The 144,179-nt window shown below is 39.1% G+C and overlaps 2 protein-coding genes across 7 annotated transcripts; one reads left to right on the top strand and one right to left on the bottom strand.

The window, feature by feature from the left end:
• The first annotated feature begins 35,542 nt into the window (after window positions 1–35,542).
• On the top strand, window positions 35,543–113,653 carry SRFBP1 (serum response factor binding protein 1). 5 transcript variants are annotated; one of them, XM_064439366.1, is made up of 8 exons: window positions 35,543–35,705; window positions 37,390–37,449; window positions 63,760–63,848; window positions 88,855–88,926; window positions 109,906–109,987; window positions 110,939–111,683; window positions 112,107–112,144; window positions 112,877–113,653. In XM_064439366.1, exons 1-8 carry the CDS (start codon window positions 35,558–35,560, stop codon window positions 113,062–113,064), a joined length of 1,422 nt encoding a protein of 473 aa, XP_064295436.1. In that variant the 5' UTR covers window positions 35,543–35,557; the 3' UTR covers window positions 113,065–113,653. The 5 variants fall into 5 exon arrangements, with proteins under 5 accessions (XP_064295436.1, XP_064295437.1, XP_064295438.1 ...); XM_064439368.1 differs by lacking the exon at window positions 37,390–37,449 and adding an exon at window positions 64,815–64,887 and having other exon boundaries at window positions 35,568–35,705; XM_064439369.1 differs by lacking the exon at window positions 35,543–35,705 and adding an exon at window positions 64,815–64,887 and having other exon boundaries at window positions 37,427–37,449.
• Window positions 113,654–118,188: 4,535 nt separating this feature from the next.
• LOX (lysyl oxidase) lies at window positions 118,189–132,039 on the bottom strand. 2 transcript variants are annotated; one of them, XM_064439371.1, is made up of 7 exons: window positions 130,822–132,036; window positions 130,199–130,307; window positions 128,800–128,937; window positions 126,326–126,482; window positions 123,801–123,896; window positions 123,551–123,666; window positions 118,189–121,998 (listed from the first exon to the last, which is right to left on the bottom strand). In XM_064439371.1, the coding sequence occupies exons 1-7, from the start codon at window positions 131,576–131,578 to the stop codon at window positions 121,992–121,994; spliced, it is 1,380 nt and encodes a 459-aa protein (XP_064295441.1). In that variant the 5' UTR covers window positions 131,579–132,036; the 3' UTR covers window positions 118,189–121,991. The 2 variants fall into 2 exon arrangements, with proteins under 2 accessions (XP_064295441.1, XP_064295442.1); XM_064439372.1 differs by lacking the exon at window positions 118,189–121,998 and having other exon boundaries at window positions 123,547–123,666; window positions 130,822–132,039.
• Window positions 132,040–144,179: the final 12,140 nt, after the last annotated feature.

Below are 144,179 nucleotides of genomic sequence, written 5' to 3'. Positions count from 1 at the left end.
TAATCCCACCCTCATTGAATCAAACAGTAAGCCTCAGCTTTTTTTTGAAAGTGTTAGCTAAGTTTGAAGAGAAATGTATGTATAAGCGTTTCGCTAGATAAGATATAAAGTTTTTACATTTCCACTATTTCCTTACAAAAAATTGACACTAAAAAAAATGACAACGGAATACCTGAAATCCATTTAAGTTCTGAATATTACACTAGAAGTTTTTTAGTAAGAACAGAAGCTTACTGGTATTTCAGCTCTCAAAATAGCATTCATATTTACCAACAAACTGTGTGGCGGGTTGACCCTGGCTGGCAGGTAAGCCGTCACTCACTCACTTCCCCCCACCAGCAAGATGGAGGAGAGAACTGGAAGACCATAAGTAAATTGAAGACAGTTTTCATCTTTAAGTTACAAATTTAAGTTAAACTTCTACATTTTTACTTTAAATTTTTAAAAATTTGCATTTAATAAGCAAATGAAAGTTGAAGAAAGAAAAGGAAAAAGCATAGAAAAGAAAAAGAAGTGATACAAAGGTACTCATCACCTCTCACAAGTAGGCTGATGATCAGCCAGTCCCCAAGCATTGGCTACCTACCCAAAACCCATCTTCCTTTCAGTTTTAATGATGCTCATTGTGCAATACAGCATGTAATATCCCTTTGGCCAGTTGGGGTCAGCTTTCCTGGCTATGCCCTCTCCCAGTCACCTGCTCACCCCCAACCTACTCACTGGTGCAGCAGTGACGGACAGAGGAGGCATTGACACTGTGCAAGCCCTGCTCAGCAACAGCCAAAGCATTGGGGTTGCCAACACTGTTTTGGTAACAAATCCAAAACAGAGCACCATAAAGACTTCTATGAAGAAAGTTAACTCCACCCCAGCCAGATCCTGAAGAGCTGTAATTCCAGAAAAGAACAAAGAAAAATGTCTGATTCACAATATGTGGAAATAAAAGAAATGTAAAATGTAGATTGTGATTGTTTATCCACCAAAGCACTGTAAGATAATTTTGCAAGTAAAACTGAGTCTGTCCAATAAAAAACAGAAAGTGTTATTTAGATGAGCTTTAAGCAGGCTCTAAAGATGAGCCTGCACAAAGACTTAGTCTCTAATATCTTTCCACTAAGAGTGATGATTCAGCAGCTTGTTTCTAGACTTACTTCCCATGAATAGTACCTGATCCACATACTGTTTTTTCAGCGGGAGTACTTGTAAAGCTTTCTTCTTATAATCAAGGCAGCAGAATTTTTCCTACATGGTATCCAACCTGAGATCCAAAATTAGTTTTCAGAAATTATTTTTTCGTATGTGCCACAGCCTAGTATGAACTATTACCAACTTCCAGTTCAATGAGTGGCCTCCAATAAGTTATTCAGATCTCATCAATACTGTTACATATCAACAGACCACATAATAGCTCCTCCAAATCAGATCTGAAGCACTCTAATAACACAACATTGTCTTGTTACTTCCAATTTCCTACCTATTCAACTCATAAGCAAGGTTGTTTGTCAATGATGCTGATATATAACCTCTTCGCAATATTAAATTCTTTCAGAGAAATGTGAATTAATGCCTGACCATTTAGTTATTATTCTGTTTGGTAAACCTTTACAGGATTCTTAAATAACAGATGAATGAAAAATGGATTTCACCTAGAAAAGAGTAATTTGCTAAATTATTTTGAAGTGGCATTTACCAGAATTATGTTAGTGAAAAATACATTATTGTATTACTTTTTCTTTGGCAGTACACTGAAATATAATGTACTCTTCAGAGAGGTCAATAACATTTCACTTTGTTCAGTTAAATTTATTTGATTTTTGATTTGACAGTTGCTCTCCACACCTTAACAACTAAGCCTATCCAACTGTGTCATAGCAGGCAGGCTTTTAAACTGACAGTCTAAGGAACAGAATGTAAATATGTTCATATTTTCCATTCAAATGAATTGACATGTACATAGCTGCCGAGATGCAAGGATATTCCAAGAAACATGTAACAGAGCTTCAGTACCAACATTAATTTTATTTTTTGTCAAGGTATGTAATATTTTACATAATTTTATCTTTATATACTATTTCATAAATAGGGGAATAACTCTGGGGACATTCCTGTTTACTTGCCAGAGCTGACCAACGTGTTACTATTCTCAAAACACCCAGAGCATCCAAGTGCAGTCTCAGGTATCTTAAAAAACAACACTATTCCCTCTGAACACAGTTTGTCTTAATTGTCTTTGCTTTTGAAAACAGTCAGGTACATAACAAATGAACATCATTATTAGCATCATAACTCTGCCAGGGTGATTGAACACTGAATAATGTAGAAATATCACACATGAGTCTCATTTAAATCTCCACTAACTAGAGTCAGTCTGCCCAAGATCTATTTGCAAAGACTGTATAAACCATTTCCAGTCTTTTACATTCCTCTGTTCACTCAAACATCGTTAGAGGGAAAACGTCAAAAATTCTAATTGCCGTTTAGAAACACAAAAGAAGGGGGAAAAAATACCACCATAGAAATCTTGCTATATACCTATCCTCCCAAATTCTGACTGCCTTGGAAAAATAGACTTTCAGACACCAACATCTCAGTTATTTAAAGTATATAGAGACTTCAGAAGTAATGAATATACTCCTCCAGGTAAGGCCAGTGAAAGCTGAAGATGTTCAAAGATGCAGCCTAGTATTTTATAGGATGAAGCTGAAGGTTACCTCACTGTGCAAGAAGGCAGGCATCCCTCCTGGAAATGGGTTACTGTAAGCTGACTCCAAATAACACAACAAGCTTTATCTGACCTGTCCACACTCTCTCATTTACCTAAGATTCCTCATTCATAAGCTCTAGCAATTTGCAATGGGACAGTGTAAGAATTCACCCTTCTTGCTGGTTTTCCCTGTCCCTGTGCCTTGCTAGAGCCAACGAAACAGACAGTCTGTATGAGGATCACAGGGTCATTCTGGTGGGAAGGAAACTCAAGACCTTGTCAGCTTCCTCGTTGCCTACCCTGACACTGCACAGTCTGCTCACCTCTTCCACAGCGTCTTCCTCTGCAACTCAACCGGGACCACTACCTCTTCTAGAGGAGGAGAGGCAACAGGCAATTCCCAAGACTTGGACAGCAACACCCTCCTCCCAGAGCTTCAGCTAGGACAACGCTTCTGACACATCAGGACAGCTTCTCTAGCTGGTGCTGGGATCACCCTGGCACATCACCACTGTATCACTGCACAGTGTCAAGCAATCACATGCTGTCTAAAGCAGAGTTTCTAGTGCCCTTTACATTCACCTTCACTGCCAAAGTCACTAACAGTTGTTTCTGTTTGCTGGCCTCCTGCTAATAGCAGAAATGATCCACGCAGCCAGTCATCTGATATATGGAAATCATGCATTAGTTAAAGTGTAAAGATGGAGACTTTCCCTAATCAAGAACCAGATAATCAGGAAACACCTAACAGAAGCCATTAGATGCAGATTCACCCAGAAGCAACTAAAAGCAGAACTCCAGATCTAAATGAAGCAAGAGCACATGGGCTGCAGTGTGGAGCATGGCCCAAACCCCTGCAGAAATGTCCGGAGTTCCTGGAGGAGAGACCCCTCTCTGCAGCCATCCTCAGCCTTGCACCTGCCTATCCTGCACAAAATATTGAGCCTTCAGTGAGGGTCAAAGCTGTGTGTGGTCTCCAGCAGGGCGTACTGTTCAGGAGAGATGCCTGCAGTGGACTTTGGAGGCAATCAGCCTTGTGTAACTGTCGCCAGTCTCTCTCACAGTTAGGCAGATCCAGGTTGAAGGCCACTTCCAAGATGGTCAGTCTCATGTTGACTGCAACACTGTGCTTTCCAGGCAGCTACCCCACCCCTGCATGGAGAGGGCTGCTGTTCTGCACCTGTCCTGGTGCCCACCTCGCTGTGCAAGTAATGGTGGCCCTGCTCCTCCCAGGCCTCTACGTGGTCAGGCTTTTGCAGCCAGACCCCAAGAGGACTCTGCCCATCCTTCCTCCCACCTCCTTCCCATCTTGTTCTTGGCCATTTCCTCTCCACCATCTCTGGAGGTGAGCTGGCTAAATGGCAAACTGGCTACAAGGCAAGTAAAAAAGTCAGATTACTTTATCGCTTACTTAGTGAAGGAGGGGATGGGAAGACTCGGCTGGTATCAGAAGGAAGACAACAGTGGAGACAAAAGGAGCATCATCCTGGGTTGTTAGATCTGTCTCAAGGCATTACACTTGTGAGTCTTCTGTCTTCCCTATTATCCAAAAAGCATCTGCATTTTTCAACTCAGAACTAGCAAAAACTGCTAGTTTTCTGTTATATCTGACATGGCTGTTGCGGGAATAGTACATAAGGGGTATGGAGTGTAAACATTTGCCCTTTTTGCTCTGATCATGGTTACAGCCAAATTTATGTGTTCCATACAGAAAAAATAGTCAATACCACCAATCTGGGATGTCCATTTAGGAATACATACCCTAATGCATTCTTCTGCAAGAGGTTACTCGTGCTTTCTTGTTTTTAATATGTAAGAAGACATTACATTGGAATTTGCCTTGCTCTAAGTTTGAGAGATTTCTCTCTGTGTGAATGAACAAATGAACAAAACAGGATGATGTGCTCTTTTCTACAGATATCCCTGCTTTAAAGAAATGTGCTTAACAAATCTGTATACAACATTTATGCATTAGTCAATATTTGGTCATGGTGACTTATGATGAGAATCATCTGTCAACACCCTTCAATGGCTATCAGAAACACAGATTAAGGTGGCTTGACATAATGCTTTCAGTGCAAGTACTTAACCAAAATTATGTATCTATCTTCGATATTTGTTTCTTAACATGTCCCTTCTAGAGATCTGGTTATTCCTGAAGCCACAGTCTCCATGCGATCTAGTGATTTTGGCAGACTGGCACACATAGAGCTTCTAATTACATTCTAGTACAACAAAAATCTTCATAACCATAAACATTTGATAGATAAACTCAGGAAAATATATTACTCTCCATAAACAGAAACATGTCGATGACGTACATCTTAAGGGCTGGTATAGTCTATCCAAAATAACCAACTCAGCATGTTCCTTGCCAGTGAACACACTAATAGGTGGTATCCATCTATCACTTACACTGTCAGTATTTGCATAAAGCAGTCACCGTGATTTTAATTGACAAACACCACTTGTAAAATATCCAAGCTGCACTGACGTAGCAGTACCATCACAGCTGGAAAAGGAAAATCTGCCAAAATATAAACACAGTTTTATGGTATGAAAAGTGTTCTGACGGGATGTGTATTGTCAGATCATATAGAGAGAAAGCACTGCATTCATACTGGGGACATAGCTGTAACTATTCGAGTAAAATAGCACATCCACAACTCTGATAATCACACCAATCTAAAACACACACATTATCTCAAGGACTAAAAAGTTTTCAATTATTTTCATATGTAAATTGAATTTGGGTGCAAAATGTACTGTTTTGCAAGATGAAAGGAGACAAACTGGACTCATATTTGCAGAAACTTTAACTGAATACCCTGGTTCCACCAGCTGCTTATAGGAAATAAAGAAATTTGGTCCCAGGTACTTCTTCGCTTTCTTATTCTAACTTAATTGTATTATTTTTAAAGGTAAAGTTAAAAAATACAGTTCTGTTCTGAAAAGGAAATCTGTAAACATTGTTTTATTATGTCTCGCTAACTGCAAACTACTCTTATATTCTTTCTAATCAACAGCAATAATGTAACCTATGAGATGCATTTTAAGACAAAACAGGTTTGCTGCAAGGTTTGTATGCTGCAAAGTTACCATTCTACAACTGACAGTCAATATCTAAGATTAAATACAAACTGATCTTCAGATCTGTATCACTCCAGACCACTTTCCTGTAGTTTTAACTATGCTTTCTTAGCAAATATTAAAAACTCCCTTATTTCTGTAAGTAAAGACACAAACCTTGTAAAATATCAGTTAAAAAAAAAAAACCACATTGATTTACTGAGACTTAATTTAGAAGTATACTTAAGTCTACTCAAAATGGAGCTAGTAATGGTTTGTTCTTATGTGGAGTTTCATTCAGTTATGCAATTGCAGCATAAGACCCATAAACAGAATTTGAAGTGCTATGCAAAACCAGCAAAAATGAAAACTTACCAGCCCATATTTCAGTTGAAACAGCTTGCACTCTACATTTCTCCTAAATTCACACTTCAAATTGGGAAAGTAAACAAAAACCTGAAGTCATATCTGAATTTCTAAGCTGTGATGTCAGAGCCTGGGGTGAGGTGCAGAGCAGCCTCTACCCTCTCCCAAGGGTTTGTGCTCACAGCTATCCCTGGTGATGTGCAGGCCCGTGGCCTTGGGGCAGCCTGCTGGGAAAGAGCTGGGGGGCAAAAAACCTGTGAGGAACCTCCCTGGGGCCTCCCTGCCTTCACTCAGAAGATACATTTCACCTCAGGCCCTCATCCTTTGCCTGCTTGCTCCCAGCCTCATGCCTTGCTGACCCTGATTGTCTGGCTTGGCTTCCTGGCTTGGCCTTGGAGCTGCCCCTTGGCTGGGGATGGTGTGGTGGTCACAGGTCCCCTGGCTGTCCCTGTCATTGCTGTGGCCCTGCACAGCTCTCCTCGCTGGGCTGGTGGGCCCGTGCCCTTCTCGGTGGGGCATGGCACTGCCTGCCTCCTTGTCCTTGTGAGGCTGCCCACCCTCTTGCTGCCTGATACCTGTATTCAACACAGACCTGGTCTTATATGCTCAAAAGCAGGTAGGTGTAGACTTTTTGTTTATGACTGTTAAAGATATGACAAAGTAGGGTGAAATCCAAAATCATATGATGGAAGTACATGGGCTTAAATTCATCTCCTATATGTCAACATTAAAGACAGGCCTGTAGTCAACAGAAAAAATGTGTACAATTTCAACTGGTCCACACATCCATTATCTAAAATAATAAGAATCAAAAAGTCCCTTGGGGCTCACAGAAATCCAACATGTTTGCTTAACTGTGCTTTTGCTGCCACTATAATGAACGGAGTGACAACTCAAAACCCAAGACAGGTACAGGACTTTCTTAAGCAAACTTCAGAATTTTCTGTGGCACTGTCAAACTTAATTATACCTTTAATTCAATAAACATTTTTCTTTGTTTAGACTATTTTAGAATTCAAAGTTTGCCAAAGTGCCAAATGATAATGAGACAGAGTTAATGCACACAGTTCATGTACTCTCATTCAGTTCACATTTTCACTTGTGGATCTCAGCTACCCAAAGTGGGTAACTAATTATTTTCAGAATCATGGTGTTACAACTAGGTCAGGGACCAAGATCTTGGAAAGAAGAAATCAAGCCCAGGAGCTTTGCAGGAAAAAAACTCCACAAATGTAATAAAGGTCAAATAATGCAAATGAGATGAATATAAATTATCACTTCACGAAGATTTAACTGACCATTGCAGCACAAAATGTCACTACACTGTCACCCAAGAAAATTCTTCTGACTGATTGGAAAAGAAGCTAATTTTTATCTCCTGTCATGAACTATTAAAGCATTATAATAATCTATGTAAGTAGTAAAGAGACTGTTCAGCTTTGTCAATTTTGACAGCTAACCCAAGAAACATTTGCTTCCAGAATAATTGGATGTTCTCATTACTGTGTTGTTTATATATTTTTTTACCTTAATTAGCTCTCCTTGAGCTCTCCAAAGGTCTCACCTCTACAAAATATCAAATTTATTACAGTATGTAGTCAGTATATAGCAAGACTTTGCAGTGTTATGCCTAATCCAAACAGAAAGTTTTAACATGCTTCAATAGTCAATAGAGCTCTTTTGTAGAGCTCCTTAACTACAATCTTGTGCTCTCTCCTCTCCCTTACCCAGTCTGCTGTTGTTTGCTTTTAACAATCTCAAAATTCAGGGTGTTTTGTTATCTCTATAATTAAAACTCTCCTGCTAGATGTTAGTCGTGTTCTGTAGCAACTATACTGCCACTTGTCTATGTTATTATTACCTTTGTTTGTCCCTTTTCAGTTTAGAAAGCCACTGTCACAACCATCTTTCACACTTACCAATCACAAAACTTCTTCCTTTCTATCTGCTTGTTGGCTTCTTATCTCTTGTGATACAGTTTCAGTCTTCTCAGAAGCCTATGTCATCCTTCTTAATTTTCTTCCTTGTTTTTCCCCAGTAGCCTCACTACCTTACCAATTCTTCAGTGTTACATCTTTGCCTGTGTAAGCATTCATGTGTTCCAACGTATAGGTCCAACACCAGTCCTAATCTATGGAAAAATGCCACCTCAGACAAATGGGTGCAATAGTACATATATGATCTATAACTGTCAGTGCACAACAACTGGCTATTAAAACTATTCTGCATATTTGAAATGTGCCAGATAGCAAATCTGTGCTTCAAACACCTAGAACAGCCAGCCTGTTCTCCTATACCTTGGAAACTGACTGCACATCCTCATGTTCTTCATTGCTGTTCTGAGTTATGTAGCTATTTCCCATGTCTTGTGTAAATTGCAAAATCTTTGGAACAAGAAACTCACACTTTAATCATGTTGATAAAAGTATCATTTACAGTGGCCCTACACTGTTGTGCTGATAGTGATTATTTTCTAAGGTCTTAGGTGAGATCTTCAAACGTACTTCATTTGCAGTGAGCTGTAACACAAAATTTAACACTCACTGCAAGTTATTCTGCTGGCTTTAATCAGCATTATGTTCTAGACTTGGCTATAGATATGAAAGGATTAAGCTGTTTTCTAACCTACCTTTTCTATCTGAGCCACTGTAAGTACTGCTAAAATATGACTGCATAAATCATTACAGTTTCACAAAAAGCCAATTTAGCCCCTAATATTTTGCATAGTCTTTCATTCAGGATGAACATTAAGTAAGTGGAAAAGTTATTCTGTGTTATGCTTTCCTACTTGATATTCTTTCTTATGTTTAAAATTAAATCATAGTAAGCAAGCCTAAAATATTAATCTTTTATTCCAAAAGTGCATATATACTTTTTTTTTTTTAAAAAAGCCACCGATTTAAAAAAAATATATGCATTTACTGACATTTATGTTACTCTGCTTCACTGTACCTCCTTTATCACCTATGCTTTATTACCCACTAACCCAGTATGGTTTGGTCATGTCTACCCTCTGGGGAAAATTAGATTTAACACTGTAACCATTTAATTGTTTACTAACTCCTTCGATTTAATTCAGATTTCACCTTGAATTGTTACTAACGTCTTCCTTTTTCTCATTTGCACTTAAATAAGGGCAGACAGTTCATTGGCAATGCAATGTCATTTCTTGACTTCTACCTTTGTTCCTTTGTTCTTTCATTTTAATATACTTCACTTGTTTTTGAGGGGGGTGTTTGTAGTTTGTTTGGTTGGTTTGGGGTTTCTTTTTACTTTGAAGCTGTTTAATATTATTTTTCAAGGCTCTGTTTAGCTGGCAATTAATTCCTTGACTCAGGTTCAATGAAACCACAGACAGCTGATGTTCCAGGGTCTCTTTTCCCATTAGCTACTGAAAAGCCTGCTCCACATAACAATCTTCCCTTTTATTATTTCCCATCAGAGTGAGAAAGCTCCATTTTAATGCAAAATAATGTTTGATGGTGTTTTGGTTAATACATTTGTTTTTTGCAGTAGTCTTAGCTTAAAAAAAAAAAAAGAATCCAAATAAATGAAAGCATACAGGGAACAATTTGTAGTGGATTTACCTTTGTGTTCTTTGAAAGGACTGATGCACTTATTAGATCCCATACATGACAATAAAAGTAAAACAAAGGCTGAATTAATCCCTTAGCAAAGACTGCCAAGAAACCTCTAAGATTAGTCAGAATTCAGTATTTCAAAATAAGAAGCAGAAGGTAATAATTCCTCTGCTGCTTGAGTTTATTCCCTCTCTAGCATGTTCAGAGTCTACTAACTCAGAGAAAAATGAATGGATTTATATTCAAATTCATCAGCCAGAACTGAAATATGCAATCATTAAGATACTACAATTACAGGAATTTAAACTTTTCTTATAAATTGCATGTAGATAGATGGGAAAAATAGATAGATATAGCAGCAGGGGAGCTTAATTTTCCAGTACCCATGAGATCATCTGCTGTTTTTAAAGTAGCGTCTTACTGGGACTAGTGGCAATGGTAATTAGCTAAAATTGACAAGGTACTCATTGTGACATATTATGACAGAGAAGAGTGAGTATCACATCTCTACTTTAGCACTTCAACATATTATAATAAATTAGCCTCATGGCCTTAAAAGGATATTCAGATTTCCTCTCTTTTAATGATTTGTAACTCTACTATTTCTATACCATCAAGCTGCTTATAGGAGTCTTTCTATAAAATATGGCTTACATCTCTTAACCACTGACTTAATGACTTTTAACTCAATGCACAGCTACATAGAAGAGTTGTTCTTGCTAAAGCAGAAAAATCTTGCAGCATAATTTCCTGTTTACCTTGAAATACAATAAATCTTTGACACTTCAGAAGAAGTACTCATTCTAAGGGTTGGGCTTTTGATTTATTATTTGTTTGGGAATTATGAAGTCTTAATCTTTGCTTTTGTTAGTACTGCAGTTTGGTGCATCTCTGAGAGAGAGTGAACAAAAGAGTTTAGAAGCACATTAAAACTGACTCAATACTTTATAACCTGTACTTGCTTGAAGCTATTAATGACACAGCATCAGAAACACTAGATGCCTGTCTGAACCTTATACTAATGCCTCCAAGATGAGAAGATTTTTTGACATGCAAAACAGCACAGGCAGGCAGTCTAAGAGTAACTACAAGAGAATACTGCATTTCACTTACATTTTTTTAAAATCGGTTTCTAAAGAAAAATGTGGTTTCTGACTTTGATCGTTATGCACCAGTGGAGGGGGAAGTGAAAAGTGCTCCTCCCTTCATCAGTAGTCACAACCCCTATTAATGTAAACACTGTGGAAGTCTTCAAAACCTCCAATAAGCTATCATTATTCAAGCTATAGTTCAGTGAACTATATATAGTTCAGTGAATTGGAAGCTCCCCAACACAGGCAACATACAAGCAAGTATTTATGGAAGTTAATAAGACAAACAAGTCTGCTTTTTAAAACTTTGAGCCCACGGAACACGGATGCGTCTTTATTCTGTGCCAGATTTTTTATAATTCAACAGCTTTCTATTAAAATTTCAACTTAAAAATCTTGATAGATATAAAAAAAACATAATTCATAACTGTAAAGCTACAGTATGTAATATCTAAGAGTTTCTTTTGGATCTATGCAATAGTCTCATCCAATTATAAGAGAATTGCTTCAGTGGTACTGTGTGTGTTCATTAAATGCACAGGAACACAAATGGAGGGCAATCTCCTTTTGACAGTCATTTGTCTTAATAAAAAACCACAGACCCTAGATTCTCTGAATAAAAAGACTGTATATGTCTAGCATAATATGTATCTTTTCATGCAGGCTCTGCACAGGGTTGTCAGTTCATTTCCTTTCAAAAACTAGTAAAGCAGCTCTTCAACAGGTGGAAGGTTAGAAGAAATTCTAGATGATACTGCTACACTTCTCCATGTCATATAAAAAGCTAAAGTAAAAAAAGTTGCCATTTCTGTTTCAGATCCTGTGTGATAAATTTATATTCCCAGTGATGTGATTGGTACCATCTAGAAAGCTGTTGTAGAACAGCCTGAGCAGAACTGCTGCTAGGGTCTCTGAAAACACTGCTAGTCCACACCAGGCAGTAATAAAATTCAGAATTTCAAGTTGCTAAGTCTGATACCATTACACTTACAGCACTGAGCAAGTAACTTCCTGCACATATAACAGTAGCCCCATGTGCATGTGCCACTAATTTATTATCTGTGGTGTCGTAAGTCCCAGACTTTGAACACATAGTATTTTCACAAGAGCTGCTGAGACCTGAACTTTTGAAGCAAGTTCTCTTTAAAACTGTTTACTCTTTCTTTATTATATCCTCCAAACATTTTTTTTCCTGAGGTCCGTCCAGTAACGCAGGATATACAAGTCACCCCACACATTAGCTGCAGGAGGCTCCGACCTAACAGAAGAACATTTGAAGTAATGAACTAAATCAACACAAATTTTTCCTTTCTTCAGCTGTGTACGAAGAAAACACCCAGAAATAGGAGATAGTCTTGAAAAGATCATCCTCTGGTTAAGGCAAAGGACTAGAAGTCCATAAATTTCAGTCTTTTCCCTAGCTCTGCCTCAGATCCTTAATAATGATGGGATGTTTTCCACATCTAAAAACAATGATGATAACTGCCTAACAGCCTCAAAAAGTACTTGCAAGGCTTTATTCTTCAGTGCTATTAAATGCAATGATGTGTTTGTCAGAAGGCAAAGTGTTTGTTGGAAGGCAATGAAGTACACAACACTATTCTTTCACGTGGAGTGGACTGTAAGAACTGCACTGTCTGGCAGGATGACCACTTTTCCTTCTGGCTTCATGTCTTCAAGTATTTAAGGCTGACACCTGGGTCTCTCACATTTTTTTAACAATTTTCGAAGTATCACTTCAGTTCTCAGCTTCTCCAAGCAGAAAATAAGAAGGCCCTACCTGCTTTCCACAGGATTTTCTGTATTTTATAGCAGTTATGTAGGATGACTAACAACTGGTAAAATCATATATCCTCATCTGCTATCGTTTCCAAACTGTGCAGATGACTTCTAATATGCAGTTGTTGGCACACCTCAACAGAGGACAGTATTGTCTTGCTTGCAAGACAGTACTGTAAAAACAAAGTTGCAGAGTGTGAAGGTGTATAAATTGATCCATATTTGAGCATGAAACTAGGCAGATACCATCTATGGAACTGACTCAGCAGCAGATCAGAATACCATTATTGCCTGAAAACATCAGCTTCTATTTAACAACACTTTCAGACTAAGTAGTTGTAGAAGAAATGATGCCTACAGTTGCTTCAAGATCAAAATTTGGAAGAACCGAATTCTGTATGTAGGGGCAGGGGGTAAAGGAAAGGCTGTGATTTGTTGTTTTTGAATGTTTATGGTTGACACGCTATATTCTTCTCTTTTTCATTCAGTGTAAGTACTCACAATGCTCAGAGCATTAACATGTCTATGACAGAAACTGTGTGTGCTCTTTAGAAATAAGTTCCATATTGATTTTTACTAGAAAGAACATGACTGATGTCAGATCACCAGTTTCTACTGAAATGTTGGTCTTCCTGAAGGCTGTTGTATTCAGCTGAAAAATTTACTAAAGCTACCACAGCTCCACATGTTTACTGAATAAACAGTTGTTTAATTAACACAAAAGCTTGTTGTGAATTTTCCATATGAATGATTTTACCTAAAACCTGATTTTCTGATGTAAAGTCAAAATCAAATATTTCATTGTAAGTCTCTCTGACTCATATATTTTATACAACGCCAAAATGGACATTCTTATTTTTGAAATAACAAAATATTAAATAGCATTTCTCAGACACTACACTGCATTACGGAAATTATATGTCAGGCTTCCATTCCATTTTGGCCTAGGCTCTCTAAATAATGTTTCCCACAATGCAATATAAACTTCTCTTTGTTTGAGCTGGCCAGTGCTACCTGAGGGAAAAATCTGAATTTACTGTAGAAGGAACTGGAAAGCAGAAAGGACCCTAGATGCAAAGGCATTGTATAACATGTTCAAACTAGTCTTTTCTTCCCTTTTCTTCCCTTTTCAGCTACTGGAACACTGAAACGCCACCATATGAGTTTGAAAAAAACAACTGAAAGCTGACTGGTATCCCTCAAAGCAGGGTCCATCTGAACTTCTGTCTGGACAAAACAGATGCTAGCCTACATTAATCTTCCTTTACCACACTTTGTGCATAGTACATTCTTTTCATTCCTAGCACAGATTTCACTTTCTGTGTTGGACCACCCTGCAAATACACCAACTTTGCTATGACTTAAGTGCATTCTTAGTGTCAGAGTATATCGTGTCAGGGTCCAGGTGTTCAGAGCCCTTTTTCTTGGCAGCCCATGGCCTGCCAATGTGCTCTAGAGAAATTTCAGCTTCACAGAATCCTAAGAAAAATTTTCACTCATCTAGAAAAATATCCTACACAATTTTTTTCTTGTACATCATTTATATGTAAAAACCCTTCAGAATTTTCTGACACTACTCAACTGCTTTTTTTTTAATTTTATTTTTCAAGAAAATCCAGCAACATGTCAGTTTCATTAAATCTCCTTAAGAGACAACACGTTCCTAAAATGTTTCCACTGGACACTTGATGAGGTGGCAGATGGGTAGTACTGCAAGTTCTTGTCAGTGAAACCTGGACCAGCTCTAGCAGAGTTCCACATCCTGACAGCTCTTCGGAGCATCTTGGCTCTTCTGAGGCAAGCACTCTTAAAAAGAGGATTGCTGCCCACTGAGTCCTAGTAAGTGATTTTCCTGTGAAGGATGACTTAATCCAGATCAATAGACTGGCAGATCTATTTGCAGACCACAATTTCTAAAACATCTTTTGGAACCTGAGAATAATCCATCAGCCTTTTTTGCTGCCTTTCTTCCGTCATAAAGTTGGCTAGAGTTTTTCCTGAGATAAAAAAATGTAGAATAAAGGTGAGCACACATTCATCTGTCTGGTAGTGTAAAAGGAAAACACTGCAGAACATTGTTGCCTGACCACAGTTTCAGGGGACCAGAAACTTCTTTTTATTTCTTTTTCCTTTTGGCAGCATGATTTTACAGTGAGGCCCAGACGGGGCAGGGAAATAAGGGAGTAGAGAAAGTTCAAATAAGAAACAGATGTTGGGAAAGAGTGTTGAAAAAATATTCAATGTCCCAACAGCTATTTGTTTCAGCAACCTAAATACCCCAAGAACGTAATGAAAATATAATATAAAAAAGCATGTATCAGTATACTGATGGAAATTAATAACACATCAGATTTTAAAAGTAGCCTTATAAAGTAAAAAGCACTGAAAACAGCAGTCCATATTTTTTAAATTATTTACGAACTAATTAATTGATAATTTACATAATTACATTCTAACCTAACAATATAGACCTTAGTAATATGATTTTGTAAGTTATTAGACAGCAATTTTTTCTGAAATAAAGTTCATAGGAAAAACATAACTGAAATGAGAGTTAGCAATGAAATGCAAATTTTCTAGCACCTCCAGCAGGACCTTTTGTGACTACGATGGTTTTAGTACCTGTAGAATAAACTAAATGCCATAATATTAAATCACTAATGACCATGAGGTCTTTTCTGAACTGAAAGTCCTATTTTGTGTCAAAAGTCTCAATGTAGACTGACCCAAGTAAGGATATTTGTGCACCATTTTCATCTCTACAGGCAAGCTCACTGCTCTTTTTAGTTACAAGAAAAGAGTATTGTCTCCAGTGAGGATCTCAGAGCATTTATACCAACACAGCTTTTCTATCACACCGTTATATATACTTCCTGCTCTATACAATACATGAGTTTGAGAAAAGAACATGCCCTATGGAATATTTGTTTCTTAATTTTCTTCCCTTGCATGAGGTCTCTGTCATATTATGCTGCATCCGGGTGACTGCAGGTAGTTAGTTGGGCTGTCTAAGGGGTTTCCACAAGGGCATTTTGTACAGTTATATTTTTCTTAAGGGAATGCCACCTCAGTCTCATTACTGCTTGCTATCATACCTTGCAAAAAAGTCAAAAGGAACAACTCAAGAAACATATTTCTTACCTTGGTTGAACTCTATCTGGTCGTATATCTCACTACTTCATATACACATACATATATTTATCACACTGGTTGAGCTGTATTAAGGTATATATCTAATTACTTCCTATATTACAAAACTTGAATTTTTCCACCTTTTCTGCAGTAGTGAAGAGGTATTTTCTAAAAGAATTCAAATATTTGAGTAATTTTTAAACTCCACCCTCTAAGTTCAGCTGCTGTAATCTGATGATGCTATTTTACTTTCAGCCCATCATATTCTTTGCCACAAACCATATTGGCAACAACCATTTTTAACAACAGCTCTCCTACAGAAGGCTGCTGCAATAACCACCCTGGTATCAGGCAATTTGGAGTGAATCAACAGTAGTATTATTATTAGCACAACTCTGTTCCTCATATTTCTTGTTCTGTTTAGGATCAGAGATTATAGATGTGAGCAGACGTTTACATTTAAACCTGAGTAACAGTGGCTTGTAGATAGAATAATCGATTTTACATATTTTAAAAAATCCCAAAGATTTAACTGTAATATATTTTTACTTAAAAGGAGGTGAATATTAAAGTAACCTTTAGACAAACCTTGGTGCACTCTTTAAAGAAAAGTTTATATTCCCAAGAAAGCAGAGCACTGAAGGATGTACATACAAAACTAATTTCTACCAATATACAAAGCTACAAGGTCTTCATGAAAGAAAGCAGTTTTACAAGTTCATCCCTGTTCATAAAAACTGTGAAACACATCCTTAACTCAAGACCATATGTAAGCATTACATTATATGCATATATGTATTTTATACCTTTGTGCTTATATATGTATATGTAGATATATATTAAATAAACCTGATATATATTAAATAAACCAGAGCCTAAATTTTCAAAGAACAGATGCTAAACTTGTAATACTAGAGAGTATTTACTTTCAAAACAAAGAAAAAAACACCTGACCAGTTTCTTGTAACTATAAATAATATAAAGGAATATTATGAATGAATTAAACTTTAAAAAAAATATTCACAGATTTTTAATTTACTCAGATATTTTCTGGGTCTCATATATTAAACACAGTTAAGAGAAAAACTCCAGGGCAGTAAAATCAGCTAATGATACATAAGTGATGAGAATTTTGTTATCCTGAAGAAAGGATCTCTCTTGATCTGAACATCTCTGCATCTTGCCCCTGCTGTCAAGATTTCCCTTGAAGACTGGAAAGGAAATAACTCTCTGAAACAGTGTGAACTTTTGGGAAAATAATGTGAACTTTTAGAAAGCTGTCCCTCCTAGCAGTGCTGAGTCCTTGAATAACTCCTGCAGTAGTCTTCATTTTCTTTCTTATAAATAAAAGGATTTCAGTATCAACACAACAAAAGTTGGGGCACACATGCTTATAAGCACCTAAAACTCTCCTTCAATCAGTGTATATTTCCTTCCCAAAGGTGCTTCCAGGTTTTGGTGGTAGAAGGCAGGCCATTTATTTGTTAGTCGGCAAAATTTGTAAGAACAGCTGTAATATATGATTAGATCTGACTGTTGAGTGACATTTGAAGGCATTGCTCAGTGATATTAAAAGCTGGACAGTTTCTCCTCCCATATCCACCTTAATTATTAGTTGCATAACATAAAGTTACAAATATCAGCATTACATTTTTACTCTTTCTTGTAAGAGAAAGAGAACACATACTGTTCCAATATATGTGGTGTGCCCCATGGCCATGTCATGTGGCTATTTTCACAGGCTACTATTCCTATCATGTGGAATTACCACACATCAGACAAGTGATGTAATACCTGCTCACCATACTTTAACAAGCACATTCATGGATTTGTATTTATAAAGCAGACAGACTTTGGCCAGTATTACGTTAAAATTATTAAAAACTATTTTCTCTCTGCTGACTTAAGCAGGCTGAAAATCCATTTGATCAATGAATGTATCACTAAAAATACACTACAAAATGTATCTGAACATCCATGTAAATGAATGTTGGTGGATTTTTGGACCTCCTACTGATAATAGCCAGTAACAAATTCTGTAGCATATTTTCATTCAGATGCGTTATCCTAATTGCAAATCAGCCTTCTGAGAATCATATAAAGTAAGTTTTGCAAGACTTGTGCATTTTTTCAGCTTTCAAACCATTAGAAGTACTGACTTCTGCTGCCAGTACAATCATTCCTCAATTTACTAAACATGTTCAAAATGCGTTTCACACTTCTTGCCGCTGAACTGACAAACATAACAATGAAAGAGATCTAGGTTCTAAATGGTACGCTGCAGGGATGAACAAATTTTAGTAAATTGCTAAAAAAATCCACGTGTAGCTAGCTACAGCTACCAAAAAAATTGAGTTAAACTTATTCATTTTGGAGAAGAAAAATGGAGAAATAGAAACTGGAATTCAGAAACCAAGGGAGAACAGATTGTATAATTTACTGAAAAGTCCAATGATTGGGTCCATTTTTACTTTATTCTTCACCACAGTCACCAGAGCAGGTATTTTCTATGATAGTATTCTAAACGTCATGTTAAGGTTTATTTCAAGGGGGATTTTTTTCTTTTTTAAGTTGTTCCATGAATGTTTTTATTGGCTCAGAGAGACAGAGAATGTGAGGAAGACTCTATAACCCATTCTCTAAGGAATATAACACAGAGAATACCAAAACCTGGACTCTAGGCCTTGCTCTACCGAACAGTAAATTTGCATAACTTCAGAAGGCAGATACAAGCCAAATTCACAAAATAGCTTAGAATTTCATACACAAGAACTATGAGGACAAACCAAGATAAATTGCAATTCCTAATGCATGATCAAATACAAAATTAAGCTGCTATAACAGACTTGATGGAAATATTCAAATGAGTGGAATATTAATGTTATTAATATTAATTAAGGAGGTGAGGAGATATCTTCTTGTGTATCAAGAACACATACGCTTACTCTAATGTTCAGGATACAGAGGGAAACCTGCTGAAAATATCTAAATTTTGATAAAACCAGAAAACGAGAATTTACAACTCCGTAGTGACAATGTTACAAGAATAATCTACCACAGAGAACCTAAATCAGGGACACCAGGTAGAGCAGTCATTTTACGAGTCAATAATAGAACCATCCAAAACATCACACATGGCAGCAACTGGGGATTTTTAACCATTCAAATATCTGTTGCAAAAGCAATATGGCAAAACAAAGACTGTACAGCAACTTCCTTGAGTAAAGTGGTGGTAATTTATTGACAACTTTTCAATAATTTGTCAGACAATAATACAGAGAAAGGTGTAGCAAGAAAAATGTTTGTTTTCTAGATGCTCTTCCAAATGCTATTCCATAGAATAGGAAACGTGGTTTAAATGGGAAGTGCAAAATTGGTGTAAATAATCACTGTTTTAAATTTATAATCAGGTAATTTTGAACTTTTTTTCCCTCAAGTTTCCATGTTTGACACCAGGCCACAAAAATAAATTATTCACACAGCATTCTTCAGGCTGTGTGTGCAAGGTGAATCTCCTCATTCTTTTTGCTGTGCTTGCATAGTCCATGGAGGCTCATGTATTACTTTAATGACTGTATAACCATTCAAAAAGCAGTGTGGAAGTTGGCTTCTGGTCCTTTTCACAAGTTTCTCATTTTAATGATATTGTAAACAAACTCATCATCTCTAAAAGAAGTACCTTCTAGAGGTAGTAAAAAGCCCTCATCAGCCAGATCATTATAATGAGACTAACCTTCTGCCCCTCCCAAACCACTCAGGACTCTAGAGTAATCCTAATTAGTGAGCTTTAACAAGAGACTTGAAATTAATTTGTATAAAAATGGTCTGGCTAAGTGGATGAATTACTTACATGAGCTGAAGGCAAACTATGTGTGAAGCCTCCACACGAGGGCACGTATGTACTGCACATTTCAGCTACACCAATTTCAGCCTAGATTTTCTGGTTCCCGTTGAGCCATGCTCAGCAATGAGTTTTGCCAGTTTTGCACTTCCAGCAGCCCTGCAATTGGCTTACTTGACCCTCACATAAATTAAAGCCTCCTAATAGCCCGCTGCCAGTAACTGCTGAGAACAAATTGGTGGCTAAGGACTATCCTGACCTTTCTTCCTTTCCCCAGGAGCTTTAATGTCAGGGTGAGGGGTACAATCAGAATCCATTAGCATTCTTTACCCCGCTAGAAGTTTTGCAGAGAAGTCACATGGCAGCTAAGATATCAACTTTCTATTTACTTTCCAGAACTATTGTATTGCACAAGTCATGTAGATTCAGGCATTTCACCTATAAATAAATTAATGAGGAACCAAAAGTAGCAGTAACATAACCTTCCCTTGGAAAGCAGAGATTAAAATCTTGTTAATGCAGTAGATAGGCCATGAAGCTGAAAAACAGAAACCAAATTTATTTCCTTAGCTTGATCACAAATTTGAGCAAGAACTTTAAGCAAGCCACTAAGGACCTTAACAAGTTAAATTCTTAAATCCTGAGCAGTCTGAATAGACTTCCTTTACATGTCTGTTATGACTATCCTTCTCTCTAAAATTATCCCAGAGGTGGGTATACATCATTGGACAGTAAGAAATCAGAGGATGTGAAATCATTTCACAGGATTTCTTATTCATATATTCATTTGAAAATTACTCTTGCAATATGCTTCTTTCTGATTGGAACAAACTGAATATACTTGTTCATTTTCCAGGCATGACTGCCATGAATGGAAAAATTACAATCAGGTATTAATCAAGATACTATTACAGGCTGTAGGGATTTTGTACGTTCACTGGCAGAAAACCAGACAAGATCACTATGTGAATGCATTTCTTTAAAAAAAAAACTCTATTCATTCAGAGCCGTGTATCACTGTATCTGCCATCCACATATGGATATTCACTTATGGTGACCATTTTCAGGAGAACTCATATGCATATTTACTTACTATATCAAGCCAGTCATCGCTTTCCAAAACTAATAAAAAACATGAGCCTACAACCAGTTCCAAAATATTGTGACTGAACAATTCCCTGCCACTGTTGACAACGCTTTGGGGAGTTTTCTGTTGCAGTAGAAGCAACAGAGAGGCCAAGTAATTCACTCAGCTCCTCTCCTAATCTATTTACTTCAAAAGAAACAAAATCTGAGCATCCCTTATGACGATCTTGTGAATGAGTTCCTGTGAATTTTTTCAGTGGAACAAAAGACTTTTCAGTTTGTTCTCCCATGTAGCATCAAAACAAAGTCACAAGTCCATGGTGCACATGTGCACACACAGAGAGAAGTCAGTAATAAAAAAGAAACACTAATGCATGATAACTTATTTATTAGCAGGCTTAACAAATTTGTGTGGAATAATTGCTGGAGATGACCTAGAAATTAAACTTATGTTTTTAGAAAAGGTACAGCATTGAAGAAGCTCTCAAGGTAGAGTGCAGCTGATACATGAGGAATCCATTACACACAAGTTCCCTAGTAACCTTAGATGTTGGCAATGCCAGGAGAACTTGGCGCTGTCTGGAGGGTGAAGCACTGTGGAGGCATCGCGGCCAGGCTCTGTGATAAACGGGAACTCAAGGTACCATGGAGCTGGTACGCTGCATATTTGCTACCCTGGGCCAACAGTTTGTCACACTTTTGACAAAATGCTGTCCTTTTGGTGAACTTTGTTCATTATAAAATCATTATAATACCAAAACACACCTCCAACCCAAAAGCTACCCGCCTCTAAGGTGCAACCACCCCTCACTGGGAATGGGCTTTGAATTTTTCTAGTCTACACCTCTAAAAGCAAAGCAAGGAAATTTTACACCAATCATAAGAAAGATATGTATGACTAAAGTCACTGAAGCTCCACCTGAAAGATAAAAAATAGTATAAAATGTGTGATGAGAAAGAAGGTGTTAAGGAAGATACCACTCTGACTTCTGGGACCAGTCAACGGGCTGAACCTCTCTTCCCCCCAACTGGGACAACTTGGGTAAGACTGGAAACCTCTACAGAGTCACTTTAAATCTCTAACGTATTATGAGTTGCTTTGCTTCATATTAGAGTCACTTCATATGTGTTTTTCATAAATCTCTAAGGCATTGGAGTCGCCGCGTAAATCTCCATTTTATAGAGTCGTGTAAATCTCTAAAGAATTGGAGTTGTCCTGTAAATCTCCAATGCATAGAGTCGTGTAAATCTCTATGACATTGTGGTTGCCCTGTAAATCTCCATTGCACAGAGTTGCCTCATATTTATTTAGCATATTTGTAGCCTAGCAGTGTACTCTTTTCTTTGGTATTTATGTGTGTCTTGTAACCAGCAATCTTATCACCTGTAATCTAAAGAACCTCTGTATCTGTTGCTTTAATAAATTACACTATTTGTTAATCTAGCCATGATTGTTCTCATTGAATGCGACTGGCCTGAGCGTCTGCCAAATTAGTTACTAACAACAAATATTCTGATGAGTGGTTACTTCTACAACCCTTAGAAAATAAACCATTGACCAAGTCTGAGATTAAGACTGGACTTAGCTGCACCTAGACTCCTCTCAGAGAAGGAGTTTAGAAAGCAAGGGTGTCCTGTCTGAACCTCGTGACTCAACAGTAGGATCTCCCCCTAGCCACTCCTCAGACTCCTGCTATTAACGCAATAATTTGCTAATGTTACAAAATCAACAAAAAAAGAAAATAAGAAATTAGAATATTCTTCCTGCAGTTACTATAAATTAAAATGCAGAGGTCAATAAAATGGCCAGAGTGCTAGGTGAAAAATTCAATGCATTTGCAAGAGAAAATGAAAAATAAAAGCAAAAACCAACAGACATTACTACTTACACGTTCTGTTTCACAGCTCATTGCATCAACGACAGGCTTTTACTTCAGAAATGAAAGACACAGCAAGTTAGAACCAAGACCAGATGTACATAATTTAGGTGGTTTGAAAAAAGACAGGAAGAAAAATCAAGAAATCCCTGACAATCACCAGGCAGAGCCTCTACTCAGTCTACTCTCCAATGACTGAAAAGCTAGGCCTAATTTGGAGAGTGAGAAGACAACAGTGGCAGGTGACTAAACTATGGCGTAATTCTGTCCATGGACTCATGGACATGTTTTGGCATATTCTTCTACTTGCTACAGAAAGAAAAGCCCACCTTCTCACAAAATTACATGCCAGAAAATAAAAAATGAGAAATAGGAATGCATTCTCTTTTACACAAATCATTCAAGTCTGTTCAGTAACATCTCTTTACCATTCTATCAGAAATCCAGATGACCAGACTACTAGATTCTACCACTGATATGTTTCCCCGAGATATAGCATTAAAGAATTTGTTCAGTATCAAAACCTCATAATACTTCCAAAACAAAATGCTCATGAATTACTGAGGAATTATCTCCTACAACAATACCACAGGAGAGGAATTCCATGGAACTTCGTAATTAGAAAGAAGGAAAAAGTATCAGTGAGCACACTCAACCATCTCTCATGATAATCCTGATAGATGAGCTGGAGGGAGAGCATATTGTAAAAGTGGCAGAGACAAAACCTTCACCTTGAAGTTACAGCAACCAACCCCTTTTCCCTTCTAAACCAACGCCCAAGATGCATTAATATTCATACGGAAAGAATGATAAAACACTATGCCACAACCAATTAAGTACAGAAATACATGATGCTTTCTTCCCCACATTTGGTCACGAGTCATTGATTGTCATACAAATATCTTTGCCAGTTTTGCACGGAAAATGGAGTAAGGCACGCTTGCTCACGTCTTTTGTGAAACAGGTCTATTTACTGGTAGCACCAGTTCAATAATACAAACTAGCACAGAGCGGAATAGCCACAACTTTATCAATTAAAACAGCATTAAATTCCACTGTCCGGACAAGTAGAGGTACGGTACTGCTCCACACAGTGTATTCTCAAGCACTTGATCTAGCTACCTACATTCAATACTGTTTATGATGCCGTTCCACACAGTCTTTGGAAGGTAACTCTACAGTATAGCACAGTTATTCGTGTATATGAAAACCTAAATACTAGATTCTGCCACTGATATGATCCCCTAAGAAATGGCACTAAAGTTGCTCAAAAAAAGGCAAAGACTTGAGACTTGCATCAGAAACACTGATCAGTCAGGAACTACATAGACCCTCCTTTCCATCACTTACCTAGGTTCTGTTTCAAAATAGAAAAATAAACACCCAAAGCTTACTTATACCCTACGTTTTGTTATTGTTACCGGTTTGTGCCCAATGCCTCTTGTCCTATCAGTGGGTGCCACTACTTCCATCAGGTATTTATACACGTTGATAAGATCCCCCTGAGCCTTCTCAAGGCTGAACAGTCCCAGCTCTCTCACCTGCTCCTTGACGCTCTAGTCCCATAGTCATCCTCAAGACCCTTCACTAGACTTGATCCAGGATGTCCAGTCTTTCTTGCACTGGGGAGCCCAGAGCTGGACTGAGCACTTCAGATGTCTCTCACCACTTCTGAGTAGAGGGGAAGGATCACCACCCTCAACCTACTGGCAACGCCTTTCCTCATGTAACCCAGGAGAGTGCCCGCCTTCTTTGCCATGAGGGTGCATTGCTTCCTCATGGTCAGCCACTGTCCACCAGGACACCAACGTCCTTGCCTCTTAAGTTGCCTTCCAGTATGTCAGCCTCCAGCACAGGCCGGTGCAAGGGTTTACTGCAACCCAGGGGCAGGACTTGACGTTTACTTTGCTAAACTTCATGAGATTTCCTCTCTGACCATTTCTCCGGCCTGCCCACGTCCCTCTGAATGGCAGTACAACCACCTGGTGTACTCTTCCCCATTTTTTATCTTCTGCAAACTTGTTGAGCATGTGCTCTGCCCTACCCTCAGGGAAAATGTTAAATACTCTTCACCCCAGGAATGAACCCTGCACTATGCTACCGGTTAGTGGCCTCCAGTTAGGTCCTCTTTGCGCTGCTATCAAAACTTTTTTTGCTCTGCAGTCCAGCCAGTGTTTGATCCACCTCACTGTCTCTTTACCTAGTCCCTGCTACTCCAGTTTGGTTGCGAGGATGTTATGGGATATCTGTCAAAAGCTTTGCTGAAGTGGAGATAAACACCCACTCTTCCTCTTGCCCACCAAGCTAGTCACCTCACCGTAGAAGGCGGCTACCAGGTCAGGCAAACGTGATTTCCTCATTGTAAATATAGGCTGTCAATGCCTAATCAGCTGCTTGTACTTCATATTTTTGTAAATGGTTTCCAGTATTATTTGCTCTGTTCATAACCTCAGCAAGTGAGGAGAGGCTGCCTGGCCTACAGTACCATCTTGCCTTTCTGCAAGATAGGAGAGAGATTCGCTTCTTCCCAGTTGTCAGGAATCTGCCCCCATCCCCCCAAGTTGGTCCACCAGGACCATTCAAAAATGACTGAAACTGGTGACAACGGTCAGCTTCCTCCTCAACTAAGGGTCCATTCCAACAGGTCCCATGGACTAGTGTATGTCCACTTTGGTTAAATGTTAACGTGATCCTCTTCCAGCATGGGCAAGTCTTCCTTAAGTAAGTCTGGATTTTCCCACTGGTTTCAGAGACCCCGGACTGCTGAAGGCTGCTTTTACCAGCAAAGACTGCAATGAAAAATGATTTATTACCTTGGCCTTTATCAGAAATCTCCTGTCCCCTCATCAGTGCACTCACATTTTCCCTAATCTTCCTTTGGCTGCTGATATTCCTGCAGAAGTCCTTTGTGTTGCCCTTCAGGTTCCTCACCATATTCAGCTACAGATGCCTACCTGGACAGTGTCTCTATATTCCTCCCAGGCCATGTCCCTGTTTCCTCCTTGTATACTTCCCTTCTACATCTCTTTGTTCATCCTGCAGGCCTCCTGCTGCCTATACTTGACTTCCTTTGTGTTGGAATGGTTCATTCTTGAGGTTGGAGGTGGTGATACCTGAAAAATACACCTCTCCTGGACACCCCTCCAGGACTGTACCCCCATATGATTCTTCCAAGCACCTGCCTGAGAAGGCTAGAGTCTACACTCCTCAAGCCCAGGGTGCTGATCCTGCTTGGTTTTTTGGTTCCCTGCTCTCAGGATCCTGAATTTCACCATCAAGGGATAACTGCTAGCAATGCCACCCCTGACCTTCATCTTGCTGACCAGTTCTTCCTTGCTTGTATGTATCAGGTCTAGCAGAACATATTCTGTCATTGGCTCCTCAATCACCTGTGTTAGAGAGTCATCATCAGTGCTCTCCAACAATCTCCTGGATTGCTTGACAGCTGCGGGATGGTGTGCACAGCCATGAGGAAAAGCAGGGCCAAGGCACTTAGGCCAGTGCTGGCAGGGGACAATGTGTGCAGCCACACTACCCTTAACGTGCCTAGTCTTGAAAGCAAGGCAGGGGTGGGCACAGTAGTACTGGGATGGAAGACTGCCTGGGGACACCCTTTTGCCTCTGTCCCTTTCTGTTTTGTGTTTTTGACCTTCCTTTCCTGCCGCAGATTTTGTTGTCCTCCTTTTAAAGCCTCCTTGCACAATGATGAGGAAAATGGCCAGACGGGTGCTAATGGGTGTAAGGCCGTCCCTCACGTTTTGGTTCTGCTGGTGTCGCACTTCTGATGCTGGCTGTAGACCGGGAGACGCATCCTCTACCTCCTTGGAGATGGAGGTGTGAGGAGGTCCTTCTGCCCAGACAAGGTGGTGGGGATGCTTTCTTTATCCCCTCTGAGGGGCTGGAGCAAGTCCCTGGAGCTGACCCGGATGGAGCCTGTGGTGTCCCAGGAGGCACTGGGAGGCAAGGGCTGGAGGAGGCAGGCAGGGCACTGATGGCAGAGCACCAGCACTGTGGGTGCTGGTGGGGAGTACAGGGGAGATCGGACACTAACCCAGGCTGGGGTTTGCGGGTACATGGCACCTGAGAGGGAAGGCTGCTACGGTTCTTTGGCTTGCAGCACAGGGCACGCACGCCATGGGCAGCCTTTGTGTGGTGGGAGCTGCGTAACATGGGCAAGTTGTGCTTTGCGGAGGGGATGGAGCATGTGAAGTCATCTGGATGGGTGTCTTCGTCTTTGTACCAGGAATAGTGTGGCCAGCAGGACTGATTAGGGAGTGACCATTTCCCTGTACTCGGCACTGATGAGGCTGCACCTCGAACACTGTGTTCAGTTTTGCTCCCCTCATGACAAGAAAGACATTGGAGGTAATGGACTGTGTCCAGAGAAGGGCAACAAAGCTGATGAAGAGTCTGGACCACACGTCCTATGAGGAGCAGCTGCAGGATCTGGGGTTCTGTAGCCTGGAGAAGAAGCTGAGGGGAGACCTTATTGCTCTCTACAACCACCTGAAACGAGGCTGTAGGGAGGTGAGTGTTGGTCTGTTCTCCCAGGTCACTAGTGATAGAATGAGAGGAAGTGGCCTCAAGTTGCACCAGGGGAGGTTTACATTGGGTATTAGGAAAAACTTCTCCACCAAAAGGGTTCTCAAGCACTGGAACAGGCTGCCCAGGGAAGTGGTTCAGTCACTTTCACAGGAGGTATTTAAAAGACGTGGCACTTAGGGACATGGTTTAATGGTGGGATTTGGCAGTGTTAGGTTTATGACTGGACTTAATGATCTTTACAGGTCTTTTCTAACCATTAATTACCTAGAGAACAAATCCCAAACCTCAAAAAACAATACTGCCTACCTGGGGATCACTTAGCTATATTCAGAATCCACTCTCCAATGTTCATGAACCCTAGAACAGTAGAACAGTTCTCTGTTTGTGACATTAAAGAAAAAAATAATTCCTTTTTTTCCTAATTGGAAATTTCTGAAAGATTATTTTTAAAACAGCTGTGTAGTTTTTTTATTCTGCTGGTAATACTGAAAGTGATTTAAAAGTTCTCTGAGTTTATAGCAAAATCACACGTTAACATTTTCAAAACCAGCCAAATCCCAAAGAATAGTATAACCAAAAGATTTAATTATCTCTCAGATTAGAAGTAATCAGTGGAAAAGATTAAGAAATACAAGTTGTTGATGGCTAGAAATTTTGTATATAACTTCTCTCTGAGAATTAATTTGTGTAAGACAACAAAACTGAAATATGATGTCAGCACCATAAATATCCTGGAAGCTCAAAAGTAAGGAATATCTGTGTCTGTAGCACAAATATTATAGCAGTGATTCTGTTGTCATTACTTTCATACCAAAAACACTTATCTTCAAACTGAGTGTTGAAACTAGTGCGTAGCCACTGATGTTACTTTAAAACATGCCTTTAACAGAGAAAAGATGTATCTGAAGTTAAAAATAATATATATTAAGTCTTCAGAATTCAGGAAATCATGTCCAGTTTTTACTGGTTCCACAGCAAACATTCAACAATTGCTCTGACATTGGAAAGACAGCATATTTTTCCCATCATTTTGTGGCTTTAAAACTCAGTAAGTTTAATCTTTGCCAAAGGATCACATGTTACACAAACTCTGGGTATATCACATAATGTACTCTTTTGCAAGTGCTTTTAAATTAAGCTCTTTTTGCTAGTTCAACAATGTTGTAAATTAAGACAACATTAATTTTTCATCTGTATTTTTCAACTCCATTTATAAAATCCTCAAAACATGATTCTGTTAACACTGCTGCAGTTACAGATTCATCAGTCAAAATTTCCACTACAGACTCTCACTCTCAAAGCTACACCATAAAATTGTGTTTAGGTATTAATATTAGCTTCAGATTGCTTTCTAACACTAATTGTAAACTATTTCTAAGCCAGGACCACATACAAAATTTTTAAAGCATAAAGTCTTCCAGATTTTTTGTTCCCATAACTTGTGTAAAACAAAATGCAGCCTATTTTATAAATCACATTTTGAAGAGAGATTACCCAAAATTTAGCTTTAACCTTTTGCTCATTTTAATGAAAGAAATTATGCATTCATCTGTGAAAACTTTTACTACAAATGAGTATCCATTGATTGAACTCACATGCATACAAGTAGGACTTACTGCTGTGAAGTTGCTACAATCCATCTGTTACATTATACATACCTTTAAATTGACCAGTAATGTACTTTCCTATTCAGAGCTGTACCAGATGGCAGGTGAAGGCATACAAGGACAATAAATGAAATACATATGATAATATAAAATACAGTATGCACCTAATACTGCAACTTTTACTCATGTTCTTAGCTACTCAAACTTCTTAGAACCTCCTTTAGTTCTGTAAGAGATTATGCTAAGTGCCAGCAGCTGTTTCTTTAAAGCCAGAGACCAGTGACAGAAAATGTGATTGTTCCAAGAACTACTCTGAATAACTAATTAGTTTAAGAAGAGTTATAGTGCATTGCAGACTTTTGCTTACATTTTTCTCATTTTCTTTCAAAAATAAAGTGACTTTTTTTTCCTAGTGTTAACTTACTTTATTTTGAGAACAGGACATGAGGAAACAATCCATTTAAGAAGCTTAGGTTAAAATGCCCTTTGCACATTCTGGTAAAAAAAAACTGTTAATTAGTAGACTGAAAGAAATTCTGAGAGCTTACACCATTAGAAATTTGTTCATGTATGTCTGTTTTCTTTGTCAATATATCAAAACTACCATTAGGACCAAACCTGAAACAGGATTCTCATTAATCACCACCTAACAATATTGTGCAAGTACACAATTCCAAAGCAGTATGCTTCCAAACTCTGATTATGAAAAACTCTAACTATTTGAGATATCAAACTAAGGCGTCAGTTAAAAAGTAAGCAGGCTCCACCAGACAGCTTTAAATAACCTTATGGTCTATGGATATTGATCAGTTCCTTTGATTTGACTCCTCTGAGGGAAGAATGCTGGTCAAATTCTGCTCAGCTCCACAGGCTTAACTCCTACATCAGTTTTAAAGGGGAAAGAAAACAGAGAGAGAGCTTAATTAGACAGATGCCAGTTGGAATGTACTCTGAGATTCCAATCCCCCAACTGCTTTTGTACGTGAACCTGACAGAAGACAACCCTGACTCAAACATCTTTAATTCCATTCCACTTGAGTACTCCACTGGGAGTACTCAAGAAATACCTTGCAATATAATTTCAGACTTAGGTATAGGTACACAGTAAATACCAACTACATCTTTTACATTTTTGAGCTTTTCTTCATAACTACAATGATACCCATGCCAAGATTCATCCTACCTAACTAACCTTTACTTGAGGCATCTAAGCTAAGTATCTAATCATGCTAGACTTCTATTATCCTCAGCAGCAAGATCTTAGATAAGCTTAGGTGCTCTCTGGAAGTATCCCTCTGTCTCCCTTGGAAAGGAACAGAAGGGACTACTTATGCTGATTTGACACCTGATTAAACATCCTGATTAAAACCCTAACATTAGGAGTGATGAACTTTGGCCTTCAGTCTTTTCTATACCAAAAATTTATGCTTACAAAATTTATATTCTAGAATATGATACTCTCTGAATTGCCAGAGTATAATTAAACTATGATTCTATATTTTCACATAAGTAACTCACATTATTCTATGGATGTTAAATTCTCTTCCGTTTTAGCCAAGAAGTTTCTCATCTACTCGCCTAGTCACACCTATACATTTGCATTAATGATCCCATGCTGTTCCTGATCCTGCTTACTTTCAATTTATACAATTTACCTTTCCTTGCCACCCATTCTCTGCAGCTTTTTTCTACACAATAGTCAGCAGACAGCCCCACTAATCCCATCAGTCATTCCAGCTACTATCCCATAGAACCTTTCCACATCCATCTCCAAGCTCCATTGCCGACTTCCAAATTCCCTTCCAGGGACTCTCTATCAGGACTCATTCTATATAGCTTTCACCCTAGGTGCCATATATGATCCCAATGCATTTTTTACTATGAATTCCAACAACCTCTCTCTAAGCAAGAGTCTGACCCACTTCTCTACTCTCATCTTTCCCAGCACGTCAGTTGTTTGTGTGCTGTGACAAAGACCCACTGTTAATCTTGATACTGTATGCTCACACAGGTTCTGCTCATGGGATCTCTTTAAAGTGTTTCCGCAGCTTAATTTTCAAGTGATCCTCCTGCAAGAGACTGGAGAGAGCTCAGTCTTTTCTCCCCCTGAATCCTACCTTTGAGTAATCTTTTCTGCTGTCATAAATTCAGCAGCCATCTCTGGACTGAAACATACAGATGTAGCTTTCTACTCCAAACTTGCCCCTAGTCAAACTCATGTTTCAGCCTGTCTTTCTGCTATCTTGTCAGAACTAATCATCAGCTTGGCTACTACCCTAATTTTACCCCCCAGCCACTTCTCCCACATGCTTCCTGAATCAACAATGACAGCAGCGCCATCCTTTCAACAGACATACATTGGGCATCAGAGTCCATATACTGGGCCTTGAATATTCAGATAACTTCATTGTCTAAGGCATAAAGATTTTGCCTCCAACATACGGTCTTTCCTATCTACTCATGGAGCTGACACTCCCATCCAGGTTTCTGCTACCACTCTTGCATTACATTTGTTGCCACATCGTAGTCCATGGCCTTGGCTAACACAATTCTGTGCCTTTCCACTGTATGCATAGATCATCTTCCTAGAAAGTATTTTTCACCTTACCGCCCTTCTCTTTGCAGCCTTCCTTATGCATTAAACACAAGCTTCTTACCTTCACTTTTAAGATCTTAATATTCTTTCCCAAACACTACTGGAATCACCAGACAACTGTGTACAGTCAGTCACTGTGGTGACATGAGGGAGCAAGCAGTGTCAAACCTGAGGTCTGCCTCTCAGTGCTCCTCACTAGTGCAGGCAAGTAACAGTGCCATAAAGATCCATTGACATGGCTTCCGGACAACTCAGAGCAAAACAAACTTGAGTCTGTTTCAAATATGAGCAGACAGTATTTGAAATGGAGAACAGCATTTTCGACTCTGTTCACAATGGATTGTGTATTTACATGAAAAGGAGGGCAAAGACAATAAAATGGCATTAAACTAGGAAATGCAAAAAGGCAATAATCCTTTGCAGAAAACCAACAATTAATATGCTGTCAACTACTTTTGCAAAAGTCAAACTACTTTTATACTTTGAAGAATCTCAATTTCTTAGTACTATTTGAAAAAGCTTATTTAATATATTTTGAAATAGGCCTTTTACTGTCTTAGAAATGTTATTACAAAGCTGGCACCTTTCTCTCAAGAAGCTTTGCTCGGTGCCTTTGTGATTACTGCCACTGTTCTGCAATACTTTTTAATAGCAATTTCAGTTGGATACCTTGACAGAATCCACCATCTGCAAAGCAGCTGCAAAAACTGCTCTACCAGACAAAGTTACTCCTCTGGGGGAGTGTTTCTAGGCTCTTCCATACGTAATATTTCAAACTTTTACAGAGTCTTATCCCATCCAACGTAGAATCCATTCAACGTTCCGCCACACTGTGGGCCCTTAAATTTAAAAAATATTTCTAAATTTAATGAATATTCTAATGTATATGAAAAACAGAGCCTGGAAAGATGATCTTGTGGTGAACTCCCACCTGGGACATTGAGTTTAAATGCGTAATGCACACTGTTTTCTTCTGCAACCCATCATAAATCACTCAATAATTCCTATATCCTACACCTTCCTTTCATCAGAAGCAGTTTCAGTAGTTCACCTGGCTATTTCAGTTGCTTGTTGTGTGATGCTGAAACTTCCTCTTACTACGCATACATAGAAAGCTAAGTAAAAAACAGGATCTTAATGTCAGCTAGATCCTTTAAGTTTTATTATAATTTCAAAAAGAAAAAAAATCAAATAAAAGAAAGGGAGCAAGCTCAGAACAGATGCTTTCATATCAGTAAAAAGAAACTCCTCTGGGAAAAGTCAGAGCACAACCTGCTACACAGGAAGCTACAAGTTGCAGCACACCTGGTTTTGTGGTCCTCAATGTCTAGTTAATATTATTGGCACTTTCATTCCATGAAACTTCTTAAATTTGTTTTACAAAACATGAGCAACTAATTGAAATAGCTAAAATTTACTTTTTGTAATATTCAATACAAATCACTCAATGTATATTTCATTATGCCTGTATGAACATATGAGTGGAAGTATCTGCAATAATCACAAATTTCAGTAAGTACTCCAAAAATATGACTTAGATGCATGGCCTCTTGGGTCAAGGCCAGATGTAGCTGCAAGATGGTCAGCACAGCTGCTACCATATCACGTAAGCCTGGAGAGTGCCAAGACAAAGGGAAGGAAATAGGACCCAGTAGTCATACCCCCCTTTTTCCTTACATAGCTTACCACCCCGACTCCCCTGTATTGTTCTGCAACATATTATGTCCTACAAATACACACTGCCCTGCCACGTGCATACACAGGCAGCTGTTCTCAAAGTAGACAAGATGGCCCAGAAAAATGCATTCACACACTGAGAAAACATGCCAAAATATGAGTGAAAAACTGACATGAAAGGAAGAAGGGTCAGAACAAAGCATCAAAGTATGAAAGTGTTATATAGGGCAATGCCTCAAAGCATCCTGGCTGTGACAAGCTGACAAGAAAATCTTGACTTAGAATTAATTTAAGTCAAAAAATAGTATGACACACAGCCAATGAACCAGCTGTGAGGCACAGCAATTCTAAACTGTGGAAGGCCACTGAGGTTTAAAAAGATGAAAGCAACAAAAATAGGTTTTTTCATCAGTGACTGCCTGAGTAACAAGAAAACAAAATTGTTGGATAAAGAAAGGCCAGAAGTATGTCACCAGGGTCTACGAGAAACTTCCAAACCAAGTTATTTCAGTGTCCAGAGGAAATGGAAAGGAAAACTGAAGTCATGACCCAGGAGGCTACACAGACGGGGAACGGCTCTAATGGATGTGAGGCCAGGCTGGCACTGGTTGGAGTCACAGAACCTCAGCTGGCTCCCCAGTCCCACTTTTGTCTTTCTCTTTCTAAGGTGCACAATGGAATTTAAGACTGGCATATCTAGGAAATAGCTTTGCCTGAAAGATCAAGACAAAGGGAAGCACCTCTTTATTTCCCTCTGAAAATCTTTCCTTACTGAGTTTCTAATTTTACACTCAGTGCATACAAATCCAATCTAGATATGCGATCATATTCTGTAATTTTTAAAAATATATTGACTGTGTGAGAGCATCACAACCAAGACTGCTTTATATGCAGACCTAATCAAATACAGCTTCTTCTCATGCAGAACACAATAGCTGCTTGCCATCAGTGGTACTAAAAAGCAAAGAATACTCTACAGCAGTCAGCTGACCTTAGGTAGGCTTGATGTAACTGCCCAAGTCAGAATTTTTCCAAAACAGCAGCTGTGGTAAATACCCCTCACCTGCAGTTAGAGCCAAAGTGCTGTCCGCAACTGTATGTTAAATCTGAAATTCAGCTCCTGTCGGAACAAAATACCCGTATTACATTAAGAAGGGATGGGTTCAAAGTAGTTTCAGCTGGTTCTTTATTGATCCAAATGAAACCTAGACGGCTACTGAACAACCAGTACCACTGTCTGAGACATCCTAAATCGAACTTGAAAGTTTTACTTTGAAGGACTAGCCTGGCCTGATCCCTCTTCCATGTAAGACTTAATAAAAATTAAAACCAAAGGTGATTTAGCTGCAGATCACTTACAGGAGATGCCTGAGCACCAGTTAGAAATCAAACACTAAAATATAACAAGATCTAAATGCTAGATCCTGCAGACAAAACACATTACAGAGCTGCCAACAGTTGTACTTGTTTAAACATTCAGACTTCAAAGCAGAAGAATTCCAGGCCCAACAGTGCCATCCAGGGGCCAACTAATTGCTGTGAACGTCCAAAGAATTTCCTTAAACAGATTTTATTCGTATAAACAAAAAGGTTTTATATTTAAAACAATTTCCCCAAATATTTTCAAATACGTTCTTAATTCTTTTGAATACTGCAACCGACAACCATCAACATGAAACAATAACTGGTTCTTTCTGTAGATATGCTAAAACTTGCTTTCATTTAGCCACATTTTGTGAAAGTCCTGCTTCAGTAAAACAGAAAACTATTTGTAACGGTTTAAATCAACAGTTCCCTCTAGCACAATAAACTGGAAATAATGAGGAAAAGTTCTGGAGAACCTTTGCCAAAATTTTCAGTTGTGGAGATCTCACAAACTCCAAAACACATGCTTAGCCCCGCTTCACTACAGCTACTGAAAATGAATTGCTCATATAAAATTTTATGGCGTTAAAGCTTCAGACAACTTAATTTCTGCACAATCCGGGCTCTGCCTACTGCACAAATGGAAAAAAAAATCAATCTGAAAATTTTATAGCAGATTGAACACGGGAAACTGGTTTTGTGTCATACAGAACGCAGGGGCAGAGAGGAGGGGAAAGGATAAAGCTAAGACTAGAAGTACGGCACTGTTCACTATTTACTCATGTAACCTCTTCTGGGCTAGCTCCGTACCGGCCGCAACAAGGTGAGAGAAGCAAGAATCCCAGGCTATTTCGAAGATTATGAACTACTCGGAGGGACAACGTCTCTTTAGCTCAATAACAGAGGTGTACGTCTTTCCAGACCTTTGGCTCAGCCACCTGATGCAACGCGGCAGCATGAAACGCAAGGTTTAACCTCACGCGAGGCCGCCTCTTTCCAAAGCGCTGCCCGTGACGCGACTCAGGCACGGCAGCCCCGGACCCGCTCACGGCCCACGCCACAGGAACCCCCACACGCCCGCCTCTTCAGCCATTTCTAAAAGGTGAGGCGCGCATGCGCCGTCCCGGCGCCGCGCGCCTGGGGCGGAGCGGGAGGACCGAGGCCTTCGAGGGCTGGCCTAGAGAGGCTCCAACCATTGAGTCTCAGCCTAGAGTGAGCCTGCCGCTGCACGAGTGCGGCGCATGCGCGCAGTTTCGCTTCGCTCTGCCCGTGCAACGGCGTGGGTAGAGCGCGGAAGGGCGGCGAGGCCAGGCCGGGCCAGGGGGTGGCGGCGGAGCTGCGCGGGCAGGGGCCAGTGCCATGGCGCCCGTGCTGAACCTCAACAACGAGGTGAGCCGCCGCCCCTCGCCCCCTCCGGGGGGGGGCGGCTGGGGAGGCGTGGGGCGGTGCGGCGGTGGCCCTGGGAGGGGAGCGGAGGGGAGGGAAGGAAGCGGCAGGGCTGGGCCCCGGCGTGTCAGCCTGCCAGCGGGCCCGGCCCGGCCTTTCGCAGGCCGACGCGGGTGCCTGGAGCGGGGGGAGGCGCCTGGGCGGCCCTGGCCGCGGCTGTCGCCGTGCGGCCTGAGGCACAGCCCGCGTCGCCCCTCGGTCAGCACTGCGCACCGCGCTGCCTCTCAGCGAAAGGGCCACGTGGTGAACGTAAAGTCTGCCTTGCGAGGATAAACCACCTGTAGGGGTACTTTTGTCCACGGGTGTGCTTCAGTTGAAGACCCGGTCATTGAGTGTCGTGTCATCGTCGCATCACGTCATGTTTTACTCTGTGATCAGGCTGAAGTTCTGCAGGTGACTGTAGCGGACCTACCAAAGTCTCAGCTGCCTGTCTGCTGGATAGCAAAGATACGATGTTGCCCTGTTTTCTTTCAGGTGGAGAGGCTGAGAATGAGAAATTAATGGGTTAGAGCTAACCTTTTCCTGTTCTGTGAGAAGTTTGGTATTTCATATTTCCTTCAGAATTTTTTTCCTGCTCTATAGTGTGAATTAAATCACTTATGCGTGTTTACTTGGGATGGATTTTGGCTACACACTTGCCAACCATTGCATGCAAAGTCTGACACAACTAAACCAGCCTCTTTAAACTGTTGCTGCAACACCTAAAGAGTAACTGACAGTTCTGCTGAGCATGTGTTGTATCAGCTTCTGCAGATGGCATTATGCACTTCCACAATTCCTATATAATTCACAGCATGGCTAAAGTTACTGTTTGCCATCAGCAGAACCAAAATGACATATTATACAGTCGCTTAAAGTAAGTTTTATGTTCTAGGCACATAGTAGCTCTGAGAGGTTGATTTGCAAGTCAGGAATTCAGGTAGCCTGTTCGACAGAAAAAAATGTAGTCTGGTATTACATTAAAATATAGATATTTACTCCATAATTTATTAGAAGCTTTTGGTCCTTCCTACTAGCAAATATAAGGTCAAGTGTGAGTAACTTCACATTGAAATATACCAGCTAATCACCAGCAAAAGAGGAGAGTATTTCATTCATTGTTGAAGCAAGAAGTTTTTTGATTGATCAAGTTCAGGTGGTGATTCATAGTCTTTCACCAAAGAGCCTATAACAAGGAATGAAAAAAGAAGCATTATTTGACTGAGGAATGACCGAACAATTCTTCAGAATAAGATAGGCTACAATGAGCTTCTGTACAAAGGATTAAAAATTTCAGTAAGGACACTGAGGATGCCATTCCTTCTTGTGGTTCGAACACCACCCTGTCCTTGAAGGAAACAGGAAGTGAGTTCTTAGATTTTCCGGAGGTGGGAACTTTCATGAGAGCTTGTACAAAAAGTGAGCACTCTAACAACAGGTCCATCCAAGATTTAAGGTAGTATAGAGACTGGAATCCTGGGGGCTATCTCAAGAGGGACAGAAGGTCAGGCTGGCTAAGAGTAGGGTGGAGACCTAGTGGGAACAGACTAAACAGTTTTTTCCATTTCTACACCTGTGCCTTTTCAGAAGCATCAGAGCTGTATTAATTACTAGACATGATATCTGAAATAAGTATTTTCTTTACCAGTACCTGGATATCCTCTGTGTCCTTATTACTGGGATGCCCTTGTAAGAACGCATTTTACTGGTGAGAAATATTTATCTTCCTCTAATAGAGGTGAAGTGGTGGAATTTGAGCATGAATAAAGTAATGATTTTGGAAAGTCTAATGTTTTAAACAGACTGCTGGATTTTTCTTGTGTGTTCATCCAATTTCCTACAGGAAAGATTTATTGTAGTTACAAAGCAGCTCTATCTTTGGCATTCCACAGTCAACCAATGCTAGGGATCTTGAAAATTTCATCCCCCGTTGGGCTGTATCAAACACGCATGATGGTAGTTGTTGCAGAAAGAACTTCGTGACCCTTATATAGCTGATAAATCTGTTTGTCTTAGATGTATTTACAGTCATTTTGTGTAAGGCCTTGTCAATTCAGCTGTATTATATTTACATATTCCAGGTTTTAATTCTGGCGGAGGCAGACTTCTGCTATTAATTAATATCATAAATGATAATGGCCTGCTAAATGATGGAGTCTTAAGAAATTCTAGGAGGGTAGGATTCAAATTTTTTTTTTACCAGTTCATATTTTGTTTACAGGAGGAACAAACAGGCTAAGACTAGAGTTTCTCAGTAACCTAAATTGGCACCTTTCTTTATGTTAATTGACCTTTAATTTCAGTACTTACTGTTAAGTGTTTGATACTAGTAACTAACAAAACAAATAGTCATCAATGTCCAAAACCTTTGTTCTGGAGAGTCTACAGCATTGCTGTAAACTGTATTGTCACAGGTAGAAGTTGCACAGCATCTTCTTTGTACAGATAAGATATATTTAGCTTATTTCTGAATGGGAAGGATGATTACGTGTCACATGAGTAGGTAGCTTCAGTTCAGTGTAATTAAATGACAGTTGTTCTGGTATATCTGTCCTGGTGAAAACAAAAAAGGCCCTTCACACTCTTAATGGAAGGCTTTGTTAGTACAATATAAAAATTGAGCATTTGGTTCCTATATTTTAAAGGAGTGTATATGTGTTTTGAAATAAGAGGACATTTAATTGGGTGATGATTCAACTTCTTATGACCAAAGAAACTTGAAAGCTGAATATTATTATGAAAACCTAGTCCTCCAAGGAAGCAAGACAAATAAAGGGCTGTGATGTATGTCTCCTTTCTGACAGCTTTTGAATTCATTGGCTAATTTCAGAGAATTTGAAAAGCAGTGGAGACCTGAAAAGTTATTGGCTTTTTTTTTTGTAATTATAATTTAGTTAAAGAATAGTGGCTCCATGAAGCAATATGCTCCCAACTGTTCTGATCTAATAGAATGAAAATGTACTGTTTAGGTGACTGCGTGAATGGTATCTGAAGTTACTGTACAGTGGTAAGGATCCTGGGTGAAAATAAGAGGGGACTGCAGTAGTTGTGATATGGTCAAATAAGATAGAAAAATATAGGAAATCAGTCGTAATTACTCAGCTATTCACAGAATAATTAGTTTAGACATTCTATTAATCATTTATTTTTTCATGTGAAGTTGTTTGTATCAGTGTAACAGCTTCAGAAACTCATATTATTTCCATATTAACAAATCAGTATTGTGCCAAAAGTGTATAAATGTTCTTTTTCTCTGTATATATACCTAGATAATACAAGAAAAAAGCAAGATCTTGGTAGAACCCACAGTTAGCAAGGTCCAGTAATTTTAAGTAGCCATCATCTTGCTGCTGGCAAATAACATGGTATAATTTCAGTGTGACTGCATGACTGAAAAATTAAGATTGAAAAGAGTTAAAAACCACAAATGTGATTAATTCAGACATCCCACTCCTGTATGGGATTATTTAATTTTGATTTCTGTGGGCTGGATGAAATAAAGACTGCAGAAAGTTAGAACAAAGTAAAACAGGGAATACTAGAGTTTTTGAGAAAGAAGAGGAAAATGCAGTATTTATTCCCATATTCTACTCATCTTGTTCTTTATAAAAGGGAAAACATACCTTGTAGAATGAAGATGTCCACTTTTGCACTTATTATGTATCAACTGCATATTATCATACTTTTGCAGGGTTTGTCTGTATTAAGCCTAATTGTATTCTCACTCACATTTATAAGCTGCAGGCTGAAGTAATCTTTTCAAAAACTATTGCTGTCTTTTATATGTTTCCTATTTTTAAAAGCTTTCTAAGAATTTTCGGGTGTCTTGTCACAGAATAGCTTCCGAAGTTAAGCTTTTCTGGAAACATTTGCTAGATGGCAGCACATAATCATCAACTGCCATGGACAAGGGCAAGTTTAAAGGAAGATAGTTCATGTTTAATGTGAAAAATGATCGTTGTTGATCAGCAATATCCCATAGTATGAAACTGAAGCTTTTGAATGGGAACCAACCCAGGTTTGTGTCTTTTTCAGAACCTGGGCTTCTTAAATTATGTTGTTCTGTTTTTACAGTCATACTCTGCTACCAATATTGTCTGATTACAACAAATACAGTTATCTCTCTGCCCCTTATTTGTTTTTTTTTAAATTAAATTCTGCTTACAACTACCTCAAGAAATTAAGATGCAGAAAGTCCATGAAGCCAGTGGAAATTACGTCTGTATGAATTGTTTTAAATGTAAGTGTTTTGGTGTGTATCTACATAAGTGCGGTAATGGCTGAAGTTGAATGTTAGGAAGGCATCATGTTATGTGAAACAAATTTAAATATTCTCCAGTTTGAGGGCTGTTTTTGTTTGGGCGTGGGAACTTTGGTATCAGGTGATTTTTTTCTCTTAAATTTGTATTTAATAATAAATTGCATGCATCGAAAATAATTTCTCTCTATAAAATTGTTAAAGACCTCTCACTCAACTAGAAAAGGTTGAGCTTTATTTACAAAGCTTTGTTTTTTAGATAATAAGAGCTGATGTTTACATGATGCTTGTCATCGACAATTGAAGTGTTCTTTTTTATTTTTTTCTGAAAGGTAGAGTCAAGGTAAAAGTATATCTTCAGAGTTATATGTCTGCACACACATTTTTTCAGTCGACCAAAGTGCAGGTTTAAAAAATGTTACATAGGGAGCTTAGTAACGAAGCTCAAGGAGGTGGATTCCATTCAGTAGCGTTTTGGGTCCCAGCACTTTGTCTTGTGATACCCAACGTGGCATTACTCAGGCTTTTTTACTCTTTAGATTTAGGTCTGACATCCTGACCACTGAGTCATCTGGACTGCAATTCAGATGAATGACTTATTCAGAAAGCAATCTGGACATGTGGCTAAGGATTTAGACTGGTGTACAGCAAAGTCAAAGATGGATAGCATGGCTGATCATGAAAAAAAGTCAGACAAAAAGCCATAGGAAATAACCTTAACTTGTGAAAAAAGACTCACATACAGTCTCTGAGAGCCTGAAACCGCAATCTGAGCTATATCTGTAATTCTGTGAAACTTGCATCTTTTGTTACAGTGCAACCAGAAGTAAACATATATTTGGAGATGCTTATATGAAGCCTGGGTTGGCCTGGTGTGGTATGAACAGGTGTCATGTTTGTCATTAGGTGGCCAGATACAGCTGAAATAACAAATGTAAATAGAAAAACAGTTACTGAAATTGTGTTTATACAAGCCTTCACTCACAAATTGCTGAAAGGCCAAGTATGTGCTTTTCAAAGTAAATCATTTTTGGTGAGCAAAGTGTGTGTATAGCAGTGAAAAAAACATGGTCTGACGGGGATATCAGGTGAAATTATTAAAGAATGGGGAGGGGGAAATTTGAGAGGGTCATGCATTCCTCCTGGCACTGAATTGACTTATATAGCCAGGAACTGCATCATGATTTTTGTAATGTGCATTAAATGTGAAAAACCTGACTACTTACCCATGCTAGTCCTTAGTGCATTATTTATTTCTTAGTGATACAGTAGGTCTAGCATGCTTGTATAAATGTTGATTTTAAATTGATATGAAGTTAACTTAAAGCGCTTTTGTTACTGAATGATCACCATTTCTGCAGAGAAACATTCCACAGAAAGTGGTTTTAAGACTTCTCCATGGTATTTATTTGCAGTTACTTAAGAACTTTCTTGTTTTCAACCTTCTTCAGCATTGATTGCTACACTGCTCAGATGTGATATGCCTCTCGGTTTTCATTGATTTAGGATGACAATCTAGACATACAATTCAAGATTTTTATTTTATTAATGGCTTTCCCCCCTGCACACACAGACATATTTTAGAATATAGAAACTGGGATAGTTTTGACATTGAAAGGCATTTCATGTAAGGCTTTTTGTGAAGAATTGCTTTGCCGTTCAGTGTGTGGTGTCTCAGACACATGTGGCGTGCCCCTGAAGGAGTGAGATTCTCTGATCGTGGTTTCACAGGCTCACTGCTTCTGAAGCTGGGGCTTCTCACCCTCCTTGTTCCTCATCCATTCCAGCCACATAGCTCTGCCTCCCTCTTATGTGAGCAGAATAAATTTTCTGCTAGAGTAGTTTTCCGCTACTGATTTGCAGTAGCAGGGGCTTACAGGGTGTGAGAGCAGCAGGAACATGGGACCAGGTGTGGAGGAGCGGTGGAGATGGTCTGTTCCCCTTCCACCACAGCAAGCTGTTCAGTTAGCTTCTGGGGCAGGTAGAGCTGTGCTGTTCTTCATCTCACTTAAGTATTTATCTCTAGGCAGTGGCATTTCTGTGAAATAAGCATAAGATTTAGGGAGGGTGTTCAACCAGCAAAACCTGAAATGGTTATATGATGTCTGGCAGGTGTTCATGTTACAGCAATTAACTAGTGGTCAAGGCTATAAGGGCAGGAGAACTAGAGGGTTCAGAGAAAGCCAAAGGAGCCCTTATATTTGTCTAATCTTGATAATGTTACATAGTGAGTTCATTGGAACGTAGTTACAAATCAGTGTGAAAGGGAAATCTTATCACTTCACTGTTACAATTAAATAAATTTACATTTATTTTTTGAAAACGTGACCAAGGGTATATCAAGGGGAAAAAAACCCTGGTCTCTTACGTGTTGCAAAAGAACCCTTAAAACAAGTTGCAGTCCAGTAATAAGTAAAGCAAAATGTGATTTTCAGGAGTTGTATTTCCCACAGTAATCAGAGAAATGAACACTTAGGCCTTCTTTTTTTTTTTTTTTAATTGCTTTGCATTATGATAAACAAGCTGATATAAGCATTCAAATTTTTTAGTGTATTCTGTCGAATGGCTAGTGTTATCTAAGGTGTGTTGTGACATTAAGTGCATTCCTGGACCTTCTTTACAAGTGATAAAAAAGAATCCTAGATGGAAGCGTTAAAAATAACAGTGACTGAGTGCTGTAGGCATTACAATGTTTAAAGCAGTCTGAAATACTGGGCAGCCAGCCCAGTGTGGTGATCCAGGCTTTTCTTTGAAATAAAGTAGCTACCCCCAAAGATCTGTTTCATGCGCTATCCCCTGGGCTATGTGGGAATCTAAGAGTTCTTTAAGGGCAACTTAATATTCCTGTGTTCTGACTTTATAGCTGCCTAAAGGGGAGGTGAGGTATCTGACCAGTTATCCAGTATTGGACAGAGCTGTGAGATGTCTTAACTGCTCATAATTCAAATATCAAACCTTCTTTCAAGGCATGCCTCTGTCTGATGGGGAAAACACCACATTTTTTTGTTTAACGGCTTAGTTGTTAGAAAACTTTCCAGTAGTTGAGAAACCTGGTGTATAGGTTCCCTCAGTCTGAGATGAGTTGAATCCTGTGATCTCAATGACCAGCAGAGTGCACTAATCACAAATACTAACAAATACTAATGCTGGGCTACTGTCCGGCAAAGAAGGGAGATTTTACAGGATGAGGGGAACGTGGTCATGTATTTCACCAGTGGGAGCATTTCCATAGGAAGAGTCCTTGACAGTGCTCCAAAGGTGGCTTATCCAACAATTAACGTAAAATACATAACCTCCTTCAGAGGAAATACTGGAAATCAGAATTCTTTTCCTCTGAGGAAATTATTCTTGCTTGTGTACAGATGAGCTCCCTTTTGCTTATGAGCCTTGCTTGTTCCAGCACCTATCCAGCATGCTGACCAGCCCACTCTCTTGAAGTAGAAGCATTTCTCCTAGACTCCCTGACATTGAAGGTGGTCTGTAATTTTAGGCTTTTCCATTCTGGTAAGTGCCCCAACATCTAGACTGTCCCTCAGATGGTGCACACCAGTTCTAGTACTTTTCTGAGCTATCTGCCAGTGAGGTTAAGCCATATCAGAGAGACTGTCTCCTGTGCAATTTAAGTCAGCTTTAGATTCATCTGTGGCAACTTCACAATTGTTCTTAAGATAAAGTGGTTAGCACTTCAATACTTTTGAAAAAATGCAGGTGTCTAGGATGCCCTGTGTTCAAAACTGAAGCTGCGGCTGAACTCTGGCACTGCCAAGATCTGTATATCCCTGGCTTGCACTTTGTCTTAAGTACTTCCTTGAAACTGGTCATAGTCTCTTGTATGTCACTGAAATTGGTCTAAAGTCTTGGAAAGGCATATAAAAAAGTTATGAGAACTAAGAAAAAAATTCTACACAGTTCAAAACCAAATAGCTAATCTATTCCATCGGTTTATTTCTCAGTACACTGAGAAGTCACTACTTTTTTTCTGTAAATTGCAAGTTTGTGCAAAGTTAGAAAGCAAACAGGACTTTCTCTTTAAACTCTGAAATACTTGGCAGCAGTCATTTTAGCTCTATGGAAATGCATGTAAAAATTCCTGCATTACTTGTGTTACTAATAAATAATTCTAAGCACAACAGTTTCTTGAAGGCGGAGAAAATTGTGCTAGATTGGGCTTGAATTCGGCTTAAAACAGTTCAAGTGTTAAATTACTGACATTCTTTTACAGACCATGTAAATGTCCTAAGGAAAAGGTCTTTTGAAAGCTTATGAAATTTCCAAACTTATACTCTGTGAGATAGAATTCTGAGGAATTGTGGCTTTTTTTTTTTCCCTAGGAACTGTTCCAGCAGCTGTTTCTAAAGTTTCTAGAGTTGCCACATCATCAGTTATACTAATATTAACAGCAAATTCTGATCTTCTATTCACACAGATTTTCTTTCAGCACACTACTGAAATAATTAAACATGGCAAAGTGCAGATTTTTTTGCTTCTGGCAGTAACTGTACAGAGCCGTTATCAAACTACTGTACTTCAGGACAGAAATGAAAACTTCTCTTAGCTCAAGTGGTTTACATAAAGTGTGTGTGGTAGGCCACGTAGACTAGTAAGATGCTCTCATAAAACAAAACATCTGTGGTTCCTTAGTGTGGTAGTATACAATAATGAAAAAAACATGCAAACACGGTCATGGGAAACTTTGTAACTTTTATTTTAAAATACTGTGAGGTATTTGCAGTACACAGTATAGTCTTTTATCAGATGTAATTTATGGGTATATATGCATGCATAAAATACCATTTTTAAAAACGGTTCTATTACAGTAAACGTGCTTAATTGTTTACTGCTGTCATTGCAGACATCTTTCTGCAACCTTTGCATTGCTGGGCCTGAAGTTTGCTGCCAAAGGAAGGAAGCAGGGCTGAAACGGGTGTAGAAGGGAAGGGGTGGTGCTGGATTTTTTCCTAATAAAATCTGGGGGCTTGGGAGAGGATTCCTAGAAGGAGAGTGGTAATGAATTGTGAATTTATTGCCAACTGCCGACCAGTACGGCAATGGTAAAATTCCTTTTGGTTTGTCTTATGCTGTGGAGGTCAGTAGTGAAGAGCAATTTAGGGAAAGGTTTTTCAAGTTAGGGTTTTCAGCACAAAAGTGGCCAACTACTAAATTCAATGACTTTTTTGATTGTAATTTAAATCATAAGAGAAGAGGATTTAAAATTCTTGTACTGATTTTATATGAAAAAAATACTGTTGCATTATTTCCATTGCAAAGATGGATCACAATGACACATGTTTATTCATATGGCATTTAATACTGAGTGAAGTGTGTGTATATGTATTCAAAACTAACTGCTTAGTATGTAAATCAGTTTTTTAGAACACAAATATTCTGTTCATTTTTATTCAGGGTTGTTTTCTGTTCTGTAGTCACCTTAGTCATGCTTTCCTGTTCTGTAATTTTTGTGTTGAGTAAACAGGTCAAAATTGGGTCCAGCAGAGTATGTGTGTAATGGCTCTTAGAGAGCTTCCATTTACATCACCAGTAAGCTTGATACTGAGATATCCATGAAACCAAAATTAAGCTAGGGGCTCTAATTCACAAATTTAAGTCTGAGTGTGTTATCTAGTGATCTGGTTGGATTCATTCAGTTGTGTTGGAAGCTGGTTTATTGCATGTAGATTTTAAATTCTTTTATCTGTGGTCAAGCAAACACTGGATATAACATGGGTCTCAGCAGTTGAACTGGACAACTATCAATTTAAGGTATTATTGTACAGCAGCTAGGTAGGGTGAGAAGTTAGATTGCAAGGTCTTTAAAATTGATACAATGCAAAAGAGTTAAATCTCAAAAATTCACTACCCTGACTATGAGCAGAAATGCGTGACATTCCAATAGGAGCAGGAGCTCAGAGTGAGGAGTATAATGGGAGGGAGTTTGTGTTTCCCATTTTTAATGTGACAAATATTGGAATTAGGGCTTGTCTTTCTCTTAAAAGATACTGTGTTAAGGTAAGCTGCAAATGTAAGCAGTGAATCTGGAATAGCACTTTGTTTGGAAGCTATGTTAGAAAAAGTGCTGTCTTATGATTTGGCTTACTCAGTTTCCAGATAACTGCAATAATGAGAATAAGCCAGTTTCAAATAAAAATCTCCAAACATGCTTTAAAATGGCTCTAAAACTATGTTTATTCCTTCATTATTTCTGTTCTCTTTTTTCTTCTGCAGTTCAGGAGATCTTAGCTCATTTCCCTAGATTCTGACCTTGATAATTTCAATATAGAATGACAACTAGCCAGCAAAATAAAACTGACCAATAGAAAAAAAAAAACCAAACCAGACTTATTCCTCAGGGTATAACTCTTAGTACTTTTTAAACTAGAAGTATTGAAATAACATTCATTTGGTCTTGAAAGAAAGTATTCACAAGAAAGCCCACCCCTTGTAAAGAAGATAAATTATTTAAAGCTAATTGTGGAGCAGGACAAACAGAAATGAAATTTTTATATAGCAATACATACGGTATATCACTGGCATAGAGTTACCAGTAACTGCTGATTATGGATATCTGAATCTCTAAGGGGTTAAGGGATCATTTTCCATTAGATTCCTAGACATTATGGTGAATCAGGTAGATGGTATCTCAAAATTTTTACTGTGATAACAGCCTCTCTTCATTATTTTCGGAATCAGCTATACCCAGCCGGCAGAAGTGCTCACCAAGCCACTTTCCATCCTTTACCAGCAGTCCTGGCTATGCGGGGAGGTCCCAGTTGACTGGAGGTTAGCAAATGTGATGCCCATCTACAGGAAGGGTTAGAAGCAGGATCTCGGGAACTACAGGCCAGTCAGTCTGACCTCAGTCCCAGGGAAGGTTATGGAACAGATCACCCTGAGGGCCATCACGTGGCACGTACAGGACAAGCAGGTGATCAGGCCCAGCCAGCATGGCTTTGTGAACGGCAGGTCCTGCTTGATTACACTCACCACCTTCTATGACAAGGTGACCTGCCTAGTGGATGAGGGAAAGGCTGTGGATGTTGTCTACCTGGACTTTAGTAAAGCCTTTGACACTTTCCCACAGCATTCTGCTGGAAAATTGGCTGCTCATGGCTTGGATGGGTGTACTCTTCACTGGGTAAAAAACTGGCTGGATGGCCAAGCCCAGAGAGTAGTGGTGAATGGAGTTAAATCCAGCTGGCAGCTGGTCACAAGGGGTGTTCCCTAGAGCTCAGTGTTGGGGCCAGTTCTGTTTGACGTCTTTATCAATTATCTGGATGAGGGGATTGAGTGCACCCTCAGTAAGTCTGCAGATGATGCCAACCTGGATGGGAGTGTTGATCTGCTCAAGGGCAGAAAGGCCCTACAGAGGGACCTGGACAGGCTGGATTGATGGGCCGATGTCAGTTGTATCAGGTTGTCTCAGTTTAACCCCAGTCAGCAACCAAGCCCCACACAGCTGTTTGCTCACTCCCCCTCCAGTGGGATGGGGAGAGAATCAGAAGAGTAAAAGCGAAAAAAATCATGGGTTGAGATAAAGACCATTTAATAGGTAAAGCAAAAGCCATGCACAGAACCAAGGCAAAACAAGGAATTCATTCACTGCTTCCCATCAGCAGGCAGGTGTCCAGCCACCTCCAGGAAAGCAGGGCTCCATCACGCGTAACAGTTACTTGGGAAGACAAATGCCATCACTCCAAACGTTCCCTCACTTCCTCCTTCTTCCCCCAGCTTTATATGCTGAGCACGACGTCATATGGTATGGGATATCCCTTTGGTCAGTTGGGGTCAGCTGTCCCAGCTGTGTCCCCTCCCAACTTCTTGCGCACCTGGCAGAGCATGGGAAGCTGCAAAAGTCCTTGGCTAGTCCTTGGCTACTTAGCAACCACTAAAATTTCTCCACATTATCAATGCTGTTTTCAGCACAAATCCTAAACAGAGCCACATACTAGCTACTGTGAAGATAATCTGCTCTGTCCCAGCCAAAACCAGGACAGAGGTTCAACAAGGCCTAGTGCTGGGTCCTGCACTTGGGTCACAGTAACCCCATGCAATGCTACAGGCTTAGGGAAGAGTGGCTGGAGAGCTGCCCAGCAGGAAAGGATGTGGGAGTGTTGGTCAGCAGCCAGCTGAACAGGAGCCAGCAGTGTGCCCAGGTGGCCAAGAAAGCCAACAGCATCCTGGCTTGTATCAGGAATAGTGTAGCCACCAGGAGCAGGGAAGCGATCATCCCCCTGTACTTGGCACTGGTGAGGCTGCAGCTTGAATACTGTGTTCAGTTTTGCGCCCCTCATGACAAGACAGACATTGAGGAGCACATCCAAAGAAGGGCAACAAAGCTGGTGAAGGGTCTGGAACACAAGTCCTATGAGGAGCAGCTGCGACATCTGGGGTTGTTTAGCCTGGAGAAGAGGAGGCTGAGGGGGAGACCTTATTGCTCTCTACAACTACCTGAAAGGAGGTTGTAGCGAGGTGGGTGTTGGTCTCTTCTCCCAAGTAGCAGGTGATAGAACCTCAAGTTGCACCAGGGGAGGTTTAGATAGGACATTAGGAAAAACTTCTTCACCAGAAGGGTTCTCAAGCACTGGAACAGGCTGCCCAGGGAAGTGGTTGAGTCACCATTCCTGGAGGTGTTTAAAAGACATGTAGACATTGCACTTAGGGACATGGTTTAGTGGAGGACTTCGTAGCATTAGGCTAATGGTTAGACTCTTAAAGTCTTTTCCAACCTAAATGATTCTGTTTCTTCTTTGCTGTTTTATGGAGCACAGTAGAAAAAGTCTGAGGTCACGTACAGATATGCTAGTGTAGGAGGGGTTGAGTGAGTAGAGGCGGGTTGCATGAGAAGCTGGTAAGAACTGTTTTGAATAGCAACTGGTTCAAAGGAATGAATAAGGATTTCATCCAGAGGCAAAAATCACTGGGGGACTGCTGCAAAGGAAATGAGTAGCATAGGAGCAGGAAGCATAACTTAGTTGCACGATAAAATAAGAATTCCAGATGATATAAAGCAAAAGGACAGTTAAGGTGATGGCTTGCTCATTCAGAAATAATGAGAATGGTGGAAGGGAGAGATAGCTGGTAATTCTTTAAATATTGCAACAGTCAAAAATGGCAGGAGGGCAAAGAGGTGTGTGGGACAAGAGGAAATAGGATGAGGAGAGCTGAAAAGGAGGCGAAACCTGTGTTTGGTGTGTAAAAGCTGATTGCTGAAGAAGTAAGTAGCAAGGTTCAGAAGAACGGAATCCCCCAACAGAACCAGCACTTTTTGTGGGAGAGCTCTAAATGGCTGGACAATAAGCGTACCATACCTAAAATAGATGATTGTGCGGGAACCTTAGGGCGCTGCCCTAAGTTGTTAGTAACTAATACTGGGATCATTACACAACCTTTTGTAGATCTGGTGTCTTGGCAACTGCCTGATGGAGAACTAATTGCTTGAAGGTATAGTTTTTAAACAAAAGAATAGTGTCTGTGGACATCTGGCAGGGATATTTTAAGCTCTTTATTCCTTCTACTTTTCATACTTGTCCTTTTCACCAGTTTCTATTTTATATCATGAAGAAACTTCCAGGAAGAATGCAGGTTATTAGATTTTTCTACTTGTTTTTCAAACACTGACTTTCCCATGTGTTTGTATTTATGAAAAATTCTTGTCATGAAACTGATTTTTTTTAAAACTGTTCTCAGGGAATAAAGAACACTAACTTGTGTAGGAAGGTAATTCTCCATTCCCACAAGAAAGAATTCTTCCTGTCCTTCTAAAAAGACCAAAAAGTAAGTTATATGGTAGTGCTGTTAAAATAACTCACTTTTTAAGATTTCTCTTTTTTTGGCCTAATCTGTGTGAGAGAGAGTTCCCACAAAAAAGATAAGTCATAGAGACATGATAGTAGAAATCACCTGAATGGAAGAGCTTTTTTTTTGTGGGAAGTAGTATCCTGTTTTAGTCTGGCAGGCCAATAATATTGAAGCATGGCTTAAGCCAACAGAAGCTCACCTCACATTCTGGTGATTACTAAAATCACCAGAAGCTTTGTCTTTGACACAGGCTGAATATTCATCCTGTTTGAGTAAGTCAGAAAAATGTGTGATGCAAATCTGGATTTCCCTTTTATCAGTGGTTATCGGAGTGGCAAAAGTCATGCCCTCAGGGACCACAGTCACAGGAATACCCTAGGTCTGACAGGGGTTGTACTCATTGAATGTGTTGTGATATGTATATTTCATATGCATGTTAGGTGGCCTTTTGCTAAGGGCAGCATGAAAAGTAGAAGTCTGAAATCTGCTTTTGTTAGCAATTTTAAATAAGAAGACAGTTTCTGTAAGCAGACATACAAAGGTACCAAATCTTTTGAAAGTATAAAACCAGATACACACCTTTTCTGTTCTTTCCCTGTTTTTTGTTCTCTTTTGTTTTTTTTAAATAGAGGTTTTCTTCCTTTGAAAACACAAATGTTAAATCCTTATTACATGTTTATAACCACAGCTTTTTTTCCCTAGGCATAGAAAAAAGTGTTGGGGTTTTTTTTTCCCTCCCTCCTGTCCCAAACTTCACTTGCTGTAACTTTCATTTGATTATTTTTTTTGGACTAGGCAGAATTCCTTGCTTTCCTTGTACTCCCTCATTCCATGATGTACCTCTCTACTTATCTCCTGTGTGATGGTTTTTGTTTTGATATTGTGATGCTAGTTCAATAGATTTTTTTTTTTGTTCTGTATGTAAACTTTAAAACTATCATATTTGACCATCAGACAAGAAAGTAGATACTCTTGGGAGTTAAAGATCAGAGATGGCAGAAAATGTTATCATTCGTTAAAAAATACTTGCGTGACAAATTCTTTCAGCTTTTGAGGAGGGCGTTGAATAGGGAGAGATGCTTATTCCTCCAAAATGCATCAGTACTGGTGCTACTTGCTCATGTGATGAAAATTAAGCTTTAACTGTTGCAAGATTTAACTGGATATGTGGTTTGCTTCTATCCAAAAGTTAATTAAACTTAATATTGAGTTTCACTTTAGCAGCAGGAGTTGATAGGTGAGACCTTCCTGTTTTTTGATGCGAATTTTCACATACCTAAAGCTTTCTGCCTTTTGGTTTCCCAGTACTTAAACCTCTCCTTACATATATAGACAGGGACAAACTTTACTGAGGCAGAGTTTGAAGAAAAGTAGTTTAGATTTTAAAACAAAAAGTTTCTTTTTCTTATCATAGTAAGACCAGTTACTTTTATTTTCAGTTTTCACAAAAACAGGTTATACATACTTTATAGACAATCCAAAAAATGTGATATTCAGTTCACTTTTTATCCTTCAGATTAATGGAGAAATTGAGAAATTATTTAATAGGTATTTCTCCAACTTGATGTCTCCTCAGCTGATGCTGAGTTTTGGTCAGTTTGTTTAATGAACTTGAAAGCATATTTTGTTTACAATTCCTTTATGCCTGCATAATAACAACTATATAGTGACATTGACATAGAAATTTTGAAGTGAATTAAATCTTAGTACAAAATGAGTGGTTGTGTTGAACGACAGGTGCACAAATAATGCATCTTCTGGTAATATTAAGATATGAATATTTGGCAAATATTGTGCTGCTCTAATGTTGCACAGGCTTCCCATTCTTTCCTTGGCTTCTTAGCATGTGATACTAGTGTAAGCTGAAGGTAACTGAAGTAACTATAAAAATATCTCTTCTTACATGAAGTATCTTGCACGGAAGAACCTCTCCTTCTTCTATCCAGTTCAGCAAGCTGTCAGTGTTCTAATTTCCCTTGAAGCGTCAATTACCAGATTAAAAAAATCAGTCCAAAGACTGTGGTAAGAATAAAACATATTGTATATTCAAGTTGCAGAACCACTGATGGCAGCATCTTACAGCTTTGAGTCCAGTATTCCTTAAAACTTCATACCAGTATACTCACTTATTCTGTTCCTACAGTTTTTCAGTGTATTATTCTTGGAGGCTCTCTTTAAATGCTAATTGGTAACTGTAGTTATGGCCCGTGTTTCCCACCTGTTTGGCTGATCAGGAGATGTGACTGGTGTTCTGTGGCTGGTGTTCTGTGACTGGTTCAGAGCCAGACATACTGGCAAATGAGTGTGCATTTACTAATTGGCAGCCAAAATGGAAAAGATTTGAATTCTGCTTGTGTGTTTCTTCCATTCTAGGCATGCTAACTTCAATCCTTATCTCCTACTTGGCTACCAATTTTCACAAAATGTGTAGGAGCTCTGGCCTGTGCTGATCTGTCAAACTTGGTTTCTGTTTAGTAAGACCAAAAGTTACTGGGGAGGAATACTGACAGGCAAACAATGTGCTGACAAACTTAATTTCCTCAGAAACCAGGTTAACAACTTTAATTCCAGAATACACACAGTTTTCATGTTCCACTCTTTAAGGATAGCTGAAAAAAAGTTGTAATGTATTGGCTGTCAGGACTCTTGAGGTTTTTCTTTGGTAACTTAGGAGGCCAATACCATAATCTCTTTGCAAAAGTGATCATTAATTAAACTCAATTGGAAATGCTGAGCAGCAAACAAATTTTGAAAGAAAGTTGAGAAAGTGGGACTTTTAAGATGACATGGATGCAGTATGTTTTAAATGTAGGATAGGATATGTTTTCCTTCATTTTTTGAGCATGTAAATAATTTATCATAACATCAGTGTTACATAAAAGTAGTTATACAAATTGATGTAATGTTTAAAGAACTTAAAGTCTAAATAAACTATTAAAAAGCAAAATTATACACAGAAGAATCAGCTTGGCTGGCAGTCTTCAGAATTTCCATCTCTAAGCTTTGAGTCAGCTCAGGTCCTTGCTTTTTAAAGCCCATCATAAGCTGTGCCGCCTTTCTGGATGCAAATAACTGCTTTCAGCGGACGTTGTCCAAAGCACTTCCAAAACAAACAAATTCATGAATAACACGAGATCAGTTTTACCAGTGCAAAAAGAAGGGGCAGCATGCATTCTTGGAGAGCTAATTGGCATATGACTGCTACTGTCCCTATTTCCCCATTCCTATCCTACCCGCAGTTAGTACCCTGGTGCAGCGGACTGACCTTCTTACAGCTGGAGCTGAGCAGCTTTGTTGTGGTTTGAAAACAAATCTTGACGTTTTACTTAATGGCAAAGCACACTTGCCTACTGAGTGAGGCAGTATGACAGTTGACCTGCTGACTGTTTGGCCATAGGATATTGGAAGCCTGTTGGTGAGGCGTGGATGATCCACAAATGATGAAGTCATGTAGTTCTTTGACAGTGATCTGTAGCATGCAGAGAACAACTGGTTGGCCAGAAGAATTGTATGAGGATGCTTGAAATGCACATTTAATGAAATGCAATTTACTAGCCTGTTATTTTGAACCTCATGAGGTTCAAGAAGGCCAAGTGCGAAGTCCTGCACCTGGGCTGGGGCAAATCCCAGTATCAATACAGGCTGGGGGATGAAGGGATTGAGAGCAGCCCTGCAGAGGAGCACTTGGGTGTACTGGTGGATGAAAAACTGGACTTGAGCTTGCCATATACTCTCACAGCCCAGAAAGCAACCATATCCTGGCTGGGCTGCATCAAAAGCAGCGTGGCCAGCAGGTCGAGGGAGGTGATTCTGCCCCTCCACTCTGGTCTGGTGAGACCCCACCTGGGGTGCTGCATCCAGCTCTGGAGCCCTCAGCACAGGAAGGACATGTAGCTGTTGGAGCGGGTCCAGAGGAGGGCCACAAAAATGATCTGAGGGCTGGAGCACCTCTCCTATGAGGGCAGGCTGAGACAGTTGGGGTTGTTCAGCCTGGAGAAGAGAAGGCTCTAGGGGGACCTTATTGCAGCCTTTTGATACTTGAAGGGGCTAATGGGGACAGACTCAGTAGGGTCTGTGGTGATAGGACAAGTGGTGATGGTTTTAAATTAAAGGAGGGTAGATTCAAGCTATATGTAAGGAAGAAATGTTTTAAAACAAGGGTTGTGAGACACTGGCACAGGTTGCCCAGAGAGGTGGTATGTGCCCCATCCCTGGAAATGGTCAAGATCAGGCTGAACAGGGCTGTGAGCAACCTGATCTAGTTGAACATGTCCTTCTTCATTGCAGGGGGTTAGACTAGATAACTTCTAAAGGTCCCCTCCAACCCAAACTGTTCTATGATTCTATGCATATTTGACAGTCAAGTGCTACGTGGAAGGAAATGTAAATGAGGGAATGCAGAGAAGAATATAAGGGAAACAGCACTCTGCTTACAGTTTGCCAGTTTATTCACTTACCGTTCATATCTTGTAAGCATTTCTACAGTGTGCTTTTTCAAGTGACTGATACCCCATGACAGACAATCAAACTGAGGTGGAATAAGGGAAAATTATCTGATGAACTGGTTTGTCCTTTCAGCTGAGCTGCCAACTGGTTGTTCTGCTGCTGATTTTCTTGCAAGATAGAGTGATATCTATTCAAATGCTTTAGTTTTACATTCTTTTGCAAAGAAGTTGGTGCTTACTCATCTGGCTCACATAGCAAGGAGTCTTGCATCTCTTACTTCTGTCAGACAAATGCATCCTTTGATATTTTGGGGCTTTGACTGAATTTAACTTTAATTTAAAGCACTTGCTGATATGGTACTGGGCAGTCAGAAGAGCTCTATCTCCTCGCTAGTGGTTAGGCTAATACTGTGGTTTGTGAATTGTGGTAAGTGAAAGGGTGGCAAGTGCTCAACAGCATTACTCAGGCTCATTTCTAGGTAAGAGGAGGTTAATCTTTAAAAACTATGGATTAACCTGAGTCATGGTATATTTTTTAGATATCCTCAGAATAGGGGTGTAAGTTTTGTAAACCTCTTTTGACTGTCTCCTTTTTTAACAACTGTGAAGTTTCTACAGAAAGGTGCCTATCTTACTTGAAGTGGAAGAAGGGGAAGTAGCAACATGATATTGCATCTTTAAAGAAAAAAAAAAGGAAGAACAATCCCAAGCCAAAGCAATCATACCACCCCCTCAAATTACTGTAACCACTGTTATTGCATTTCTGACTTTGTTATGTAGAAGGTGTCATACCCAGTTTTGCCACAGTTTTCTTTTCATGATAGCAGTTCAACTCAACAGGTTTGGATAAAGTTTGCTTAAAATTTGTATAATTAATGCAAAAAATTACACAGATTGTTTGTAAGTCAGTATAGTTAAGGCATGGTGTTATACTTCAGATTCTGCAAGTAATGTAGGGATTCATAATATTGCCATGGGAGCAGTGTTCTCTTTTTCATCTGCTTTTAGGAAGTTCACCATTTGCAGAGGAAAAAGGGGAAAACCCCCTCACTACTTTAATTACTTATTCATGGGGGTTCATCCTGGTAATTCTTATATGACTACTGTATCTTCTGCTATTACTGTCATCTTGTGAAATCAAAGCATAGGGGGGTGTGAAATTCACATGTGGCTTCTAGCTAGAGCTCTGGTCTAATTAAGAACTCCTCGACATAGAAACCCATTGATTTTTGCTTGGCTGTGTTGACTGCCTTGATCACATCCCCCTGCAACATTCCATGGAAATATTTTTAGCAGAGTGCTAGCTGGGGGATTTCAAACTCATGTCCAGCTGATCAATTAAATACAGGGTTAGAAATTGCCTTCAGGTGGTCCTCTTTTTTGGAAGACTTGTGTAATTTTTATTTCAATGTGGTGACCTGTGCACTGACTTATCTAATATAGCACCTTTGGGCTAGTTTATCGCAGTTATTTCTTATCTGGACATTTACAACTACTGCTGTTTGTTTAGGGTTTAGAAATGTGTCTAGCCAGCGCATGATCCTGGTTTGGACCTGAGAGCTGAAACGGTTTCTGAAGTACAACACAGAGCCTGACTCCATACCATGAGACACCGACTTTGGAGCAGTAAATCCATTAAATTTTGGTCTTTGGCAATGGGCAAGTAATTTGAGACTAAGCTTACTCTCTCCCAACTATCTGAGATATTTGGAATTGCTTTTCAAAACCTTGAGAAGAAAATTATCTTTGCTAGCTGTCCGAGTACTCATTATGGTTTCTACTCAGAGAAATTGTGCTAGAAATGACAACTGTTCTCCATACAGGAGGAAATATGGTGCTATATTGAAAAAAGAAACTTGTATTTCAGTGCTTCAGTTGAGAAAGTACAAAGAAAGCAGCATGGACAGACTGTGGAGAAAGGGAACTCACAAGGGGTGTGTGCATTACTTTTCCCCTGAGAAAGGTGGGAAGTGTGCCATGGTGGGCAGTGTGCTTTTCCCCATTCATCCCATTTAGCAACCCACCTTGGGAATGTGATGGGGGGTGTGCCCAGAGGTCTGAGAGGCTGCAGGTGTTTTGCTTTGTGGGTGCCACCAGCTAGTGATGGTGCTTCTGCCTGTTTTGGGCAGCAGGGAGCTATATTTTAATCCAGAAAAAGTTGCCTCAATTTCATGAACTTATCTAACTTTGTTAGATGTATTGTGATATAATTCAGTCCACTTGGTTTGAATCTGTTTGCATGTAGCTGAAGATGGCAAAGGCAAGATTAATGCTATGTTAGTATGGCACTGAAGAAGCTGTGTTCCTTAGTGCACTCTGTGCTGGGATTTGATTCTTATATTAAATACAGGAATAGCTCATTGGTCATAGTGTGGCTTGTTGTAGCCCATCTTTCTGCCTCCTTCTGTACATTTTCACTTTGCTCTTTTGTCCCGGAACTAGCTGGCTTTCATGTGACCATAAGGGGAAGCAGTTTGGGAAACTGATCTGGCTGAAACTCACTTTTTTTTTTGTTAGGTTAGGATGCGTGGGGTTTATCTTTTTCGTGGATATATGTATTTGTGTAGGACTGTACTGGAACTGAACAACTGAACCCTGATACTCCATATAGGTGCATTTACGTTGTTCTTGGTGCCTTTATCTCCCTACTTATATATGTTTTTATAATGCAAATATATAAAGCTGTAATAAGACTAAGACTGTCTATTTCTAGATATTTTGACATGTATAAAATACATATTTTAATATAGTGATGCTTTTTCTAAAAAAAAAAAGCAAACTTGGCGATTCCTAAGTTTTCCTAAGAATCTAAAAATCGTTAGATCTTTGAAGCTGACATTCCAGATAATAGAGAGAAATATTTGTAATGAAGTTCCAGAAACATTTTTTCACTTAGATTATTCACTCAAAAGATTATGTACTATTGTTAGTTCTGGCTAATATGTAATCCAGCTGCAGGTGTTTTGAATTTTAAAATTCTCTGTTGCCAAATAGCACCAAAAATTAACGTTTAGAATACTCTAAATAAACTAGAATACTCTGTTGCCATGGTAATTTCTTGGTTAGAAGACTGCCAAGTAACTATAAAATGAAACCAGTGCTTTTGGTGTGCCCTAAAATAAGGAAAAGGAAGATGATCAGGGAGAACTGAAACATTACTTAGTTCCATGTTTTTCTTGTAGGTGTTGGAGAGACCTTGAATATTTAACTTAAATATATTTCACTTTTTTTTTAGCTGATTTTCCTGCTTTGATAATTGTTGCCTAATCTAAGCAATATACAAAACTGTTTGTGTTTTTAATTACTTTTTCTGCTTTGTACTTCAGCAGTGCTACTTAAGCTTGAGGGGGTTCAGAACCAAACTTCTTACTGCAGTAAAATGAAAAAGCTATTGTATAATTTTGGGCACATGTAAATAATTTTTTTCCTTTTGCTTTGAGCCAATTTGATCTGAGTGGATCAGACTCACTTCAGCCTGTTAGGGTTCTCTTTGCGTGAAAAGGCTCCACTAGGGCTGAGGTATAGCTTGTTCCTACAATTTCATTTATCATTATCGTTCACACACTAGACCCAGTCTGTGCAGGTATGTGGTAATTTGCTGATAGTGATATGATCAGGTATATTTAAAACAGATTCTTTCCTGAGACAGAATTTGCAAGGTAGATTCTTGATGTTTCCTCATTGTCATTCCACACTCAGGTGTGACCTTCATGTCAGATAAAGCCTGTGATCCTTGAGAGCACAGGAAGAAACTGAAGCAGAAAAGCAAACTCAGAACTAGTTACAGAACTTGCTTAGGAATGATATCTTTGAACTGCAAATGAAATTTTTTTGCAATTGTGTCTGGACCTTGAAGTCAATCTTCATATAGTAGAGGCTTCACTAGGCTGGGGGAGAAGAGGGAGGCCTCTGTTTAATGCATGTGTGTTCATATAAGATTATGGATAGTTCAGAACACTATAAACTCTTACAATGAGTTTTTTCACTGGATGAGGTTAGGTACAGTGTCCTTCCTTGAGCAGGACAAAAATGATTTGTCTTCTCTGGTTACTTGTACAAGAACTAGGACTAGACTGTGTGCTGGCATAAAGCAGAAGTAGATGAAGAAACTCTAGTCTGTCTAGTGCTGGTTGTTTAAGGATTTAATAATTTGTTTAAGTGCATTATTGGGTCAGGACCAAAATGTTCAGCACCTCATGGGCTCAAGTCCAAGGAGAACAGTTGTATGTGCTCCAAGCTGCTCAGAGGAAAAAGCCATGGCCATCAGTTTATTGGCTTTCATGCATTTTGGATAGCTGGGGCCAACTGCGTAAGTAAACTTTTATTAACTTTGAGTTAAGAAGAATTTAAGATATTCTGTGTCTTTCAGGTGTTTTCGTGTACAGTATTAGCTTTTGTACATGGTAACATAAAAAAACACTTTTCCTAACGTAAACCTACACAGTTCTAGTATTTCAGTGTTTTTGAGTACAGTATATTAAGTCGTGGGCAGAAACATGCGACTGCTTTATTTTTTTCTTAATCTACTGGATTAATATTTTTTGAAGAATGGCTTTGTTTTGGGGTGTGTTTTTGGTCAAGTATAGTTGGTACTATAGTTCAGAGTAGACACGTACCTTTCTTGATACATCTACAAATCTTTAGTCACACTTTCCTTTATTTTTTTTCTAGCTGGCTGAACACTAGCTTAGTTTGGAGGCATGTTGCCTGTACAGACCTCGAAACAAGTTTCAGAAGTGGCCAAGTATAACATTTTATTCTAATGTAGTGTTCCTTTGAGAACTTTGCTGCTGTTGTCTTAAAAACATGAAGGCAAATACCTTTGACTAGTCATGTGAATTTGAATGTAATAGCACACCTATGCTGTTGTTTTGTCCGCATTGCTTGATGTGCTTTTGTTGCCATCACCAATATGAGGACCGTTCATAGTGATTTACATTTTCAGAACCTATACCAGATAGTTGTTTGATTCTTTCATCTAAAAATACCTTAGGTGTCTCTTCAAGAAACTTGAAGATTTTTATAAAGGGTGTTTTGCAACAGCTTAATTGTGTGGGAGGCTCTTAAAATAACTTTCTGTTCTAATACATGTGCATTTTGTCTTGTATTGTATATGATAACCATGTCCCATTAATTTAAAAGGGATAATGTATGTGATCAGAAGCCCTTTCCAGCAAGTCCAATGCTGATTCAGGCACCGATTCTGCCCTTCCAAGATTTTTGTTAGTTGAAATTCAGTGATTTGTAATTATGACTGAAATATCAGTATTCAGATTAAACTATCTTCTTGCAAAAAAAAAAAACTTAGAAGGAAACTCAGAGATCAAAGGTAAGATTAAACAATCATGTATCAGTTTCTCTCCCTTTACTTCCCCTGCTTAGCCATGCTGAGGGTTGGGGAAGGCTTGGCTGGAATGCCACATAAGATAAGAAGGCAAAGTGGCTAAAGCTGTTGGTTTGCCCCTTCCTCAGCTGTATATTCAGGATTAAATATAGTTCTTATGATGCCTTTAAACACACAATTGTTAGATGCATTGTTTGCTGGAAATTATCCTCTTGGTTTGACATGTACTATGCCAAGTGTACCCATCCGTCCAAATCGAGTCGCTTTTTATTGCCAGATACTGTCACTACTAACAGTGAGGACTGGGAGCTGATTTAGTGTAGGCTGTGCTAAAGTCAGCAATTCCTGTTATAATCCCCCTGAGTAATGTGCACTCCTTGCGCAAAGGTAAATTGCAGGAGAGGGTTTCTAGTCCTGTCTGGCTAGTAATGTGCTGGTCCCATGCTGTGCTCTTTGTTTGTCCTTTCCCTCTTGAAACAGCAGCAGCTACTGCCTGCCTGTGGCTTGAAATGGCTTGTGTGCAGTTGGCTAGTACGCATCGTGTTTTGTGGCAATGCTCACTGTAGGTTGAAGGCTGTTGGGGTGGTGGAAGCCTCTCTTTGTGGAATACCTACAGCCATGGATTATTTTTGCATTTCATCTTTGTTTAGGATTTGTAGTAAAATGAATACTTCTAGTGTGGAAGGCACGGTGCAGAATGGATGTGGGGGTTTTGGGTTGGGGTTTTTTGTTTTGGTTTTTTTTTTCTCTGGGGTTTTTTTGTTTGTTTGTTTTTATAGCCATAGTTTTGAAACATGTTTATGTGCTTTCAGGCTAGTATGTGGTACTGCCTGGGCTTGTTTTTAAAAGTTACTTCATTTCCCCTATGATTTCTTTCAGCTTTAATAATGTATAGATTATCTATATCTATCCTTACTTTTATATTATCTATTCTTACTTTTACATTATCTAGTCTTAATATTTAAGAGTTGTAATTAATAAATATTTATTAATCATTAATAAACGTGGATATTTGTTAGTATTCATAAATAGTAATGGCCTAAATGCCTTTTAGATAATGTGTTCCAACAGAATAAAGAAATGTCTTCAACAAGGTAAAGTATCTCTTGTTCTTTGTTGCAAGGAATCCTTGAAGTGGTTATTTTTGCTTACAGTTGCAGGCTTCCTGAACTTTCGGGAAACCTAGAATGTGTTCCTATCTATAGAAGAAATTGTTTGCTTTGAGATTTGCCTGTATTTATAATTATTCTTTTTTATTTACTGCATCCTCTTAAGTAGATTAGAAGTCCTTATTACCCTGTTGTAAAGCATTGGTTAGTCTGACCCTGATTTTATACTGCAGCCTTTCTAAATTTCAGTGCAAAGACTTCTTCTTTTCTATTTGTCTTTTCTTAAGCTGTTTATAAAAAATAGCTTACTTATTATGAGCAAATATTATTATTTTTCAAAATCCGCTGCTGGTTTTGGTGGGGATTTTTGGTTTTTTATTATTTACTCAAGAGGAAGTTGCCTATCTCACTTTGTAACATGAGAGGCAGATAGTTCAATGAGTCCTAGGAGCCACCCTGGTGGTCTAAGCCCCATTGTTTCAGGCACATTGTAAATCTAAAGCAAAACTTTTTTGATTTCTGTCCCAAAGAGCTGACTGCTTTCTTGAGAACTTTATGAGTACTTCCAAGAACACAGTTGATGCATACTGTCCCGTGTGAAAGAAGTGACTGTGGGTTACATAAATTGATATTCCTGGTCTGCCAAAGAGCGAATACCTTCCCTCATTCCTGCTGTCATATGTCTATACAGCCTTCATTGGCTGGCAGTGGGGGAGGCTGCGTTTTGGCTCTCCTAGGCCCTGGAAACATGCTGTGTCTGCATTAATATTTCTATTAAAAAATACATTACAAGATATTTTTTGAGAGAAAGTTAAATATACTTAGTGTGTGGATACACAGTAACTAGTATGTAAAGTATGAGTTATTTAAATTCAGGTGTTCTTCTAGCATGTAGATATTTCTAATGGTTATTTAAAAAAAAACAATCAAAACCCCAAAACAAAACAGAACTCCCCTCCCCCCCCCAACTTTATAAGAAGGCATATCCGGTTTGCCTATGAAGTGCCAAACACTTTGAACATGCACAGTATCTAAGAGGTATTCAACCAGAATATGCTTTATTTTCTTCCATTTAGAAGATGCAATATATGGAGCTATGATAGTTCCATTCAATATCTTATAAAAAGAAATGTTTACAAGCTCACTTGGCAAATGGTAATGTTAAGGATTTCTTCCTTAAAGCATGGAGACTTGAGCAGTGCTGCTGTCTAGCAGAGACTTGGCACCTGGTTTCTGTTGTTAACTGGAGTAGAAGTGCTCATAGGTAGAACTGTGTGCACAGTTATTTTCACCAGAGTAACTGAGATAAGTACTGACATTTGCTGTACAAAGTTTAGAACAGGAGACCAATTTTAATTGTAATTCTTGTCCCCAAAATCTTCTTTGCCTTTTCCCTTCTCTCTGTGCAAGTGCCAGTAATGCTGCCCCGGTACAGTTCCCCTGCCTTACCTTTTGGTGGAGCGATGCTCCCCATGCTGCCCTGGCAGAGGTGGGGCTGGGAATCAGCACGTGTCCCTCTCTAGAGATTGTTCTGCTCTGATTGATGCAGCCTTCAGTAGAGCCACTGCTGAGTACAGTTCAAGGCTCAACAGCTCACTTGTGTTGGTAACCTGGCTACAAACATAATCAGGTGTGCAAAATATGTAGGAGCTTTTGTTTTGGGGGGCTTGTTGTTGTTGTGGGGTTTTGATTTTTTGGTGGATTTTCTGATGTTTTGTTTGTGTTTTTGTTTTTATTTTTTTGTTTGCTTCATTTTTTAACTAAATGGTATAGTCTCACCTTTGTGGTCTCTGCACAGGGGATGATAGTAGCCAGGCTTCCCTTCATAGGTGTGAAACATTTCTCTGTGAGCTTTGAAGGTTTTTTTTCCCCCCACTCTGTTTTTTGTTCAAGCTTGATGCAGGCTTATAACACTGATATTCATGGTGGAGCTGACTTGATGGTACAATTACTATCAAACAATCATTTTGATGTAATCTCTGAGAAATTAGAAGACAAAATACAAATCTGAGGTAAAGAACTTCCTTGAGAAGGAGGTGCCAACTTATTTTGACACTTATTCAACTGGATAAATTTAAGATAAATTTGCCTTTTTGTCAGGAAGACTGATTTTTTTTGTTTTAATATTCCGTATTTTCTAAGGTTAGCTGTTAAATACAAAATATTAATAGAGGTAGTGAGATATATCTGAATAAATAAAGGAGGGTTTTTTCAGTTGTAAAAAGAAGAAGGGTTATAAGTGACTGCTGACACCCTGTATCACCAAAATGTGCATCATTGACATGACAATGCCTAGGCCTAAGGTTTGCCATGATGCAATTTAATAGCAAAAGATTCCAAAGATTTGTATGTTTGTACTATCTGTCTAATAATAATAATTAGAATTCTGTTTCTTTTATTTGAGGGTGAGAAATAAGACCAAAACATCATTTTCAAGTTTTCATCAATACTGTCTACTTTGAAATACATTTTGGGAGCAGAGTACTGGGTACCGTAGGAAGTTGAAAGAGGCTGTAGTGAGTTGGAAATCACTTTGATTTAATTTTCAACAAAAATCCATTCAAATATGCATATCTCAAATTCTGTTCTATAATAAACAGTGTTTAGTTTGGGAGTCTTTCCTTAATCTTCCAAAATGTTTCATAATGAAAGTGCTTTTATGCATTATGTACTAATGGAAAAGTACTGGTGCTGTTTCACCAGGACAAAAATAAACAAAGTGAAGGCAAAAGGTGAGTCTTTTTCAAATCTCTAGCTCAGTCTAGCTCTAAGAATAATATTAAAGTATGGCTAGTTAGGAATGTCTTGTCTTCTGTTTAGACCTCAGACACATTTTTAGACTGTTGGTTGTTCTTCCTCTGATATTTATGGAAGCAGTTGGATTTTAAGTGAAATCTGAATTCATTTGAACTGGGATTTGGTTAGCAGGGGAATGAACTCTGCTTTTAAAACTAGGGTTTTTTTGATTGAACACGCTTCTAAAATGTAAGTCCATGTAATTAATCTATTGTATATGGAAGCTAATCAAGGAGAACAGGCTTTGTAATATCTTCCATCTTTCTGACAGGTTGTGAAGATGAGAAAAGATGTGAAGAAGGCCAGAGTCCTGACTATTCGCAGGCTAACCAGACACATCGGGAAATTAAAGCTGAAAAAGTCAGTTCTAAGTATCAATGGTGTTGTTCGTGTGTTTTTAAATGAGACAGTGTCTTAATTGTTTCCCCAAAAACATAGAAGTAGGAGAAACATGTGCTGCACTTAAAACTTAAGGCACTATGGTGCATACAGTCTACTTGTCTTATTTTTACATCACTTTACATAGACCAAAATTACTAAGTAAAAAGCAGTTTCAAAAAGCAGAATTGGGATAACTTTTTTTAAAGGGATTTAGTGTATTGGAAGCTAATCCCAATCACTTACAGAACCTTTTACAGTACTTCTAAAAGTCTCAGGTTTGATCTTTTAGGTTATTCTGCTGTTGAACGTAAGTTGTGCAACACTTTCTCACTGCAGTTGTCTGCAAGGTTCTGTAGCAAAAATATTGTTTGCACATATATACAGGTCATACTTGTTTTTTAATAATTAGTATTAATTAACATTTAATTAAAGAGTTAAAACAATATTTTGTAGATTATGTTTTTAAAGATAACTGGCCCAAAGTGACTTATGGCGTGTCTTACTGGAGATGGTATAAGATACATCTGTTACTGTGTTCAAAGTGTAAACTGAGCATACCCTTCTCCCACAGTTCTAGCAAATTGTGCACAATAAGAAGTAAACCCAATGATCTGTTATATTTAAATATTACAGATCTTAGAATATAATTATATTTGAGGTGTCACTGTCTCCTATGTATTATTGATAGGAATTATAGTTACTATTTTGTAATAAAGTAATATTTGTCTGTCTTACTATTCTGGTAAATCCTCTGGTTTTTTTCCTCTGTTCAGAACAGCAGAAGCGTTAGATTATATTCAACTCTTTGCAAAAATGTTCATTTAACAACAAGGCAATGTCCTTATGCTCACTCTTATGATATTTTTATTTTGCTACTTAATATTAGCTCACAGTGAAATGAACAAAACCCAGATTTTTTTTAATAAAGACAGACTTCATTTGCAGGGGTTCAGAAGACTTGAAATTAAAGAACCAAAAACGAGTTGAGAGATTGATAGAAGAAATCCATGCCATGAAGGTAATATGATGTTTAGATACTTAAATATTAGAGGCAATTAATTTTAGTAACAAAAAGCTTTGTCTGTTTTCTGGGGCTGCATTACTGATACTCAACTGATATATTTCCAGAGCCAGCTTGGTCATTACTGTAACACAACTGGAAAATTATTAATAGTTGCATAGTTTCATGTTTGCTGCATCTGTCGAGATGTTAGACAATTTGAGTCTTAAGCTTGCCAAGGTAAACATGAATTTGTTTAGAAATGTGTGGTGCTTGAAGTTTTTACTGTAACAGTTAAATTGAAGAAATTAAGTTCTCATGCCAGTCAGGGGTATGGAAGGCATTTTGTGTGCCTGACAATACAGTATCCCCATCGTCAGTTCTCTTAGCTCTAAGTATGATGCTACTTGTATTTTACTTTCAAGGTCAAAGTTCTGTAGTAGTTTGAAATTTTAGCTGCAAGGGAATGGTAATGCTTGAGTCAGACCTTTATCTTCAGCCTTGCTGTCAGTTGATACAGGTTTTGTATCTTATACATTATGACATATCAGCAAATGCTACAGAAGTTTTATAACTTCCTAATGTTTGTACTAGTCATATCTCAGTTTTGACTAATACTGCTTAAAATTGTGTTTGTTGAAATGAGGTACAAATTCCAGTCATAATGCTTGAGCGCAGGAGTCCTGAATAGGCCGAGAACACTGTTTTCACATAAAATGGCAGGTTTGTTTGTTTTTCCTTCATGACTGTAGTGATTAAATCAACCCTACCATTGTGTGTGGGTTTTTTGTTTTATTGTTGTTGGGTTTTTTGTTTGTTTTGGGTTTTTTTAAGGCTTTCTGCTTTGGGTTTTTCTTTCTTTTTCCTTTTCTGATCCTCACACAGATCTTAGTCTTCCAAAAGGCTGGTGACTAGAAAGGCTTCACTGACCCATTTAGATGTGCTTTGTGCCAGATTCATCAGGTGGAATTACAGGGCGTTTTAGTGCTTACAAAACAACTGTCCTCACAAATCAGGAAAGGGAAAAAGAAAATGGGCAACACGATATTAAAGGGTAAAGCACAGGTCAAGCAACATAACAGTCATATTGAGGCATTCTGCTTTTCTGGCTTACCATCAGTCTTAAACTCGGTGTTGTAATTGTTCTTTTTTTTTGATGACACATTTTTGTGTCTGTTGGAGCATGATGAGAATTCTGGAAGTGTCTCAGTAACAGTGTATATCAAGTGATCAGGTGTGGTGTAGCACTAAGCTTACAAGCCCATGTCTCACAGGGCTTCTGTGAGTGCTCCTGAGAGGGTTTCACTGCAAGATCCATTCTGCTGAACACATCTCCCAGCAGTGTTCGCTGTGTCCGCATTGTCCTTTTCCTTCCGGGATTGGCTCGTGCAGACATCTTACAGGCTAACTGCACTCAGGACTGTATTAGCCAAGTATATTCAAGCTGTTTCTTCAATTGGCATTAATGAGTGCAGGACTTGTGTTTACTTCAAGAGCGATTGTCGAGGATAGATTTGTACTCTGGAGAGCTGAAGGCAAACAAATTTTGCTTTGAAATAGTTTATAGGAAGGGAGGAGTCTTCAAAGTGAGCAGCTGAGAGGAAGAGCACTCCCACTGCAATGGTCTTGCGCTATCAGGCAAATAGCATTGTCTGAGTTATCGGAGATTGTGCTGTAAGTGGTTTTTATTGTTGAAAAAATGCACCCATATATAACAATAATAACATTTTTATAGCAAAAAGGTTGGTTTTCTTGAGGTTTTTAGTCTCTAAAAATGAACAAGTAGACTCTTACTAGCTCTACAGTGTATTTGTTTCTTAGTCGAAAGAAAAAATCCTGTTTCTTATGAATCACAGCCTAAAAAGCACTAGTTGTTTACAAATTTTTCACCACTGTTGATTTCTAGACTAAGAAGGCTTTTTAGAGTTGGCATAGAAATACTCATTTAGCATGGAAGAGTAACAGGAAAGCCTTCACAGAAATCACTGATATTATTTGAGATAGTGGGAGATTTTATATTGGTATGACATTACCCCCAGCAACCTTTTGTCTTAAGTTATTGATCATAGGATTCATAAAGAACTCTTTGCATAATCTCAATGGATATTTTAGAATTCTTATAAAAGAATGGAGAGAATAGAAATGGTTGATAAAGTAAATTGGTAAGCAGTCTACAAAGTTGCAACTTAGAGCAAGCTTGTATTATGCAGACTATTCTAGCAGTTTTAGTGGGTGGACCTGAAACACTTGTCAGAGGACATGCAGATCCTTTCAAAACTGATTGACTGTGCGTGCAGAATATAGGAATTGATCGTTTTCTGTTTAACATGCAGAAATAGTCCATAAACTTCTACTTAACATGTTTCATGTAAGAAAAAATGTCTGCCTTCTCTCTTACTGAATGTTTAGTCTTGAGGAGTATAGCAAGCTGCAAAGAGAAGTTCAGCTGAAAAGACAAAAAAAACCAACAAAAATAATTATACCAGCCAAAGTGGTTCGGAGCCAGAAAGTGAATGTTACACCAGAGTCTAAGAGCATGTGTATTTTCAGATTAAAAGATTTATTGAGATGGCTACTTACAACTTCTAGGACTTCTTTAGTGATTGGACAAAGATACAAAGGGTTGCTGTAGATTGAAGAAAATACATCTTAGAAAGAAAAGGAAAATAGTACAATTCTTTTCTCACTTTTTTCCCAGTTGCCAAAGACAGCACACCTCTTTCTAAATACACATTTTTCTTCCTTCAGTCAAGAACAGACCCAGATCATCCTTCCCCTACCACATATCCAGAAAAAAAAAAAAAAGCCTTTTGGGGACTGCTGGCATGAGCAAGGCCTTTTGTCAAGGACTTCTGTGTATCCTGATGTCCTCAGAAGGCATGAGAGGGGAGGATTCAATTTCACAGGGAATTTGTTTCAAGCTCAGGGAAGAGAGAATGAAATTCTGGGACCTTAACACAGTTGTCTGTCTTACTGAAATTTTTAATGCGATGGCTTAAGTTTCTCTTACTCGGGGGGGAGAGGAATCTGAGGGTTGATATCTGAATAAGGGAGAATTCCTTGCTGCCTTAAAAACTACATTTCTGTATTCAGCTCCCAATAAACTCACAAACCTTTTGTACTAGTTCATTTACTTGGGGAGTCTGTGTCTCAGTCAGCACACTGTTTCAGTATGGCTGCCGTCACTTCATTGAACAACTGTTACCTTTCATCCAGACTGTAAGGGAAAAAAAAAATATCAACGCAATTGCTTGATTGCTTGATGGTGCATCTGTTGTTAGAGGCTGGCTGCCTGCAGCTCAGCAGGACTTTTAAGAACTGCTGCTGTATTGAATATGACAAATGTTAACTTTCAGTTTCAAGATTTTAACTTCTTTCCAGTGTGGAACTTTACTAATTACAATCTGATATTATAGAAAGGAGAAAATGCTTGCGATTATTTGATGATTCTAGTCTTATCACTAACTCTTGGGGATGTTTTTTCCCTGTCTTTGAGTAGACTCTAAACAGACACTGCTGACATCATTTCACTGTAAATATACTGTTTCTTAGGACTGCAAATAATTAGATGCTCACTTTTCAGGTTAAATACTTGTGTCTATGTCTACTTTTTTTAAATCATACACACACACATGCACAGTTTTACATATATTGAAAACCTAGGAAGTGTTGATGCTTGGGTGTATTAAGAAACTTCTGTTATTTGAATTAGCAAATAGTAGATATTGTTGTTGTTATTGTTGGAATGACATTTAATTCTTGATTCTATATGTTTTCTTTGTTAGAACTGGATATTAAAAATAATTGCAAATAAAATTAGTAATATCTGAAGCACAACAATCAGAAGTAAACATTGTGGGAAATGAGAGCAGTTTAAAATTCCAGCTACGTGGATGCAGGAACTGGGTTAATTGTTTGCAGGAGTTCTCAAAGCTATTGGAATAGTATGCTGTTTTTTGAGTTCTTCAGGTTTTGTTTTGCCAAAACTGTATAAAATATTTATTTAATGATTCATGAAAGATGGGAAAAAAGAACAGTATGAACCTTTCTAGTCCTTCTACTACACTACTTTTTTAAAATACAAAATTGTGTATACTTACAGGAATTTTTTTACTTGTTTGTCAGGCTTGATGGTACTGTCAAAATAGATTAATTTTCCATTGTAGAGTACTTCTTACCACTCATAGGAAGCTATGATATTAAGAAGTTTCTTTACACAGAAATAACATATTGTCTAGAGATTTCTTAGCAATGTGTAGCTTACCTTGAATTGTTGAAACTTACTGGCTGAAATTAGGTCTTAATATAACTTTGTGTATTTAGGAGTAGTTTTTGCCTTTCTCTTACAACAAAAACATTGGTATTATGGCAGATGTTGCTATAGCAATATCGAGTTTGGAGGATGCCCATTAATGAGACATGGAAGAAAGGCTATTTGCAGTACTTGAAGGGAACATGTCTTTCAGTTGTTAGGAAAGAGCAGCAGTTGGTTATCAACCACTGTTAAATGGAAAGATATATCACTTTCCTGAAAATCATCACTAGAGAAGCAGAAAAGTCAATACAATGTTTTTGTTTTAATACACTTAAAACACAATATTTATCATAGAATAATGAGTATAGTACAAGAGACACAGGAAGAAATAATGCTTCACCCTAAATTATGTACCCTCAACTTTATGTTTTAGCAAGATATGAACAGAAGTAGAGTTAAGTATGAACTCCGGTATCACTGTCAAGCTTTTGAAAGCCAAATTGTTTTGTAAAGGAGGAGCTTCAGTCTGAAGGATGTTTTCACAATCTTTGGCCTGGGAATAAAAATCATCCAATTTCATGAAATTAATAGTGTTATGGTTGAGAAAGGGCTTTTGCTCAGGACTGGGTAACTGATGATTTTAGAGTAGGTCAGCCTAAGGAGCTTGAAAGATCTTTCTTCTAGTACGGTCTTTTTGCATGGAATTTCTGTATCCTGTAATACCAGGCTTTTTCAAAACACCTTATTTTCTTCTAAGAGTAGTGGTTTCTTTTTTGGTCAATGCTTTCATCTTCTGTAGCCTTGGTTTCAGTTAACATCTCCCTGTGAAATTGTCTTAAGAGTGAGGACTAATGTACTTCTTTTCAGTTTTGTTCTTTCTTTCTCCTAGAGTATGTTTCCAACAACAGTCTTGCATACTTTCATAAAAGATAGAAGACTTTCATGGTAATGTTATAGAATCTACAACGTTCAAAGGTTTTTGAAAGAGTAGTGGGATGCTCTTAAACTCTAGTGTGGTTGGCTTAGGAAGGGTCCTTGATGGTTCTCAACAAAAGACAGAGGCGGGGTGGTCCAGCTTTCACAGTGAGACCATTTCAGGGAAGGAAGAAAGGGTAGAACTTGAAGTCATTCAGCCCTCCTTCAATGGAGCAGTGCAGATCCTTGCTTTGGCAAGTGTCTGACTTGTTATCCATGTGTGATGCATTTTCTGCAGTAATGCAGGAAACTTGGTGCTTTGGGTGGTAGACAGATCCATTTGTGCATTACTCACGCATACATGCATGAGAAGTCAGGCAATTTTAGGAAACACTGAATTTTACTACTTGTGTTCTCAGCAGCACATTATGATTTGTCAGTCGCATTACATGGCTCTTTTAGGCAATATATGCCCTAGTAAGGCAGATTATTTTTGTTACACAAATTCTGAATATTAATTTAATTGATAACCAGATTTCTGTCAGGGCTGAAGTAGAAAGCTCTTCCAAATAGGAAACACAACGTAAAGGGCACCTAATGTAATACAGAAGATGACGGTATGAATAAACAATGTGTTCCTGAGCCCAAACACAAAATGTCCAAAGTTGGAAGCAAGAACAGACTACCTGGGAGGAATGTAGAGACACTGCCTGAATGTACACAGATAGTGTTAGAAAATACAAAATTCAGATGGATTTCCAGCTAGTGAGGAATATGAAGGTCTGCAGGAATGGCTTCTGTAAGTACACTGGTAGCAAAAGTAAAGCTAAAGGAAAATAAGGGTCCACAGCTCAGTGACAGGGTATGGAGAAGGGTCAGGTATTCAGTGGCTTTTTTTTCCCCTCTTGTTTTTTACTGGTCAGTTCTGCCCTTTGGCTTCTCAGTTGCCAGAGCCTACAAGCAGAGTCTGTGGGATTGAAGTGTTACCCACAGCAGAAGATGATGCTGTTAAGGAATGCATAAGTCAGACATATACAAGTCCATGTGACCAGATACCTTGTACTTGGGGTGCAGAAGGAGCTGCATGTCATGGTAAGGCTGCTTTCATCATTTTTGAGAGGTCACAATAATTGCAAAAGATCACTGATGTTTGGAAAAAAGCAAGAATCGTGCTTAACTTCAAGGAAGAGCTGAGCCAATATAGTCAGTCAGTCTCAGCTTAGTCTCTGGGAAGGTTATGGAGCACGTCTTTCTGGGAGCTAATTCCAGGAATGGACCCTTAGTTGAGGAGGAAGCTGACCGTTGTCACCAGTTTCAGTCATTTTTGAATGGTCCTGGTGGACCAACTTGGGGGGATGGGGGCAGATTCCTGACAACTGGGAAGAAGCGAATCTCTCTCCTATCTTGCAGAAAGGCAAGATGGTACTGTAGGCCAGGCAGCCTCTCCTCACTTGCTGAGGTTATGAACAGAGCAAATAATACTGGAAACCATTTACAAAAATATGAAGTACAAGCAGCTGATTAGGCATTGACAGCCTATATTTACAATGAGGAAATCACGTTTGCCTGACCTGGTAGCCGCCTTCTACGGTGAGGTGACTAGCTTGGTGGGCAAGAGGAAGAGTGGGTGTTTATCTCCACTTCAGCAAAGCTTTTGACAGATATCCTATAACATCCTCGCAACCAAACTGGAGTAGCAGGGACTAGGTAAAGAGACAGTGAGGTGGATCAAACACTGGCTGGACTGCAGAGCAAAAAAAGTTTTGATAGCAGCGCAAAGAGGACCTAACTGGAGGCCACTAACCGGTAGCATAGTGCAGGGTTCATTCCTGGGGTGAAGAGTATTTAACATTTTCCCTGAGGGTAGGGCAGAGCACATGCTCAACAAGTTTGCAGAAGATAAAAAATGGGGAAGAGTACACCAGGTGGTTGTACTGCCATTCAGAGGGACGTGGGCAGGCCGGAGAAATGGTCAGAGAGGAAATCTCATGAAGTTTAGCAAAGTAAACGTCAAGTCCTGCCCCTGGGTTGCAGTAAACCCTTGCACCGGCCTGTGCTGGAGGCTGACATACTGGAAGGCAACTTAAGAGGCAAGGACGTTGGTGTCCTGGTGGACAGTGGCTGACCATGAGGAAGCAATGCACCCTCATGGCAAAGAAGGCGGGCACTCTCCTGGGTTACATGAGGAAAGGCGTTGCCAGTAGGTTGAGGGTGGTGATCCTTCCCCTCTACTCAGAAGTGGTGAGAGACATCTGAAGTGCTCAGTCCAGCTCTGGGCTCCCCAGTGCAAGAAAGACTGGACATCCTGGATCAAGTCTAGTGAAGGGTCTTGAGGATGACTATGGGACTAGAGCGTCAAGGAGCAGGTGAGAGAGCTGGGACTGTTCAGCCTTGAGAAGGCTCAGGGGGATCTTATCAACGTGTATAAATACCTGATGGAAGTAGTGGCACCCACTGATAGGACAAGAGGCATTGGGCACAAACCGGTAACAATAACAAAACGTAGGGTATAAGTAAGCTTTGGGTGTTTATTTTTCTATTTTGAAACAGAACCTAGGTAAGTGATGGAAAGGAGGGTCTATGTAGTTCCTGACTGATCAGTGTTTCTGATGCAAGTCTCAAGTCTTTGCCTTTTTTTGAGCAACTTTAGTGCCATTTCTTAGGGGATCATATCAGTGGCAGAATCTAGTATTTAGGTTTTCATATACACGAATAACTGTGCTATACTGTAGAGTTACCTTCCAAAGACTGTGTGGAACGGCATCATAAACAGTATTGAATGTAGGTAGCTAGATCAAGTGCTTGAGAATACACTGTGTGGAGCAGTACCGTACCTCTACTTGTCCGGACAGTGGAATTTAATGCTGTTTTAATTGATAAAGTTGTGGCTATTCCGCTCTGTGCTAGTTTGTATTATTGAACTGGTGCTACCAGTAAATAGACCTGTTTCACAAAAGACGTGAGCAAGCGTGCCTTACTCCATTTTCCGTGCAAAACTGGCAAAGATATTTGTATGACAATCAATGTCTCGTGACCAAAGGTGGGGAAGAAAGCATCATGTATTTCTGTACTTAATTGGTTGTGGCATAGTGTTTTATCATTCTTTCCGTATGAATATTAATGCATCTTGGGCGTTGGATTAGAAGGGAAAAGGGGTTGGTTGCTGTAACTTCAAGGTGAAGGTTTTGTCTCTGCCACTTTTACAATATGCTCTCCCTCCAGCTCATCTATCAGGATTATCATGAGAGATGGTTGAGTGTGCTCACTGATACTTTTTCCTTCTTTCTAATTACGAAGTTCCATGGAATTCCTCTCCTGTGGTATTGTTGTAGGAGATAATTCCTCAGTAATTCATGAGCATTTTGTTTTGGAAGTATTATGAGGTTTTGATACTGAACAAAGTCATACTTGAAAAAACTTTTTTCCTTCTGTTTCTGAAATGAAAAACATTACATTAACAGCGAAACAATGAGCAGAGACGATGTTGCACTTCCAGAGAGAAGTAAAGGAATCTGAACAAGTATAAGTTATTCCTGGAGCAAATGCTGGTTTATCTACTTGCTCTCCATGCCAAAACAGTAAGGATGTTGCTTCTGTATGGAATTTACTTCATGGGTATTTCATTTATACCTGTCTACCAATATGTACATGTGCTTATCCTCAGAAGCAAATTATGACAATGTTTTTTATCAAAACACAAATGTTTTGGTCTTTGTAGCTGAGGTGGAGTAAAAGTATACAGAAGTAGTGATGAGCTGAATGACTGTCTGCTGGGCTTCCTTTCTCAGTGTTTGAGGTCTGAGGGTTGGATCTTGTTATTCTTGATTAATAAGAATGAGGGAGGAATGCTTTGTTAGGAGACTACATAACCATGTCTCCTCAATATACTCACTTCCTTTGAATATTCCTACCTACCACCTTTTTCTGACACAAGTCTTAAAATAGTGAGAAGGCAGGCTGGTACACTCACTGACTTAGTTCTGTTCTTAATCTTCATAGCGTTTCATATTACTTTCACTGATATGCTGCTTCCATTCAAGTTTATGCTAAAATGAGAAACCCCATATTTAATATACTGTTTTCGGAAGTCAGTCTCCCGTTTGCTGCTCTTGCAGGGTCAAAATATCTTAACTGAGCAAGCTTAACAATCTCAGCATGAGAAAGCTCTAGAACATGATACAATTTTTTCTAGGTAGCAAGCATAAAACAGTACTTAGAATTGTAAGGAAAAATGAGAGAAGAATGTGGCAGGGAAATCTTTTACTGTAATTTTAATTTGGAATGAGAAAACTGGCAGCCATTCCTACTGGTTTATTTCATTATGATAACAGAAGAAATTGTTTTTTAATGCCAAATACTGCTTTGGATTGCATAAAAAAAGATGGGCTGCATTTCTTAAATATAAATATCAGTAAAAATATCACCAGCTTCATTTTCAAGACTTCATCATTGACAAGATACTTAAATAGAAGCAGTTATCATGTGCTTTTCTTTTTTATGCAGTAGATTCTTACTTACAAAGTGAAAACAGATCACAAAGGCAGCTTTTTGTTGGATTAGAGACAACTTAAGGAAAATATTAAAGTAGGTTCTAAGTAAAGATTGTCAGCTATCTTAAAAATATGGCTTGCAGATGAAGCTTTTTTCTTGAGTCTTGCATAAGAATTTTACTATTTTGTTTTTTTTAAGAATGCAAAATAAGCTATTTTCGCTTTTTAAAAAATATGGTTTGCAGCTGAGACACCATCTCCTTTCTGAATTCTGCATAAGTACTTTTATTGTTTATTTTAATAAAGAGGCAACCTTTGCAGTAGAACAAAAAACATATTAATGCAACCCATATGCCTTATATTATTTGAAAATTGAGCAGTGACAGCAAACCAAAACACTTACTATTATTCAAAATAATGACAGAAGTGTCAGCATGTTTCTAAACTCATTTTGAAAATATTTATGCATATTCCAAATAGATGCTTTTTTTTTTTGTGGTTTACTTATTTCATCATCCCAACATGTATTTCTATTTAGTGCGCCTACTTGGGCCTCTTCATTAACCTACTCCATAGTTCACCTGAACCTGAGATAGGAAAGAATGCTTCTGTAAGCACTGCGTACCTTTTCTTCACATTTTGGCCATCCCCAGCTGAGGTGTACTAATAGTTGCCAAATAAGATTGTCCTTGTGAGATTTCTGAGGCAGTTCTAGTTAATTATTGCTGTAGACTAGCTGGTCCTTGTACTTAATTTATTCTGGAGAACCTAAGAAGAATATCTCCAGTAAATACTGTTTAATCAACTGTTCTTTTGGGGACTCTTTCTTCTGAAGAAATTCCCCACAGAAATTAGGTCTTCTGTTCTTCACAGCTATAAAAGAAATTATTCTTGAATATTGTAGTAAAGGTTTCATTCTTATTTATTCTAATTGGAAGGGTTGGGGGGAAGAAAAAAGAAATTGGAGACCTAATGTAAGTGTCTTTATAGTCACTCGGAAACTAATTAATTCAGAGTGGTGACTGCAGCTGCTATGACTCCATATTCCAATTGATGCTTTTGTGTGTAAAATCTTATTTCCCCCATGGTTGCCTGCTGCTTACAAAAAAATATATCAAGTCTGTTCTGGGAATGTAATACTAATTTAAATATGACTTCAGTGATGGACAGACACATTGGCACTTTTATTAAAGAATGGACTTAGTCAACACATGGATGAATAGGATGGGCAGAATAATTGTACCTTTAGGAGGTGAAAGTCATGCCTTGCAGATCAGTGGGATTTCTTTGAGGGAATAAATACATACAGTAGATGTTTTTGACTGAGTCTGTATATTGTTTTAAATGCCCAAAATGCTATTGTCCAGCTTTCACCAAAGCCTCTGGTGGTTTTTTGTGGTTTTCTTTTGGTTTTTTTTAAGAAAAGCTGTTCATGGATATGAGTTTTTTTCTTCAGTCACAGAGCTAAATATAAAAAGTGGAAGAGAGAAATAGATGGTTAGCTTTCATAGAGTTGGAAAGCTAACAGTGGAGGTCTGTGGAGATCAGTGTGGGAAATGATTCAGAAAAAAAGAATGAATGACAGAGCTTGATCATCCAAAATTTCAGGGTAATGAAGATACCAAGACACTGCAGAATAATATTACAAAACTAACTGTGCAGTCAAATGACTAAAGAAGTTCAGTAGTGGTAAATGCAAAGTCATGCATGTGGCGGTGAGAATTACGTTTCCAATGGTTCATTTTCACTGGTTCGAAATTGGCTATTACCAGTGAGGAGGTGGATGTTGGAGCTACCATAGATACCTGTGTGAAAATGCTATACTGCTATTTGGTGTCTTCAGAGAGAAGGCAGTCTGTTCCTATCTGAATCAATTGTTTTACCATATACTGCATAAGCCTTCTTAGTGTATTAAAAAAAAAAAAGTACAAAAAAACCCCCAAAACTAGTAGATGTATAAAGGAAGGTGTCACAGATCCGGCATAAGAAGGTGTAACAAATTGGAATAGGATTCCCCAGGATGCAAGGTGAGCTACTGATGTTGCAAGTTTACGTGGTTCATGTATTTGTCCTATGTAGTTCTTCTGCACTTGGTATACCAAGATTTTGCTCAGGAGCAGCCAATTTGGAAATCTGCAGGTACTGAAAAGAATCATATACTTCATGTCTTGTTGCCAGATCTTTCCTTTCCACCTTTCTGTCTTACCTTGGGCAAATGAGGTTTGTCTTGCTCAGGTTTCAGGATCTCTAGGAAAGGACAAAAAGCATTCATTTTCTTCCCCATGGCACTTTAAGAAAAGGCTGGAGGGGGAGTACTTTTCCTGGAGATCGTGCAAACCAGCAAAGGGAATGGAAAAAACTAATTCTTTCTTTCTCCATTGTGTCTAATATTTGAACTCTTTTTCTTTTATGCCCTCTAGAAGCAGGCAAATGGACTGTGTATATGGCTTTCTGTATTCATGCTTTTCCACCTTTTCCTTCATCTCTCCGCATTCTTCTGTCTTTATTCATTTCTGGTTCCATACCTATTTCAACCCAGAATCTAGCGGCTGGGGATTATTAGCTGGATTGCACCCGTTTGTCAGTCACTGTCTTCAGTGGGAATGTTTGTGAGAATATAGCACATCCTTTTCCTGGCTGCTTTGGTGGCAGTCTTGCTGGCTCAAGCTCCTGCTGGGAGAAGAGGCAAAACTGAGAAAGGCGACTTTCTGCTAGCTGTGCATAGCGTCCCCTTCTGGCAGGTAATCCTGTTTTTCTTAAATTTTTACAAAAACAGTTTGTCTGGCAACCAGTAATTCTGGCAATGGTTGTGAATACCAGGGATAGTAATTCAAAACTGAAGATAGTTTCAGCCAACACAGGGCTGCTTGGAAATATATTAACCCTGAAATTGCATGTGGTTGTTATTTTAATATTAGAAAAGCGGCATGGAACAAATTGCCAGTACAGAGTGAAATTACAGATTGTGCCAGTCCAAGTGAACACTGACATTCAGAACTAAAAGATGTTTGAAGAAAAAAGAATATTCAAATAATGATAATTCTGGCATCATCATGCTTGCTGTACTGAATAATCCAGTAAGCTTGTTTTTTCCTTATTTTTTTCTAACTTTTCTTTTGAATGCTTGTAATTGTAGTTTACTTCCATAATACCTCCTACTTCTGAAATTGTCAGAAGATTACAGACTTTCTAAATTTCTTCTTGTATCCTATGGTAAAAACAATCACTGTTGCTCCCTGAATGAGGCTACTGAATCAGATGGGAAACTCCAAAATTAAACAATTCATTTAATCTAATTGACTAAATAAAATGCCAAGTTCACAGTGTTCATCTCGGTAGACTGATGTAATTGCTGGCATTTGACTTGCATACCTCTTGAAATATTAAATTAGTTTATAAACGTGGCAGAAAAGAGCAGCCTATACTTACTTGCCAAATAAAGTTTGGGTATCTTACAACAGCTTAAACAAGCCATGTTAACTCTACTTTTGGGGAGTTGTTTTTTTTTCATTTTGTTATTAAACTGCATGAATAAGTAGTCTTTGACTCAGCTGTGTGCTGTGCTTTCAAGAGAGCTTGTACAGTATAGCAGAAAAAGGATATTTAGCTAGAGGAAGGTAACCATTTCGACAAAACTATGTTTAAAGGAATGTTGTGTAGTTTTGTTTGATGAGTATTTTAATAATTTTAATTTTCCAGAGAACAATAAAAACAGAAAACTATAAACTTTTGTGCTGTGAAACTTAGTAGATGAAAACTCACAGGTTGACATTGAATTTCACTTGGATCTAAACTGAGACAGCAATACTGTAGACATTTAGTAATGTTTAAAATTGGTGCCAGCAAAAACCTGACACCAGTGTAGTTTACAAAAAGAACAATTGCTAGACAAGTTCCACTTGAAATACATTCTTGTGTTCCTAATGATTAACTGTAATTTTGGAGTGCTCTTTTTTTAAGAGGCTAGTAATAGTTAATTTCCATCAAAATCAAATGCTATATATTCATCTAAAGTGAGATGGTTGTACAGCTTTCAATTTTTTTTGATAGTTCTGTTCTGATAATTTCCTCTAGTGACTTCTTTGGTTTTGTTATTTTACAATGAGAATTTTTATTATTTTTTCTTAATCTGTTCTGTTGTATTCCTGGCTAAGTTGGTATTTATCCAACAAGGCTAAAAATTGATGATTTCAAGGAAGTTTATTTTTTATTTTGAGAAGTCATATATTAAAACAATACTAAATTCTGTAAAGCTTTTGAAAATGTAAGGCAGTCGATGAAACATGCAAAGTCATTAAAAATATATGAAATTTTCTTTAGCGTATACTTTAAGAAAATTAGCAACTGTAGAACCCTTTCTTTTTATGCTTTCCTTCCTCTTTGTAATAGAGAATCTAGATATCTGATAAGTGAAAAATGCTATAATTATTGTAGGACATGATAATAATCTTAAACCCTAATGATACAGGGGAATGTATTTAAATTATAATTCACTTAATTTGTCTGCAATTAGAGAGAAAATGTCTTCATTTCTACTGGATAAAACCTCAGGTTTCAGTATGTGATGATATAGAATCAAGTCATCCAGTCAGGCTGCTGGGAAAAGCTTTGTTGGCGAGACTGGTGGAACAAAAAAAGATCTATGCAATCCTTTTTTGTTGTGGTTTTGCTTTCCTGTAGCTGTCTGTTCTTTATGACACAGGTATTTACAGTAAAACTTGACTTCTATGAAAAGCTAAATCTGTACATCCGCATACTTTGAACTTTTATCAGACTTACCATGTTGGCTGTAAGCTTAGCAAAAGTTTAACTTTTTGAAGTCATTTATTAGAAGGTGTCAGTCCTGAAAATGTGCAAACTTCTGAAATAATATTTATTCAAACAATATTAGTAAATATTTGTAAAGCTGATAGTGTGAAAACAATTTAATAGTGAGTTCTGGACACCATGCAGAGCATTGCTCATTGGAAAGACATTCCTACCCCCCTTGTAATGCGACGTGTCATTTTCACTTAGAAAAAAGAATACATTAGTAATATGCTGATTTGTCTTATTTATATGAATGTTGAGTGCACTTATGCCTCAACACGCAGTCTTTAATTTTGTCAATAAATTACATTATTCTAAATGAGAAGTATTAAGAATCCATCTATCCAAACACATTCACCCTACAGTGGTTAATTGTCTTTTGTGGTCTCTGCTAGCACCCTGTAGAGTACTGTGTATTTTTATAAGCTTTACATGTTTGCAACACTTAGATTTTTTTGTCCGTCTGTAATTTAAAAAGCAAGGGTTTATGCCAGTGAGGTGCCAGTGAGTCACCAAAGAAACCATGACAGCAGCTCCCTAAAAGAAACCCTCACTTTCTCTCTCTGAAGGTGCAGGCTGTGGCATAAATATGCACAAACATTTAAAATCCTGAGTGTCACCTTGCCAGGAAGAATGACAAGTCAGTCTGAGCAAGGCAGAGATATCTTTAACCTTAATGTGAGTAGATTAAGCATATCTTGTCTTTTATTTCTTTACCGAAGCATTTTGTAAATGTTTCTATGTCTTAAGTATTACAAAAATTCTTTTAATTGCACTTTATTTAAATCTACCATGAACTGAGTGTGGCCTGGGAGGCAAACAGGGCCCTTCTCTGTGTAGTATGGGGAGATTCTGTAAAGTGGGGGAGCTGAAGTTTTCCCAGCACATCATCTGCCCTGAGTCCCAAGTGTGATTCACCCAAGAACCCCAAGAATTAATCCCCATTTTAGCTCCGTGGCCAGTGGGTGAGCTGACACTTCCAAGATTGTGGGTGCAGTTTTTTTCCAAATGACTGTTTAAAACCAACAAAAAAAAAAAAGTTAGGACAGCTTTTAGCATGGATACTGACTTGACTCATGAAGGGCAATGATGTTCTGAGCAAGTGACTTGGAAGTCTGTATACCTTCTTATTTTTCTGGGCATCAGTCAAACTCAGACCTGTATCACAGATGACCCTAACAGCACCATCCTAGACTCCATGTAAATCAATCTATCTCTAATAAGACTGTTATTAGTCCTCACTGGATTCTCACCTATGGGTTGAAAACCTCAGTCCTCCTCAGGCGTAATTCGAAACTCTTGGTAACTGGTGTAATGCTTTCATATCCACAGATGTGAAGCATTATGTAAAGTGTCTGTTTGCAGCCTGCTGCAACAGGAGGCAATGGCAGGTCTTTTTAGAATTGAAATGCTGAAATGCTGGATTGAGTTTGTGATGAAAAAAACCTGGTTTTGTGTGCCACGCTTTCAGATTGTGCTATATTTTTAGTAGAAATATATGGGTGCGAAGACTGGAGATTTCTAGGGGCTGCTAGCACAGAATTTTTAGTATGAAAGTAGTACTACTAGATCCATTAAACTAATGTATCACCTTATATTTTTGTTAATTAGGAATGAAACATTTTAATGATTATCTAATCTATTCCTTAGCAGCCAGTAAAACAATGGTGTGGTTGCATCATTTGGGCGTTCTCATGTTGTCATTCAGCCAGAGGAGATAAATGGGGTTTGGGGATTACTTGTCACAGTCAACAAAGCAGGAAATCACTAAAACAAAAGTCTGGGTCTTCAAGTGTCAAAAGCTTTATTGGAGAAGGTGCAGTCTCAAATGAGTAGCAAATGTGGTGTTCTGAGTTTACCTAACATCAGGTTACAGTTAGGGAAATTGAGACAAATCAGTAGACCTCTCTGGAAGGATTTTATGTAATTGACAGGTGATGGATAAAGATGAGGGTGACCTGGATTGCCTGGATTCCATTGCGGAAAAAAGTAAAGCCAAACAGAAGATTAAGTTTCCAGGAGTAAGGAAAGGGTACAGGCTCTTTGTCTAGAATGAGAGTTCTCTTCTTCTGTATGATATTACCAAGACAGAAACCACATCCCATTTTATTCCTGTTTTAAAAATCATAATTAAAAAATTAGAACAAATGCAGAAAAGACTTATCGAGGTTACATATGGACAGATTTTCATTCTGTGCTAGATGGAGTTCAGGACGTTTAATCAGAAAAAGGCTTGAGAGGTGACTTGGTAATCATTTGTAAGTACTGGCAGGAAGGCAGCCAGCTACTCAAAATTGCTTAATTTTGTCTGTTGGTAAAATTAAATAGTGATTTTATGGTAAAACAGATATCTCGGTGTAGCACTGATCTGCTTACTAAACTTCATAAGCTGAAGCCACACTTAACTAGAAAATATCAGATTTTTGCTTACCAGTTTAAATTTTCTGTCCTACTGTTCTGTTTATTAATTTTATCCAAATTTCCCTCCTGGCAATACCATTCATCTTGGTTTCACATCTGGTAAAATGGGGGCCTGGGGGGATTTATTTTATTTTTTTACATAGGCAGAGTGCCATTTAGTTTGTTGCGGTGGTCCACTAATGAGACTTACATCTGTAGAAATTCTCGTGTTATGTATATGAATATATATATATTTGGGTCACATTCACTGACAAAGGATTTGGATTTTTAAACTGTTGTGGGGAAAAGGCATCACTTTTTCTTCATAATTGGTATGGTACCAGTTAGAGTACTGCATTTCTTGAAAACAGCCCTTCATAGCTGAAACAAGCTTGTAGTCTTATGGATTTAGTTTGTTTTTGAAAAGCATGTAAACTTTCAGGTGAGTCGTGGCTGATTCACTGCTTTGAAGATATCCTGCTTGTAAGTGCATTATCTCATTTTTGTCTACTTTCACAATGGTAGTATTTACCCTAATGATCAAAGACTACTTTTGTTCCAAATGACTACTATACTGAAATTTCAGACTTAGGGGAACACATTGGTTATGACAGGAAGCCATGCAGTGATTTAAATTATAGAAAAAAGAAGCTGAAGACCTGTTCTGAAATGAGGTTTGGTTTTGTTGGGGCTTTTTTTATCTATCCGTTTTTCCTCACTAAGGAACACAGAAAAATGACAGAAAATGGCAAAATAAGACTGAATGCTATGGAAAAAATATAAGAAACTTTCTGAGAAAGTAGTCTCAAACACCTGTTCAAGGGTAAAAACTATTATAAAGTTTTAACAGATATAAGTGCAGTAAACAGGTAAACTACAGTTGAGATTTCACCAGAAATATTTTATTTTGGCGTAGATGTTCTGTAATCTACTTGTCTATATCCACTGATTCTATTACTTATTTTTTATAGAAATTCCTCCATTTTGAGACAAGTGTCATCCTATAAAGGTGATGTATATGGAGTGATTTCATAAGGAAAGGTTTAACACTTGTACAGCTAAGAAAATAATGAAAAAATTATGAAGAGAATGAATGAATTGCATGATAAAGGAAAAAGTAAAATACTAGTCAAAGCAAGATTGAAATTGGGTAGTTTTTAATAGTCTGAGGACTCCTAAATTGCTTCCACAGGCCACTCCTGCAAACCTTTTTTTTTTTTTTTTTTGGAGTCATCTAAAACTGCCTTAGGCAGCAGAGTTGGGAACACATTTTATGTGAATAATCTTGCATTTCTGAGATGTGTCAAAGATTAATCTGACAGGATTTTTTACTTTCCTGTCTTCTGAAGGCTCTTTGATAAATTGCATTTCCATACCCATTAAGTTAGAAACTGTATCTTCCTCAGTATCACTTGGATAAAGTGTCGTCTGAGCAACCATGATCAATACGATCAATCGTATTTTCAGATGCCATTTATGCTTGACATACTTCTGTTCTGCCTTTCTCTGTAAGGCAGTTATGATTTATTTTAAAAGTTCAGCATTTAAAAAAAAAAAAAAAACAAACAACAAAACAAACAGAAGAACCCAAATGTTGCTCTTCTAAGTTTCTGTAAGTAGTGGGGTGAGCTCACTGCCTCTGGGACTGGCTTGAGAGCTGCACGACTGCCCCACAGCTACTCCCACTGTGTGCTGCCATCCCCCTTCCTGTGTCCCAGCACTCCCTTTTCCCAGCCCAGGCCTGCCTTTGTACATCCATAGTTAAATCCTCCCCAAATTTGGTATTTCAGTGTGACTTCGTAGGCAGTCTTGGCTTCGTGTGCTATTACCAGTACATGAGCCTTGCAAGATGTCCCCCCACAAAAAGCTGCCCAGTACTCCACCTTTCTGTGGAGCTTGTCTGTTTTTCACGTAACTCTCCCTTAATGATCTGTAAAATCCAGCCGCTCTGTCAGCTTCTCGCATTATCTGTCACATCCAGCAGTTTTCTTATGTCATGTCCAGTAGTTTTTCACATCCTGTTTATTCAGCTTAATCTCCGGCCAAGGCCTAGTCATCTGCCTGCAGCAGTGACGAGGTCCAACTGGCTGACGGGTCGGTTCGCCCGACACCCGCCCACTGGAGCGCCGAGCAGCTGCTCAAGCAGCGAATGCCTGGAGGAGCCTCAGTCTCTCCACATTGTGAAAATTGTCGAAAAACTGCAAATCCCAGCTCTGAGTGTCAGGCTGGCCCTTCTGCTGCTGCTCTGTCACCTTCACCACCTCCTTCCAGTCCCATCTTGGTTGCTGCTGTGGCAGTGGTTGGCTCAGCTCAGGTACCAGGACAAAGAGAACTACACTGTTGTGCTTTGTGTCATCTACACCAGCCTGCAAAAAGTCTTCCCTTGCTCACGTCCCTGTGTCTTAAAGGGTTTCGTGACAGAAGCTGAGATAGGGGTGCAGTCTGTAACTAAAAGATTATCTGTTCCCTTGGTTGCTTGCTACCCATTATCCATCAGCATGTCAGTGTTTGCCAGCGGGGGCACTGGTGCCATTGGTGCTGGCACTGTATGTGAAAGTCAGTAGCTCTTGTAATTGTGGTCTCTTTCCCACAGGAGAAGACATGGTAAACATGCAGGGGAGAAGGGTCTGTTGATCTCAACAGTTGTTTTTCATCATCCCTCAAGAGGCAGTCATTACTTCAACTTATTTTGAAGGCTTTTTTTTTTCTGTTAGGTATTTGGGCATTGTTTAAAATGTTTGTTACAGATGATTTTCAAGGAGAGGACAGTGTGTGTTGGTTGGCAAGGGAGCTTTGTCTGCATTTACCAAATCCAGAATTATTGTGGACCAGATACTTCATAAAGAAGCGCACTTACCTGGTTCTCTCTTAACTTTTGTATTCCCTCTTCACTTGAAACATAACACCTCATTAATCTTGGAAATTTACTGGCATAGGATGTTATGATACCAAGTATTAACATTATTTCAGAAAGCAGCTAAAATCTGTGAGGGTGTGTGGAAGGTGGTGAGAGCATTCTTCATTATGAGCCTCCAGTAGTGGATCTTTTCAATTCTAAGAGAATAATAAGTGAAGGGGGAAGGAGTGAACAAAAACAGAGAGGAACAGAGCTGGTGGACAAGGCATAATGGAGACAGTGACAAAGACAAAAAGTTTGCAGCCACTAAGTAATTGAGCCACTAAGAAACTACTGGTATTGCTTTGAGGAAGTCCAGGCTGGGCCTGGACTTTGTAACTGGTAAGAAGGCGAAACAAGATGGACATGAGGATTTTAGGATACGGGGAGACCTGTGGACTATGAGAAACTTAATAAACAAAGTTTAGGGTGCATAAGTTGGAGGGGGTATCAGAGGGGCCAGTCCCAACTAGTGCAGTCAGTACCACTTATTCTGACCAAGCCCAGTGTCTGCCACAGTCTGTCATCTTTTTATAAATCTTTTCCTAACTCCCTGTGTAATCTCACTCTTTATCCTGTGTGCAAGTTCTGTAAGGACTAGGTGCCAGCTGCAGGGGGAACCAGTATGTGGATATGGAGCTAACAACTGGAGTCAGGCCAGGGGTGTAGGTGCCCTTAGCCTGTGGTGTCAGCAGCAGGAGTGGGTGAAGGTCTCACCTTCAGCCACGGGGCAGGACGAGCACATGTCCCACCTGGAAGGACAGGGACTGTGTGTCCTGGGTGCAGTTACAGGTGAGACCCGGGTGAGTGAAGCAAGTGAGGCTCTTGGTGCAGCATCTGGACTGGGACTGCAGGTCTAAGCCTGTATGCCTGGTGCCTGCTGGTGATGGGGGCAGGCAGACTGTCTGTATTTTCACATGGTTTCACCCCACGTGTGTTTCTTTGGCATGTGTAATTCACTAGCAAACTTCAAGCAGACTAGCAGTGAGTAGGAACACTGGGCCTGGGCAGGGGTATCAGGTGGGTAGAGGGCCCATGCTAGTTTTTGGGAGGGCCCTGTGCATGCATCTGCCTGATAGTGACTTGCTGCCAGTCATCAAGTAGGAGGCCTATGAGATGGATGAAAGGGCTCTGGCCTCAGGCAGAGGGGTATTAGATACACAGAGAGATATGCTGAGCTGATATTTGAGGGATCCGTGAATGTGCATGTGCTTGTGAATCTAAAAGGGGTGGGAGGGGGCACACTTTCAATAGTGAGCTCCAATCCTGACCAGACAAAAATGAGGAAGAGGTCTTGGCTTGCTGTACTGAAGTTCATGTGAGTCCTGGGAGTGTTTCATGTGGGTGCTGTCGAAGGCAGGGCCTTGTCTGTGGCAGCTAGCTGCATAGCTGAGCTTCACTACTGGTTGAACCCACTGATGAGAAAGCAGCTGCCACACCTATGGATGTGGGATGGAGACCTCCAGGTCTCTGGATGCACCAGTCTGGGCTCCAGCAACAGGACAGGAGGAATCCCTGGACTGATCCCAGAGATGCTAGATGTTGCAGCCACTTGTAACATCACTTAACGTAATTGGTGAAAGAAAATTTTGTAATACATATTCAATACAAAGGTCTTCCTTGAGGCATGGGTTCTTGAGCTATGTGCATCTCAAAGTTGAGAAAAGTGCTGCTGGGAACAACAATCACTGTATGCTTTTTCTATCTTTTTTTCTGTTGCTGACCATTAATCGACACAGAAGTAAAGTGTATTTATTCCAATAACTTGGCTTATATGGCTGCTTTTACACAACCAGGGTGCTGCTGAAGACTATATAAGTAAAACATGCTTGTTTTGCCTTAAATCTAAGAGACGGGTATGAGATGCTTTATAAAATTGGGGTTTTAAGCCTTACAGGAGGTTATTGGCCTCATTCTGTATACTAAGCATTTCAGTGAACTTCCTTTTGTGACTTCAGATTCCAAACTGTAATTTGTTATCCACTATTATGCATGATTCTGCAATATTAAGGGAATTCTGCAGTATGGACATATGAAAATCAAACCTTTGACATTCTGGTGTAGGGATTGCTGAAGTTTACCTGCCTCCCGTCTGAAACAGGTTGCTGCATTTAAATCCTAACGAGATGGGAAATGGGCAGTTGTATCTGGGATGAACATCATATAATTATCTTTTGGTTTTTTAATAAAGTAACAGCTTGATTTAATGAATAGTATTGGGTTCCAGAGCTCTATTCATAGCCCCCAACCAACTATGTGACAGTAAGCATGTCACTTAACTACCGTGTCCTACTTTCACCATCTGTGAAATGCTTTGGAAAGTCATGGAAAACTGAATCATAGGTCTTTTCCATCTCTAGATTCTATTAGGTCATCCAACTGTCCATCTGCCAGTAGAAGATTGTTTCCTACATCCACCAGTGTTTTTCCAGTCTGGATTTTGTTCTCCACAAGCGATTGGGCTTCCACCAGTACCTTTGGGAGATGATTTTGCAGACTTCTAGACCTCATTGTCAGGACCTTCTTCTGACATCCACAAAAAGAGATTTATTTTTTTTTGTTAATTTAGTTTTGTTCTGTTACTCTATTCCCATTATTATATGCTTGCTTATATTTTTAAGACATACGTAATTTACACAGCACCTTAAAGATCTAGGTAAGATGCAAACACTCTGTAAGGTATCTAATATATAGAAGGAAAGACAATGTAAGGTTTTGAAATGCAAGATATGACCCTGTATAAGAAAGGAAGCTTCTTCGTTCTTCTTGAAATTACATTTAAGGAAGTGTGGCAGACTGTGCCAGGTCTAGGACAGAAACAGGTTAAAATACGGAAAATCAACAGTGGAGCAGGATGTTAAATGAAAGTGGTGTAATACTTATCAAGGGTGATAAAGTATGGAAAAATAGAGAAAGGAACAAGTAGAATTCAGTTGTTGGACATGAAAGTCGTTCCATATTAGATAGGTCTTTTTTGTCCTAGGTATTGTAAATGATCATATCTCCCATAATTTGATTTACATTTGAATCTTTGCTAATACTTCAATTATTCTGAGCTAATAGTTACAGTAATTTGCTTTTAAAGGTTTTCAGTTGGCACCTTTCTTGCCAAATGTGGGCATAATATTAGCTACAGGTACAGCCTAAGTACCTGGACATGTCTTATTTTCTCAAACTATAATACTTTGCATGGGCACTTCCAGCTTAGGTTTTCATCTTTATTGACAACAAGTGCTGTGAAATTACTGTATTTTATATTTGTCATCTACTTTCCTGCAGTTTTAGAAAATCAGCCAACAGGTAACTTTTTTTGGGTGTTGAAGCCACCAGCATTGTGATACAGACTAGATCTAGTTGAACGCTATCAGAATGACTAGGTTTCTTTGTCCAAAATTTTTCATTTTTCAGAATTATGAATGTGTGGAAGTTGTTTGAACTCTGCATAACAGTAGTTAAACTGCTTTTAAAATGGCCATCTGGCAAACAATTGGTATGTAACATGATTTATTTCACACAGTGCCCTACGAGGAAAATACCAATATTCACTGAATATTCAATATTCAACCCATTGGTAAGGTTAATAGGGCATTTTGTCATGCAACATATATAAAATGTGTATTTCAAAATAACAAGCAATCTGTCATGGCATGTTTCATAAAATATTCAACTTCTAACAAAATCTACTTGTCCAGGTTTTTCATTCCTCTGTTTCAGCTGCCAGTGGAAATGCCTAAGTCCAGGAATAAAAACTGCATGTGTAGTCAGTCTCTTCAGAAAAGAGAAATTTTTTTTTTTCTTCTCAACTTCATTTTCATTGTCTTAAACTTATTTATTCATATGTGTTGATAAGTTCTAATGTAACTTCAGAGTCTAAGATAAGTGGAGCATTTCAAACCTTCCAAAGTTTATTTGTTGCAGAACAATACAGGAAATTTAAACACTTCTGTAAATAAAATCATCCTTCTGAATACTTTGCTGTTGAAAATCTCTGTTGCCCTCAGTAGTAGTAGATAGTCAGATTAGGTGTTAGTCATGTTTTGGAAGTCAGTAAATGTAGTACTTGCATACACACACAAAAAAAATCTCTATATAACAAATTAATTTTCTTCCTTTAAGAGATAGGGGGAGATGCCATGAACTTAGAATGTTTATAAGGAAGGTGAACCTTAGAAAATTTCATAAAGTCTGATCGTAAGAATAAGTATATTTTTCATCCACAGGAAATAAAGCCAGATGAAGTTACTAGACTTGCTCTTAGGACGGAAGTTAATTTTGAAAGTGTCTGCAGAAAGGTAAGGTTTTTTTTTTGTTTTCTTTCCCCCGCTTCTCTGAATGTGAGAGCATCCCTTAGAAAAAGGTGCATATGTGGGTAGGAGTACATGCATTTGCACAGTGTGTTCTGTATGTCACGTGGTGTCCTCACTGTAGACCTTACTTCCTTTTCTAAGGAAATTTTTCCACTAGGACGTATCTACAGAAAATTGTATAGCTGTTTAGTACAAGTGGCTTGTCATCTAGGCTGGTGGCCTAATCCATAGTAACTGGAATAGAATACCAGGAAGCATAGTAGTGGGTTTGGAGTCTTTATAAATAGATTTCTTTTGTTTACATAGTACATATACATGGTTCAGTTAGTGTAAATAATCTAAGCTTTCAACAAAAGTTGGAAAAAGTCTCTAAATACTTTTAGATGCAGAGAAAAGTTTCCACATGTGAACAAAATGTGACGAACGTTAGCCTGAAATAAAGATGGAATTTTAACACCTCTGTGGCTCATTAATTTCAGCATGATGTTTCTTCTGAAGCCCACTAATGGTACATTTTTAAATATTAACTGTCTAACTAGTGATACCTGTAAGAGATGAAATTAAGACGTACAAGTGGGAAGATGCTTGTTGAAATAAGCTGTTGAGGTTGAGGGCAGACAGGACACTCTAAAAGAAGAGTGAAGAAGAGCAGAAGTAAGTAGCATTTTAAGGGATGTGCTGCAGAAGTGATGCCAGAAAGTAATTCTGCATCAAAAAATAGCAGTACGTGAAATTGTTTTCCTCTACGCTATCCTAAATAACTATGGGTGGTCCATTGAGGAAGTCTGAAATCTGAAATGTTTGTAGTCCACTAACTTTTAATGTGGAATTGGGTCATTTCCTCCTATAATGGCATCACTAGTTTGCAATATAATTGTGCTGTTGCAAAGCAGTCATGTGTGATGTAGTTCAGCTATTAGCATAGTGTGCAGCAGGATTTCCATGCTTCATGTGAGCAAAATCAAGTTAATAGGAAAGTATCATAGGAATTTGGTATTTCTGGAGCAGAGTTTAGATGGAAATATCTTATTGCTTTTCCTTCTTTTAATGATAGAAGAGAGTAAGGAAAAGCTCACAGGTGTACATAGATGGAGCTAGAAAGCAAGCATTCTTTTAGATTATTTGGCCAAGGTTTTCTAGGCGAGCTAGTCAGAAACTGGTTACTGCAATAGAAATGGTGCAGAAGTGGAGATTCTGGATGTGTGAGGACACCTGAAGAAGAATTTCATGCTTGTAGAGGGATGCTAAACTCAAACAGTAAGACGTTTTGTCACTTGCTGTAGGAGATCCATATGCCAAGAATTCAAATACATCGAGCTTATGCTGATTGTATAAAGTATAGGATCCCCAATATGAAATAATTGATGCTATTGTTTTAAAGAAGTTTACAGTTGGAATTTTATTTTCTAAGAGAAAAATTTCATTGCCAAAAATACAGAAGGAATATTATTAATCTTACTAGTTTATTTTGTCCTATTGTTTTTGATGTATTCATAGTCATGGCTGACTGTATGCTTTCTGTATTTACTTAAAATAGGCTTTCGTTTAGATGTAATCCTTGAAAACAGATAATACAGATATCTTCATGGAATTGTTTTGATTTTTAGAACTGTTATTTCTATCATTTTTCTGCTGCTGATCCTGTTTTTCAGTGGTTTGAAAGTCTGTTGAGCTCATACCTTGTAGTGAATGGGTCTCACGTTTATGGATGGGTGCCGGTGGTTGGTTTTTTTTTTAACCTCTCTGCAGTAGAAGAACATGTACAATTATTACAGTAGTGTTGACAAGTGGTGCCTAAGCCATCGTAGCTCTATTGGTTGGCATATCCCCAACTAAAGAAGACCCCTTCTGTGCTTTCACGAAAGTTTCCAATAGATTATTTCTTCTTTTCCCACAGTTTGTTATTAAGCATACAGTAGAAACAAAAAAAAAATCATTGATTTTTCTGTTCTTAGCAATATTGTGTGGATCACATGAAATGCAGACTACACTGTTTACCTTTTCATTAACTTGAGTTTTGAAATATTTGAAGGAAAACATCCTGTGGCTGTTTTCATTTTCAGAATAGGTTTGTTTTCATTGATAAAAGGCAATCTGCTTTTAATTCACTGTGGAATGCTGAATATTAGTTTTGCATAGTGGACATGCAGTCAAGATATTTGTTTAATTCCTTCTGCCCACTGAGATTTTATGTTCCATTACTATGTCTCCCCATATATTTTTCAGACTAATATGAGCATACTTCTCATTTTAAAAACAGTTTGCATAGATTTCAGTCAAGTACAATAAAATTGTGCAGTGTTTAGCAAGTGGCACTCTAATTTGAGTTCTTATGATTCAGCTGTCAATATTGCTGTACTGATGGCTGCTAATAAGCAAATCAGTTTTATGATAGTTGCAGAGTCACCAGCCACGTGACACAAGACTTCTTCCTTTCCTAATTTATAAAAATGTTATAGGGCTTGCCATGTTACTGTAAGGCAAGAAGCAGTAGGTGAATGGTTCTTTGTGAACTACTTCTGAAATATTGTTAATCCATTTTAATATTGCTGCAGCTGGCACCATTGCTATCAACAGGTGATAAATTCTGATGCAGCTTTTAACTATACCTTATATTGTTGGTCCTTAGTTACAGCTGTTGAAAAACAGAACATGTATTTTCTAGGTTTCGATTAAGTTTTTGTGCACTTTCTGTACACAGTTGTGTACTGTCTGCAACAAATATATTTGCCAGCCATTAATAAAAAAACGTGGCAGATGTGTTGTCTAATATTTTTTTAAACTGGTATTTCCATCTGTGATTGCATTCTCAAGTGTTCCTTACAGCATATGTACCTGAACTGTTACGAGAGGCTTGGTTCATTAGTGTTGTGCTCCAGCATGCCAAAGTTATAGATAGGAAGCTAATCATAAAAACACTGTTCATTACAAGCAGGAAACCGAATTGGGAACTGACAAAGGTCTTGATTCTTATCTTCAACCTATTGCTAATATAGGTTTAAGGTAACACAGATAGGTTAAGATAGGCAGTATAGATAGGTTAATACGGGGGGGTTTTTTGTATTAGGGAAATTATATATGGTACACATCTGTGCTGTTCTTACAAAAAAGGGGACATTGGTCCACCTGTGAACACCTTCCTCATAATCACAGTTAGTTTTGTTGCCTTTGCAGTAGAATAAACAGATACTGACTAACTTATTGGAGCATCTCACTTAGTTTTTGTTCCAGTAAGTCTTTGGTATATAGGACATGAGAAAAGAAGATTAAAAAAAACCTGAAAACAAACAAACAAAAAAAACCCACAAACTGTTTTAAACACTGAGAATGACAGAATTCTGCTCTAGCATAATGGAACTCTCTACTACAAGCAATGATCTGGAGTGCCATCTTGCCTTAAGACAAAATAATTTTTTTTTTCTAAAATATAAAGTCTATGTGCTTCAAAATTCAGTGACTTTCAGATTTTTTTGAGGGGTGGGTTGAATTTGAAACTGCAAAGGACTATTGTATTTTTCGTAGCTTGAAGAATAGACTTTACATTACTGTCAGTGCTTAAATTGAGCACATACTTCTCACTTGCAGAAATACCAACAAATTTTCACAGATGATAAATACATCCTCTATTTTTTGCTTCCAGGTACAATCTTCACATAACCTTACTAGCATAGTTTTCATTTTTTTTGCACTGAGCTCTAACCTGTGGTCCTTGAGAAGAGCACCACCTTTTCCTGCTAGGTTCTGTATTTTCACCTGTTACTCCAATCTTGTCGTGTCTGAATCATGCAGGATTCTGCACAGTGGATTTTGAGTATATTGTGACCTTCAAAGTTTGTTGGGGCCATGCCACATCCCTCTGAATCTCAAGATTACTGAAAAGCTTGCCACAATTTCTAAGTGTGTTGAGCAATTTCTTCTAGACCAGAAATGTAAGCCATTACTAGCTTGCTTTTTTTTTTCCCCCCCGCCCTCCTAATATAAGGCCTAGAGAGCTTATTTTGGATTGCTTCATGTTCAGGAACCAACTTTGTCTTGTTTGGAATTTAAAAGGAATTCAAAGGCTTACAAACAGGATCTCAGGCAGCTCATGCACAGCCATAGAGAGATGTGCCAGGATTTGACTGGGCAACCTGGTGCACAGTATGATTCCGATCATTAAAGTCTAAGCTGCGTGATGAGGACAGGAGTACTTAACATGATTTTGAAGTGATGACATTAGTGCTCTCTAGATTCACATCCAGATATTATTAATGGATGCCTACAGGCTTTTATGCTACAGTTAAAATTCTGGGGGTTATGTCAGGGGTGAGTGAGTTTAATATCTACAGCTCTTTACCTATATGGCTCAAATGAATTTTGGATTGGGGAACCAGCTAAAATACTAACAGTAATAAGAAGAGGGTTTTGGTGATTTATCAAATGAGGGTTCTACTGCTTCACATGTGAGAAGACCCTGTTTCACCTCCCAAACTCCTCTGTGGATTCACTGGATCTCTGGTGCGGAACTAAGGATGTCCTTGGGCAAGAAGGACCTGAGAAAGAGGTAGAAAGGTATCTCTGCCTGGGACAGACAGGACAAAAAGAGGATGAAGTTACAGGACTGATTATGTATTACATTTATTTCTTTCAAAAGAGTGTTTACATCACATTATCAAAATAGCATTTTTCAGATTCATTCACCTTCCTTTTAAACTATGCAGGTGATGTCCTGAGATTAGTCTGTTTACCAGTCCACAACCTCTTTCTCATCAGTAACTGAAAAAAGAGCAAAGATAGGGTATCCAAAGTGCTTGTTTTGTTTTATGTTCATTATAGATTCACACTGAACATGTTTCACATCAAAAATCTGTGAAAGGCAGCTTATGAAAGGCTACTAACTTTGAGGCGTTAATTAACAATCAGTAGGTAATTATTTGGAGCATCAGGTTCCCCAGAGTACATCACTAGATGGTAATCTTTGGTTACAAGACTCTAACACACACAAGACATGGTTACACAACCAATAAATGCATAACATTTATTCTAATGAATACACTTATTAAGGAAATTTTCAACTTGATACTGCTATTACTTTTTAACTGTGTGACAGGGAAAGAAAGGAATATATAATCCCTGAATGGAGTTAGAATTTTTGATTAAACACATCTGTATCTGAGGAGGAACAGTCATACCGCTATTTTCTAACTTTGAAAAATATAAAGGTCTCTATTTTAGCTGACAATCCTAAATGTACATTTGTGATCTTTGCCTTGATTTATTTTAAAAATGTACTTTCTAGTGGAAAATATATAACAACAAAACCTCTGTATTCTCTGTGGATTTAATCTGAGGAAATGCACTAAATCGTAAAAGGGGCCTGATGCAAAGTCTCTTGCAGTTTAATTGAAGACTTTCCATTAACTTCAAAGGCTTTGGATCAAGCAGAGAATAGTTGCTGTCTTCATTTGGGCTTTGGGGGATTTTTCCACAACCTCCTCCCTTCTCTCCTCACTGCCCCCCACCCCCACCCCCCCCAATGCTGCTGAAGAATTCTACTCACTACAAAAACATTCTGATGAGGATAGATGTTATTACTGATACAAAACTTCTGTTTCTGTTGTTAGTGCCTTTAATAGCAGCATAACTAGATAGTTACTTATGTAGATTTTTAACATTCTTTGCTTATGAAAATATTTTGTTTGCAATCCGTAAACCATAGGGAGAGGACTGTTGTATGAATCAGTCTTTTGTGTAATACTGATCCATCAGCTTTGTATAATATGCTTATCATTAGTTCTTTGCACTTGGTTGTTATGTAGTTTGGTTTTGCCAAGGGGAGAGGGAATGGCTGGTGGTTTTGAGGGACCCAGGAAAAACTTCATTCTTGTTTTCTATGTAAATTCTGGTTGTTACACTCTTCTTAAATTAGAAATCATGCCTAGACAATCAGAGCATACTTATAAGAAGAATGTGTGGTAGTTTAATAGCTTAATGATCACCAACTTGGACTCTCTTAACAATCTTGGTCTCATTTCTACCACTCCACCCTACCCCATTCTTTCTAAGTACCAATTATTGGAAATATTTTTATCAGCTACTTACTTTTGCTTCAGAACGAATGTATTGCCTTGTAAGTGCAAAGATGTTTCCATTCTCCAACAATGTGTTTATGCTGAAAATAATAAAATAATGTCCATTTATTTTCTTACACATTAAAATGTTACATGTTGCTTTCTTATTTCAGTATGGAAATAAAGGTATTCATACGCGTATCAGATACCAGATACACTTTTCTGTATGTAGTAGTTGCATCTGTCAACAACTTATGTTTTTGGAAATGTGTTGGATTGATTTAATAGCATAATTACCTGTAACTCAGGCTAAGATAATTGGCTTGATGCTGGGAATCAGCATTGCAGAGTTGAATTCTTTTTGTCCTGAGTATTTTGACTCTGAATGAAAGTTGCACTGAATGTATGACGCCAGTGTTTCCTGAGAATTTTCCATGTCAAACACCAGATGTTAACGTGAAAAGAGGAATGTCTGTGGTCTTCCTAAGACTACTAATGAAGTGAAGAATTTTGCATTCAGTGATGAATATTGCATTCAGGTGTAGCTACTTTCTCTGTGTGACTGATTAGTTTTTGTTTTCTTTTCCTGAAGGTTGCTCATCTTCCAAATTTGATCACTTGAACTGCAAGCTGTTTAGCATATCTTTTTATATATACTCTGTATTTTAGAGCTTAGAATCCATTGCTATGGCTGCAACTGAAGTTTTATGTCAGTATAAAACTAAGTCTGTCAATTTTTGACAAACCTTTCTCCACTCCCACCTACTTCTCCACCCAATTTTCTATCTGTCTGCTAGCCCAGCCAGTATCAACACCTTCCCAGGCTTCCAGTGGGAGAGTTCAGGGTCCTATCTATGCTATGTTATGTCCATTGCCCTCCCACCTTCGGTTAGCCACTCCTTCCCCCCACACGCTCTTTCCCTTATTTCCTCTGGGCCAATTTGTAGATCTCTTCTCCATTAGCCCCTTTGCATTCAAACTAGGCTGCCACACATGGGCAGTAGGGTCAACCATCTGAGAGCAGGAAGATAGACTAGACCAAAGTTACCGTCTTCAACAGCAGAGTAGCAATTGTAGTGATCTCAGTTTAATTACAGCCTGGATTTTGTCCATTCTGGAAAGAATCTTTTTAAAGTTCAGCATTGAAATAAACTGCTAGTAACTTTGGCAGTTTATCACACAGATTCTGTGTTTCTCTCTGACGTAAAAAGGCTGTCTCCTGTCAAATTACTCATCCAGGGACTTTACTGCCACTCACTTGCATTCCTGTGAAGCTGTTAATTTTGTTGCCTGGCTGAACTGATCATTCAAGATTATTAAAGTATATTCCTGTCCTTAGACAAGGCTCAATCTCAGTGATGTGACTTTTGATTTGAATACGCTCATTTCACCTATTTGGTGTATCAGACCAAAATGTGGGCAGGCAGATTGTTGTTAATAAAGCTCAGAGGAGTCGATTCATGTTTTTGTAAGCGATGTTTGGCTTGGATCATATAGGTAGTTCAGACACAATAAAAGCTTGCAAGAGCATAAATGGACAAAAAGGTGGGTGAGGAAGAGCAGTGGTTTTAAGCTCAGATATGCCTGTGGTAGTGAAGTTGTGACACATGGTGCTTCATGTGCACATGGCTGTATTTTTTCAGTCCCAGAAGGATTTATATCACAGCACTCATGAAAGACAAGCAACTCTTAACTTTCACTCTAATTTTAACTGAGTAGTTATGCAAAGTGTATAAATATCTTACCGGATATGAGCTTTCATGGGAACAACAGAGGAAGATGTTAGAAGTAGTCTTGTTTTCCTGCATTTTCTTCAAGGAAAGCATAAAAAAATGCCATGGTTTTTTTTTAGAGGTTACCAAGGTATGGTGGTTAGTTTGCCTTTTTCTTTTTTCCCTTCAATAAAAGAAGATCCAGTTACTGATGTACAGAATCTCCTTGATAACCTTCTCTAAAATATTGTTCAGACTTGCCTACAATGCACAAGAGGCAGGCAGAGCTCCAGAATCTCAGTGCATGAATGTGAGTATAGTACAGAAAGGAGAGATTTAGGTGTTTGGGGAACCTCTGGGGGAAGATGAAGCTGGACAGGAAAGGTGAGCTGCATCATAATCAAAATTGTGCTGGGCTGCTGGCACTGAAAATTTTAAAGGTTATAGAGGAATACTTAAACTAAAAGCAGGGGGAAAACAATGTGCATGGAGGAACATCTGATTCACAATGACATGACCAACAACGGGCTTGTGGCTGTCTTTCAGAATGTCTCTAAAAGGGCAAGGAGGGAACAGCTTGATCCAATAAATAATGAAAGTTAATCAGACTACCTACCGTGCCAGTTGATTGGCACCTCCAATACTAAGCTACAGAGAAGGGGTGTAAAATATGAATGCTTCCATACCAATCCTTGAACAAAAACAAAAAAAAAACCAGGAGGAAACTAGAATACCTGACACATTACATCACAGATGTAATAGATATCCTCAAGACAATTAATGAAGGGTACCATCTTTACAGGGATAGTGAGGTAGGATATATATGCATGAAAGTGGTGCTGTGTTGTGAAGTGCTGTATTTTAAGTCTAACAGCACAAATATATTACAGGAAAAGAGCAGCACTGAGAAGCCTTTTGAATGGAAGTCCCAACAGTCATAAAAGCTTGGAACTAGTAATGTGCTGTAGTCGCTAGTCAGAATGATGATCGTGAACGAAAAATGTTACATGAGATTAGAGAAGCTGCAAATTTAGGACAGATATTAATAGTGCAAGGTTTCAGTCACCCTTAGTTCATTTGGGTACTAAAGAGAGAATCTTTGAATTGCATCCTTTATGTATCCAAGGGAAGGTAATCAGTTTATAAAGTTGATCCACATGAAGGGGCAGGGAGAAGAATATGCTCAACCAAATGAGAAAGCAAAATGTTTTCCATGTCTTGCTACCTATGTATTTGCTAATTTTCTAAGTATTGATACTCATTGAGTAATTTCAACCAAGGTTACTGGAAGTGGTTTTGAAAGCATGAACTTCCAACAGCATGGTTTTTGTGTGAGAAACCAAGATCAGTGTACCACTGAGGGAAAGGTGGCCATAGTTCGTTACCTCTTGATCTTGTTTTGAGAAGCACTATAGAGTTGGCACAGAACATAAGTGCAAGGAGAGAAAACATAAGGTAGAATATGCATGTGTTGGAATCTCATTATTTTGATTGTACAGAGACCTTAAAGTGTTAAGATGTCTTTAATGTTATATAAACGATTGTAATCACGTTAAAGACTGACAGCTATTCACATATTGCTAGCTGGAAAACCTCTTTCTGTATACATGCATTGTAGTGTGACTCAGAATTGCATTACAAAATCAGAAAAAGATAAACTGACGTTCCTAATATTTCTAAAAATGAAAAACAGCTGCCACTGTCTTCTTTTTATTTTTATAAATGAAATTCTATCAGTTTTTCATTTTATATCATATACAAATAAAGCACAAAACTATTGTGATTTCTTCCCCCCTTTCCTATCCAGATCAGTTTTTAATGTGCTGCCATTCAGAATTAAGAAATTGAGATTTATAAAACCAAAAACTAAATAAAAGAAGTGACAGAATTAGGAAGGTTCTTTGAGCTCAATATGAAGCCCATCAGTCTGTTAACACCGGAAAACTAGATGAAAAGTGCTGGAGGGTCTATTATTTTAGCTTTTTAAAACTTAGCTGTAAAAGGAGAAAAATTAGATGTTCTTGAATTATTGGAATTCTGTCTAAGGAAAAATCTCATCTATTGGAATGTCAATGAATGTAGCTGCTAAGATCAGCTACAATGAAAAGCTGCAGCTCGGTAAAATGAGAGCATAAGTTTACAGCATATTGTCCCTCTATGGCAAGATTACTAGGTAAGAGAAAGTATGGGAAACATGAGGTAACAAGTTACTTAGTGACAGTATAACAGCATTAAATTTAAAGGGTGATGGTCTAGTTTTTCTTGGGTTTGGAAAGCAAATAACTGCATGATGATTGAATGGTTGAGTGATTACACATTAGGAAAATTCTGCATGCCAGAGTTCAGTAATAATAATGTAATGGCCTAGAAGATGCCCGAGAGCCTCTGAGCATAAAGGTGACTGTTCGGTGTGCCATATGGTGAAATACCTGCTATAAAATGTGAACATCCAGGATTTCCATTTATTTTGCATCCATCATCTGCTGATATACTCAAGTAATATCAAGGCTGCCATATATATCTAACATGTGTTTATCATTAGATTAAGTTTTGAATGCATATGCTCCCTCAATAGACTTAATGATGGAAAATCTACATTTTGGTGCCAAAGAACTGGTATGTTTATCTCAGATGTTTTAATAGTTTTTCAGTGAACAGAATTTGTATTTCCATTGTCTTTTTCAGAAAGAGGCTGAAAACATATAGATTAAGACAAATCTGTTTTCGATTGTGCACGAAAATTGCAACATGGTGTGCCAAGAAATTCTGTCTTGTTTTGAATAGCATATTATAACATGGCCTACCCCTGGTTAGTGTGTGCAGCATTCATGAAGTCTTTTAAGTCGTCTGTGCCCCCAAATCCCTGGCTCTCATATTTAGTTCCTTCAGCAGTGCTCTGAACATAAATGCATCTCTCCTGAGAGTTTTATCTGTAGACATTGATCAGGCAACAGTTTGTATATAGGTGTGTTCCCTGGTGCTAGTGCTTGTAAATATAAAGGTCTGAGCAAGACAGGGTTTGTTAGCAGGGATAAACCTTTTACCTTTACACTATAAATTACCTGAAATATACCTGATTAAATTGGAGCTTGTTTTTCAAATGTTAGCTAGTTTTGTGGCTTTGCATCTGTTTTAAATTTGAAGATCTGAACTATGTCTACCTTCTCTGTTATAAACTTTCATATGTGCTTATACATATGGTGCTGTATCAGGCTACATCTGACAACTGATAATTTGAGCTTTGAGCATCTGTTTTACAGCGAAATAATGTAAGGATGTCTCAGGATTACATCCCTGAAAGTTCAGTACAGAGTTTTGTCACTGAATGGACTTCATAAGGAGACTGGTGGATATCTCAATTCTGAAACTTCTCAGATTTGTCCAAGGCAGAATACAGTGAACTCCTTGGTCTATTAAATAGTTTTAATAATGTGGAGCTGAGCCCTGTATTTCAGCAATTTATTTGCTACCATCTGCTTCCACTCAGTCTTTGGACATGCCTGTGATGCACAGCTGGATCTTGGGAGCTCAGATGTATTCAGGTTGTAGTAAGCTCAGACAACTCTTTCTTGCTCAGCTTGCAGCACTGCCTGAGTGGTGTTGGTCTACTTTGTTTTTTCTGCTCTCTTTTCCATAACAAAGTAATATGAGTAATCAATTTTTTAAATGTTGTTTTCCCAAATAGCGGGTGTTTTAAATTTCCTTTTGAGTTTGGCCAGCGTAACTCCCTGTTTTGAGTTAATAAACAACTGCCTATTCTAAGTCTCCAGACCCTCATTCAAGATGGCCAATTATGAGCAAATTATCTGTCACCTTCACTTTTCTGCAAAAGCCAGGTGTGGTTTCAGATCTGATATATAGTGGTTGTCTAATTTATACGTGACCTTTCCGTTAAATTTCATTATGTTCTCTGAAGAAGTCTATGTGAATTTTGTAGCAAAGACCTTTCTCTTTGTATTGTTCACAGTTACTGCCTGTTATCCAAGATGCATTTTGTTTCTATTCCCCCTGAAGTATATTTTTAGTTTCGGGATTTCTATTTCATTATATTTTGCTTTCCGATTTACTTTTTCAATATGATTGTCTTTTGCCTGGTTTGGGTTGGGGGGGCAGCCTCAGCTGGGTTTTTTGTGGGGCTTTGGGTTTGGGGAATTTTTTAGTAGCATGTATTTTACTGTGCTGTGTCAAATTTTTTATTTCAGTTTGGCAAGGTGCATGTATGTTATAGTGATATAGTGCCTCAACTGTTCAAATGTAAAAATATATGAAATGCATATATTATATACAAAGCTATAGTTAAAAAGTGAAAACATGTAGCCTTCATACTGTTATGTTTTATGTATTTGATTTTACATTGCTATAAGTCAGAACTGTGTATATTTTCTACTTATTAATTTTAATGGGTATGTAATTCAAATTATGTAATACCTTTACATTACAGATATTTCTTAGTAAGTTTTTCAGAATCTAATATGGGGAGTACTGTCTTCACAACTGCTTTCCACTCGGAATTTGTCCACATCATAGACACATTTATGCATAGCATAAAGTAATGTTCAGTGTGCTTTTAGGTTTTCTCAAAGGCCAGCTGAGGTTTCAGGTGTTCATTGAATCATAGAATCATTATGGTTGGAAAAGAATTCTAGGATCATCAAGTCCAACCATCAAACCAACACCACCATGCATCTAAAACATGCCCTGAAGTGCCACATCTACGTGTTTTTTGAACACCTCCAGGGATGGTGACTCCACCACCTCTCTGGGCAGCCTGTTCCAGTGCCTGACCACTCTTTCAATGAAGAATTTTTCCTAATATCCAATCTAAGCCTCCCCTGGTGCAACTTGAGGCCATTTCATCTCATCCTATTGCTAGTAACTTGGGAGAAGAGACCAACACCCACCTCACTACAGTCTCCTTTGAGGTGGTTGTAGAGAGCAATAAGGTCTCCCCTCAGTCTTCCCTTCTGCAGGCTAAACAACCCCAATTCCCTCAACCTCTCCTCGTAAGACCTGCTCTCCAGACCCTTCACCAGCTTTGCCCTTCTCTGGACACGCTCCAGCACCTCAGTGTCCCTCATATAATGAGGACCTAAAACTGCACACAGTATTTGAGGTGTGGCCTCACCAGTGCCAAGTACAGGGGCACGATCACCTCCCTGCTCCTGCTGGCCACGCTATTCCTGATACAAGCCAGGATGCCGTTGGCCTTCTTGGCCACCTGGGCACACTGTCGGCTCGTGTTCAGACAGCAAATTAGTAGTCACAATGAGTTAGACCACTGCAACTGTGTGGGGGAGTTGGCACAGTGCTTGCTTTATGTCCTTTTTCATAAATTTAAGAAGTTAAAATTTTTTTCTTTAAAAATGTGTGCATTGTTTGTGCAGGATGCCAAACCAGAGGATTATAGACACATTTCTTACTATCCCTGGAAGAAGTGAAGAGTTAGGAGCATTTGAGTTTCCCTACAATCTTGCTGTTTCAGCTTACACCTAGATTTGACCCTGTTCTCCATGAGGAGATAATTAAGAATCCATGTCTGCTTTATTCAGGACTTTTTTTTCCTCTGACTTTATTGAAACAATCGTAGGAATTATTTTATGCATAAGGAGAGGAAGGAAGGAATTAGTAGAAGATTAAGGACATAATTTGTACTTGGGTAGATCTGGGGTTTATGCCAAGCTCTGCTGTAGATCACTGTGGTAGTTTGGGATGAAACATTCTATTTCTCTTTGACCATTTCCTGCTCTGAAAAATAAGCATTTACCTCACACTTGTATGGTTAGCTAAATTAGTTGTGACAGGTTAATTCAGAGACACTGTATTGCCTCTTTTATACTCCAGTTAAATATTGTCTTCTAACATATGTAAAGTGCAAGGCTTCTTAAAGGGCCTTTAAACTTTTTCAAATGCTTGGATAGTAGGTATTTATCATCCATGCAGCAAAGAACAGCAAGAAATATTTTTTTTTAATTTATGGCCTCTTTTGAAATTCTTGTTTTAAAAGGAGAAAATGATAGAAACAAGTTTATACTTCATACTTCATTTTGATAAAAGACAAGCCAAACTGGATGTAGAGGTGAAGGTAAATCCAAATTAACGAATTATGGGGAGAAGAATAGCTTTGGTCCAGAGGTACAAATGAAGTTAGGGCAGTGTAAGCACCCTGGCAGTATTTAGAAGAATCTCGTGCTTCTCCCTGGTGCTGGATTCAAAAGTGTGCAGAAACCAGTGAGGAGCTGACAGTCAGTGCTACTGCCATAAATGCAAGGTCAGCTAGATTCTCCAGACCTTTACCTTCTATTGTATGCAGTTCTGTGCACAAAAAAAATAAGTGAAAAGCTTGTCCAGAGTACCCCATGCTGCCATGGGTCTTCGAATTCCATAATGCTTGCAAGATAAATATCCAAATATTTTCATGGCTGAAATACCATGATAACAGAAAACAATGTAAACCAATATAAAGAGTGGCAAAGCATTGAAGAAGAGAGAAGAAAAAAAAAAAAAAGAATCCAAGGGGGACTTCAGGTTTATTCATGTATATTGGATGTTTTGTAAGAAATTATTCAGTTTTTCCTGGGTTGTGGTGTAATACAAGGCATTAACTTGCTGAGTTCTTTTGCAAAGGCTTTAGGTCTGTCAGGACATACATGTTAGCTTCAACTGGAAATTTTTCATCAGTCTATTTTTAAAATTGTAGATAGCCCAATAAAAAAAATCTGTTGAAACTTTGTGTGATTTCGTGAGACCCATACAGAAGTAATTGTCGTAAGAACTTCTCACCTGTCCTGCTATCAAGCTTGTATAGCTGCTTCTTCATTACATCTGTACCGTCATTTTGATGTTACATGGAAAATTGGGAAAGCTTAGTAAAAACTGCGTAAAAGTTGATTATAAATCTGACAGGTTTTGGCTATCCACTTCCAGTGCACTTAGTGCTATGTTTGTCTCCTTTGAGTATCATGGGATTGCTCTCCATTATTCTGTATTTGGGAGAACTGTTCTCTTTTAAACTCTTGCCAAATCTAACAGACCTGTTCACTGCATTCCCTAGTTGATCCATTCTCCTGTTATCAAGGTCAGTGTACTGGGTTTGCATAGCAAGGTTTTGGTAGCAGAGGGATGTCGTGATTCAACCCCAGCTGACAACCAAGCACCATGCAGCCATTTGCTCACTCCCCTCCCCCAGTGGGGTGGAGGCAACAATCAGAAGGGTTAAAGGGTTGAAGTGGGATGATGTGAGAACAGTTTAATAATAATAACAACAACAAAACAAGTGATGCATGATGCAATTGCTCACCCAGCCACTCTGTGAGCAGCGCTCACTGCCCCCTGGCCAACTCCCCCCAGCTTACATACTGACCATAACATCACATGGTGTGGGATATCCCTTTGGCCAGTTTGGGTCAGCTGTCCCAGCTGTGTCCCCTCCCAGCTTCTCGTGCGTGCGGCAGAGCACAGGAAGTGAAAATCCTTGACTAGTGTAAGCACTACTTAGCAACAACTAAAACATCAGTTTAAACTAGGACAGGGAGGCTACAGGGGTGGCTCCTGTGAGAAGTTGCTAGAAGCTTCCCCCATGTCCGATACAGCCAATGTCACTGGCTCCAAGAGAGACCCACCACTGGCCAAGGCTGAGCTCATCAGTGACAGTGGTAGTGCCTCTGTGATAACATATTTAAGAAAGGAGAACCAAAACAACCCTGTGCATTTGCAGCTGGAGAGAGGAGTAAGAATATGTGAGAGAAACACCCCTGCAAACATCAAGGTCAGTGTAGAAGGAGGTGAAGGGGGTGCTCCAGGCACTGGAGCAGAGATTCCTCTGCAGCCTGTGGTGCAGACCATGGTGAGTCAGGCTGTGCCCCTGCAGCCTGTGGAGTCTAACAGTGGAGCAGATATCCACCTGCAGCCCAGGGAGGGCCCCACGGCAGAGCAGGTGGATGCCCAAAGGAGGCTGTGACCCCATGGGAAGCCTGTGCTGGAGCAGGTTTGCTGGCAGGCCCTGTGACCTCTCAGGGGACCCACACTGGAGCAGTCTGTTCCTGAAGGGCTGCACCCCCTGGGAGGGACCCATGCTGGAGCAGTTCATGAAGAACTGCAGCCCATGGGAAGGGCTCACTTTGGAGAAGTTTGTGTGGGACTGTCTCCTGTAGAGGGACCGCACACTGGAGTAGGGGAAGAGTGTGAGGAGTCATGCCCCTGAGGAGGAAGGATTGGCAAAGACAATGTGCCCCTGGCCAGCTGAGGAGGGGGTGATAGAGCAGGTTTGGTGGGCACCTGATGTCCAGCGAGGGTCAATCCACCACAGTCAACAATCAATCTCTCTTCCTGTCAGGAGCTGAGAGACAACAGTGTTACTATGAGTGATACCAATAGTCAATTGCCTCATACGAAAATCTTCACCATTTCTGGTGGCCACAAATCACATACTGTCTGTCTTAGACATAAAGGAAGAGGGAGAACTAGCAGCATTTCACAGTTGGGAAGTTACTTTTCTCAAAGGTCTTATTCCAAAGCAGTATGAGGTCATGGGATGGACTTGGGTGGCAGCCATGATCTGGCACCTTCAGCCACCCTGTGACTCCACATTAACCACATCTGCTATTATGGACAGCTGTAACTTGTTAGAGCTCTGGGAAGAATGTGTGGATTAACAGGTTTTCTGGGTTGCTTTTTTAGTAGACAGAGAGCTCTTCTCCTAAGCTGCTGCAAAGGATATTGCAATAACATCGTGTTTTGGTCCAGAATTGCAATTTTTTTTTTTTTTTAAAGCTTACCCTGGTTAGTATTATCTCTGCCATTTTTTGCTTAAAATCAGTCTGTTGTTACACTTGACATTAAACTGCACTTCCAGTTAGTTTAGAAACTTGAGTTGTGACATGCTTCGAGGTTACTTTCTGTGTCATGGCTTTTGCCATGTGCTTCTATTTGTCAGTGGGGTTTCTGACTGTCTCCATTTGAATGTCATTATTTTAAATAGCTGAGAGATGATCTAAAGTGACAGATGCAGGGCCACCAAGCATCACCAGTTTGGTAGCACTGGCCTTTGACCCAGCTGAAATCCTAGTAGTTGTCTTTGTATACTTTGTATACTCTGCTGCTGTATACTTGGTATACTTTTCTAGTAGCAGTCTTGTTTCCGGTGAGACCTGTAACAAGGCAATCCCCTTTTGTACCAAAGTAAATTGAAGAATAAAAGTATTACCTTTTTCTTTCCTATTATTGATTATAATTATAGCAGAGAGAGTACAAACAAAGGTAGATTTGAACAGGAAGAGTAACCAGAATGAAGCGACAGCCAGAAGTCTCCATTTCATGTTCCTAAATTAATCCCAGTTTTCTGCCCTTTATTTCTTCCTGAAGCTCTGCTGTCCCACACATGCTAACAACTCCTGCAATCCCATCGGCCCCAAGGCCCTGAGACACTTGGTTTCCCATTGTCACTGTATCACCTGTGTTGAATGAAGCAGGTACTACCCACACAGCTTTTGCCTGACTTTTTTTTACCCAGTGCTGCCAGCTCTTAGAGCCATTCCACTTCTGACCTCTATTCCAGCACATCTCAAAACTTGCATTTTGACTCTGTTTTTAACTTAGCAAGCTTGTAATGTCCATTCTCTTCCCAATCATTGCCACATTGTACAAAGTTTGTCTCCCTTATGTGGGACATGCATGTGTGTTTGCACATGTGTAAGTTATACAATTGCTGCTTTATTATGCTATAACTGACAAGTTATGTTTTGAGGTTTGTGCCTCTGTGTGCACATCTACCATTCAGGATGAAGAATGCTTGTTTATGCAGTTTGGTTTTCTTTTCATTTTAAGATATTTGAAAATAGATCAGTGCAGTTAATTCTGCTAATTGTCCACATGGAGTTTAATGAAACACGTCAGTTATGATAGATAGACATCTTTAATGCTATATACAAAAATAGTGCATCACTTACCAAGATAAAAAGTTTGAGGAGACTCTGACTTTCGTGGTTCTGAATGTCGCTTACAACTTCTCACGGAAAAGTGTGAATACGCACTGCTCAGTTGTCTTGTTCACTTTGCAGCGCCTCAGCTGCACACTGAATGAAGGATAATGTTCCTATAGAAAGTACTAGGACATTCTTGCACGAAAAAAATAAATAGTGCAAAATAATACAAGAATTAGCAGGAACATGTGAGAATAAATGTGTACAATTCCAGTATCTGCATAATTAAACATACTGGGGCAGGAGGCAGGGGAAAGGGTGTTCTTGCTGTAAATACAGTTGACATTTTTCTGTTAAGTTTTATTTTATGCCAAGATTTTATATACTGGAAAAAATAATTGAGGAAAAATAAATTGAGCATTGAATGTGCCAAAAAAAAAAAAAAAGGGAAATTTTAAAGAATGTGAATGTCATATTGTATGTTTGTTGGCTACTCTCTATCAGCATGAGTAGTGGTTGTGAAGTATTTTGCTATAAGGAAAAAATGTGGTTATTCCATATGGATTGGCATGTATATGCTTAAACTCTTTCTATAAATATTTGAATTAAAGGACACCAGATGTTGCACAGAAGCTGCTGCTGCTTTCTGAACTTCATGGTATATTCTTTCAAAACCCACAGGAAGTAGCTGAGGGAAAAAGTGTATTAATTAAGTTCAGAAATAGATTTTCCAGCTATAGAAAAATCTCCAAAGAAAATACTGTTTGATCTTCAGAAATGTGAGCTTGCTGTCCCAGGAATCTGGTGGCAGCATGCAGCACTGTCACATGGGGATCACAATTCAGATTTCAAGTTCTCAGAGCTAGGCTAGCCTGAAAGTGAGCCAGTCTGTGGCCTTTGGAAATGGACCCATCTTTTGACCCGTCTCCTCTTGCCAGCATTTGTAGTTCCATAGACAGTCTACAGAGAAAACATTTTTCCAGTTTTTCTTGACCTGAAGAAATAATGTTGTAATAGCAGAGACTTGAGGAGAAAGGAAGGTACTAGAATTCCCAGACGCTCTGCACTTCAAACCTGAAATATGAGTGGACATACCCAGAGTGTATTTTGTAAGCTGTAGAACTATGGCAAAAGAAATACAAATGGGGTTTGCTTTTCATTGGTTGACGAACAAGATTCACATTTTGCAAACCAATTAAATATTGCTGCATGTGGAAGTATTTGTCTGCTGTAGCTGCAGTGTGTCTTCTCCTCTGTTTCCTTCAGACCAAAGCACTGAAGGTGATTCTCCTGCACTATTAGTTGACATGAAGTGTCCATCTATATGCAATGAATGCATAACTTTTTATACCAAGTGGCATCATTCTGCTGGAAGAAAATGTACACACAAGTAAAATTCCCCGCAGAGCACTCTTATGTCAAGCAAATCACATACTTTAAACATGTGTTGCTGATGTATTAGGTAGTGTTTGTGTCATGGTTTGACCCCAGCCAGCAACTAAGCACCACCCAGCAACCACTCGCTCACCCCAACCCCACAGGATGGGGGATAGCATCAGAACAGCAAAAGTGAGAAAAACTCATGGTTTGAGATAAAGGCAGTTCAGTAAGTAAAGCAATGTCGTGTGTGCAAGCAAAGATTAATAAAGAATTTATCCACTACTTCCCATCAGCATGTGGATTTTTAGCCACATCCCGGAAAGCAGGGGTTCATTTCAGATAATGGTTACTTCGGAAGACAAATGCCGTAACCACAAACATCCCTGCCCCACCCCTTCCTTTTCCTTTCCTTGAGCTTTTATTGCTGAGCACAGCTTGATATGGAATAGAATATCCTTTTGGCCAATATGGATCAGCTGTCCCAAGTGTGTTTTCTTCCCAACCTCTTGCCCACCCCCTGCTTGCTTGTTGGGAGGGCAGAACAAGAAACAAAGAAGGCCCTGATGCTGTGCAAGCACTGCTCAGCAATAACTAAAACATCGGTGCGTTACCAACTCTAAAATGTTTTAGCCACAAATCCAAAGCACACCACCATCTTGGCTGCTATGAAGAAAGTTGACTCCATCCCTGGGCAGAGCCAGTGCAATGTCCACCCCTTATTGCCTGCCATTTACATATCTGTGACTTGGGCTCCATCTGTTGCAGGGGTCACTCAGGACAGAAAAGGCAGCATGTTGTGTTGAGTTGTTGGGCACCAAAACCAGCTCAGGTTGGGTCACAGGGCACTTGCCCGGTTCATTACAAAGCTCATTATCTGTTGATTCGGATGGCTTCTGCTGTAGCACTTCCTGTGTAGCATATCACTCAAAGCACAGCTAGCAACAATTTAAACATATATCCATTGCAGTAACACTAGGAGGAAGGGAGAAACGTGTGTCTTTTCTCCTCTCTCCCAGAGAATTCTACTGCAGGGTTTAAGAAATCTTCCTGCTAAATTTGTGTTTGACAAGCCTGTTGCACCCCTTTCCATCCCTTCAAAAAAAAAGAAGACAAAGTTGTCTTTGGAAGAATCTTAGATACCTGTCAGTTTGTTCTTCAAGCTTAGTGATGACAAGAACATGAAAATGAGATAGCTTTTACAATGTGCCATACCTGTGACTTCTAATATGTAAAAAAGTAAATGAGAAAGGGAAGCAATCCCTACTTTTCTCCTTTTTCTTCAAATCGAAGCATAAAGATCATATTTGTTCTTTGAATCAGTTTACAGAGTTTCAGTATTCTACTGCATCAAATTCAAGGTTGTTTGTCTTTAAGATTAAATTAGACCTTGTCTCTCAACTACATTTGGTGTACATTCCTTGAATACCTGCTGTGTCATTTTGACTACTTTTATGACATTCATACTGCCCTTCTTGCAAGCTGCTCTATTTCTTCATGCAGAATCCTTTCTATGAATATGATATTCTTTATTTCAGGGGGTTCAGGAATTTGCTTTGCACATGTGAGAAATAGTGACTGTAAAAGCAGCGCATTAGAGCAGAAAAATATGTTTGGTATGCTTTTAAAATAAAAATCATCCCTATTCAGTACTTGAGAAATAGCAGATTTACATGTGTGTTACTTTTCTGACAGTGTTTGGGCAGTCATACTTTTCCTCGTTTAGAATTGTAGTAGTACAGGAAAAACAAGAAATATTCAAATATTATACTGTCATAAGCTTTTCCTCTTGTTCAGTTAATACTCCAGAATATTCCACATTAGCATGAATTGTAGCGTAACTGATACAGGCCTGTATGAGTATTCACCATTCTATTGACTTCATGCCTTTGAATTTATTTTATATAGCCAAATTGTACTGCAACTGAGCGAGCCATTGCAAGACTTGCAACACACCCCAACTTGAAACCCAGATTTGTTGAACTTAAAGGTATGAAATATAATATTAACTTGTTTATGACTTCAGTAGCTTATTGGTGTCTTACCTTGTTCCCGCATATCCGTAACATGAACAACCAGTATAAAAAGAAAAGTAAAAACACCCAAAAAGTTCCTGTAATTACCTTAACTAGCTGCAGTGAAACAAATGTCACAAGCTTGTAGTCATTTACATTGATTTAAATGGGCTTATACTTGACACTATAACATATATGACATTTAAGATATAGGGTGTAGGACAAACAGGGCCTATAATGGGAACTCTAAAATTGAATTAATACAATGGACTATCTCTAAACTACATAGGAGTCAACTGGCAATGAGCACAGTAGCATGCAGATAAAAAGGAAAAAGGAGCATTACTACAACTCTGGTTTCCAAAAGCAGCTAAAACGTTTTGCAGTTCGCTCCCTTAAACTTCCCTGGAAACTGTCCCCAGAATCCTTAGGGAATCTTTCCTGGTTCTTTAGGTTATGTCCCATTCTCTTTAAAATCAAATTTTCCAACTAAAAATAATGTTTAAAAAGGTCATGTCCTAGTAATAATGTCACAAAGTTACTTTGTTAATAACAGAGCATGTCAAATACCCATTTATCTGAGCAATTTACTATTTGTTTGCAGTTTTTACACAGAAAGTAATGCTCTGAATGAACATGATTGTCAGATGCAGATTGTTTGCTGTACAGAAGTTCACAGTTAAACCCAAGTTTAACACTGTATTCAGTTGGTAATAATTTCAAGTTCTTTTCCTCACTTTGGTTGATGCTGTACTCTAAGGTATTTCTTGCCCCATGTGTTCAGTAAATAATTCATAAGGATGTTCAAAATATGCTTACTCAATACAACATATTTAAATTGCAAAAAGATTTTATTATATTAAAATAACTTATGTAAACTCGTGTGTGGCTGCAACAAAATCTTTTTTCTTCTGCCCCTTGTATAGCTGCTGTGAAAGCTTTTAAGGATGCAAGAAAGAATGCAGCTGAAGCTACTCCTTTGAAAAAGCCTAAGTCAGAAGAACAGCCTAAATCAGCGCAACGTTTCAGTAGCAATTTGGATGGCCAAGCTCCCAAACTAGCTCAAAAACAGCAAGGATGTGAACACAAAACAAAAATGAGTATGAAAATAGAAACTGACAGGGTGGCTGAAAAATTTTGTGAGAGCGAATCTGAGCAGAAAACTGTAGAAGTGGAGAGAGGATATGCTCCAGAAGAATCTTCATTTCAGGCAGTAGAAATACAAGCAGTTAATCAGAATAAAACAGGAAAGAAGCTCTGCTATCAAAAAAGGAAAGAAAATATGAGCACGAACAAATTAAATGCAACAAAAGAAATAACTGATGATGATAGTGACCAGGAACATCCTAATGAAGAGGAATACTTTGATGATAGTACTGAAGAGAGGTTTTATAACCAGTCGTCAGATTCTGACAGTGACAGCAATGATGATTTCTTCATTGGCAAAGTAAAAAGAAAGAAAAAAATAGCAGCAGTTACTGATCATTCTTCAGCAAAAGAAGAGGATAGACTTCAGAAAAACATAGTGAAAAAAGAAAAAAATGCAGCGCCTAGGACAGCGCAAGATTTGATCATGGAAGAACAAAAGCCATATGCAAAAGCAAGCAAGCTAGAATCAATGTTCTGCAGTTCTCTGTCTACCTCTAATCAGAAATCTCAAAACAGAAGAAGGTAAACCTTTTCACCTTGTTATGTTCTCCATTCACTCCCTCCTTCCCAATAATGAAAATTGTGATTTTTAGTAGCCCTTACCAAACAAGGAGAATTTCAGCCATTTACAGCTTAGAACATTTTCATATAAACTACTCTGCAGTCTTCTTGAGCTTTCTTGACTCTTACATATTTTTCATATTCACATTAGCACTGACATATACATAGGATTACTAAGTAGACCTGCATCCAGAGTAAATCACTAGTGAAAATACTTTTATTTTTAGTTCTTTATTAACAAAGAGGAAACAGTATATAAGGGGTTTGCATGTTACGCTTGAAAAATCATTGCACAAGTGTTTTGGTGATGACAATTCTTTATCCACAGGTGTTTGTTGTCTTACAAGTGTCTCAAAAAATCCTAAATTCTCTTTTTATTTTTAGAAATACTAAAGACCAGCCTGTCAAAAATGGAAAAATAGGTATGTATTACTTAAACTGATAAAGTTGTAAGAGCAACAAAAACATCTTGAGATTTTGTTGCCTCCACAGTCTAATGATGATAGGGTGTTTCTTTTTCATTTCAGTTTTGTGGCACATATTTTAACATTAATTGTTAAAATGGTCAAACTGTTAAGCTTTAATTTGAATCTGTAGGTATTGTTTGCTATTTACTATTTCTGAATATTAGAAATATAGCAGGTTTTACACAGGAAAGTGCTTTTCTGGCTGTCTTCATGTTAAGCAGTTAATGTTACCTGTGCACAGGTAAAGGTGTGAGATTATGATAGTTAACAAGTAGTTTATCTTGCTACTAATTCCTTCAATAGCTCCTTCAATATTTTATTCCATTTATAATATATAGTTCCATTTTGGAATTAATTGGATCAGGGATATAATTTCAGTCATATTGAGTTACATTGTGTAATATCTCATTGGTTTATTGTGAAGAAAAAAGTTGAGACTATTCTGAATATTTGTCTACACAAATTTTGGACATGGTCAGTAATAATAAATCTTAATTATCTGCGGTCTACCAAGTGACAATTTACTGGCCTGCAAGATAAAGGTCTTGCTGTGAACATTCAGGTGAATATGTTCCTCTTGGCTCATTAAGAAATTATTTAAAATATCTGCAGTCCCAAGGTAGTTTTAGCATATTTCTTTGAAGGTTCATGATGTAGTTCATGTTTTATTTTGAACTTCTTGCACAGCTCTTCTTAAAAAGGAACCACAGCTCAAGAAGCAACCATTTGCAAAAGCTGCAGGTATTAAATGTGACAATAAGAAAACATGTTTGGAACAGCCTCTTCATCCATCATGGGAAGCAAGCAGGAGACGCCGGGAACAAATGTCTCAAATTACAGCATTCCAAGGGAAAAAGATTAAATTTGATGACTAGACTATATGCAAATTATGATTTTAAAAAAAGTTTCTTGCAGATTTGAATCCAATGGTATTTTCTTGTGAAGTAACAACTACTGTTTGAACCTTTTTGTTATACTGCCCTTATCCTCTGCAACCTATAAAACAGCAATTGTGAGAACTCACCATCTGTTAATAATGAAGATTGCTTCATTTTTCATGTGCTGTCGATTAATGTATGGTATTATGGTGTTGGTTCATAAAGACCATTACGTAGTGCCACCATTTATGAAATGCAGAGTAACATGAGTGAATGTTTTTTAGGAATATCATTTGTGCCGCATAGGAATAATACAGATTCTTTGGAGCTTTTTCTTCTGTAAAAATGTACTTTAAACTGTATAAGGCCTTGGATGTCAAAAGAGAGGGGGGGAAAATACAAAATATCAAGGTGATAATCCTAGGACTATATTATCAAATACATCTCAACTGAGAAAAAAATAAGACATCCTTAAACTTGAACAGACGTCACAAATTCATTAATGTATCAGGTACCTGGAAGAGCCAATTAGTAGTATGCATGATATGAAAATTTCTGGAGAGCAATAAAATATTGGCCTGTTAAATTATGACCTCTGTCCTTTGATTATACTGCTGATTTGAAGAACTGAAAGAGTGTCTTTAATACTGTTGTCGTGGTGGATGTATCTGGGTGCTCCAACATGTCTGTCTTGCACTTTCTGAAAGAATGCTGAAAAACTGAAAGGTCTGTACACTAAGAAACATTTTACTTCGAAGTGCCATTCTGAGATTGGAAGTTCATTTGATGGAGATATGAGGTAAAATCTTCATTGTATTTTTTTTTGAGAGGCTTTTCCTACTGCTTAATTGAAACAAGTTCTGAAGTTCAATTAGTCTTTAACAGTGTTGTTTATTTAAATATAATACCTTTCATAATATTGTATCTTTCATAATCAAATTATTCAGAAGCTTGGTAAATTACTGCAGTGGATGTAAGATAATACACTGTACAATTCATGTAGCACTTTGTAATTCCTAAGAATAGCTCTGCATCAGACCAAAGGTCCATGTAGCCTGATACCTTCAACAGTAGTCAAAAAGGGATGCTTTAAGCATAGGGATAGAGGAAGCACACGGTGATACATCATCCAATTTCCAACATATTGAGCTTCCAGTTTTATAGCTCACAGACACCTTGTGATAATGTAGCTTATTGTGTTTAATAATCCTCAATGGATTTATTTTCTACAGGTTTGTCTGCTCTTAGATCCATGTAAACTTGTGGAATCTCTAATCCCATAAGGTGTAGAAGGCCTTCTTGTGTATTACACTCTTAAGAAAAACGATCTTTTCCTGTCTCAGCAAAGAAGGCCAGCAGTCTTCCAGGCTGCATTAGAAAGAGTGTTGCCAGCTGGGTTAGGGAGGTGATCCTTGCCCTGTACTCAGCACTGGTGAGGCCACATCTGAAGTGCTGGGTCCAGTTCTGGGCTCCCCAGCACATGAGGAACAAGGTCAGACTGGAATGAATCCAGCAAAGGGTGACCAAGATGTTAAAGGCTTGAAGTATACAACATATGAGTCGAGAGTGAGAGCTGGGACTGTTCAGGACAAGAGAAGACTCAGGGTGATCTTGTCAATATGTATAAATACTGGCAGGGGCACAGGGAGGTGGGGAGGTAATGTAAATAAAATCAAGCCAGACTCTTCTCAGTACTATTGAGTGGCAGGACAAGAGGCAATGGGCACAAACTGACATCAAGAAATTCTGCTTAAAGAAGAAAAACCTTTTTCACTGTGAGGGTGATGGAGTACTGGCACAGGTGCCCAGGAAGATTGTGGAGTCCCCATACTTGGAGATACTCATTACCTGACTGGACACAGTCCTGGGTAACCACCTCGATGTGACCCTGCTTGGACAGTGGGTTTGAATCAAATGATGTCCAGAGGTCTCTTCCAACATCATCTACACCTTGTGATTTTGTACACTTAGGTCTGAGTCAAGCAGTAACTCCATAACCATCAGTGACTCCACAGGGGAGTTATTGGATGTGTCTGAGAGATGTAGTTGCTGTGCAATACATCAGTGTGTTCCACTTGGGATTACATTAGAGTCAAATAGCAGGATCAAGTTTAGGTTTTTTAATGTAGTGTTTCTCCGTTGGTGGTATGGCCACCTCTCTCTCTCCTCTAGGGTTTATATCTTAATATTTATAGCCCAGCAATCTGCCTATTCTCCCATCCTGTGTTAAGATTTTTGAATGCTAAACATTCCACTTGGTCCATTTTCTGTTATTATCTAGGCATGTCTATGCCCCACTCAGTTATGTTTTCTTTTCTGCATCCTAAACAAATGTCAGGATATCACAGAATCACAGGATGGTAAGGGTTGGAAGGGACCTCTGGAGATCATCCTGTCCAACCCCCCTGCTTGAGCAGGGACACCCAGAGCAGGGGGCACAGGAACGCGGCCAGGCGGGTTTTGAATATTTCCAGGGAAGGAGACCCCACACCCTCCCTGGGCAGCCTGCTCCACTGCTCTGGCACCCTCACAGGGAAGAAGTTTTTCCTCATATTGAGGTGGAACTTCCTGTGTTCCAACTTGAGCCCATTGCCCCTTGTCCTGTCGTTGAGCACTGTTGAAAAAATCCTATGTGATATTATCTTCCAGAATGGAACTGCCACTCAGAGGAATTAGAAATTCAAATAACCTTCCATTTCCCAGCATCTTATGTTTTTATTTTCACTGTACCATATGGAACAACTTTTAAGGCCAGAAGCATCAAAAGAGAAGATGGATACATGTTTTACTGTGGTTTTATAGGGAAGGATCATATTTTGTGGAAAAAGCCATGCATTCACCTGCTGTATACAAAGTCTTTTAACTTTCCCAGATGCAAATGCTAATCCTTAATGTTCTAAATAAGTAAATAAATCCTAGCTGAATGCTATGCCAAACAAATACTTGGTATGTGACTTCTCTGGTTCCAATAAAAGGCAAGAAAAGTTTCTTTTGGTAGATGTCATCAGCTATAATACAGCAGGTGAGCACCTTATTCTAAGAGTTGATTCACATTAAAGACAAAAAAGTTAAAGATTGCAAATAGTTTGGAAAAAAAAAACCCAACCAACTTTTTAAGGAGCTTATGTTCTACGGTGCTTTTTTTTGCATGTGCTTAGAGATCCAGGAGCATTGGTTTGTCTTGGCATTTGAGCAAGTTTCTTACTCCATTCTTACAGCTGTAATTTGTGGCCATAGAATTCTCCCTGAAGGAAGCCTGACTTATCAAAACATCTTTTTTTTGGTCTCCAAAAACACTTCTGAGCTCTTACTTTAAAGAAAAGAAGAAAGATAACATACACTGAACATGAATGAGAGAAGAGATATTAGGTTAGTGGCATTTCTTCATATTTTAATGGGTTACTACTACTCTTAGCTGGTGCTTAGTGACTCGTCTGGATCACAGCCTTAATGCACTATACAAACAAGTAGTGATGGTTGAGCCTTGATAATATTTTTTTAGGTGCAACTGGGCAATTTTTTTGTGAACTGATAAACCCAATGAACTTGCCTGCAGGTTGTTGATAAAGTTCAGAACATTTTCTCCTCATTATAACAACATAATATTTCCAGTTTATACATTATTTTAACATAACTTGTATCTGTAATACTGTTTAGACAGAGACCTCTCACCAAGTCCTATGGATTTATTTTTATAGTGATACAGAAAGTTATTTCGTTCTGTGATTATTAGATTTAAAGAGGCTTGAGAACAATGCTTTCCAGTTCAGTACCATAATATAGAAGAAACGTTCAGTCAGGGTACATACTGTCAGGTACTACTAGACTGCTTCAGGGTGCACTATTTTTTCTCTTCAGACTTGCTGACAAAACAATCTCAGATTTTTCAGTGTCTTTTAAGAGAGTATTAGTTTAAGTGTGATTTTTTTTCTAAAGAAAGAAAGGTGTGCTGTTAATAGCACCAATCTGAAGATTTCCAAACAGGCATAAATAGTTGTCTTATGAATTTAATGGACTGAATAGATCAGGAGAAATAGGGATTGAGTGAAAACTCAGTTACAGCAATACTTTATTAACTGGAAGTGTTGGACAGCTTTCTAATTGTAGACTGGTGATAGATCATTTTGCCATACTAGGCAGGTAATCTAATGTGAAAATGAGATAGTAGAATAGCAGGTAGGAGATACTTGGAAACTGGAAGATGCTTTATTTTCAATAAATTTGAATATACTTTCTGCAATATTTTCATGCATTTTTGACTGCATTTTTGTATTTGCATGGGTTCTGATCCACACCACGTTCTGCACTTTAAGGATAGTACTTGCAGGAATTCTCAGTTTGAAGTTCTTAACTCTAATAGGTAGTAGTATAGGAATATTTTTTTTAAATAGAGAAACTGCATCACAACATTTTTTATATCTGAAATAATTCTACATTTTATTAATTTTAAAAGATAACCACATTGGTTTTGTCTCCATTTACTCCAAGCCAAGAGTGCTATTAGTTGATATTTAAGTGTTTGACAACCTCTTACTGGAGTGCACATTCCAAAGTTTTTAACCATGCTATTCTGTATTAATCCCTTGGTGAAGGCGCAAGAAATGTTCCACAATTCAGCCTATTTTATCAGTTTAGCATAGAGATGGAAGAGGCAGCAGGATGTTGGTTTGTACTCTGAGAATGTAAATGACAAAGGATAAAATGTTTTTGGAGTAACCGAGTACTAAATGTGTTAGTCCATTTTCTAGAGGACGTAGACTTTCTACCATGGACTGTTCTTTCCATGAAACTAAAGTTTTGGGAGCAGGAATTCTGAAGGTGGTTTCTAAGTTCCTGTTCCTACAGAGACAGCCAATATGATAAGGGATTCTTGTATCCAGATGAACCATTACCTCATACTGTTATGCTTTCATGTGTTAAGCCTTTGCGCCGTGTGAGAGGTAATGTATCATGCCTCGCAACTTTTAATTCCTTGTTTCTAACTTGTGCCATTTTTTCTGAGACCGTGTCAGTATGACACAATCTTCCTCATTTTCATATAGATATAAAAACTTTAATTGAAGCTTTGTCATTGAGAGGTGGATCTAGCCTATGCATTAAGTATAATACTTTGACAAGTAGAACGCTTGAAACATTTTATTCAAGTCATTTTCACATAAACTTGCAACCATAATATGGGCATGTAACACAAGAATATGAAAGTGCAATGAAGAATACAAAGCTAGTGCCTGAATATTATAAATTAGAGCTCTTCAGATAAAGATGCAAAGTTGTTGACGTTAAGACTTTTGGAAGAAAAGTGAAGGAAATAATGAAAAACCTTTTAAAAAGTTGCAAAAACAAGTGGCATTTCACTGTATCTGTAGCATTTAGTTGCATAATAAAAACCTCCCAATAACATACTCTGGTTTTAATTCAAGTTAAAATCTGTCAGCACCTTTTAGGATTTGGAGAAGATGAAAATGCCTTATCGGCATAAATGTGAGACACAGGATAAACCACCTTTCAATGTCTCTATGAAATTCACCCTGCTGGTTTTGAATGAGTGCACTGCAAACAATGCACGAATGACTACAGGAAGGCACATATGGTGTTTGCACTCATTCGACACTGCATAGTAAACTTTGGAGCAGAGAGAAAATGAGTAGACTTTTACTAACACAAAAACATCATCTACACAATATGTTGGTTCCATTGGTGACCAATCTGTCATTTTTGTTACACTTTTCTCTAGAAATATGCAAATATCAAATGTATTTCAGGATTAAAAAAAATACATAACAAACCCCTCCTGTAGTGAGCCTGACGTACAATATCTTATGAGAAATTTTTATCTAAAGATCTGAAATGTGGGAGGTAATTGCTTCACAGACATTTTTACAATTTGGCTTTTCAAAGGAAATTTGAGACTGCAAGACAGCAAGTTGGTACTAGAATTCTCACAAAATTTAAATCTGATTTTGCTCCCACTGAGTCCAATGGCAAGATGCCTTTCAAAGATGATGGGAATAAGCCCAGTATCTGGTAAAAATTATTCCAAAATATAATTTGCTGTATAAAATAAGCTTTTATCAAAACAGGTTTTATAAATGTTTTTCAACAAAAATGCACGTAATCCCATAAATATATGCCAGTATGAAAACAGTAAGTTAAGGTGTCTGGGTGAAAACTGCAGAGCCAAGATACTGAAAATACGGGTTGGCACTCCCCTGTTTAGAATGACTTCTACGCTTGCTATATAAGAAACTCTTCCACTTCTACTGCATTGTAATTTAATATAAACAGGGGAAGTTAAAGTCACATTCCTTCATTTTTTTTAATCCTAAAATCCCTTGTTTTTCTAAATAGACTGTTCATGTTATCTTAGGCAATTTTTGTGCTATTTTACATCACTGTCATGTTGCTTAACACACATTTCAAAACAAATACAATATTTTGCTACGGAAAAAAAAAAGCTACATTTTTGTAGCTACAATATCCCCAATATTCAGAGTTATAGCATTCAACACCTTTCTGAACCAGGCCATTCCCACTGAAAGGACTAAGTCCAGTATTACAACTTGTTCCACCTACACAGATGCTCAAGGTCCTCTGGCTCCTTGCTGACTTCAGCGGAGTTCTGCAAGTAGTTTGGGTATAGACATATGAGCAGGTTACTGCCTCATAAGCCAAGGGATAAACTCAATTTCTGTGGCTGCTCTGTGTCCAGTTAGTGCTCTCTTATCCCACATTCAGCATCAGGCACAATGAGGTACGAGCACGCAACCTCTTACCAGGAAGCAGCCCGTGCCCACAGCCTAGCTTCCATTACAGTAGGTTTTGTGTCCATTGCCCAAGCTGCTATCAGGACTTTCACCCCAATTTTGACCTAAGTCTATATAAAGGTGAATGCACTTGCATCCCTTAACACCTCTTAATCTTAAAAACTCTTTGGGCTGAGGCTTCAGAAGCCTAGACTTTAAACAGACCCTCACTTTAGCAGACATGTAATAAATGGCTTTCTAATAAACCTAATTTCAAAATTTTGCTTCTGTTCGCTGCCCATACTGGTGACTGATTGTTAAAATGGATATCTTGGCAAACAAAAAGGGACCTGCAGGTGTGGTATTCATTCTGCACCCACTCCCAATGTTGGGCGGTAATCACTGGGTGGCTGGTTCTTAGATTCTTTTTAAGTATACATACTAGTTGTGCAAATTTGTAACCAAGTTATGATTAAGGTGGAAATACTTTATAATCATGAAATAAGTTTAAATATATGTAGTAAAGAACAAATTGATCCTTAAAGGGTATTACTCATAAAGGATATTATTCATAAAACTTCCAGATTAAATCCATGGGTCCTATTGTGTAAAATACTTCCAAATACTGCCTGAAGTATTCTCATCAGTGATAATAAAACCTCTCCATACTCCTCAGATTTTTCAGTTTTTAACTATACTACACATGTATTTTTTTGAAGATAGCTTTCCATGTTTGTGTTTTGAACTGCTGATTAAACTTAACCAATACCAATCAATATTTCTAAGTCCCTTTGTTTCAAAAGTAGATCCTTCATTTTACATGATCAGAAATCTTCTGAAAAAAAAGCCAGATCCCCTTGTGATATGTTATTTCACAGTTTAAAAACAAAATCACAGCTACTGTAGATTACAGCAGGGTGCACTGCAAAAGCAAAATAATTTGGGGATGGGAGGAGGAGTGGTGTACCCAGCACCAGTTAAGCAGTTCAGCAAAAAACTTTAATTTGGGCTGGAAGGTTTTCCCCTTAACAATGTTGTATTTGGTTCCTGAACAGCCTAAAGTAGAACGTTAAATACACTGACTTTTGTTCTCCCTCTATATATAGTGTATTTTCAACTTAATTGTTTGAATACTGAGATATACATTTTAAAGTCAAATACAGTACTTAAGGGGGAAGCAGGCAGTAGGCTTTTTCATGGCACGAATATTTTGCTAGAGATTCTGACCTACTTCTGTTTGTGTTGCCACCTGAGTTAATTGCCTATATTATTTTGATGGTTAACCTGTTCAAGTTGGATGTTTTTCACAGATGTCTACATCAGGGACTCTTCATCATCTCCAAGAGCCCTTTTCTTGACAGGTATTTATTTTGATCCACATTAAGTTTGCAGAAGTCTTTTAAAAGCCCCACCTTGAGAAATATCTTGAACATAGAAAGGTGGATAAGTTCTTTAATTCATTTCCACAGATGAAAGGTTTCTTTCAAAACCCCATCTGTTTTTCACTTAAGAAAATGGAAAAAATTCTAATGTATTAAAAATGTAAACGTAACTTTTCTTGCAGGGGTATAATTGAGATATAGATATATATATATGTATTTCTCTGCTATATGTTAATATTCCTTGAAAACTGAACATACTTTTCTCATTCATATCCACATGTCCTAGCAAGTTTTACTTTAATGGTACTGTAGCGTTACTCTTAAGATGGTTTTCATTCTGGTATTTTCTGAGATAGCTGACGTTAGTACATTCTATTGCATTTTATTTAATTCATTTTACAAAAATTTTTGCTACCTTTTAAAATATGTTCAACTCATTCACCAGTAATATTCCCACTGAAGTCTATTATCACCTAAACTCCAAATATTCAGGAGTTAAGAAACGCTCATGTTTTTATGAATGAGTTAGATTTTCAAAATTTAAAGTATCTGTGCATGAATCACCAGTTCCACACATTTCACTAGTAATAAAAGTAATGCCAATTTAAATGCTTAAAATCCAGTTACAGATTTGGTTGAGAAGCCGCTGAAGTGCTTCAAAATCACATAAGGTGTGTGGGTGTACGTGTGTATGTTCTGTAGTTTTGTTTCTATAGTGTTTACATCCTATTGAAGTTTATATAATGATACTTCAGTTCAAAACATTTGGCACCGTCTCATCCATTTTCCTGCATCTTTCTCAGTATCTGTCAAAAGAAAAGAAGCAATGTTATGCAGATGACAAAGAGATACAAAAAGAGTATCTGCTAAATACCCTTTGTCAGCTTGAAGGCACAGGTAACAGAACAGAAATTTTGCTTCCTCACCCTGCATGAATATATTTACTTGATAACATTTACAGAGGCAAGGTGGGGAGACTAAACGTTAAAGGCGTAATGCATAAATTTCCCTTCCACGTGAATGTTCCTAGAAGTACCAATTAGTCAGTCCTCTTACGGAGAAATCTTTTCAAAGCTCCTGCCACAGGTCCACCAAAAGTAATCGCTTGTGACATGCAGGGCGTCTGTTGTTCTTTTTCCTCCATTTCCTGCTAGTCTGACCACCAGGCAGCAAGGACAAATAGAGGATTTTGCTGAAGCCATTTAACTTGCCATGTTTATGACCAAAGTGTGATTATAAATACAGATCGCCACACTGGTATGAAAAACTGTTTCCCCTCTTAGCCTCACTTAACTGCTGGTTTCCTAATACAAAGTAAGGAATGAATATTTTAAAGGCTGATTAAGCAACAGTCGCATTAATTCAGTATGTTTGTTTCACTGATGCTGTTACAGCAGACTATACTGGTCATTTATTTTACTTTTCATTTACTGTGCTGGAATTTATCTCACATGAACCTTTATACAATCTTAATACTCAGTCCTGCAACCCAAATCAAACCACTTGATGTTTTATATGAGCAATTAAATATTATCCTGAGAACTGCTTACCTCTGCGTTACAGAAGACTGATTGGTTTTTGTGTGTGTGTTTCACAGATACTAAGCTACAGTAGATCTACCATGAGAACATTAATTAAATCAATTTGCCTTTTCCTCAAAAAAAAAAAAAAAAAGGCAGCACAATTATGGCATTGTTTAAACTTTTAGAGAACTAAACCGTAAATGGAGTATGTCAGGAAGAACTGTTTCAGGGAGGATGGCTGCTGTGTCAGCAGCAGCAGCAAAGTAACATACATGCGTGGGATTTTGCAGAATGTTCTAAGAGCTCTGTCACTGCTCAACAGTTCTGTGTGGATACTATAAATGGGTACTGAATGAGCACAGAAAGGTGTTAGTGCAAGTACAAAGAAGGCGTGAGCCAGACATAGTTATCTAGCAGCCCAGACAGTAGCAGCAATTTTGAAAGTGCTACATATCCTAATACCACATTCGCAAGAGCAAAATTCTCACTTATGGTTGTTTTTCAAGGCGAAATCATTTTTTAAAATCAATGCTAGTCTTACAGAAATAGTTTAGTTACTGGAGGTCAGGATTTGAAAGCTATGCTATTATCAACAGCAAAGCAACTGTTCCCATCTTTCCTGCCAAAAAAGACCTTCGAAAAGTAGCATCTGAATTTCGAATTAACACACTAGATCCTGCAACCCAAGACACAACATACTGAAGAAATTGATATCACTAGAATTAATAGTGGGAGTTATTTTTTGCAATATAAAGTATATCTTTAAGCTATATAAATATGTCAACTTTAGTACTATGTATATAAAAGAGTTGCAAAAGCAAAGGAATGTACTTACGGTGAAATTGTACAGCCAGAGGCGTATGCATGGTGGCCTGTATAGCGTATATCGCAGCGTACTATGTTGTTGGAGTAATCAGATTCAGGCACCAAATAGCTGGGGTTCACACTCACCTTAAGGACAGAAAGCACAGGTTGTCTACTTTGAGGTTTGAGATGATAACGTACATGCAAAAGGACATAGGCATACAATTTGCTTCTTTAAAAACCAACAAAAAACAAAACCTCCCCACTCCCAATACCCTTACCTTCAGAATGTAATTTCCAGGTTTTACATCTGTAATATCAATCCACTGGCAATCTATATCAGCATTGTAAGTGTCGTAGCAGCCAGGGCTCAGTCCCTTAAAAATGAAGTAAAATCATTAGGAATAGTAACATTCTAGACATTAGGGACACTCAGACCGAAGTTCACTTAACCATTACATTTCACTAAGAAAATTACCTCAGGAAGTGATGCTTATTTTTTCTTGTCATTTTACCTGAGTATCTGAACTAGAACACATGAGCCTAAAATATCACTCTTATAGACAGCACTGTATTACCACTGCATAAGAAACACCTATACTATTGAAAGTTGTTCATCTGTGAGATATCTGTATTTTATCTGTACTTTATTATCACTTGTTACAATGCTCCTTTTATGAAATATTGTTGGTGCTATTACTCACTGTTCTTCAGGAAAGGTGAGAATAAAATCAAAACTGACCAAAAACTGGACCTAAATATCTGCAAATCTCAAGTAGTCCTTGAGTATAGACTTGATCGCCATGTTGGAACCTGTCTCTGTCCTTAGGAATGATGCAACGTTTTTTGCTATAGAGGTACTCTGCCAAAGTGCCATCTTTGAACAGTAGAGTCTAGAGCCATTTTCACATTGAGCTTTACATAGAAATGGCTCCTCTTCAGGCAAATAGTGACACAAGAACCTGAGAGAACTGAAAACGTAGCCTTTCTTCCAGATGAATCTTTCCTGAAAACTTTTTTGCTGTTAGGAACATTAGTAAGTATGTCAGTATATGAATGTATCGGTGGTTCAAATCTGGTGTCTAGCTGTGGCCGATACAGATTGCTCTAGGCAAAGCTGATCTGTTCTGGCGACACACAGAGTGCACAATACCCAAGTCCTGCAGGAATTCCCTCTTGACCCAGCTGGTGATTAGCTCAGACTCTTGCATGTATGTGCCAAGTCTGAGGCTGGAGGAAAGTTTTACAGTCCAATTACAAACCCCTGAAATATGGGCTTCCAGTGGAAACGCTGACACAGCCATGATTCTAGTGACACAAATACCCCAGCTGTAAAATATGTGTGTTGCTTAGTTAGATGTCATAGTCTACAGAAGGGGAAAAGTTCTTTATAAAACCTCTTCAAAGCCTTTATATATTGCAGATCATTCATTATATTTAAAATCTGAATGTGGACACGTCAGCCAGTGAAGCATAGCTGTCATTTCTCTGTGATAAAATAACTACCTCCTAGATTAAAAACTGCAGAATAAGGGATACAAGTTTATGTATAAGTATGGCCACACTGAGTTAAACCACAGATCCATCAAACTCAATGTCATGTCTCATGTCTCTGACAGTGGTCAGCAGCAGATGCTTGAAGAGGAAAGAACACAAGAAATAGGATATGTAACGTCATTTACCCAGGCAAATTCCTTCCACCAGGCATTTAACTGTATTTAAGACACGAGGTGCTACCAGATTTTTGTGTTTAATAGCCTCCATTACTTTGTCTGAATTTTTTTTAACCCGTGTAGATATATTTGACCTCTGCAACTTCCTATGGCAAGGAATTTAATACTTTATTCCTGTGTCACAATAGCACTCTTCTCTGTTGTAAAGCTCTTGTCTGACAGTTCTTTTGGATATCCTTAAATTCTTGTACAGTAAGAAACAGTGAATATCAACAATTTTCTCTTTCCATCCAGGACCACTCAAGATTTGGTATTATTTCTGGTTTTCCAAATGGAATAGTCTATGAAATCTTTTAGTGTGGTAGCCGTACTAAACTACTGATCATCCTTGTTCTCCTGGGGTTGGTTGGTATGGGTTTTAAGCTTTTCTGTAGCAGTTTTGAGAGGTGGTGACCAGAATTCCATGCAGTATTCAAGACAGAAGTCTATCATGGATTTGTATAATATCATAATTAATCATAATTCCATTTTTTATCTCTTCTCTTAATAAGCCCTAACACCTTGCTTTACATTTTTATATGGCCCATCATAATGTTCACATGGCTGCCATTCTCTGTAACAGCCTTCTATACATGCATAAAACTATGCTATAAGTTTTCTGTGTTGGACTGCGAGCCAGTAGCTCTAGGTATTAAAGGCATTCAGCACTTCGCAGCCTCATGCTCTGCAAGGGAGAAAATACTAGCTATGAGCTCTGGGACCAGCCAAGGACATCACCAAGAAGTTTGTGGAGGATGAACACTGGAAACGACTTATTTACTGACTCTGTCTTGAGTTCCCTTTAGCTTGCTTGACCAGTCCTATAACCGCAAGAACTTGTGGTGTGTTTTAATATAGTTCAGTTACCAGTGATGCTAGGCTAATGAGTGTCCCTGCATTTTAATGAGACACCCACATTCAGCAGCACCTGGGTAAAATTATCAGTCTCCAAGTTGCTATCCTGGCCTCTGTGATGGAGAATTTCAGAGATAGGGCATCAGATAATTGAGGGCATCAGATGATTGGTAGAAAAAATATCCAAAGATAAGTTAGAGGGGGGAAAGAAACTTGGTTGTCTCCGAACCAACTCTTACCTGCGTATGTGCTGTACACGCGTACCGCCTATAATATCCATAATCACAGGATGTATCTTCAAGACAGAAGCTTGCTTTGTGTCCTTCAGCAACTTTTCTGTGAGAGCTTGCATCCAACAAGTCATAGTGGCTGAATTCATCCATGCTGTGATAATGTCTGTTAAACCAGATACATTATTAAAGATGGATCAGATCTTATCAGTAACATTTTAACATATTCCTATTTGATCTACCTTTTGTTAGATCTGGCCAAATTTTATTTTTTACACAGAACCTGTGTGTTAGTGTACTTTCCTATTTCTGGCTATTCAATTAAGTTTTATTTTCATTATTTTAATTTTCAATTACTATAAAAATGTCATCTTCAATATATAAATAATAGACTTTAATACTCCATATTACTCCATAGCAGTACTGTTTTTCCCAAATTTCCTGTTTCATCTCTTTCCCAATAACAATAGCAAGTATTAAGTAATTCATATTTGAATTGTACATCTTAAAACTGCCTTTAACTAGAGTTCCTCTAGGAATGATTACCTTACATACTATAAATTCCAGGGAAGTTTGCTACTTGCTAGCAAAAGCCCAATTTACCTTCACATTTCCATGGCCCTCAATCAATGTACCACATTCATAACACTAGTGAAAACAAAATCTGCTTGAAGAAACCAGCTTCTGTGTACCCGCAATGCAGATCTCATCCGGTGTGAACAATTTTTGTAGTCTATTCTTAATGTAGTCTCTATTTCAAAAGTGTTTATGCTTTTGATCTGGGCACAGTGATGCATTTTTCTTGCTTTCACACAACGTGAGTTCTAGCTGGTACTGTGGACTTGAATACCTATTATTATTGTAATTTCACTTTTTCCAAACATGTGGAACTCTAAACTTGTATTGTCTACCTGCAGTTTGTCTGTGCAGCCTTTGGTTGCTATTACTTATGAATGATTTCAGCTTGAGAGGTAGGTGAAAAAGATATCATTAAACAGAATTCAAACGTATTGTTAAAACAAAGAGGAGCATACAAGTCTCACAAGCATTCATGTCAAGAACACTAAAACCAGTCCACAGATGATGATGACTAACACTGAAGCCTGACGGCTAGCCAAACTAATTGGCATTTATAGTTAATTTCGAAATGAGCTTGTTTTACTGTCATGGAAATGATCACGAGAAACGCATTTTTTTTTTAGGCAATGTATTTTCTGTCCAAGAACTGAATCAGTATCAGAGACACTTTGTATCTGGATAGTGATAGCTGAGCTATCTGGCAGAGGACAAAACTGCTTTTCTACACATGGAAAATTTCAGTTGCTCTCTATCCATTTTGTCCATTTATCAACTTTGTAAGCAGCAAGGCTGGAGTTTTTTTCTTGTTAATGGTAGTTTTTTTCAGGGGTGGGGGTTAACCAAAGCATTTATGGAGGCTTTTTTTTGTTTGATTTAGTTTTAGCTTTTTGATCCTTAAAAGATTTATAAACTAGTAGTATCAGTCTTTTTTTTTTAAAGAATTTGTTCTAATTATACTGACTTTTCATTTAAAGCTTAAAGCCTCTGAAGCTAGAGAGAAATATTCCATTGACCCCACAGATCTTTAGATCAAACCCAGATTATATATTATTTTTTAATAGAATAATATTAAGTTATCATTTATGTACTCGTAACAGCAGAATTGTATTTTAGGTAAGGTAAAAGTAAGGTAATCTCTATTATTTTGCAGTTGGTCCTGCTATGAAATAGCAAAAATTTGAACTAACCTGCAAACTGTTGCATGTGAATTTTCTGAAAAGGTACAAGGTTGCAGTGTTACCTGCTCCCAAAATGTCAAAAATGTTCTACTACATTTGCCTTGCCATTTCCAGCGGTTTTGCTATTTCTAGAGCAATACTGCTATGTGAAAGTATTGTGACACATTAAGGATACTGATAATGGGATCAGTCAACTCAGTATCTTCTCTTTTCCATACCAAGCAAACCATTCCCTGTCAAGAACTAGCCCATGAAATCCAGGTTAAGAAGTGTGGGTCAATGTTTACAATGATGTATTGTAGGGAACATGCTAGTAAATGTAAATTTTAGGGTTTCCACGGTTTTTTTAACATGATTGGGACTTTCATTTCCTGCTTCCACTTAAATGTAACTGGACTATAACCTAAGTAAAATATACTTAAAGGGAGAAGGTGACACTGTCAAAACTGATTTGAGACTTGTATTTATAATGAATTTAGACATGTCAGAGTTTTATACTTACAGATAGGCTTCATATCAATTTTGGTTTCATGTGGCTTTGTAAAGAGTAATTACCACTATCATAAAATGAACCAAGACTGTAAAAGCCTAAAGTTTCCCCATGGCTTTCCTGCTCCTGCTCCCCACTTCACTGCAGTTTTAGAAAACCTTGTAAGTCACCTTGTAAGTGATAATTTGTTAGTGAAAAAGATAATTAGAAGGTACCATACTGAGCACTTCACTCACTGGTGACAGCTGTGCCACTCCCATGAATAGCGGGGTCTGCTTGGCAGAAAATCTGACGTGCCTTGATTTTTCACTCTTTGGGGGAATCTCAGCAGCACCCGATTGTCATAGTCTCTAACATCGGCTCGATAAGCTGAACTGTAATAGTGCAAAAAAGTGCCATAAGTATATGCAAGAAACACTTTTTAAAAACCTTTATATTGTCTCAGAAGCAACTGATAGCATAGATCTTTTCAGCTCCCTTAAAGCTAATGCATTGGAGACGCACAGGATTTCCACACGGTGTGCTCAGAAGTGCCTGGTGTCAGACCAAGACCCAGGTAATATTCAGGTCTGCTTCTAATAATATAGACAGGAATTTGACCACTGACTCTCTGCCTCCATCTCAGAAGCATATCACCACTTAGCTGTAAAATTACTCTGGTATCAAAAATATGATTTCATTAGTTGCTGTTAACCAAAATAACTCACTGTGTATGTAAGATCACATAACAAGATGTTTGTTTTTGTTGTAGTAAAAATGGATAAATGTATGCCTCAGGCTGTATTTTCCTATTTCTCATAGCTATTATATACAGTCTTAAATACTGGAATATCTTAATCAATTGATAGTCAGCAAGAACTTTCCAAATAGTCTTCACTGTAAAGTTAGCATAAAAAATACTGCTTCTTATGCCATGTTTTCTTTTTCCAGCAAGTGAAGAAAGAGCATGACCGTGGAACAGCCTGACATCATTTAATGTTGCTGGTAAATAAATAAATCTGTTTTGCATGATAAGGTATCAACAAGTTAAAAATGGTTAAAAACAGTCACGTTCATTTCTTTCCAAACAAAACAGGAAAAGTCCCTCTTTGCCAACTGGACAGGACCTAACTTCATAGCAAAGCTGTTATTTCAACCCATTAAAAGACTCTGAAACACTTTTCAGGGAGGTTTTAGTCTTAAGAGACATTATAAGGCATAGGCCCAGAAACAATTAGCATGTTATAATTTTAATAGTAACTTATGCTGGTTGAGAATGTTTTGGGTTTTTTTTTAAATGGAGTAGAATATGATCTCGTTGGATTAGAGGAGGGAGATGAAAATCACCAGATTCTAGTGGGGTTTTTTGGGCGCCTCCATTTTGCAAAATTCGGATATGTTCAAACGAGCCTGATAAATAGAAACGTGCAATATAACTTTTCACAAAATGTAGGTTCTTGAAAGCGTCTGTAGTTTGTCTCTCTAATATGGCAGCATCGTTTTCTTTTGTGCACACCCCACCATCTGCCACAGGCTTAGAAAAGGTGACAAAGCGGGCTGTGTGTCCCGGGGCTGTCCAGCCTCACGGGGACTCCGCCGTGGGCGCAGGAGCACGAGAACTCGCCGTCAACGGGCAAAAGCCGCGGCGATGCCTACCTTGCCAGGCAGTTCTCCTCGGCGGCACATCTCAAGTTGTACATGGACATCCTCTGGACGTATGTGGATGCCTGGATGTAATAGGGATCCGGGACTAAGTCAGGGAGACCTGCAGTTCATCAAACCAACCACATAACAGCAAGATCAACCCAGGACACGTCTGCAAGTACTTGGCTTCCACCCCGATCATTAGGAGCCGTCGTTTTGCTACGGAACCCTGCCCCCCCCCCCCCCCCCCCGGTCAAGCTCGCACTCCCTTTTGCTCAGGCCCTTCGGCTTTTCCCAACGACCGCACCACAAGCACGACGCCCGGACCCCCGTGGTGGGCTTCCCTCGGCGGCCGCCGCAGCTCGCCCCCCACCACTACCCACCCCACCCCCCCCCTCGAGCCGCGGGCTCTGCCGCCCACCAGGCTCCCCGCGGGCCGGCAGCCGTGCAAACTCCGGCCGGCCAGGTTTTGCCCCGAGCGAGGGGCAGGCAGGGCCGGCGACCCCCGCACCCCGTCCCGGCGTACCCGGCAGGGAGCGGGGCGGCGCGGCGGGGCTGGGACGGGCCGGGGCCGGCGGGAGGGGACGGGACGGGACGGGACGGGAGGGAGCAGGGCGGGAAAGGAGGGCTCTTACCATACTGGAAGTAGCCGGTGCCATAGCCGGGTCTGTACCTGCTGCCCTGGCGGGGCCTCTCGTAGGTGTCGTAGTAGTTGTAATAGGGGTTATCGTCCGTGTACTTGTAGGGGTTGTAGGGGTCGTCTCCTACCATGACATCCTCCCGCCCAGGCCTGAAGCTGCTGAGGGGCGGCAGGCCGCCGGCCCCGGTGCTGCTCCCGTTGCCTTCGGTCCCGGTGCCGCCGGCGGGGCTGGCGGGGGCGCTCGGTCGCGACGCCCCCGAGGAGGGGGCCCGGGCCGCCCCGGCGGCCGCGGGGGTGGCGGCGCCCTGGCTCCGCTGCCCGGCGGCGGAGCGACCCCCGGAGGGAGCCTGGTAGCCGGCCTGGAACCAGTGCCGTGCGCCGGAGTCCCGCCGGCTGCCGGCGGCGTGCTGGGGCGGCGGGGCGGCGGGCCGGGACTGCGCGGTGGCGGCGGCGGCGGCGGGTCGGGCGGCCGCTCCCCGCGGCAGCGTGCCGTTGTTCCGCAGCAGCAGGATGGGGCTGCCCGCCGCCTCCGCCGCCTGCCTGCGCCGGGGGGGCTGGTACTGGGAGCCGAGGCTGAGCAGGCTGTACACCTGCCCGTTGTTCTCCCACTGGATCCGCTGCCTCCAGGCGGCGGGGGGCGGCGGGGGGTCGCGGCGCGGCGGCGGCTGCTGGCAGCCGGCGGGCCACAGGCAGCTCCAGTAGATACACGCGTGGAGCTGGGCGAGCAGGAGCCCCGGCGGCGCGAAGTGCATCTTCTCGTCTTTCCTGTGTGCCGGCGGGGAGAGAAACGGGCGAAACCGGAGGGGACAAGCGGAGACCGAGGGGCGCCTTCCTGCCCGGGACGGGACGGGGCGGGGTGGGGGGGGGGGGGTGGGGGCGTGTGGAGAGGCCGAGGGGTGCGGGCTGCGCCTCTGGAAGGGTCTAGGCGGGCAGCGGGATCTCAGGCGCGGCGGCACCCGGGCGGTGCCATCGAGCAGGTCGGGCCGTCGGGAAGGAAACCCGGCCCGGGGAGGTGGCGGGAGCGGCTTTTCTTCTTCCCGGTATTTATAGGCGAGGGGGATGCGAATGGGAGCCGGAGCAAACAATCAGCCTCTCATCGTCCTCCGGCCCGCGCTGGTGTCTGGAGCGAGGGAAGGAGGAGGAGGAGGAGGAGAGACCAGAGACTTTAAACTTGCTGGCACGCTCGCAAAGTTACACAAGCCCCGCTGGCTGGGCTGGCTGCGCCCCCGCCATTTGTTCACGTAATGCGGCTGGAAACGTGCGGCCCTGACAGTTCCCCCACGGCCGCCCCCCGCCCGCCGCCCGCCCCGCGCGGGGGGGGACGGGGCGGCGAGGGACGGCGCGGCGGGCGGCGGCGGGAGCTCCCCATCCTCCCTCCCTCCCGCCATCCCTCCCGCCATCCCTCCATCCCTCCATCCATCCCGCCCGCCTCCCCCCGCGCCCCGAGCCGCGCCGAGCTGAGCCGAGCCTGCGGCGGGCGGGCGGGCGCGCTCAGACACACGTAGGCTGCCAGAGTATGCCGTGGGGCAGCGCCAAAGTATGCAAAGGAAAAATGCTATTAGCTCATCAGCGCTGGAGAGACTAGAAACGGGGTGGCGGGGAGGGGGAAGGGGCCGCTAGCAAGAGAGGAAACATGTTTCTGGAAAATGTGCTGGCCGGCCCCTCTCCCGTTCTGGAGCAGATGCTGGGGTCCTTCGTCTCAGCGCTGAGCAGCAGTCGGATCCCCTCAATGACCTCTTAATTAGAAGAAAAACCTCCATCAAATAAAGTCTTGGCCATTGACTTTTGGGTTATCTGCGTATGAGTCACACGAGAAATATACTGGCGGTGCTCCGCCCGGAGTAAGTTTTCATTGAAAAGTGAAATTTCACATGGGAGAGGCTTAGCCCGGTCACCAGAACTAATAAACCTGGCTCAGGCAGCAGCTCCCCAAAACCGTGCTGGAGAAGAGGAGCGGGCTGTGGCCTGAAAGCCTCTGCCTCCCTTCCTGCTTTTATAAGAGTTCATCAACACTGTGTTTTGATAAGTCCAATCACCCTGTGAGGCAAACGAATTAAGGTCCACGGATTTCAGCCAAAACTCCTTTTGGGTGTATTTTTCCAAAAGCTGTTTGTGTATGAATCCTTGCAAAGGAATGGAGGAGCATACACAAAAGTTCTCCTTTACCAAACGTTTGGTGGTGAGGGTATTCCTGTCAAAGATGATCAGCCCAGGGCAGAAGATTTTACCCTACTGGGCTAGATGCAAGGCACCTTTCCACCACTGCCAGCTTCCTCAGGCCAGGCTAACAGTCTATGTACTACTCACTGGGCAGATATTTGCCACTGCATTTTGATGTTCTTGATTCTCCTTGTCGTTTTTTGTATCGTAGTTTATTTTAATCTCATATTCAAACAGTTCACGCTTAATAATCAAAATCCTGCAAAATGTGGTCCTGTGTTGTAGCTGTGGTAGACTGTGAATGCTGATTTACACTGCTATCGAATTAGTAGTCGTAGTAGTAGTAGTAGTAGTAGTAGTAGTAGTAGTAGTAGTAGTAGTACTTAGCTTTACAGTAGCTCTTTATAGCCCATGAAGTGAGTGGTGCCACCCTGGGCATTCAAGTTACCCCTGTGGACAGGTGGGTCAGAGGCTGTGACCAGCGCCCAGTATGGGCTGCTCACCAAGACAGGCTTGCTTGATCTCCCGAGACCTGTGCTGCAGACAAGTGTGCAGCCTAGTGGACTTGCTTAAGCACTGTTCACTTCCCTGCAGTCGCCCAAACTACATGGAGGGTTAAATTCACTGGGAAATCAGCAGTTAACTGAAAAAGTTCCCATTCTGGAGAACACCAAGGAGCATGGGGCAGGTATGCATCAAAAAGAGCAAAGTCTTCTTACTTGGGAATACCCCCAATATCAAAGTGGCTGTTTGTTATCACTGCTAGCCAGCACAAGGCTGGTGGGGAGCATTTGCTAGATGGGGCCCCCAACCAGCACCATAACTGGTGTCTTTCCACAACTAGGTTGTGTCTGAGGCTCCAGTAGGTGCTAGTCTAGGCAGCCTGCTACAGAGGTCATTGGGTTTGGGTTCTCTTATTCATCGTATTTGCAGACTGCTCATCCCCTCTGATCTTTCTTATTGTGGCTTTTGAAAATGTTATTCTCCACTTAAGAGTTTGCCTGGAACAATCAGTGACTAAGACTAAGTAAAATGGAAAGGTTGAAGATAGGGAAAATACAACACTGAAGGAATGAAGTTTCTGTCTTTCTAATCTTCCTTTAAATCTTACTAGTGTTACAAACAGCAGGTTGTTGCCCAATGTGTGTTATTAGACAACGTTTCCACACAGTCGGATTCTAGCCATTTTTTTTGCCTGATTAAGTAATTATTTTTCATGAAACTGGAGAAAGCATAGTTGAGGCTAGTCCTGCCCATGTATCAGCCATTCACATTGTCTGCCATTTTTTCCATAGCATGAGTTTTATTTGTTAATAAATGTAGGTTTCATAAAGCATGAAAAGCACTATCAGCGTCCCTAGACAATCATGTCCTTCACTTACCATTAGGTGCCTATGTCATTCAGCTACTCTCCTCTCCTCACAGGTTGCCTGATTATACATGGCTTTTATACCTTGGGTGTGGCTAGACCATCAAAAAGCCCACCAGTATCTGAGACCGGAGGTATGGAGGTGGAAATCTCTGCAATACCTTAAATGTCTTGTAAGCAAGCCAGGTACACTGATCACCTTAAAAATGCCCTAGAAACTGTTGAATACTCTGGTATTTTCTCATGAGGTTCATACAGCTTCTTAGTGAACCCGGGTTCTGGTACTAGATCACAGTTAATTTAGTTACTTAAGCATTTGCCTACCTCTTTCCTTTTTGGCTAGAATGACTGATATGCCTGGGTACTTGTTGCACTGGGGATTTTTACTTCTGCCACCTACAGCAATAAATACAGCCTATATCAACTGAGAAATTAAATTTTGCCTACCAGAAAATGACACTAATCGAAGCAGGGATTAGTAAGTAATCACAGTAATTTTGCAAAACCTGAGATCTGGAGGTATTTTACATTTAATTGGTAGGTCGTTGCAGTCCTAATTCAAATGTTACAAATGGAAAAATGTCTTAAATGGCATGTGTATCATTTGGAGTCCTCCTTATGTCTACACCACTGTTAAGCAGCAGTTGTGAATCTCAAAAAAAGAAAAAGATTAACCTGTTCTTCAAAAAAACAACAACAAAACCTGAAACAGAACCAAAGCTATTTCAATTTGGCATGTCTTAGTACATGTCCTAAGAGAAGTATTTTAGGATTCTCTACGCTTACAGTTTAGTGTTAAAAAGTGTGATAGTGCAAAAAAGGGGAAGTTATTTTAAATGACAGACAGCTTACACCAATCCCATTATTTGTTACTTTTAGTGTTATTTTTAAAAAAATCATAAATTCTGTTGTTATAGGATGGCTAATTTGTGTTCCTGTTTAGTGTTAAATTGGGATGCTTAGCTACAGTCACATAGGTGAAGTAAGAAATATAAATAATTTTACAAAATCCTAACATGAAACTAGACAAACTTGATATTTGTTAAGTATATTTCTTTGAAGCTGGTGTTTATTTGTTTGAGATCCAAGGGTTGGTTATTGAGGAGTCACTAGGAGAAACAGCTCGAAGAGTTGGTTTCAGCTTTCTGTGTCTGAGAAGAATTTACTCATCTGAGTTACGCTTGGGTAGACAAAGAACTTACTCTGATTTTTCTGTTCACATGAACACTGAGTTGCAATTAGATTATTCAAATTTATCTTGTTTGGAGATCTAACTTACATTTTTTATAAGTTATCGTGTTTGCATTCAGATATTCAAAACTGGTAATTTTGTTGCATGCTAGAACACTGTGGATTTTTCTGAAACATATTTTACAGTAGGTCCAGGTAGCTTTATTTATAAACTTACTTGTCAGTGCATTGGATTAAAAGGTTCCTAGTTATTCTAAATTCCCCTTAATAGCTGGGATTAAGATGTTAAGATGTTCTTTACAATATATGAACTTCACTAGAAACAAAGAACACTGAGTATTTTCAGATTCAGGTCTGTAATGAGGTGGTTTTTTTTAACAAGCCAACTTAATTAGAGACCAGGGTTATAGACTTTTTCTGACATCAGTAGTCTTTGGAGCAGACTCTAAGAATTTATTTTCACAAAAGTTTATATTCTAGTTAAATTTAGCTACCCTTTGTAGGTCTGATATTGAAGCCTCTAATCAGGCAGCTTCCTACAGCCATAAGCAAAGTGCAAAAGTAAACTTTCATGCTTCTTTCAGCCCTTAATTTATAACAGAACACAGGTTTTTCTTGCTTCAAGAGCTTGTCCATTTGTTGAAGAAAGAAAGTGGTTAAAATCTTATCTTATTAGTAGGTAATCTCCTCAATTCAAAATTATCAACCAAAATGCCACCTCGCCCCTATCTAACATTTTGGGTTTACCTATTTGCATTACGAAACAAGTTTGTAGTTACTTTGTTTTATACACTGTGGGTAAAGCTACTGAATTGCACATAACTACCCCCAGTGAAGGAAATTAAGCACACTTGTCTATCTCTGCAGGATCTGGAAGCATTATCAAGAAAAGCAGCTACAGGACCTGAGATAGCTGTTCTTTTCTTGTGTGAGGCCTGGAGATAAATGCTTTCTGATGTCAGTGGATTTTGGATTTTTGAGGTTTTAATAGCAGTATTTTTTAAGTTTAGAGTGTTGATGTGTTGGTAAAGCTGAATATGAATGGTTTCACAGCATGCAGTTACATGGTTTCTTTACTTGAACCTAGATTTTAAAAGAGCATAGTGAAAATTAAAGAAAAAGCCTCTCCCTTCTTGAATTTCTAGTGTGCATCATCTCTGAAGACTGTTTTGTAACTTTTCTGTTTGTTTTCTGTTGGTCTCCCAAAGGTTTCTATAACAAATGAGATTTCTAAAAAGTGAGATAAATACAAAAATAGGCAGCTACTGAAAATTCAATCAGAGATTTGAAAATCCACCAAAGTTATTTCTTTTCTTACATGTCAGCATCTGTAATGAAATCTTCCTCAACTGTTGACTTTGAATTATTCATTGCAATGGTATGCAAAACTTACCATCGGTGGTATAATCAGGTATGTTTGTTTTGATTTCAGTAAGTTGTCTGATGACATGTACAAAGGACTAGAAACCCAAGACACTAAAAGTAAAGAGCCCACTACCTGTGCATTAATGCCTGTGATAGGTAGCAGTTAGTTTCATTTAGCAAGGTTAATAAATTTAAAATTTTATTTGCACAGTGCATGTGTAAGCAGCACTTTTTTGTTTCAGGGGTTCAATCCTGAATTTTCTTTATAAGCAGAGGATGTAATCAAGAATCGCCTACCATCTCATACAAAACTACCTAATATTATTAAAGTTCTCAAATATTGATAAGAGGTTATCAAGATAAACTTGAGAAACCTAAGTAAATTCAGTAAAAGCAAATGTTTGGCCAAACAGTTTTATACACAGGCATGCCTTTGTTGTGGCAGGCCTCCAAAATGAGTCTTCCCTTCTGTGTGTATTGCACAAAAGCAAAAAAACCCAGCTAGTAAGTCCAAGCTAAGGAAGACTGGAGAAAACAATTAGTTTTGAACTAAGGCATTCAACAGACTGTTCTGAGATTAAGAACATTATGTAGGACAGAGAGGAATGGATATTGTTTCAAATCCATCATTTTCCTTTCCTCTTCAGCAGGGAAGAAATCCCTATAAATTTTTCACAAGGTGGAACCCTGTTCAACATAATGTAAGAGCAGAATGCATTGGCTGAGATTTTGGAACATGATTTTACTGTGCATCTCATCAAGGATAGTCAGTGCAGCAGTGGTATCTTAAAAACAAAGCTAACTTTGTAAAAACAGCATAAAGGAGTTCCAGATTCATTGTGACTCATTCATTATATCTAGGTTGCTTAGTTTACAACCAGATATAATTCCTAACTGTCCTATACATCTGGATCTGATAGTTCTTTTCCATCTAGTGTATAGATCTTCATCTTCATAACCATTCCTGAATTTGCACAGCTGTTGCAGAGACAGGTAATTTTATTTGTAGAACTTCAAATTCTGATGGAAAAATACCAGAGAAGAGCCCATTTCCAAATCCTGACATCAATTTTCGTGACTGACATTGGAAAAGAATTCTGTGTTATACTGATAAGGTGCATACAAAGGCTCAATTGAAGTAGCAATCAATAATGCTATTCGTGACACAAATGTGAATGCATAAAAGGTGGGACAGTGATGAAGGTAATAAGGAACTGGCAGAGGAATCCTGGTATCCCTATGACTAGGATTTTAATTGTCTCCTACTTTGTTTTCACTGAAGAATTTATACACAGTAAACAACAACCAGAAAACCCCACATCTTTGCATTAGAGACAATGTTTTAGAGGTGAGTATCGAGGACATTAGAAATAGAGTTTGCAGTTTGTATTCAAAAAGAACTGAAGGAAAAAAGGAACGGATGGGTGAACTTCTCCACAGCGAGATCTACTTCCAGCAGGACGCAGAAACCTATGTGACAAAAGGTCTTGTGGTAGAGATGTATGTTCAGATTTAAATAGTACCCTATTATTACCCATAGAAAACGAGTATAATTTTGGCGTCTATCATCCCTTAATCCCTCCTAGATGTCTCCAGCGGTGGTTTACTGTATCTGATATTGTCAAAATGTAAACGTCTGATCAAGGACCAGGACGCTTCTAAAATAAATGCCCTCAAATTTGCAACTCAGTCTTGGTTCCTAGCTTGGTATTGGCAAGAAAATGTTTGATATTGTTAGGACATATTGGCTCTATTTTGCTTATCAGTTATGTGTCAAAAGTTCCATCTGTAAACCATGAAAAATGTTTTCTGTGTGGATTATGTAAACTGATGTGGTGCATCCTCCTGGAAGTTATGTCAAGGCATATGGATGAATGAGAGGCAATTAGGGACAGCCAACGTAGCTTCACCAAGGGCAAAATCCAAAGCGTTGCTGTCAACACCTCGATGTCCAAATAGAGATCAGTAACAAGTGGTGTCCCTCAGGGGTCTATACTGGGACCAGTGCTGCTCAATATCTTTATTAATGATACAGACAGTGGGATTGAGTTCACCGTCAGAAAGTTTGCAGATGAAACTAAGATGAGTGGTGCAGTTGATTTGCTTGGGGGCAGGGATGCCATCCAGAGGGACCTTGGCAGGCTTGAGGAATAGGCCCGTGTGAACCTCATGAAGTTCAGCAAGGCCAAGCGTAAGGGTCAGGGCAATCCCCAGTATCACTACAGACTGGGGGATGAATGGAGTTAGAGCAGCCCTGCAGAGAAGGACTTGGGGACAGTGATAAATAAAAAACTGAACATGAGCTGGCAACATACTCTTGCAGCCCGGAAAGCCAACGGTGTCCTGGGCTGCCTCAAAAGCAGCATGGCGTGAGGACAAGGGAGGTGATTCTGCCCCTCTACTACACGCTAGTGAAACCCCACCTGGAGTGCTGCGTCCAGCTCTGGGGTGCCCAGTACAAGATACACAATGACCTGATGGAGTGGGTCCAGAGGACGGCCATAAAAAGGGCTGGAACCCCTCTCCTATGCGGACAGGCCAAGACCATTGGGGTTGCTCAGCCTGGAGAAGAGAAGGCTCTGTGAAGATCTTATTGCAGCCTATCAATACTTAAAGACAACCTATAGGAAAGATGGAGAGAGATTTTTTTTACCAAGGCCTGTAGTGACAGGACAAGGGGCAATGGTTTTACGCTGAAAGCAGGTAGATTTATATTAGATGTAAGGAAGAAATTCTTTACAATGAGAGTGGTGAGGCACTGGAACAGGTTGCCCAGAAAAGCTGTGAATGCCCCCTCCCTGGAAGTGTTCAAGGCCAGGTTGGATGGGGCTTTGAGCAACCTGACCTAGTGAAAGACGTCCCTGCCCATGTCAAGGAGGTTGGAGCTAGATGGTCTTTGAAGGTCCTTTCCAATGCAAGCCATCCTATGATTCTATGATTCTGTGAAAATAGGTATATTTCCAGTCCTGAAACAAATCAGGTTACATACGACAGTAGAGATATGCCAATTTGCCTAAATTGATGATCTGGACGAGTGAGAATTTCTTGGCTACTGACCATTTCTTTCTCAAGGAATAACTAAGTATAACTATTCTAGGAAGATTGAAAATAGTGTCTGACGGAATGAGTCTTGGGAATAACTGACTTTATTTATTTACCTTCCTTATAAGATGGAGAGAACACTAAACTTATTGAGAAATTGTTTGTTGTTCATATTGTCATCCTATCCAAGTACATTATCTTGGTCCTGTTCTCTTTGCTCCTTACTACTTTCTTGGGTTTTTTTCCCAATTGTTTTGTCCTTTCTCAAACCAGATTATAAGCTCTGCAGGGCAGGGACCATGGCTTCCTATGTATAGGCTCAGTGATGATCACAGTAGGGCACTGAGTCTGACTATTACTTTTGGCCACCGCTGCAGTATGAAGAGCAGCACTGAATACAGAATGCTGTATTGAACAGATGCAACATTTAGAACATGTGAAAGCCCTCATGCAGCTGTGTGTATTATTGAACAAAGTTGACACTCAGCAATTCTGACTCAAATAAAACACCCATGGTGGTTTTCCCTTTGGCCTAAATTTCATCATAATATTTGTCTTACATACCAATATTATGAACTCTTTTACTATTCTGCTCCATAGTAGATCCTTTATGAAATACATTCCTAATCTAATTCCTATTCTTGTCCACAGGTAATTATCAGATTTCACTTTAGGTCTTCTCATTGCTCAGATGATTAGAGAAGTTATTTGAAGTAAAACATTGAGTCATGCACTTAGATTGTAAGGAATGTTTATAAAAAGATGTTGAAGGTGTATCAGGTCAATGACTGTAATATTTGCTTTACCAAATAAGGGTAGAAGAAAAGAGGTATACTTAGAAAGTGCTTGTTTGGCTTTAATGAGCTGAAATACGAGTTGATGGTAAATACTATTTTCTCCTCACAGTGAACAGACTCAAGCAGCTACTAACTGAAGACCAATCTTTGAAGGTAAACTCAAAAACTGTCATGGTATGCCAGATTGATTTCATTGGGTTTATCCTATCTGAGTTAAAGTGTGACAGAGTAATTGGTTTCAAGTGCACTGCATTTGTGTAATTTCAAAGCATTCAAAATTATCTCAACATCTGATGTCATCTAGCCAAACAGAAACTTCCATGAATATAGGTACATTATTCAGGAATTTATACATTCAGTTGTGCTAATGTCGGTTGAATACTGTAATGACAGAGGTGGCTGCTGCCTTTATCTGGGAAAGTGGATTCCCTTCCCCATCCCTCTAGCTGACTTGTGTTGTCCCTTGTGATATATGTCTGGGCTGTGTGATGGCATCGGGTCAGGTGATGGGGTGATGCTGCCAATAGGGTCTACCAAAGGATAGGCAATGGGATGAGGGAGAGATCAGATGACAAACAGTCTTGACTGGTGCAACACTGACTTCTCTGTAGCTTTGGAGGCACTAGAGAAAAGATGTGGTTTCACACAGTGGATGGATTTGGACAAGTTAGCTGTGTGGTAGCATGGGAGCAGGACATAAGGATACGAGATGGGGAAGACCAGGAACAATTAAACCCCTTACTTATCTTCCCCAGTAAATCTACAGCTAGGAAGGTACACCTACAGCTGGTTTTGTAGCTAAGCTTTGTACACCTACAAAAAGAAAGCTTTTCTTTTGATCTAGTTTTACCATGCTAATTTCTTGCAGTACTTTTCTTGTTTATCCAAACTTCCTGTATGTATCTATCTATATAAAATTATATCTAGATACAAGTACCATTTCCCTGCATAGTTTGAAAAAAATCAAACTCTTGGACCTATGCAAATACACAGACCATCATAAACAAAATCCTAAGTGTTAGGGAATTTTATATTTCTGGTCACCATCCATGCTTTGTTATGGGGAACTGAACAGCGGGGTAGCTGTTCTGCAGAATGGGGTGTCTTACTTATCATAGTATGACAGTTTACACCTTCTAGCACAACAGTCTGAAAGGACTGTAGGGAGGTGTGCCTGCTCCTAGGTTTTCTGCTTTTCCTAGTGGAAGGTTACTGTGACTGCTTCACTGAAGTCAAGCTTGGTAGAGGAAGCCATAAAAAGTTTCTCTAAAGGGCCGTGAGAATAAATAAGGAATAAGAAAGTCTTAGTGGCATTGTTTTACTCACTGTCATGGACCTCTTGAGGAATAAAATGCAGAACGTATAGGAACTCCTACAGGGCTTCTCTAGGAATCGTATCAGCAGAAAAGACCCTGTAGGAAGAGAGAACCTGAATAAGCATTGGCAAGTTTAAGAAGCAAAGATGCTGCTTGAGGAGGATGAATTTTACTGAATGTCTGGTTCCAGAAGCAGGTGTTTCTCCCATAGACACACAAGGAATACAGTGTGTCTGGATTCCCCTTTAAAGTTGTGTGGACAATACTCAATTCTAGTGAACAACTCCCATGGAAATCAGCTGAGTTACAGCAGGGTGGGCCTTTGCAGCAGAGAGCAGACGATTTAGGATGTTTGTATATGTCCTGTGATGTATTTTTTAAGGAATGAAAATTCCTCCATATACTGTATTTTTCACATTTTTATTGTAGCTCTGGCTTCATGTTTCACTTTGCATTAAAATTAGAATGGTTTCCAGGACAACTCTGCTGTTATAAAACTTTGGTTAATTGAAGTTTAAATTTGACTGTGGAACAAAGTAGCAGAGCCAATTTAAAATGCCTGAGTTAGTTAAGAGGGCAAGATACTGTCTTTCCCAAGCTACCATTTGCTTTTCTTTGATTACTGTACTTTCCTTACAGGTTAGTATTTGTCAAAGACTACACAATAACAAGTAGTAACTTCAGTTTGCAATCCACCATGGAAGATTCAAAAGCACATTATAAAAGTCTCTCCCATCATTGTTCTTTGCACACCACTGAGGAAGAGCATTTCACCTCTGTTAATGTACTGTTAATGAGCAGTGTTTGACCAGAAGGAAATTAAATATTCTTTTATAGAAACCTCTGGGGAAATCTGTAAGATTACATGTGTTAGAATGTGGACTGGAATTTGGATTTACAAAATTTTAAAGCCAAGGACCTATACAGTCTGATCTTCTGTATAACACAGGCAATGGAATTTCACCCAGTAATTTCTGCATAAAGGTCATAATTAGTCACTGAACTAAGATATCTTTTTTAGAAAGACAGTCTTGGATTAAAGAGGTCAAATGATAGAGAGCACACCACATCCCAAAGTCAGCTGATGCAATAGCTTTTTCCCTTCTCTTCAAAACAAAACAAAACAAATAAAACCTTATTTATCATTTGAATTGAACACCTCCACTGAAGCTGTCACTCAGGACAGCACCTGTAGTAAGAAAGCACCTGCTGACACAAGCATGAATGTTTTAAGCATGAAAAGTGGTGACTGGTGAAGTAAGAAAAATAAAGCAAAGTTTTGTTTATTGTTCTTGTTCACTCACCTTTGTAAGGTCCCTCACTTTCCCCTTCTGGCTGCTTGCTTCCTGAGGGAGGGCCAGGGTTGTGCTGAAGAGCTGCAGCAGTTTTGAAGCACCTTTTGAAATGAACCCTACCATTATCTGGTCTTTGAGTGACTGTCCTTCACTGGCTTTCTACCTGTGAGAAAAGATTTTGTTGCTGCAAAGGAACAGTTTTGGATGCAGCATCTGGTGTGCTGAAAATGTATTTATCTAACTTTGCATTCTTCATGCCAAAAGATGGAGTGGTACTGGACTGAGAAAACCACCAGTGAGGGTCAGCTGGGGGGAAGATACCTGCTTAGCCCCCGAAGCATTTTGGGAAGTCCTGATATCCAAGCCCCTGAAGACAGACTGAACCTTTTTTGTTAGGAGTCATCAAACACATTACTTAAGACAAATTGCTAGGTCATCTCTTTTGTTACATGGGTTTTGCTTTCTAAACATGGGTATCAGAATGAATACCGCATCTCTTGAAAAAAATCAATTGCCTTCACCACTCAAAATTTTTGTTCAGAACACACGATTGTAGTTGTAGTTTATAAAACTGTATTTAAGATCTAAATTCTAACGAAAAGGCTTACTGGGTGGAGGGACTGGTCAAAAAAAGCTTGGTACCATGGGACCACAGAGCTCCACGTACTCAGTCCTACATCATGATTTCCAACTTTTGCCAAGGCTTAAAATATATCACATAAACTATAACCCATACCTGAAGAAACTGGCCAGGTTCCTTTCTTTGGGGTTAAGAGGTAGCAAACAAAGGCCAGAAGCAGAGGACAAATTTCCATTGT

The sequence above is a fragment of the Phalacrocorax carbo genome, chromosome Z, assembly GCF_963921805.1.
Source record: "Phalacrocorax carbo chromosome Z, bPhaCar2.1, whole genome shotgun sequence".
Classification (NCBI taxonomy): Eukaryota; Metazoa; Chordata; class Aves; order Suliformes; family Phalacrocoracidae; genus Phalacrocorax; species Phalacrocorax carbo.
This window is presented reverse-complemented; position numbering and strand designations above follow the sequence as displayed.

Coding starts and splice junctions, on each gene's coding strand:
- SRFBP1 (XM_064439366.1), top strand. CDS start 35,558: ATGCGCGCAGTTTCGCTTCGCTCTGCCCGTGCAACGGCGTGGGTAGAG. Junction 37,450..63,759: donor TGTAAGAACGCATTTTACTG/GTGAGAAATATT, acceptor TCTTTCTGACAG/GTTGTGAAGATGAGAAAAGA. Junction 109,988..110,938: donor CAGATTTGTTGAACTTAAAG/GTATGAAATATA, acceptor CCCCTTGTATAG/CTGCTGTGAAAGCTTTTAAG.
- LOX (XM_064439371.1), bottom strand. CDS start 131,578: ATGCACTTCGCGCCGCCGGGGCTCCTGCTCGCCCAGCTCCACGCGTGT. Junction 128,938..130,198: donor GAGGAGAACTGCCTGGCAAG/GTAGGCATCGCC, acceptor GCACTATTACAG/TTCAGCTTATCGAGCCGATG. Junction 123,667..123,800: donor CTGGAAATTACATTCTGAAG/GTAAGGGTATTG, acceptor TCTGTCCTTAAG/GTGAGTGTGAACCCCAGCTA.